General features: G+C 41.7%; 2 protein-coding genes across 5 annotated transcripts; both read left to right on the top strand.

Moving 5' to 3' along the window:
* The first annotated feature begins 47,859 nt into the window (after positions 1-47,859).
* On the top strand, positions 47,860-73,770 carry NUDT12 (nudix hydrolase 12). 4 transcript variants are annotated; one of them, XM_090038350.1, is made up of 8 exons: positions 47,916-47,990; positions 48,441-48,620; positions 50,440-50,653; positions 55,519-56,108; positions 57,984-58,151; positions 60,641-60,754; positions 64,166-64,365; positions 69,210-73,770. In XM_090038350.1, the coding sequence occupies exons 3-8, from the start codon at positions 50,448-50,450 to the stop codon at positions 69,318-69,320; spliced, it is 1,389 nt and encodes a 462-aa protein (XP_089894476.1). In that variant the 5' UTR covers positions 47,916-47,990; positions 48,441-48,620; positions 50,440-50,447; the 3' UTR covers positions 69,321-73,770. The 4 variants fall into 4 exon arrangements, 3 of the variants coding, with proteins under 3 accessions (XP_089894478.1, XP_089894476.1, XP_089894477.1); XR_016441215.1 differs by lacking the exons at positions 47,916-47,990; positions 48,441-48,620 and adding exons at positions 48,692-48,997; positions 66,125-66,249 and having other exon boundaries at positions 69,210-69,327; XM_090038352.1 differs by lacking the exon at positions 48,441-48,620 and having other exon boundaries at positions 47,860-47,990.
* Positions 73,771-82,235: 8,465 nt separating this feature from the next.
* Positions 82,236-139,854, top strand: LOC149868290 (uncharacterized). Its single transcript, XM_090037637.1, has 12 exons — positions 82,236-82,251; positions 83,623-86,178; positions 92,539-92,718; positions 107,201-107,368; positions 109,754-109,855; positions 114,441-114,551; positions 115,955-116,133; positions 131,900-132,057; positions 133,384-133,426; positions 135,423-135,609; positions 138,760-138,895; positions 139,640-139,854. The coding sequence occupies exons 1-12, from the start codon at positions 82,236-82,238 to the stop codon at positions 139,737-139,739; spliced, it is 3,936 nt and encodes a 1,311-aa protein (XP_089893763.1). The 3' UTR covers positions 139,740-139,854.
* Positions 139,855-144,179: the final 4,325 nt, after the last annotated feature.

Raw genomic sequence — 144,179 nt, 5'->3', positions numbered from 1 at the left:
TCCATCCAAAAATGCTTACAATATCAAATTTGAAACTCAGACTATTCCTTCATATATCATATTTAATGACTCTAATTAAATTTTGCATCATGCTACTGCACTGAGGTACAGTACTGTTGCACTCATACTGCATTTCCCAAGTTGAACAGGATGAAATAAATACAGAATTTCAGAACAGCTTTCTATTGTATAATGGGGACATGTCCAAGTACTTCACTGATGTTCACAGCACCATCCCTGTTGTCTCACATATAAACCTGGTCATCTACAACAGCTACCATCTGTATAATTTAGGGGCAAAGTACAACAGGATGCACACCTAGCCTTAGATTTCACTCTAGTCTGGAGCTCAATAATACACCGATACCTCGGGGGACATTACTTCTACAGGGGAGAACAGATAGGGAAACCCAGCCCTATGCTCTTGTATGAATTCTAGCCAGGGATCCTGGGTTAAGCTTTAATGGACCATTCCTCCCGTTCCCTTACAGATTACCTGGCCTGCTTCCTAAACACTGCCCCCACAATTAAAACATGCTTCTCCTCCACGTTGCTCCTTCCACTTGTTTTATCCTATGCCTCTGAAGCTCCTCTATAGCAGCTTATGATCCGTTCACCTACTGTACTCATTCTGATTAGATAGGACAGCTATTTTGTGACTGGTCACAGCTGGTGGTAATTAGGCCCTTCATGAACCCTTTTGTGATTGCTGCCATGTGGACTGTAATCACAGGGCCTTAACTGTTCCTTTTGTTGAATAGTTCAGGGGCCTATTGCTACAATGACTAATTTCAAAATTAACTCGTCCCAAAAGTGTGGAGGAAATTTTCACTATTTTAGTTGAAGTAACGAATTAGTAATACTTCTTGAAATATAAACCAAACCACATAAGTTAAATTAACAAATACAAATAGTAATACAATAGCTATTTTTTCCCATATAGGAATGTGTAAATTAGCCAAAATCGTGTCATGTAGTATTTATTTATCACTTTACCACTAATAATGTGTAGCATTGGACCATTTTATCAGAAACTGTGGTCAGTTCTTCTGTCTTGCTCATAAACGCTAATATTTTTGTAAGACATACTTTTATATTGAAAATGTAATCCTTGTATTCCTTAGTTACTGCACTATTACACAAGTGAATACACAAGAAAATTATACAAATTATTCCCCACACATCTAAGTGGTTATTTACATTAACTGCCTAATTATTCATTTGGTCATATAATGATGGTTTCTACAAACACCACTGAAAGTAAACAATTGTAATTTTATTTTTATACATGGATTGCAAGTCTCAACTTTTATTTTAAGCTCACCCTTTATTCACACTTTTTATAAAAAAGGAAGAAAAACTTCAATTGCATGTGTCATGGATAGTGTATCAGTCTATATTTTTTGAAGATCAGATTTTTAACTTGACCATTTTTTTTTTCTTTTCTCTTTGATGGATAGGTAGCAAGGGCTTTTTTGAGTTTTGGGGTGAATTTTTAGTGTATTTCTTGAAGTAAGGCATTGATGATACTAGTTAAAAATGCTAGACGTAGTGCTAGCAGATGCTACACAAGCTTCCCTGCAGAGCTCTGCCAGTGTATCTTAGACCTGACCTATAACACCCCTGCTATTCCAGATTTGGACTTCTCCTGTGCAGAGACTGACATCAGTTATCTAGTATTGTGGCTCTGTGAGTTGGACAGATATTTGCTGAGGAGTAAACAGATATCACAAAACTCATTTTCACATTTTCATTAACACTAGCCATTGTAATGAGTCACAAAACATAAAATGACACTTCAGTGTCTGTACTTACCCCTAAAATAGCAAGAATGAGCTACTTCAAAGTTTATTCATATGAAAAATATATTGTTAAAAAGGCATTTTAACTAAAAACACAAAATCTATCCTACCAACAAATGGCAAAGTTCCCTCTTTTCCACTATATGGCTCTACTACACATCCTATGCACGTAATTTCCACTGAGACGTTTAGCTTTTATCCACAGTAAGTATATAATTGGCCCAATCCTAGGGATCGCTAGAGCACTATAATTCATTAGAGCTGCATAGACAGTGGACTGTATATGTACTGTAGAATTAGTTCAGATCCATTTATGAGATTATATCTGCGTGATAGAAAGAAATGGGTGCCAATACCTTAGGTAAAATGTCCAACTCAGTGACACAAGATGAACACAGCAGTTATTAATTTGGTCCATAAGGAACAGCCCCGTTGGTGACAATGAGGATAACCTCACATCCTTGGGCTCCTCTACCCAACTAGCTCTATTACACAGCAATTAGGTAGCAATTGGTACCCCTGGCCTACTTTAAGTCCCATTGTCTGCTATCTCACTGAGTTCTCTTCAACTTTGTCCTCTCATCATCCAATTATAAGGATTTCTTCATGTCTCCTGCTTGCATGCAGAATTCCTGTAGGTTACCATTAGACTGTAAATCCACCTTACCATCACCTTATAACTGTTCCTTCAATGTATGCATATTCAGATCACAATGACCTATTCCCCTTCCTAATTTTTGGTGTCCAGGGTACCTTGTCTGCACTTATTTCAGTTTATTCCCCACTAATTCTGCACACTGAGGGTGTGAACAAGCATTTGCAGGATTTGTCTCAGGTTTAACCAGCTTAATTTAAGTCACCTAACCCTGACTTGGGAGCAGCACATGCAAGTGTTTGCCATTTGCTGGGAAGAGGCATAGGCAGCCAGAGGCAAGTAAACTGGGGGGAAAAGGGAGGAGAAGGAGATGGCAGGTCCATGAGAGAGGGGACTGCCCAGTCCAAGAATTAAAAATAGCCTGGTCAGAGATGGGGAAGGGCACCACAGTACAGCCCTAGAGCTGTGGAGAATGGCTGGACTTTCCCAGCCCCAGGGCTGTGCCAAGATGTGTCAAGCATTCACTAGGCCGAGTTAACCCCTGCTAGGTTGAGTTATCCTCTTTCCAGTCTAAAGTTAGCTCACCTCAAATGAGAACTAACTTTAAATTGGGCATGCCATTTTTAGAGCAGCCTAAACCATGTGAACGCTTGCACACTGAGGCATTTATAGTGCCCTAACCTCAATTAGGGTGATCTAAATGTAACACAAGAGTAAATTGGATGCTTATCTTGCCGGGATCCTATGACCCCAGCTGACTTCCTGCCCTTTGGGCAGGGGGCTGGACTCGATGATCTCCCGAGGTCCCTTCCACCCCTAATGTCTATGAAATCTATGAAATTTATGAAACCTATATGTGCCCAGTGTGTCTCGCTCAAGCCTTTTGCTTTCAGCCTTTGCTATTTCCCAATCATCTCTGTTCAGGCTTCTGTTCTGTTGGAGTCTCTGCTTCTCTTATTCTCTCTCCATTTCTTCCTTACCCTCTTTATCTTAACCTTCATACTCTCTTCCCCTAGCATTTTTTTTCCAGGTTCCAAGTTTTCCTGAATATGTTGTTGGATTTGCAAATGAAGTGGTTGAAACCACATGACATGCAGCATTTAACACTAAAATGCACTATAGAGGACTCTTGATTCAGTGTGGCAATGAATGGCCATCACGATAACTCCTTGTCATACCTGACTTTTAATCTACTTGAAAACAAGAGGCAGAACATCATCATACCATTATATAAATCCATGATGCCCCCACATCTTGAATACTATGTGCAGTTCTGGGCCCCACATCTCAAAAAGGTTGTAGTAGAAATAGAAAAGGTAGAGTGAAGAGCAATCAAAATGACCAGGAGCCTGGATCCATTACCTTATCAAAAGAGACTAAGGCTAGGACTCTTCAGTTTTAAAAGAAGATTGAGGGGGGATATGACAGAGGTCTATAAAATTATGAAGGATACAGACTAAGTGAACAGGGAACTGCTGTTCTCCAAGTCACAGGATACTAGAAATAGGGGGCACCCACTAAAATTAGTAGGTGGCAGGTTTAAAACTAGCAAAAGAAAGTATATTTTTATACAATGCATAGTTAACTTGTGGAAATCATTACTACAGGAGGTGGTGGAGAAGAAAGCATAGCCAGGTTCAAAAAGTTCTGGATAAGTTCATGGATGATAAGCACACTAAATGACTATTGAACAGAATGGTTGGAGATGTTCCTTCTGGCATCTCTAAACCAACAAATGATGGATGCCAAAAAGAAAATTGAATAAAGGACAGATTACTCTAGTGGTCTGTCTGGTTCCACACTTTTCCTGTATACCATCCTCTTGTGCCACCATCAGCAACAGTACTGGGCCAGATGGATATTGGTGTGACCCATTATGGCACTCCTTAAGTTCCTGAGAAACTCCATTGAATGTGTGAACAATGAAGAACAGGGAGCAGATCCTCACCTGTCAAAGCCATGGCAGTTTACACCAGCTGACCATCTGCCCCCCTGTTTACCTATAGATAAAGAGATTATGGTGAATATCAGATGTCCCCTAGAGGCTCCCCCCTGTTCCAGTTTGCACACACATTAGTTTTAGAAATGTCAAATAAGCACATACCTTAATATGGGAACATACTTTTCCCTTCTGTTTTGCCTTCATAAAATGACAGATTATTTTCCCGCTTGAAGATTTAAAAAATTTAAAAATAATTCAATAGGCTTGAAATTACTTGATGAACAATCTTGTTCCCAGGCTCAAGTCTTCCATTCTAAATTTATTTCCAGAGTATTTTTTACAGCTAAGTTATAAATGTCTGAAAATAAATATTTGCAATTGAAATAACCACAGCCTTTAATTTATAGTTGTGTGAATAGTGTCACTGCAATACAAATTACTATTATAAGTACACTAGTTTCAGGAGAAATTAGAAAGGGATTAAACAGATATTTATAGCTAATGCATTTATGCATAAAATAATGGCTGCAACACTGGGCAACAGACAAGATGCTTAATTCGAATTCATTGTCAATTGTTACAACAATGAAGAAAGTTAATCCAGCAATTATTGTTTCTGGCTAATGAGTTCAAACAAACAAATTTTATGAGAGAATGGTCTGAATAAATTATTATATCCTCGCATCCATTCTTAGAGCAAATAATATGCCTTCTTCATTACAAGAGTATGATATATGATGATCATCATATAAAAATTGTATCTCAATCTTTTATTCTTTGCAAACCCAAAATTCCTAATGAGGTATGCAAGGAATTAATGAACAAGACCTATTCCCCTGAGTAACAGTTTACTCTTATGACTGTCCAATACAAACTAAGAAGTTTTTAAAACTTTTTAAGACTATTTGAGTGATATATATTAATATTCATGCTGACTTGTTATGCTGAAATATTTACAGTCCAATACTTTTTCAGCATTTTGCCAAGTATTGCATATAATTCAGTAAACTATTCTACTTTTTGAATTTTGGAGCAAATTTGATGTTCATAAAAGAGAAACTCTGATAACACTAAATAAACTCAAGTGCAATGAAAGTGTCCTTCTGAACTTTAGTCTGGCCACCTTTGTTGTGATGTTTTGCACCCTAGATCTCCCAATTCAGGGCATGCCTAAAATTGTATGAAGTGGTGGAGAGTTTTCATTCCATTCTGATTACAATTCCCATTATAAAAAGGGTATCAATATTTTAATGCCTAATAAAACCTCTGAAATCTCACAGTGTAGCTCTTTGTAATAGATTGTGATATCTATACATATCAGGAAAGATAATAAATTATAGCCAGCTGTTCAGTTATAAAAAAAGCCAAAGTATTACTGAACAGTGCAAAAAAATTGGTAAAAATTCACTTTGTTCTAACACTAAACAACAGAAAGAAAAAAATGCAAGATGATATTATCTGTCCTTCATTTTGAGAATTTCTGCATCAACATGCACAATTAACCAAAAGCCAACTATATAATATTCTTTACTGCTAGTGATAATTTAAAACAGAAAAGGCCGTAAGCCCACTTAGCTTTTGAAATTAGCATTGGCTTAACCTTGAAAGCTTTTTAGATTTTTTTCATGCATTTGTTTGCATTCAGGAATTTACTTCCATTTTACATTTAATCCTGTTATATCACCTACTTCATTTTTGCAATCCATAAAGCATGAGTATCAGTTGGCCAGCAATTTCTACACTCAAAATCTCCTATTTATAAAGGTAGATAACACCTTAAGAAGTTGTCAGAAAAAGAATTATAATTAGATAGTAAACACTTAACCACAAAAAAGAAACTCCTATTGTTTAGAAGTATTTGTTGTGTATTAAGTAATTACTTCACTTACTGTATGAGTTTCACTAGTCTCAAGGTAACAGTTTGTGCCTCAAGAACTTCATTCATTTCAACCTGAGCTGTTTTCAAGGTGGCAGTATAGTAGATATTGATCTCTATGTGTTAGCAAGGTAAGAATTAGAAACTGTGAAGCTCATTAGAAATTGAAAAGCAACAATGGAAATGTACATGGTTAAACTTAGCTGGTACACTTGGACAGCCTTTGTATCAGGCACCTACTAATCCAAACCAAAAATTCCATCTTGCAATTTATTCTTTTCTCATTTTCTCAAAAAAAATATTATCAGAAATACTGTCTTACTGAACTGATTATAAAATGTTCATATTGTCCCAGAAGATATTACAGGTAGTTTTATTACCTCTATGTGGGATTTCCATTCTAAATAATTTAAACCTGGCAATAATACACCATGACCATTACTACAGGGAGATGTTCTCACAAGACAGCCTTTTTTTTATTAACTCAGAATGTTCTGAACATTAAATTAAGTCCTTAGAAGACTATGATAAAAGAGAAAACAGTTCATTTGATAAATGGCAAAAGGATAAAGGTTTTCTATGTTAGGCCCCAATTCAGAAAAGCTATTAATCAGAAGCTTAATCTTAAGCAGATGCTTATGTACACTGCAGAATCAGGGCCCAAATGTGTATTTATTGTTATTAATGTTATTTATCTAAAAACAGTATGTTTTGAGGATGTGCATTATAATTCAATCTAACTTTAACCCACAGTAGCTTAATGTTGCTTCTTGGTTCATTGAAAGGCAAAAACTATAAAAATTCTGCTTTTAAATCACCTGACTACTACAACCAAAGCCTTTGGTTCACAATCAGGGGTCTATAGCAAGACAAGATTTCATAACCACTTTGTGATACTGCATCCTTGAAATATGATTGCTTCTCCCTCAGTAATTTAGTTTTGATGTATAAGGGGACACCTGACAGAGAAAGCTCAAATCTCACTTGTATCTCCACTGATGGAGAATAAAAACCCCAAGAGGACAAGGAGCATCCAGTTTATTAAAGTCAAATCACTTGTTACATTTTCTGAGATACTGCTAGATAAATGTTTGTTTTTAATGTGTATTTTAAGTGTTTGTGAAAGCTGCTCCATTGACAACCCTAGAGATAAGTCATCTACAGAATAGCATGAGCAGCAATACAGATTTCCTCACACATCTCAGCTTTGTTCCAGAGGAAACTTCCCTGAAAAAGGTGGTTCTCAATGCCTTAACAACTGTAAATCTCATTGATAAAATAGTGACAATATATTGTATAAAGTCATGTAAGATGGGTAAAACTGGATTGGTTTTTGAACTAAGTTATCCTTTCATAATCATTAATGGTAACCAGTAATAAAAAGGTGGTATATCCTTAATGCCCTAGGATGATTTGACCTGACTCAGGATAAATATGAGATTAAGGAAGCAGCTGGAGCTAGTCCATGGAGGATTTGATTGTTATACTTCAGACCCATTCCTCCAAAGAAACCAGATGAACTTTGCAGTAAAAGTCACTGATAAGGTATATTACACTTGGCATGACCATATACCTTTCTCATGGAAGTCAGCCTGATTAGTATTGAAAAAAGTGTTACCAATATTATTCTGACTAGGTCAGGAGGCATTAGCTAAGATATCCTAAATGTAACCCTACACTTCTGATAAGATCAAATTATCAAATCTTCCCAAGGCATAAACAGCACTGATTTCACAATCAGTTGCTAGAAAATTATAGAAATACTCATTTTAAGGAGCTGTGCCTATATCTTCAATTATATTTAGAACTATCATTCACTACTTTTAATAATGTACAGACCTTTAATCAAAGCAACAGATGATGGTAATTGATGGAAATAATTCACCTAGAAAGACCAACAGCAAGTACTGTATTGCTTATTCCATTTGAGAGAGAATTTGTCCTGAAAATCACTTTCTTTTTTTCCCTTACTCAGGTTGCTGGTGCAGCTGGAAACTCAAATGAAAAATTAGCTAACAAATAGTCCCCGAGACACATTTGTTCAAAACCTGCTTCATCTTCAATGGACACCTGAGGAGAAACTAGTTAAAGGCTTGACAGATTCAACACATGGCAAAGCATCTTTTGTTGGCAGTACTTTAAATTGCTATGAGGGAAGGTGTACCACTGAATCAGAGGTCAGGACAAAAAAAAAAAGTCACTGTTAGTTCCATGATAGAAAAGAGTGAGTATATGATGGAGAATCTTAAAGTCCAGTAAACTATTACATTTTCTGCAAGTATTCAGAAAACAAATCTTAAGAACTTATGGAAACTGCTATATTCTAAAAGCTGAATCACTAGCAGTGATAGTTTTGTGCATATTGTAGCTAAGGGGACAGATTTCCAAACTGAACTGTTTAATCTTCCTCAGTCCACACCATGGTGTTTACTGCATTTGTCCCTAAAGCTCAAGATACATAAACTTATGGGTCAAACCATCTGAATGTATAAATCACCAGAGTTAACTGAAGTCAGCATTATCTTCATAAACAGAGGGAGAAAAAATTATTTGTAGGGCCTGAGTGCACACACCCTCGCCCAGCAGGTAAGTCCATGGGGGGGAGGGCAGATTGAGGCCCCCTGCAGTGAGGGAGGGAGTGGGGCAGAGGCAGGGGCTGGGGCTGGGTTGAAAGGGGCCCCAGCCAGGCCAGGTGGTGGGACAGTCAGAGCCTGGACAGCTCATCCAGGGGCACAGGGAGGCTCCTGCTACTGTGTGTACCCTGGGGGAGGCCAGTGGGGCAAGTGTCTCCCCCCCCCATCTATGTACGGGGCAGAGGCAGCTGCTGCTGCATGCTGAGATTTGTACACTGCTGCCAGTGCAGCTACCTTGAGAGCTGTGCAATGACATGCATGCCCTGTCACGGGGCAGGTAGGAGACACACATGGCATTGTGCTGCTCCTGGGGCAGTGGCAGCAGTGTGCAAAGCCCAGTGTGCAGCGGCAGCCACGCCTGCCTCACACACAGATCACGGGGCATGTGCTCCCTGGGCCTCCGCTGGGGTGCACACAATGACAGGAGCCTCTTACACCCCTGGATGAGCCACCTGGGCTCTGATTGATTGTCCCACCACCTGGCCTGGCTGGGACCCCATTCACCCCAGCCTCTGCACCACTCCCTCCCTCAATGTGAAGGCCTTAGTCTGCGCCCCACCCCAAGCCCCTTCTCCTTCACAGAATAAACTGACTGATACTTGCCTGCCATGCTGGGCAGCCAGTCATCCACACACTGGACTGCAATCCTGGCTGCGTGCACATGCCTCCCCACTCCTGCTACAGCTGACCAGAGCCCACAGCTGAGCTGCCTTGTGCCCTACCTGCTGTCCCATGTTTGCGGGGGGTTAAGCCACCCCCTATGATTATCTTCCTTTCAAGGTGTGCACACGTGTCTTTGTGTAAGGGAACTCTTCGTCACAGCTAGGAAAGCTTCCAAGACCAGGTATATTCACAGGAAGCTCTGCTGATCTCCTGTCCAACTCAAAAATCTTGTCCACTCCTGTAACTCCAAGCTGTTCCCCCAGGGACTCACTAAAAACCATAAATCCTCCAAACTCTGCCCAAACTGAAGGAGAATTACTGCTGTTCACAGCATTGCAAGGACCATTATCCAAACAGGGAAAAGGCCGCATGAAACAGCTATACGTTAACTTCTCCCCTACTGAATGACCTTTGACACACCCACTTATGCCAGCAGTGAATGTTAGCTTTCATGCACTTTTGTACAGTAAACCAGTAAGAAATATTTTTAAAAGTCTTTTCTGTCCCCTGTATTTCCCCCTTTTGTCTGCTTTTTATGTTGTTGTATCCTGCTTTTCTTATTCTTACAGGCAGGAGAAAGGATGAACAAGTACAAGCACCATACTTTTAGGAGGCAAGCCTACATAAAAAGCTCAGTTCTCTCCCAGTGCCAAAAGCCTAATAAGTGAATCTACCCACACCTCCTGAAAGTCTAATTAATGCTCTAAGTAAGGTTACTAACTGCTCAGCACTAGAGAATTCTGGTTTCATCTGACGTTTTGCAGTTGAGAGGTGAGGCTGGCTCCATTCCAGTTTCTACTTTTAATGCACAGCTCATTTAGCACATTTATATTAGCATTACATTAAATTGTCCTGTAACAGGTTTACAATGGGCAGTTTAATGCAAAAGTGTTAGAGCTGTTGGTATTAGCAGGTTTAGTGAAAGGGGTTTCAGGTCAAAAAGCACTCATACGTTTCTCCTCATTAATCATAATGCAATCTAGATATTTTGTCCATGTGTATGGTTTATAAAAATAATATTATCAATCAGGTGAATTATCTTATAGTTTTAGGCAAATCGTGTAACATTTATATTTTTTAAAATAAAATGGATAGCAGGTGTGTTCAGTAACAAAAATGACCATCTAGTTTCATCTGCAGCCCTATAAATTATGAGTTAGTGTTTCAAGGAACTATTGTACTACATCTTACATTTTGCACAATGAAGTGATACCTAAAGGAGTCACCTAAATCCTTTGCCTATTTATTGTCATTAATATTTTTCCTAACAATAATCATAATAAGGCTTCACACTTACATAACACATTGTGTCCTCCGATCTCAAAGCCTTTTAAAATAGATAACTTAATGAATTCTAACAATCATCCTGTGAACTTGGAAAAGGTTATTTAGGGATCACTTCACCCACCAGCAAAATGCATTCTCCTCTGGTGTGCAACACAGCAGCTGCTTAACAGCTCTCAACAGAATACTTCACATCATATCCTGCCAGGTACTGAGCTCTCTCTTCTCACTGGTGGTAGGTTGTTCAGAATCTTGCAGAGTCAAGCCCTTAGTGCTCTTGGAAAGGATATAAATTAGTGTAAATGAGGTCAAGAGACATGTATGGATTTCTGTAGAAGGCAATGATTGAAAAAGCATGAAGGTGGAATTAATATAGACTATAAAAGGGCAGACAAGTTAGGCCAGATGGCCTTTTCATGTTAGTGAAATGACTTTTGCTGTAATGTGTGCACGGTTACATTCCAGTGCCCCATAATGCAATTTCCACACTAGTAATTTATCTGTTTCACTACCAACTCGCTAATGCTAACTTGAGTTGTCAGCACAGGGTGATATCTATTGGTTTGCAAAGGGTCTTATGAGTTCTGCGTTTTTACAAGTGCATTATAGACGGTGCTGTCACTATGCACTCATGTGGCACTGATAATTAGAAAAGGGACTGACTCATGAGGTACAGTAGTACAACCAACGGTTTTCTCAAACCATCCTGCTTTGTAGTGGCAAATTCAGCCAAAGAAGCCCCAGGGGGTCAGTGAGGTATGCCCCTTTCTCAAAAAGTACTTTAAAGTATTGGGAAAGGAACAAATGTTAGCAAAACATCAGCAGTAGAACACAAAGGTGTTTCCTGCTTCAAGGTTTCTTCTAACCCCGAAGCACACAGTCCAATTCCCAGTTGCCCTGCATCTACTCTGTGCCAGCTCTGTTACTGAAAAGCAACCACACGTCCTGCTGTGTGACAGACTTTCCTGCCAAATGCAGATCTAAGTTTAAGCAGACTATATGCATAAAAGTAGTTACAGATTTTGTGCAAAACTCCCAAAGCTTCTTTTGTTTTCCTATAAAGAGAAACATAAGGTCTCCATTTAGCTTGAGCTGAACCCTCTAGATTGGGTTCTGTTGTCTGCCCCTGGAGAGATGTAGCACAAGGGGAAAGGAAATAAAGCAGATCTTTGCTTAGTCCATGGTTCAAGTTGCTCTAATTGATGGCCTCCCCACAGCTGCTTATTGGTTGTGCAGCAGCCCCAAAGAATCGGAGTACTCAGACACTTCCCCTTCCCCTGATCCTGTTACCATTCCTTTGCCTTGCTCTTCTCCATACTTCCTACTTTGGGGCTTGTGAGGAGGATCAGTAGTCTAGATTTTATTAGATATAATCCTTATGCTGCTCCTGCTCCAAGAAAATTCTTCCCCAACCCCACGCCCTGTAGCACCAGTATAGTCCCTATGGCCACTCTGATATATAAGGGTCAGAATCAGGACCCCTTCAGTGTTACTGACCCAGTTCAGCTGCTGTTCCATTCTTTCCCTTCTTTAAATCAGTGGTAGCTCTGCACCTGGATGTCATGAGTCATCATGGCAGGAGTAAGAGACCAACAGTGAGAAACAGATGTAAGAGATGAAAGGCAGAAAGAGGGTTATCAGAAAAAGGTGAAAAAAAGAAGGGTAGGAAAGTATTCGCCCTGTCTGATTTTACATACATGACTTATCTGACAGCTGTTCCCTGTTTTCTCCTATTACATTTTTTCTAAAACATTCTAACGCAAATCATGACTTAAAAAAAAAGGAAGACAATAAGGACAATCACTGATTCTTTTCATAAGGGAACAAGAAATACTTTCCTTTCTGTGCTCCCAATTCAGTGAGGGAAAAAAAGTGTCACAGCAGAGAGGAATTTTCTTGAATCTTCTTCAATCATTTTTAACATAGAAAATGTGTGTCATGCTTTGATCTTCCCTCTGCCTCTATGCCACCCCAGTGTTTCCTTTGTAGTCCTGGCAAAATGATGCATATTATTAAGAATCTGAACTCTCTGGTTATTGTTTTGCTTGGTTTTGCATCCACGTATTTATTTTCTTTAAACCCTGTAGTTTCTACCTGCACCCACTTAGGAACTATTTCAGAGCATTTAAGACAGATGGAATTGCTTGGGTATTACAGTAATTTTGCCCCATGTGGTAAATTAAAATCTATCTGAGGATGGAAATGACTGAAAGTCAGACATCGGGTCTTACCAGAAATGAGTTCATATTTAAAAATCCACTACAGTGGGCATTAGTTCACAGCCACTGATGGTCTCAGCAGCGTGGCCAAGTAATTGCAAAATGGCTATCGGCCATGCGAGGGGAGGGGCTGAAAAATGAACCTCATGCCCTGGAAGTGGTGCTTCCAGAATATAGACACCATCTCTGAAGGAACTTCCACTGCTGCAATCATTGTCCATGGGAGTGCAGAATACTTCTATCTTCAGGGATGTTTCCATGTTCTCACACTTACTATCTATAGGTAAATTACACATGTAATAAATTATCCATCCCAACCATATTCTTATTGCATGAATAATTTAAAGATTAAATACCTAAAATCAAGTTATTATAATTCTTACCAATTTTTGCCAGAATGGTCAAACATCTTAAACATAGCTCTTAACAATTTAATTTAGAGCATGACATAAAACTCTTCTAGAATTATTATTCTGTGTAGCAAACATGGCTATGTAATGGTATCTTTCCTTCACTGAGTTATCAGCACAATCCTCCAAAATTTAACCCATATTTTAAATTCTCTGTTTCTTTGGTTTCTTCAGTGTGCTTTTGGCTACCAAAACCAAAGAAGTGGCATTCACTTCCGCAACAGAGTGACAAAAACAGGGCTTTATCAGAAGCAGCAACATTAAACTTACCAATCAGAGACAGCTATATACATTATAACTTGAGTAACATCTGCTAGCCCACCAAGCTCCTGCAATTTGACTGCAGACCTCTTCTCTGATCACCTTTTTTAGAAAGTTCATACCACTCACTCCACAAAATTCCCAGAGCCAGATAGTGCATTTTCTAGGCAGTGCGCAAGCCCCCTTTATCATGAAAAAAGGAGTTACCCAGCTCTGCACTTTATCTTTATAGTGCATCAGATCTTTATAGTGCATCTTTATTGGACCCCCTCTGAGGTTTCTGTACAGTTTAGGGTTTACAGGGGGAGTGAAAGTATGATTAGTGTTGACCAGAGGATGGAGTGGGAAGCGGATTCAGATTTGGCCAAATTGAATCAGGGACAGTGATCTGAATCAATGAATCGAATCCCTATTCCTGATTTGGGCCAAATCTGAATCAAATACGGCCTGTTTCAACACACCCCTACAGCCATATAGTTGACATATCCTATGACAAGCTCTGGGTACTAGCCTTCTACCAATGATATTTCAGGAGTAAAAGAAATAAAGTAGCTGTTCAGCTTAGTTGGTTACAGTTCAGTGCTATTAATGCCAAAGTTGGAAACTCAATCCCTGGTTGAACTATGTAATTTCTTGATGTCCCTTCTAGCCTTACTTATCTATGAATTAAGGCAAGAAATGTCTTTTGTGTGATAAATACAATGTGCCTTTTAGGACGAGATCTGTCAAAGAACTAAACACAAGATTTTTTCCCCTATGTTTTTTTATTAATGACATTCTTAGTAATTTAAAAGTAGAAAAATGGGGGAAATTATGCTTTATTGTGTGTTTACATACACACACAAACACACACGGGGGAGAGAAGAGAGGGAGAGAAGCAGAGAGAGGTATTTCTAGAACAAATCAAGTTTAGCTAAACATTAAAAAGGATAAAATATCTACATTTGTATAATGGTATTCAGTAAATTCTGTAATCTTCTTGAACAACATTTTCATCTTAAGATATAAGTATCCTCATGGGGAGTTCCTGTGATTTGAGCTCTTTTGAACATCCGATGCTTTATCATTTAGAGCCTAATAGTTCAAGCATTTACTGTGCCATACAGTCCTGTTGAAAGCATTAGGGCTATTCATTGAAGTAAAAGGATACCTGTTACAGCCTTTTGCAAGAATTGCTGATGAAACTAATGCCACCTACTTGTCACTGACTTTTCTATGTATGCAGCCTAGCATGTCCGAGAAACAAAAATTGAGTTATTTTTAAATATATCTGTTTTCCAAAGGAAATATTCTAAACTGTGATCCTTTAAAAATGGACTATAATGATTTAAAGCCTAGAGCTAATGATAAGGATTCAGTGATGTACCCCTAAGCACAGAATGTAAAGCTCAGGGAAAAGCATGGCTAACAAATGTTGTAGCCATGACCTTTTGCTGTTTCTGAGGGAAAAAAGTCCCCCCAAAACCTTAGAGTCATGGGAGGGCATATTTTAGTTATAGCAGTCTTCTCAGGCTTCCCTGTAGGCTGCAGAATAGTTTGAAACCTAAGCAGTACTGTGCATTGCATCCCCTCCTACCCCGCTTCCTACCCCACAGCTCTACCTGTAGCAGGTTCCAAATGCTAACACTTGGAAATGGGGCCTCTTTCTGCAACTTTGTCCCCTTTTGCCCAGGTTAAAAGGGCTGCAGCATGGCTGATGACCTCACATAATAGATTCAAATAACCTCCCAGACTAAACAAACTAAACTATTTCATACTTCAACATTTCAATAAAGGTAAGAAATAGTATACAGATTTCTGCCTCACCTACTATATTCACTCATTCCCAGTTTTACCATAGCTGTCTGCTTATTTGCTTCTCCTGGTCTCCACTTCCCCAGGGAAGGGAGGACCTTGTAAAAGCTTTCAAAGTAAATCCTGTATAAGATATGGGAGCGTTTGCAGTGATTTCGGTCAAAAAGACAACAAGGTTCAGATCACAAAAAGGAATAATACTTGAAACTATCAGCATCTAAATTGAACTCTTCATTGACTGTACACTCTTAAAGAGCTCCAAACATATTTTAGATTTGCAAGAATGAACACGATGACAACTTGTTTTTCAGAAGAAACTGGGAAAGAATGCTAACATTCAGGTTGCCTGAAGTATAGTCAGCTGTAGGCTCAGACAGATGCTCAGAGAAATGCTCTGGGAACCTTTGAATGCCCCTTGAAATGCTAAACATATAGAGTTCCTCAGACATGTTTCTTTCAGCTCTGCATAAAACATCCAACTAGCAAAGTTTTCTGGGTTTTTCCTCCCCTTTTTTCAATACCTGTGCAATGTGCACCCTCTAGTGGCAGATTAAATTTCTGGGTGTTAAAGGCCCTTTGTTATAACTGCTGCAATGCAAAATGCACAGCAGCCCTGACCTTTTATTTAACATATTTATACCTAGTTTGCTAGATATTTTCATTCTACTGAAGAGTTCATGCCATCTAACAGATGAACACATTTATAAGAGGATTTTTTAATTACCACATTAATACTTTAATAAAAGTAGCTTTTGTAAGAATTCTGGTGTAATGAAGGTAACCGACACTGTGTCCACATTAATACAATATTTGCACATCTAGAATCGCAAGATAGCTTGCTTAGTTACTTTTTATCTTAAAGCTCAATACGTACAGTGAAGATATACTGCAGTATGCCCTCATTCCAATTTTTGTGTAATTTGCACAAGACAGGGTATATCTACATGTGTCGCTGTGGCAATGTTGTTACTATGCCATACATGCAGCACCAGGTTCTTTTTAGCAGCTGCTTCATCATAGCGGTGCGCTATACTAAGGGAGCACATTGCTACAGCAAAGTAGCTTCTAGTCACGTGTAGACGCCCATGGACGCTACATTGCTGTAGTGTGTTGCCACAGCAATGCAGCATCACTTGTAGATGCACCCACAGTCATAGAATGTGATTATTCTAGTTCAAGAACTAGATATTCTGGTTAGCTGGGTTATCTGCTATACAACTGCCCCACAAATAACAGTTCAAAAGAAGAGACAATGAGAAGAAAATAACAATCTATAGTTGCCAAACAAGCAATACCAATTCTAAACATTCCCGCTTCCAGAAAGGGCCATGTCATGCATTATATTTAGGATGGCTATGCACAAGCATCCATGCATTCAAACACCAAAACACATGCTATGTACAATCATATCATATTGAAGTTATGAATTTTCATGGGAGGTGTATTCCTATTGTCAGACTGCCCCATGATGATAATACGAGTTCAAGATTCCCATACAGTATGAGGCTAAGACCAACAACCAGACTTGGCATCAGATCAAAGTCTTGAGCCAACTTGAACCAGCGCTGCTCTGGAGGTGGTTCAGACCTGGCTGGCTCACCCTGAGAATCCAGTGGCAGGTACAGATTGAACAGCAGGAGTGTCACCCTCTCCAGGGTTCAGCTCCCCATGCCTCCCTCCACCAGCAGCAGAGACCCAGCTTACCCTGTTATGCCGGGGCAGTTGTTCCTGGGCTGGGCACTGCTGGGCACACAGTAGAGATGACTTGGGCCCTGTGTGCATGGGTTGCATGTCCTCATGGGGTGTAGCGCTGGGGTCAATGTTGGGGGTGCGGGAGTGACACAGTTAGCTCCAGCCCTGTCCATACCAGGATGAGATCGTGTTCAGCATTACTGTGTGACTACTCAGAACATGTTCTACATTTCAATACAGCACAATAATGTTTACTACAGTCTAAATAAGACATTTACTAAGTATTCCCTAAAACAAGGCCCTGAGATTGTTTGCTGTGCCTCATAGAGAAGCAGTAGACAATCACAGCCTAAAGGACGGTAGAGTAAAGGTACTACTGAAGCAAGAATGATACCTTTACTCTACCATCCCTTGGGCTGCAATTCTGGAATATTTGAGTCATTAATATAGGCTACTTACATTCATGCTCTAAAATTCAGAAATCCTGCAACCTAAAGATTCCCAGAATGACTCAAGCAGCGTGTATTATAACCTCACCCCAGCTATACCCTTCACCCAGGCCTTTCTTGTACTGAATTCAGAGAGATTCTCCCTCAGCTGGTACAGAAACTTTTGCAGATCTCCTGCACAGGTCTCATAACAATAGGAGAGATGTCCTGGTACTTTTTAGCTAGCAACAGACAGGTCTATGCTGTTTAATCAAGCAAGTGTACACCAGAGACTGGTCTTCAGAAGTGCTGAGTGCCCACAACAAAAGGCAATGAAAATTGTATCTCAGTATCTCTGAATATCATATGCAAAGATTAACAAACTTTCATGCAGCTTCTGTCATGAATTAGGTACAGCCTGATTCCCCTTTTACATCATAAATTTATTTGATACTTTATGGAAGATATCAAATTTTAGCTGATTTTTAAAATGAAACCTTCATATTTTCCCAAGCAGAAAGCAACTGTGACCACCTGAAACCTGAGATCCTGCTCCTGCCTTTGTCTCAAGGTAATTTGCATCATCACAGATCCTCACAGGAGGTGAGAGGCTCCATACCAGCTATGAACTAACTGCCCAGAGGAGTTTTCCATCTACTGACTCCTCTGTGAAATCCTATGATTTCTCCAATGCCTGATGTTTGTGTTTGTGCCCCAAAGCTTGCAATTAAAGAAATTCTTTTGCAAAAATCTTGTTGGTCTACTAAAATATACCATCATTACTATGGGTCCTGATTGCCTTTTGATACTTTATAAACTTTTTGGTCTTGTACCAGCATTGAATTGGGTTTAAAGCTAGGTGACCCCATTCTCATGTGTGCCTGGGACAGCAGCGATTTGAGCTGTGGCACAGCAGCCCCAAACTGGTAGCAGGCTCAGGGTGTCAGGTCCTGGCTCCAAGTGGCAGCACTGAGTATGGCTGGGGCACAAGAGTGCTAAAGTGCAGAGCCTTGCAGCAGGCAGCCCCTGCACTTTAACACCCTCAAGCCCCAATCAGCCCCTGTCTCTGTCTACGTTTCACTGCACTTAATTACTTCATCATAAGATAGTACTGTCTCTGACAGTACTATCTTACAGCGGAGTTAATTTACTGTGCCTTAATACCATTGCACATGTAGACAGTGATGCTTTACTGCAGAGTTAATTAGTCAACTGCAGTAAAGCTCACGTTTAGATGTACTCAATGTCAACAAAATACTGTAATAGTATTGAACAACAATAAGGTAGCCTTTGTATAGTATAGTATGGAACACCAGGCTGCAACTTTTTGATTTAATAACATGGAGTTAGAGGAGTAGTTCAAAGTTAATTTATATTAAGGCTCTAACAGCTACCGATTCAGTATTACTATATAATAAGATACAGGCTTGCATGCAAGAAAAGGGTTATTTTCACTCCTGTGTTTAGTATAATTTTGAAAGCAAGCATATGCATTGCTTTGTGTACATGGTAAAGGATTTATCATTTAAACTTCTGTGGTCCTAAAAAGAATTTTACTCTTGCACATCAGATTCTTTATTTCTGCTTCCTAAAAGGCAGCCGAAAACATTTTTCTCTGCTTCATAGCAATATCATTTGGTGTTCTATAAAATAAACCTCCAGTAATTAGTGCTTATACAAATATTATTTGGCAAGCAACTCACTTTGCGTAGAATATTCTTGCATTCTTGTTCTAATCAATGCAAATGTATAACATAAAATTCCTTACCTGTTTTAAACATAAATAGAGATTATGTGAATATTCATAGGGAATATTAACTTCATTTCATTCTGGGGTTTTTTCTTCACCATCTCCTAAAAATGGCTCTCCATAGTAACAACAAGAGTAGAAAAGGTTTCCCCGTAGCAAATACCCTTTTGTGTCTGTTTTCAACTAAACACACCATGTATTCAGGCACTTCAAAAAAACAAAATATGTTTTACTGTTTTCTGTGAAACACTACAATACAATGTTCAGATATAATGTAAATATCAGATTGTACGTGTGTTTAGAGCATGATGCTAATTACAGATGGGAAAAAAATCAGTACAAATGTACAGAATACATATCTATAACAAAACTATATGCATAATATATAGTTTTTCTGTTTTCCTCTCCCTAACCCTTAATAAATTACTGATTTTACCTGAAAAGGGAACAACAGATTGGATAAAATGAATTACATATATGTCAATCATTGTATTGTTTACACATGCTTCACCTTCTATTGTCTGTTTTTTATCTTTTTTATTTAGTTCTTCAGGGTAGGATACATCTTTTAAAATGTATTTATACTAGACTTACCACAGTTGATTTCCAACACTGATTGGGGCCTCTGTGCATAACCACAGTAATTATAATTATGTATGATACTTAAAGTCTCATCAGGTTCATAAGTACACACATACTAAGAGTGAGAGGCATATATACACACACACATATATATATACATATATATTTTTATAAATATTGCATTTCACATTGATAGCATTCACCATTATTTGTGCCACAAGATCATACAAAGTCATCCACAGCATCTGTTCCTTTGATCCCTTTTAGTCCAAGAGGAAAACAAGATCCAGTTGTTCTATAACCCCTAAATGAGAACTCATCTGTACATTATTGTTTATTTATTCCACAGGATTACATATAAAAATATTATTTTATCACACGTTTTCTAGGTATGTTTATATTGTACTCACAGTTCAGTAATTGCAGTATACTCTAGATAGCTTTCAACAAGTTAACTTGAGTATCCAACAGCAGTCTAGTAGAGGTAGCTCAAAGATCAGCGTGGTCTAATTTTTCTGCACTGACCTTACCACCTTAGCCAATTGTAACTAGTGCCTGAGCCAACTAATTTAAACTAGCTCAAATATGTGTACACTACACTGCAGTCACTGACATGACTGGACTGTAAATAAATCTTATGTCTGACCCCTATTTCTTTTCAAAAAGGGATCCAAGCTCAGAGGAAGGACTGAGTACCTGAGCAGCAAAACATCCCTTTTGAAATCCTGGGCACTCTACTGAAAAAAACTCATAGCTCTACTCCTTTCAGCCTTGAAATAGTTAAAAACAATTCTAACAAAGTAAATCAAAATAAAGCATACTTCATTTTCAACTTTTTTATTTTTTACAGATGAAAAAAATATTACTTCGGTGCCTTAAAGAAAGACTGAAATAATGGGCGTGCATAATTTCTGCTTTAACTTACATTTCTGCCTTTTAAACTTGGTTTCAACTCAATGAAAAAGCCAACAAATATAGATTTAATTACGCAGAAAAGATGCTTTAACTGCACTGCACATTCAATACTCAAAATCCAAAGAAAGCAGTCCTGCTTGAAATGTGTACAAATCAATTCATTATATTGATTTGGAGTGAGTTGTGCTTTAATTTAAAACATAGATTACCACAGGCCAGAGTTGATAAAGTCCTACTTTGAGACATGGTAGCTGAGTTTTGAAGTGGGCCCAAAGTTTTTGGTGAAAAGGTGACTTATATGGCTTCTCATTTTTCTCCTATAGGTGACCATCACATATAACCTACCAGGGACCTCTTAAAGTCTATTTATTGCAATTCATAATAGACTTCGTCATCCACTAAAAACTCATATGAAAAATATAATTGAAAGCTGAGTATTAATTAACTTTACAGATCTGCTGACACTTTATATAAAACATTGAAAGATTTTCAATTTAGATACAACTATTCCTATACCATATTTTTAACACTTCTATTACTATATTTCCTTGTTTTTCCTAAGGCAGAGCTGGATCAAATCACACTATATCAGAATCATTGGTTTTTACTTTTAGAAAAAACAATGATTAGCCCTCTTGGTTGTATATAAAAGCCCAAAAGCACAATCTGAGTGTAAATAAAGAAGTCATGCCTGCCCAAGTTTGTAGAAAGCCTGCAACAACAGATCTAAGAGGGATGAATTTCTTTATGCATCTCAGTAGTCTATTAAATACAATAAGTACTGCTCGTGTAGCGAATGCCAATATCGCTCCAGCAGAGGCAGATATGTGTGACAGAAGAAGAATGTACAAAGCCCTGTCCATTTAATCAAGTTAATAGACCTTAGCTCAAGGGTGGGCAATTATTTGGGCCTAAGGGCCACATAGGGAGTTTTGATGAGCTGTCACAGACTGGGTCATCCCCTCCTCCCTTCACAACTTGCCAAAACTCCCTATGGGGCTGCCTCATCCCCACACCCATGCAACAACTCACCAAAACTACCTATGGACTTGGGGCAAGCAAGAAGCAGTGTTCAGGAGTGCGGTAGGTGGGGGTGAGGTCAGGATCATCAAGCCAAGTTGTTGGGTGAGGACAGCTCAGGGTTAGGGCTCTGCAATCTGGTCCCTGCATGCCCTGCCCTGTGGGCAAGGATGGGTGGGGTGTATGGGTGTGGGGGGGGGCATGTACACATGAGTGGGGAGGGGGGCTGCCTGGGCATTATGTCCTAGGAGCCAGCTGTAGGTGAGGGGAGGGAGGAGAAATCAGGGTGAGCATGCAGTGTGCAGTCTGCAGCTGCCTGCAGTGCTCCACATGGGGCTAAGCCACATCTTGGGCAGCCCATGCCATGCTCCCACCTGTGCCTGCCGACCCAGCCTTGGCCCCAGCCATCACACCACTTCTGGTGGGGCTGTTCCCGGTGCAGTTGCAGCCGGCCAGGTGCTGCTCTTCTCCTCTCACCTGCAGTAGGAGCCACCCGACTGAAGCTTTCCCCCTGCCTACCAGCCCATGTGCACAGCTTCCAGCAGCACTGTTCCCAGTGCCGCTCCTCCTCCTGCTCTGGGAGAGAAGGCAGAGGGGAAGCTTCAGGTGGACAGTTCCCACTGGAGGTAAGGAAAGCAGAGCAGCCCCAGGAACAGTCCCACCAGAAGCGGCATGTACTGGCCAAGACCCAAGTCAGCAGGCTCGGGCAGAAGCACAACGCGGGTTGCCCCCCTGGAAGCAGCTGGGGTTCAGCCACATGTGGAGTGCCATTGCTTGGATCCAGTCAGTTGGTAGGCCACCTCTGGCCCAGGGTCCATATTTTGCCCACCCCTGCCCCTCTCAGGTTGTAAATAGATATAGCATTTCTCCTGGGACAAAGATTTTTGTCCTGGGATTCTAAAGGCTTACACAACTATTGTCTCACTATAAATACCTGTAAAGTATATAGGATTAAATGTACCAACACTTTTTCTATGGGACATTATGATGTACATCCATAAGGTAATTGTGATATATTTCAGGAACAAGCATGTCAAGCTGTGTGCTCTCATTGGCCACCTAGGCTTCATACAGACATTACAGCCAGAAGCTCATGGGGGTTAAATCAGGTTAAAAATTGATGCCTGATCTAATTTAGTAATTAGATAGGTTCAGAAGCCAGAACTATAGTAAGCCAGAGTAGGGGGATGAGCAGGTGGGATGGGGGGGGGGCTAGCAGGGGGCTTGGAGGATCGGGGGGCTAATGGGGTCTGCAGGGAGGCTTGGGAGATTTGGAGGCTAGCAGGGTCCATGGGGCAGGAGGCAGGAGACTAGGTGCTGGGGGTAGGTAGGAAAAGTGCAGCTCTAGGGTGGAACATGTACAGAAGTTCAGTTAGATTAGTCTAACTGTACCCAATCCATTAGCAATGTGTAGGGGGTATACACAGGGGCATGTGCACCCCCTGGAAGCGCCAGCCATGAAACTGGAAGTGCCAACAGAAGTGCATTTCTGGTTTCACCTCTGGCTCAGTGATCAGCCACTGGGGGACTCTTCCCACCCCCAATGGCAATCTGGTGCCCCTCCCAGACTCAGAAGGCACCAGTCGCCCATGACCTGATCTAACTTAGTGTACCTCTGAGGTAGAGTTAAATTAGATTGGATCAGCTATTTTTTGACTGAACTAACCATTGTGGAACTTTTATACAGTCTGCACTTAAATCAACCTAACTATGGATCTAAGTGTAAGGTCCACACGTGGGTGAACCAAGTTCGATTAGGTGGCCATTTTTAACATGATCTAACCTCCCCCAATATCTGTACGTATCCCTAATGGCAGAGGAGCAGCAATGAAGCTTGGAAGGCTGTGTGTGTAAATTGATGTGCTGCTCCTGTGTTGATATGGGTAAAACCTGGGACAATCAGGATTGCCTCAAAGAGACATCTGTTTACAGCCTCAAAAGATAGGCAAGGGGGTCCTTACCACCTCTTCTTCAAGTAAGGGAGGCACAGAGAAGAGGCGGATCTTAAGAGTATCTCAAGGGATATTTGAGCCCCCATTTTTTTCAGTATTCTCCTGGTCTGAGGACGACATTTGAATACAAGAAACTAAATGCCATGCTTCAAAACATAAGCTAACCACCGGCAGGGGTACAGAACACAATAAAGAGCCTACTCTTATACAAAGGTCATTTAGCACTATAGTATAAGGGGAAACAAAAATATGGTCTATAAAAAGGATTGCCTCTGCAGTGTTTTCAAAGTATTCTCTAAAATGTCAACAGCTTTTTGAACTTCTTAAAATACATTAGACTGGCATAGAAGCTACTAGTGATTCTGTGACTATGGTATTGATGTTAGTTATTATCATAAGATCTCACAACATTTACAGCACTAAAATTTCATAACTGTATTTTTGATCAACAGAACAAAATGGCATTGCCTTCAGGATTTCATGCTAAATCTTCCAAAGCTTTGTAACTTTACTGTGCCCCCTCTCTTATATTTAATTATTTGTGAATATAATATTTCCTTTAAATAGCCATTAAAAATCAATTACAATCTAAAAGCTAGCAAAAATTAGCTTGTCATTGTAGAAATAACCCAATGATCTCATGAGGTCCCTTCAAGCCCTAAACTTCTGTGAAATTAGATAGTTAACACTTTTTGGAAGAAGCATAAGTTTTGAAACTCCTTACCATTTGTACTTGTGAATCTATTGAAACAACTGCTGTAACAAATATCTAGTTAGTCGTTTACAAAGACTTCATAAGGCTTTAGCTCACTCTGAGAAAAAATAACTTAATTCTTGTCTGAGAGCTGTCATATTCTTGTAACCTGGCTGATTATACAAACTTGCAAACTTTGCTAGCACTGCCACCTGCTGTTGATGTTAGTTTTGTTTCCAACTGAAGGGTTTTTAAACACCAGTGATGTATAGTTAAACTGGCCTGTTCTAAAAGGAACAAGTATCATCAACAATGATTTTTAAACACACGTCATTGCTAACAGATTCCTATGGCAGAAGCTACGTTACACTTTCTTTTTTATTATTCTTACTGATGATTATTACAGATAAATAGAAAACTGTATTTGAAAAGCAAGGTCCCTTACCATTGTTACTTTACTTTCTAAAAAAATGTATTTGTTATTCTTCACATGGATCTTGGATGCCTGTAAAAATATGATAAAAAATTAGAGTAAAGTAAGGCCATAAATAATTCTTACATTATACAGATGAAAACCAATTAAAATAAAAATGTTAATATCTAATAGAGATTAAAATGTATATTACAAATATATTACCCTCTCAAGGTACATCCTGAGATTGTTGCTAAATTTCACATGGATAGTGTAACATTGAGCATTTTTTGCAAGATGCGTATTGTGCTGAAATGTGAACTAAAATGCCAATTACCCACTAAAATCAGAGTTTTAAGTTAATAATTATTTCTCTCACTACAGCCCTGAGTCTTCCCCTGGGTACTCAAATGGGTAAAATCCAACTAAAATAAAACTGGTTTTGTTTTAAAAGTTCAAATGTGGCACATTTTTAAAGTGAGGAATATGTATTTTCACATAAAGTGCTAAGATATCAGGGCCAAAAGTTCTTCAGAATGTCAGACAGATTTGAAAGCTGGTGGAGGAATAAGGATCTTGTAAAGCATGTGCAGTGCAGGATATACATGCACGTAACTCTGTTTCATGATTTAAGAAAACCTTGTCTAAAATATGCTGCACGTATTTGAATGCACATGATAAGTTACTTAAAACTTTTCTTGCAGATCCATTTTTAGCAGACACCAAAGCCATGTACCAAAAACAGCTGAGGAACCTGTTTGTGAAAGTCCACAGGATTTTATTACTATGTGAAATGTGTGTTTATTTGAATGTGTTACACTAATGATATAACAACAGTACAGTCAAATAAGCTCACTGATCTAAATCCAAATGGGTGAAGAGCCAAGCCAGAGATCCACAACTTGGCCAAGATTTGCACTCACAAAGAAATAACAGCAACAGTAGAGTGGCTTCAGGTGGTTATGTGTAAGGTACACTACTTCCACATGAGTAGAAGCTGCAAGAACAGAAAGAGGACTAAGTTGTCCACCAGCAACAGGAGACAGAAAACAGATCTTTTTTTTCAAGCTGGGGAATAGAAAGCAATAAACAACTTTGGCCAACTCAGTAAACATCTGGCAAAAGCCTTAGGGGTTTCAATGGACATTAAGAAATAAAATGCAAGGCTTAAAAGTATTGTGGCATTAAAGATCATATTTTTATATTACAATAGTCAGCAAATAACATCATGTTTTCAAGAGCACTGATACAATCACACTGTATAAATAAGTACACTTCACAATCTTGCTAAAAAAAAGCTCTAGCACTTTTGGCGCCCAAATAATTTCAACTTTGCATGGCCAAATCAATTAACTGCATAGCTAACTACTCAGGAGTACTTGCTCATATTTTGCCCCTGTGTGCACACGTCATTATACACTAATGCAGGCACAGTATTTTATGGTTCTCTAGGGAGAACACTGGGACCAAACCTACATGATAGAGAGACGTTTAGGATGGGCAAAGAGACTAGTGTCTGGGGCTAGAGAGATGGGTGAAGGGGAAGCCGAGACTGGCTGAGCAGGGACACTGAAAACTAGGTAAGAGTGCTGAGGTGGGAAAGTAAGACAGATCTAACAAAGATATAGGATAGAGGAAGAGAACAGAGGCTAGCTGAGCAAAGAGGTTAGAACAAGGAGCCAAGGTGGGGCCTGGTGTATATGTGTCTGGGGTGGGAGGAGAGAAATGGGACAGGAGAATGAAAAATGAGAGACAAACCAAATGAGATCCAAGTCTTTAGACAGAGAGCTTAGGCCTAGAAAGAGACTATGAGACCAGCTTGACAAGCAGACTGGGCTGGTATGAGAAACCTGAAGAATGAAGGTTGGGAGCAATTGGTAAATAGAATGAAACTGAATAAGCAAAAAGATAAGGGCTAGGATGAGAAATAATGTGTGCAAAAAGACAAGAGCAAGACAGGGACAAGTATGGATTGGAGGGGCCATGTACTTGACTTTGTAGCCTTTGTCCTCTTTTAACAGTTTTATCGAACACATCCAACTTTGATAAAGCTCCTCTCAAGAACTAAATGAAAGCCCCTAATAACTCCATCCAAACTTCACTAAACTCAAAAAGGAGGCTTGCACTGATTCTAGCAAGCTTTGGATCATGCCCTATACATCTGATCCAAGTAAGAATTAGTTCTTAGGATACAGTCTTTCGGGAGTCTCTCTGCTTTGATTGCATGAAAGTCGTGGTTAGAAACACTAAGAGGATTATTCTGGGACATTACAATCACAATTCAAGAATCCCAGTCAGATAATACTCATTTTCATTTGCTTCATACAGCCTTAAATCCCTAGGATGTACTATATATGCTTTACACTTTTGAGCTGGAGCCAAAGTGTTAAAAGACTAATCCATTATAAAGCACTGTACATAAACCAAAGTGTTTGGCAACATACTCCTTTCACATATCCATTGTTGTTACTTCCCTTCACTTTCAATGAACAACCTATAATGAAAGCTACCTTTTAGCCTTCTCCCAATGTGGTAACCCTTGGGAAAACAGAGTCTTTGTAAAACGTATTAAAATTAAGTAATAAGAATGCAGTACAGGCCCAAATGATGGTCTGGCAAACCATCTATGACTTTCCTGGTGTTGCTGAATGAATCTGAACAACATCTAAACAAATTATATTTTCTGTAATCTAGCTCCAGCTCTAAGCCTCTATTTTGGCTAGGACATTCATCCTCATTTTTTTTAAAAATAGTTATTTGTTGGACAATGACTATCAGATTTTACATTTCTTCTGATACCAACTATCAGTCTAATTGGACACTGGAGCTTCTGACCTGTTTCCCCAGTCTAAGAAGGACTAATGTTTCAGCAAAGTCTTTTTTCATATACTGCATTTAGGGAACGGTTTATTAGTTCAAATAAAAGACTCACAGAGTCTGTTTTGGCCAGAACAGAACTAGTCTCCTGACCACCACAAGCTACAAGAGCCCAGAAACCTTATGGTCTGGACCTCACCATCTGTTCTAAAACCAACTCCAGAAACCCACTTATCTCCTGCAACTGAGCTCTTGCAGCCCTTTATAGGCATTACCTATTCCCTTCCCAGGTGGCTGTGATAATTGAATAAAGCTAGCTGCTGGCCCCAGGTTTGCTGATTTCTTAAAGAGCAGATCAGCCTGTTACAGACACCACGCTATTTATGTGTGCAGCGGGGAAAAACTGTCTCATATGTATTAAACAGATATGATTTCCCTAGGCAACTCTAGTGTTTGGTTTCACATTGTACCTATATGCTTTCTCTCCATAATGTATCTGGCTCCAGAGTGCATGAAGATAACACATTTCTGAGACTGTTAGCTGTTCAACATCTAGTTTAAGGAAAGCTATTTAGAAATGTTTTAAAGAACTGATTCACAGAGGTTTAAATGGGACTTAGGCACTAATTGCTGCCACTTTAGATATCTAAATCCAAACTGTAACATTCAAAGCCATCATAGAGATGCTGTCTAGATATATCTAAGCTCTACAGGCACCTAAAGTTCTGCATCTGAGTGTGTCTGTAGGTACGTCAGTCTTGACAAGGCTATCATGGTACCTATCTCATACTTAAGTGCTACAAGGCTTTTCAAATTAGGAGTATCTCCACCTCTTGTAGCTGTGGATCCTGTTGAATACCATCCTGTTAAAATAGCCTGCTAATTAGGGGCATCTTTCTGGGAGACAGGAGCTGTGGGTTCAAATCTTCTCCAGCAGAAGAAGGATTTGACCATAGGTGTCCTATAGTTTGAGTGAGTGATCTCATCACTGAGTGCTGGGAAGAAGTACACCACATTTCCAGATCTCTTTGATGAGATATCGATATTCTGTTAAGAACCCCATGATTTAATACTGAGAACCACTAGTTCCCTGGCCATCACTCCACAGTGCAGGCATCCAGGCCAGGGCTACTGGTTATTATTTTTCAAGTTAAAAATTACATTTGAGACCCTTTATTTTGCTCATTCACTTCTCTGCAATCAGTTCCTGTGGGTGTTCAAACCCTTCTTGACAGTCCCAGAAAACAATATTATCTTACAACTGGGTATTAAGTCAGGGTGTAGCTGCACTTCCTTTACTATTATTGTCCTAACAGGTTAGCCTACGTATCAAGAAAACACAGCAGTACTCAGAATTCAGGAATCTGGGTTAAGACCCAACAAATCCAGCCAATCAGCCAGTCTTTCCTTCTTTTTCTAAGGAAACTTTCATTTTCTTTACAGACTCCGAAGCAGGGGAAAATGGGGGTAGCTTCCAAACACCACAACTTTCCATATGCCATCTGCAATGCTTTTCCAAGTACATTTCAGTGCTACTGTCAGCTCATAAAAACGCTATGAGCTTTCAAAGATTACAAATACAGAACAGTCAGGCAGCAAAAGAGTTGCATTCCAAATCTAGAGTTTTTTCACAAAATTACAGAAGCAACAATAACACTAATTTCCATCCAGAAACCTGGGGAAACCAAATTTTACCCAGATGCCTTTAATAGAAAATATATCCCTAACTGTAAACACCAAGACTTCAAGAATACAGCATTAATACATGAAAAGGCATAATAATTAAAGCAACTGCAGAAAAACAATCAATGAAACACAACAGTATTTTGGACATTAGTCCTTTCCCACAGTTTTCCCACCTGCCACTGTGATCATCCAGTGGATAAATCACTTTGACATCTCATTCCCCTTCCTACAGCGATTTTGGCTCTGTAATTGCCAGGTAAAAGAGCAGGAATTTTACTGGAATTCATTCAGGTCACATTGCCTTCTGCAGTGCAAAACTGCCACTACTTTATACCAAAGCACCAGATTTAGAATTTCAACTGGCATTACACTATGGAAAAATATATAGAATCTCTGTTGCCAGGAATGCAGTTCTCTTTCAACAAAACAATTCCTTTTCTTCCATTTTCCTGTTTTGTTCATATCTAAACTGCACTACCCAATGGCATACAACTGCAGTATCAATTATGGCCAGGAGTCCGGGTTTTCCATTGACCATAGAAAAATGTGGTAAAACCTGGATTTTCTCCTTTAAAGGAGAAAAATGCAGGAAACGGCGCAAACAAGAGTTACAGCCTACAAGTGGCTGGGGAGAGCATAGATTTCATAGATTTCATAGACATTAGGGCTGGAAGGGACCTCGAAAGATCATCAAGTCCAGCTCCCCACCCAAAGGGCAGGAAGTCAGCTGAGGTCATAGGGTCCCAGCAAGATAAGCATCCAATTTGCTCTTGAAGGTGTTCAATGTAGGTGCTTGAACCACCTCCAATGGCAGGCTGTTCCAGACCTTGGGGGCTCGGACAGTAACAAAATTCTTCATTATGTCCAGCCTGAAACGGTCTTGCAGTAGTTTATAACCGTTCGACCTCATCACCCCATGGGATGCTCTGGTGAACAAACATTCCCCCAGATACTGGTGGTCACCCCCGATAAACTTATAGGTGGCCATCAGATCACCCCTGAGCCTGTGCTTTTCCAAGCTAAAGAGCCCCATGGCTCTCAGCCTGTCATTGTAAGGTCTGTTTTCCTGACCTCTGATCATGCGTGTGGCTCTCCTCTGGACTCTCTCAAGCTTCTCCACATCCTTTTTGAATTGTGGAGCCCAAAACTGGACACAGTACTCCAGCTGTGGCCTCACCAAGGCCAAGAACAAGGGGAGAATGACGTCCTGGGATTTGCTTGAGAAGCATCTATGGATGCAAGCCAGCGTTTTGTTCGCTTTACTAGCTGCAGCATCACATTGCAGGCTCATGTTCATCTTGTGGTCAATGATGACCCCCAAGTCTCTTTCTTTCATAGTGCTAGCCAACGTAGCACTGCTGAGCCTATAAGGATGCTGCAGGGTTTTCCTCCCAAGGTGGAGAACCTTGCATTTTTCAGCATTAAACACCATCAGGTTCTCATCCGCCCATTTCCTGAGCCTGTCCAGGTCAGCCTGGATCGCCCTCCTGTCTTCTGGTGTGGATGCTTTACCCCAAAGTGTGGTGTCATCAGTGAACTTGGCCAGTCCACTTCTGACTCCAAAGTCCACATCGTTAATGAAGATGTTGAACAATATGGGTCCAAGGACAGAGCCTTCGGGGACCCCACTGGTCAAAGGGCACCATGATGATTGACTTCCATTAATTACTACCCTCTGGGTCTGACCATGGAGCCAATTTCCCAGCCAGCGGATCATGATGGACCCAAGGCCACAATTGGCCAGTTTCACCAAGAGGTGATTGTGGGATACCAGATCGAAGACTTTTTTGAAGTCAAGATATATGACATCAATCTCTTCTTCCTTGTCCAGGTGATAGGTCACCGGTCATAGAAGGAAATGAGATTGGTCAAGCAAGACCTACCTGCAACAAACCCATGCTGGCTATCCCTCAGGACATTGGCATCAGCCAGTCCATTAAGGATGGCCTCTTTAATAAACTTTTCTAAGATCTTCCCCAGGATAGAAGTCAGGCTGATGGGCCTATAGTTAGCCAGATCCACTTTCCTCTCTTTCTTGAAGATAGGCACCACATTGACCTTCTTCCAGTCTTCAGGCAGTACACCAGAGTGCCAGGAGTTTTCAAAGATCCGTGCCAGAGGCTGGGTTATGATGCTCGCTAGCTCCTTGAGTACCCTGGGGTGTAGATTGTCAGGGCCAGCTGACTTAAAGGTATCCAGCATCTCAAGGTGTTCCTTCACAAGGTCAACATTGATGGAGGGCAGGGGATCTCCCTCACCTGGACCTCCCTGTCCTGTAGTGGACATGGGCGTCCCATGGGACTGATAAAAGACTGATGCAAAGTACACATTTAATAGGTTGGCTTTTTCCTGGGCATCAGCTGTCAGTTGTCCCATCTGGTTTAGCAGGGGTCCAATGTTGCCCTTGGTTTTCCTCCGGCTCCCCACCTATCTGAAAAAGGACATTTTATTATCCTTGATGCTCAAAGCTAGTTGGAGTTCAGTTGCAGCCTTGGCTTTCCTGGTTTGCTCTCTGCAGGACCTGACCAGTGCAGAATATTCCTCCTTGGAGGTGAATCCCATCCTCCATCCTTTGTAGGCCTTTCTTTTTAGCCTCAAGAGTCTGCTAGATCCCTAGCAGGAAAAGGGAGATCAGCAGGGGGCACCATGTGCATGTACACATGGCTGCCAGGCAACCTGGAGAGCAGCTCCCACAAGTATGTCTGGTAGCAGCAGTGGAAGGGCAAAAGAAGTGAGGCCCCATAGACAAGAAGGATACTGCTCAATCCAGGTGGTATATGGGACTTAGGGCTTGGGGCCAGAATGTGCAGCCACAGGCCCCGAGCATATTACGGACCCATGATGCTAAAGGATTACTAAAGCATAATCAACCTGTAGTGAACATGGATTACATCTTACACCATTCAACTTAACTAAAATCTAACTTTATTAATACATTAAATGTATTAATAGTTTTCTACATAGAGAGAGAGAAAAAACACTTAGTCCAATGGTCTCACCCAATTCCAGATGTTGTTCCAGTTCACAGAAAAGGTGGCCAATCAGTTCCTGAAAGTAGAGGATGGTTATCTATGGGTATTGCTCTTTTTGGCTGCTGTTCAGTCCAGATGCTGTTGGATGATGACACATACCCAACTTTCTTGTTGTCCCACTTTTATGCTTTTTCTTTAACTTTACTCCTCTGATGACTCTTCTTTTCCGGGTACCGTTGATTGGTTTCCCTGTGATCATCATATACTGTTCATATTTTTATCCTGTCCTTTCTTCCAACAAATCCATCACATGCATACATCTTAATTTGGTCTTTTACTGGTGTCTTAATTTGGACATACCCCAGACTCCTAAAGTTGCCCTAAGAATAAAGGGGTATCTGGTTCTCTTCCCAAATGGAGAGATAGCAAACAGTGGATCAATTTTGTGTGTCCAGCAACTCCAAAAATTACAAGAGTTTTCCAGTTGAGCACTGTCCAGTTGATCCCCTTGTATCGCCCTTCATTAACATACCCAATGATGTCTTGCCTCTGATTTAGTTGGTTAGTGCCAAGTTCGGTTAATTTGAGCTAGTAACAAGGCTTATATTTCACACAAATATGTTGATAACATTGGAACACAAGCTTCCTGTGAAAACGAGCTCAAGGCTGTAGCTGATAGTGCAGATACAAAATGCAAAAGAAAAATTCAAATAATATTGAGGCTGTACAAAAACTTAAGCAATGGTTAAATAAGGCTGAATATAAAAGAAAAGTTTAATACTATAATTCACCATTCAAGCAAGTGCAACTAAAGCTAAATGTGACAAACTATCCTAACTGGTGAAGAGCAGGACAGAGCCATGGGCAACTTGTAAGGAGGGGTGAAGTGAAGCTGGCTCCCTGCCACTGTGTGCACCTCCCAGGGAAGGGCATGGGGGGCACATGTTCCCTTGATTTTTGTGAAGGATAGGCTGCTCGCTTTAGGCTTGAGCTCCTTGTCCTGCTACCAGGCCCCCGGGGCCTCCACAGCTCAGCAGGCAGGACCTAGCACATCAGAGCAGAGTGGGACATGGAAGTTTGGTACCACTACCATGAACTCCATGTCACCATGGCAAGGCACCCCCTGCCTGCCATGCAGCAGCAGATGTAGCAGTGTGGAGTTGTGCCCCTCACTACTGCCAGACAGGCAGAGGGTGCCTTGTCATGGTGGTGTGGAGTTCCCAGCACTGTCACCGAGTTTTCCCACCTGGTCCCACTCTACCCTGCTTCTGGGTCTCACACACTCGGCTATGAAGGTCCTGAGGGGAGGGAAGCATGGTGGGGAGGTCCAAGCCCACAGCAGGCAGCCTGCACCCACCCCCACAATGGACTCCGCTCCAGCCATACCACCCATGGGGGAGGGGGAGCCAGTCTCTGTACTCCACTCTGCCACCATAGCTACCACTTACTTTTGGCAGCAGCCAGGGCTCAGGCACTGCTGTAGGGGGCGGGGGACTGCAGACCCAGGTCCCTGGCCCTATTGCCCTGGCAACTGGGCCCCTGCTCTGACAGGGCTGGGGGTTGAGAGTGATGGGTGGGGAGTGAGGGGCACCAGCAGGGCCAGGGAGCTGTGGTTGGTAAGTGAGAGGTACCAGTGGGGCTGAAGCATGTCCTGAAGTAACCAAAGGCTGGGTCCTCCAGAGAGATGCTCTAGCACATGGCCAGAGTGTCTCTATGGCTGATGCATGTCCTTGCTGTTCCAGCATTCTTATAGTTTCATAGTTTCATAGTAGCTAGAGTCGGAAGGGACCTAGGAAGATCATCTAGTCCGACCCCCTGCCTTGGCAGGAAAGAGCATCAGGGTCAGATGACCCCGGCAAGGTGCTCATCTAACTTCCTTTTAAAAATCCCTAGGCTAGGAGCCTGCACCACTTCCCCTGGAAGCCGGTTCCAGGCCCTAGCCACCCTGACTGTGAAGTAGCGCCTCCTAATATCTAATCTAAACCTACCCTCCGCCAGCTTGTGACCGTTATTCCTGGTCACTCCTGGCAGCGCACGGGGGAACAGGGACTCCCCCAATACCTGCTGATCCCCCCTGACCAGTTTGTAGCAGGCCACAAGGTCCCCCCTTAACCTTCTCTTGTGGAGGCTAAACAGGTTCAGGTCCCGTAGCCTCTCCTCATAAGGCTTGCCCTGCTGACCCCTGATCATACGAGTGGCCCTCCTCTGGACTCTTTCCATATCGTCCACGTCCCTCTTGAAGTGTGGCGCCCAGAACTGGACGCAGTACTCCAGCTGCGGCCTGACCAGTGCCGCATAGAGGGGGAGGATCACCTCCCTGGACCTGCTCGAGATGCATCTGTGGATGCATGACAGGGTACGGTTGGCCTTCTTGACTGCCTCCCCACACTGCCGGCCCATGTTCATCGTGGAGTCAATGATGACTCCAAGATCCTTTTCCATCTCCGTGCTGGCAAGAGGGGAGTTCCCCAACCTGTAAGTGTGGTGCCGGTTCTTCCTCCCCATGTGCAACACCTTGCACTTATCAGTGTTAAACCCCATCCTATTCTCATCCGTCCACCGTTGCAACCTGTCAAGGTCAGCTTGTAGCCTATTGCACCCTTCTAGTGCACCCACATCCCCCCACATCTTAGTGTCATCAGCAAACTTGAACAGGGAGCTTTCTACCCCCTCATCCAAGTCACTGATGAAGATGTTGAACAGTGCGGGCCCGAGGACCGAGCCCTGCGGAACCCCACTGCCCACATCCTTCCAGGTCGAGAAGAACCCATCCACTACCACCCTCTGGGTGCGGCCCTCTAACCAGTTGGCGACCCATTTGACCGTGTGGGCATCGACACCACAGTCTCCCAGCTTTTTGATGAGGACAGGGTGAGAGACAGTATCGAAAGCCTTCTGGAAGTCCAGAAAGACTACATCCACAGCAACCCCTGCGTCTAATGATTTGGTGACCTGATCGTAAAAGCCCACCAGGTTGGTCTGATAAGACCTGCCACTGATGAACCCATGTTGGTTGCCCCTGAGCATGCATTCCCCCGCAAGGCCCTCCTGGATGTGTGCCAGGATAATTTTTTCAAAGAGCTTACCCGGGATTGAGGTAAGACTAACTGGCCTGTAATTTCCCGGGTCCTCTTTTTTTCCCTTTTTGAAGATAGGGACCACATTGGCCCTTTTCCAGTCCTCCGGCACCTCACCAGAGCACCACGAGTGCTCATAGAGCCGCGCCAGGGGTCCCGCAATGACCTCGGCCAGTTCCTGTAGAACCCTAGGGTGAAGATCGTCCGGACCAGCGGACTTGAACACGTCCAGCCTCTCCAGAAGTACCCTAACTAACTCCTCGCTAACCCCTGGCCCAGGCGTGTCTCTCCCGGGGCCCAAGGGGGGCCCAGCAGGGAGGTGGCTGAACTTGTCCCTACTTAGGAAGACAGAGGCAAACAAATCGTTAAATATGTTAGCTTTGTCATCTGGCATGACGACTAAGTTGCCCATCGTGTCCTGCAGGGGCCCCACATTACCCGGGACCCTCTTTTTACCCCCTATGTATTTGAAGAAGGACTTCTTATTGTCCTTAATCCGGGAAGCTAGTCCTATCTCCATCTCTGCCTTGGCCTTCCTGACTTCCCCCCTACATCCTCGGGCGACTGTAACATAGTCCTTCTTGGTGATGACCCCATCCCTCCATTGGGTGTATGCCTCCCTTTTAGCAAGGAGACATTCCCGGATGCTCCTAGTGAGCCATGGGGGTTTATGTGCCCTCCTGCTCCCTTTGACCCTTGTTGGGATTACCTCCCTTTGGGCATGGAGGATCATCTCCTTAAGGAGCAAATACTCACCTTGGACATCTGGCTCCCTTCCCCTCTGGGTCCTCAGCGCTTCCCCAACGATCCTCCTTAGCTTGTTGAAGTCAGCCCTCCTAAAGTCTAGGGCTGTTGCCTTGCTGCAGCCCTTTGCCACCTTACGCTGGATGGTGAATTCCAGCAAGCGATGATCACTGTCTCCCAGGTGGCCCATCACCCGCAGCCCCCTCACCAGGTCATCACCCGTGGACAGCACCAGGTCCAACAAGGCGTCTCCCCTGGTGGGGCTGTGCACCCCAGTGTGCTGAGGCAAATAGAAGCAGGGAAAGGCTGCAGCAGTGGATTGGACCCAGGCCCTGTCCCAGGTAAATAGGGATGTAAGGGGGGGGTCTGTGTGGGTGGGGGGACTGTGTGTGGGTGGAGGGACTGCTTGGAAGTTGTGGATCCCCCATTCGCCCCCCCACATGGCTCACAGTCACACACCCCAACAGCAGCAGCAGCTCTTGAGGCGCTTATGTCCGCTCCTGGCAGAGACCCCCAGCAGTGTGGCATTGCCTGAGACTGGTGGCTGCACACGGCACTGACCGAGCCCACGTGCCCTTGAGCAGAATCAGGCTAGCTCCTGCTGTCACCCAGGACTCCTGGCACTACAGGCAGAAGGTACATGCTCTCAAGCCAAGCCGGGTCCTGCCTGCATGGAGCTGACCTGGCCTAACGGTGCATGGGGCACATGAAGGCAGGACCCAACATTGCCTGAGGGCGTGAGGCTTCTGCCTGTAGTGCCAGAAGCCCCAGGTAATAAAAGGAGCCAGCCCAGTTCTGCCTGAGGGCACACAGGTTGTGCTGGGCCAGTGCCATGTGCAGCCGCCGATCTGAGCCGGTGCCACATCACTGGGGGTCTTTCCAGAAGTGGGCATTAGTGCCCTGATGGTGGCGGCGGTGGCTGCTGCTGCTGCTGCTGCTGCTGCTGCTGCTGCTGCTGCTGCTGCTGCTGCTGCATGGGGGGGGCTGTGCACCATGTGGGGGAGCAGGTGGGGGACCCAACCCTCCTGAGCAGTCCCCCCCACCCCTTCAAATACACTCACTATCCACCTACAAATCCCACACCTAAAACCACCCCATAAACTCTCCACCCACAAACCCCACAACACCCCAAGTCCCACACTGCTCCCACAAACCTCACCCTCACAAACTCTACACCTACCCCTTCAACCACCCACAATCCCCCAACAAACTCCACACCTACCCCCCCACACCCCTTCCCTGCCAAACTCCACATCCTCCCCACAAATCTCACACCCTGCATGCCCAGCCACCAGACAGGATAGGACAGGGCCTGCTGGTGGGAGCTGCAGCTGCAGGGACAACTGCCGCACTGCAGCTCTGCCCCATGTCTACACCAGTGCTGGGACATGCAGCCACAGCCTGTGGGGGCTCCTAATCCCAAGAACCACTTGGGAGATGTGATGGGCTGGGGGGAAGGGTGGGGTGGGGGTAGCAGAAGAGGTGCATGTGAGAGAAAGCACGATGGGGGTCGGGGTCAGGGGAGCAATCCAATAAGGAGTGGCTGCCAGATCCAGGCTTAGAGTCCCCCTTTCCCCCTAGAGCAGCCTGAGCCTGTGCAGGGGGAGACTGGTCTGGCAGCGAATGGGCTTGCCCAACCCAGTCCCTGAGCCCCAGTCAAGGGTTTCCCAGGAACAGCATAGGGATCACTGGGACCTGGATACAGGCACAGGGAGAAGAACAGCAAGGGCTGGCACTGCTCAGAGCCACAAAGCAGTGAGTGGGACAACGGCAGCTGGACTCATGTCCTGGTGCTGGGACAGAGCTGCAGCTGGGAGGGAGCTAGTGAGGGAAGGCAGGGGATGCAGGTTAGGAGTGAGGGGCACTGGCAGGGCTGTGGACTAGGAGCGAGGGGCAAGGGCAAGTCCAGGGCACCAGCATATCAGTGCTGCTCAGCGCCCCACATCCTGGTGAGTGAAGTGGGTAGGGGGAGCTCTGATTTTTCTATGATAAAAAAACCAAAAGCAAACACCAAAGTGTACAGATACTTAGACTTTGTTTTACTATGATGATAGAGGCACTGGCAGGCTTCCAAGTTGCTTTAAACTTGTAAATATATCAATAAAACATTGCTGAACTGATGTCTCTATATAGTGGCCTTTCATTTTAATTGCCAAAGAACATGGATTTGGGGTATTTTAATGAGAGAATTTGAGGCTTTTTTATCAGAGAATTTGTAATTCTTAAACAGGGAGCACCAAGATCCCTGCTGGTGATCCAAGTGGCAGAACCCAGGCAAAGGAGCCTGCCCAGGGCCAGCAATGGGTACCCAGATGGAGGACAAACGAGGCGGCTGACCTGGCCTGGCCATTTGTTCCAAGCAGACTCTCTCTTCAGTGGGAAGAAATAGAGATTTAGAGTATGGATGGACACTGCATTTGTCATGTTTTGTTGCAGGACAAATATTTTTATCCCAAGACATAATGTGTACAGAACTGCTTGGGCCCTAGACCATGACAAAACTGGCCAAAATATACTGGAAATAAATTGTCAGAACATCTCAAAGGACTTCTGTACATTTGTCACCACTACACTGTCCAATGACAAGTGGGCCAGGCAGTCCTCCAGGTATCCCATAATGCAGCATTTCCCACTGCCCTCCCTTCTGAGCCATTCTGGCCTTAGAGCAGGATTTGACTGCCCAGGGTGACAGGTCACAGGTGCCCTCATCCACATATTTATTGCCTGCCATGAAGACTTTCTGCACATTCTGTGCTCCACAGCCATGTGTCCTGAGGTCAGAATCAGTACCAGTTTTTGAACACAAGCAAGCAATCAGCTGTCAGCAGACATCCCCTGTGACAACTGCTAAAAGTGCTACATTTGTCTGTATTCTCAGGTCAGCAGGATATTTCCCCTGGGTTAGCAACTACATGATTCTATTGGAAAAAAGCCTCCATGGAGAAGGTTCAGGACCCAGTATGTCCTGATGAACACTCTCTACCCTGTGAAGGAAGATTCCAGAGATCCATTCCATGCATCTACAGCAGATGGGTATTTATTCAAATTTTACACAAGAGTACAGAATATGGCACTACTAAATTACAAGTATTTAGTAATAAAAGTAAATGGATACTGGTCATTTTTTTCATAGTAAAATACTGGTACTTAACATCACATACCGGTATAAGCATCCACCTATAAAAGCAAAAATTCTAAAACACATAGGAGAAGAAGTGCAAGGGACATCTAAAAGTACTATTGACATGAAAGTAAGTGATGTTATTTTTCTTAACCTAAGAGAACATAAATCAGCCATTTTAAGAGCAAGAGAAATGTAGAGTCTCATAGGTTAATTGAGTGTTGACAAGTATAAATTAGTTTAGTGAGACACCCATCTCAAATGCCATTTCAAGTTGCCACATGCCATAGACAATAAAGATATTGCCAAAAAGGGCATTAACAATTCAAAACCTACTGAACTGTACCTAATAGTCTACACTATAGTATTTGTTTCATCCTCTTGCCACTCTGCTGAATAGTAGCAGAATTCAGTACGTTGATTTCCTGTTTGTTCAGAAGAGAAGTTGGTACAGGAGTAAGATATTTTCTTCATATCATTTGCTAATTTTAGAAGTGTCCACAAACCCTGTTCCTTTGAACAGAGATGTTAATAAATTAAACAGAAAAGTCCATCTTGCTAAAACATCTGGTAAGGTATCTTTGCCCTGTCTCAGAAGCAGCTGTCCTCCCACTCAGTCTCTTTCCAGGGACTCAGGCACTCCAAACAATATTATTTTCCTGCCACAGCCCCTATTTCAAAGCTGCTCACCCAGATTGCTTGATGAGGTGAAACACAAGAGCAGCAGGAAGGAACCTCAGAACTTCAACTATCTGACAAAGGAAATTCATAGTTTCATAGTTTCATAGTTTCATAGTAGCTAGAGTCGGAAGGGACCTAGGTAGATCATCTAGTCCGACCCCCTGCCTTAGCAGGAAAGAGCACCGGGGTCAGATGACCCCGGCAAGGTGCTCATCTAACTTCCTTTTAAAAATCCCCAGGCTAGGAGCCTGCACCACTTCCCCTGGAAGCTGGTTCCAGGCCCTAGCCACCCTGACTGTGAAGTAGCGCCTCCTAATATCTAATCTAAACTTACCCTCCGCCAGTTTGTGACCGTTATTCCTGGTCACTCCTGGCAGCGCACGGGGGAACAGGGACTCCCCCAATACCTGCTGATCCCCCCTGACCAGTTTGTAGCAGGCCACAAGGTCCCCCCTTAGCCTTCTCTTGTGGAGGCTAAACAGGTTCAGGTCCCGTAGCCTATCCTCATAAGGCCTGCCCTGCTGACCCCTGATCATACGAGTGGCCCTCCTCTGAACTCTTTCCATATTGTCCACGTCCCTCTTGAAGTGTGGCGCCCAGAACTGGACGCAGTACTCCAGCTGCGGCCTGACCAGTACCGCATAGAGGGGGAGGATCACCTCCCTGGACCTGCTCGAGATGCATCTGTGGATGCATGATAGGGTACGATTGGCCTTCTTGACTGCCTCCCCACACTGCCGGCCCATGTTCATCGTGGAGTCAATGACGACTCCAAGATCCTTTTCCGTCTCCGTGCTGGCAAGAGGAGAGTTCCCCAACCTGCTTTAACGCAATCATAGCCCGGCCCTCATAGTGGGGTAGGTCATAAGGTAAGTCTTAAGTTTCATAGTTTCATAGTTATTAAAATCGGAAGGGACCTCAATATATCATCGAGTCTGACCCTCTGCCCTGGGCAGGAAAGAGCACTGGGGTCATATGACCCCAGCCAGGTGCTTGTCCAGTCTCCTCTTAAAGACCCCCAAAGCAGGGGAGAGCACCACCTCCCTTGAGAGCCCATTCCAGATTCTAGCAACCCTTATCATAAAAAAGTTCTTCTTCATGTTCAACCTAAATCTGCTCTCTGTCAGTTTGTGGCCATTGTTCCTGGTTATGCCCTGGTAAACAGAGCACCTCCTATTTCTTGCTGCCCTCCCCCTGCCCCAATGGATTTGTAAATGGCCATAAGATCACCTCTCAACCTTCTCTTGCAGAGACTGAAGAGATCCAGGTCCCTCAGTTTCTCCTCATAGGGCCTTACCTGCAGGCCCCATACCATACAAGTGGCCCTCCTCTGAACCCTCTCAAGGTTATCCATGCCCCTCTTGAAGTGCAGCACCCAAAACTGGACACAGTACTCCAACTGAGGCCTGATAAATGCCACATAGAAGGGAAGTAGCGTCCCCCTGGACCTGTTCATGATGCACCTGCTAATTCATGATAGAGTACAGTCAGCTTTACTGATTACTTCATCACATTGATGGCTCATATTCATCTTGGAGTCAACTATGACTCTGAGATCCCTTTCTGCCACTGTGCTGCTGAGAAGGTCATCCCCTAGCCTATAGGTGTGTTGTTAAGTCCTTCTCCCTAGATGCAGCACTTTGCACTTGTCTTTGTTGAACTGCATCCTATTCTTTTCTGCTCACTTTTCCAACCTGTCCAGATCTGCCTGGATTCAATCCCTTTCCAGGAGTGTGTTAACTCTACCCCATAATTTCGTGTCATCCATGAATTTGGCCAGAGTACTCTCCACGCCGTCATCCACGTTGCTAGTGAAGACACTGAATAGCACAGGTCCAAGGACCAAGCTTTGGGGAACCCCACTGCCCACATCTTTCCAGGTCAATACCGACCCATCTACTACCACTCTCTGGGTGTGACCCTTAAGCCAATTTGCCACCCACCTGACCCTGTAATCATCTGTTGCAGCCACTCCATTTGTTTATGGGAATAGAATGAGATACTGTATCAAAGGCCTTCCTTAATATCCAAGTAGATGACATCTGCCTCAACTCCTGCATCTAAGCATTTTGTGACCTGGTCATAAAAAGAAACAAGGTTAGTCGGGCAGGCTAACCTGCTATGAACCCATGTTGGTTGCCTTCAGCATTATTTTTCCTACTGGGCTCCCAGTAGGAAATTATCCTTGATAATTTTTTCAAAGGTTTTCCCAAGGATAGAGGTAAGACTAACTGGCCTATACTTACCCGGATCATCCTTCCTCCCCTTCTTGAAAATAGGGACTACACTGGCCCTCTTCCAGTCCTCTGGGACCTGACCTGAGCACCATGAGTGCTCAAACAGCAGTGCCAGTCGCTCTGCTGTGACACTGGACAATTTCTTCAGCAACCGTGGATGAAGTTCATCCGGGCCTGCTGACTTAAACACATTCAGCTCTTCCAAGTGTCCCTTTAGTAGGTCAGTGCTGACTGTCAGTGGGCTGGTGTTCCTCCTTTGCCTATCTATAATGCAGTTGGGGGATTTGTCTTGACCCATGTTCAGCAATACAGAGGCAAAGAACTCACTGAAGAGTTCAGTCTTTTCCCTCCTATCTGTCACCAATTGCCCTAGCCTGTCCTGTAGGGGTCATATTTTACCCTGCACCTTGTTTTTGCTCCCCATAAACCCGAAGAAGGACATTTTGTTGTCTTTAATTTTGGTCACCAGCCTGAGTTCCATTGCTACTTTGGCCTTCCTAACTGACTCCCTGCAAGTTGTTACAACTAAGCGGGTGGGAGGTATCCACTGCAAATACTCATTTCTTAGATCATCCTATTCCTTGATAAAATAGAAAAGGAAGCGAATTTAAGGAAACATAATCATAGTATCCATGAACGCCACATGCCCCCAGAGGCTGGGGAGGCACAGCTAGCTCCCACAGGCAGCCGTAGCACTGTGGCAAGCGCCAACCAGCAGTCAGCAACCACCCACAGATGCCAATGGCAGTGTTGGCAGCGGCCAGCAGTGATTGGAGACTGCCCACAGACACTGCCGGAGGTGGGGGTGGCATGATAGTATCATAGAAAAAACTATTGCTAAAAGGTTTCTTAAGAGGTAATCTATTCCAACCCCATTCTCAAGACTGGATCATCCCAATCTAAATCAATCCAGACAAGTATTTGTCTACCATGTGTGGTGGGCTAGTAGTGGGTGCTCCTGCATTGAGCCACCCACCTCACTGCTCCCAACCACCTTCCAGGCTCTGAGTGTCTCCCTGGCGGCGCCTCACATCTGGCCAACCCCCTTCCAGGAGCACACCCACATCCCTGGGGGTAACACCGCCACCACCCAGAATCTGGACTGATCTGGGACTTGTGCCTGCTGAGAAACACAGGCCTAGTAGTCCTTGAAGGTACTTGACCCACTGCAAGAACTTGGGGTGCTTCCCTCAGTCTGAAGCACAAATAGTGGTCTCCCTTAGTCAGCTGAAGCAAGGGGACCCCAAGGCATAATCTAGACGCTCTCCCAAGAAGTCTCCCACGCTAGATACAAAGGAGAACTTTATTGGTTACAAGGAGTAGGTTTGGAATAGGGTACAGGGTACAGCAATATCAGAGAAATCCCTTAGAACAAAGTGGCATGGTAGCCTTTGATTACACATCTGTGTTACTGCAAGCTATATAGCTATTTAGATCTCAGGTACCTTACTCACAAGTATCATCCAGAGGCAGGTGGAGATTCCCTCTGAAGGCAAGCAGTTCACTGATCATGAGTTTCAAGAGAGAATGAGTTTGACGGTCCAGCTTCTCTCTGTGAGTTTTCATCATGTCTACCACCCCTCCTCCTGGGCAGTCTTTCACTTATATAGCCCTTATGACCTCATTTACCTGGTCCAATGAAAGCTAGCAACTGTTGGCTGCTAGCCAACTAATCTGAAATGCATCACTGGTTGCTGTGTAGACTGGAAGGGTCTTTAGCCCCCTCCCAGTCATGTTAGCATTGCTTGAACAATAGGGAATGTAAGCCCCCCACCCAGGTGTGTGATGCCAGTCAAGTAGACAGAGAGAGCAGGTTTCCCCCCTCTCTCAGAAATGTATCCAGCTCAGGTTACAAATCAGGGTTACCTGAAGCCAGAGGGGCCAGAAGAGTCTGCCCTCTGCAGTGACTATGGTAACCAAATTGTCAGATAGCAGAGTTTAGGGAAAGACAGAGATGGTACTCTACCACACCCTGCTTTTAAAAACTTCCAAGAGTGGAGATTGCAAAACCTCCCTAGGTAATCTGTTGCAATATTTAACCACCATAGCGAAAAAGTTCTTCCTATTCTACAACCTAAATTTCCCTTGGTACAGTTTTAAGATCCAGTCCTCTGTGGCCACAGAGAAAAGTCTATCACCATCTTCTCTATAACCACCCTTCGGGTATTTAAAGATTGTTATCAAATCCCACCTGAGTCTTCTCAGTTCTCCCAAGTTTTCTTTGAAAATCATATTCCTTGATCTCAATATTTTTGCTGCTCTCTCCACTTTTGTTGCCTTCACCTTTCTTGCCACTTTCTAATTTGCTTTCATCTTCCTTGAAGTACAGTGCCCACAGCTGGACTCTGCATTCTGTGGCTTCACTAGTGCTGAATACAGTGGAAGAATCACTTCCCTTGACTTGCAAGTGACAGTTGTGTTAATATAAACTATTGGCATGCTTTGCAATAAGAGCACATGGTTACTCATATACATTTTACAGTCCACAATAATCCCAGGACCTTTTGTGCAGCACTACAACCAAAATAGTGGTTCCCTGATCTGTATTTGTACATGTAATTGTCCCAAGCACAGAATTTTGCGCGTGCTCTTACTTAATTTTATTTGATTCACTTTGAATCATTTTTCCAGTTTATAAATTTCATTATGAACCCTAATCCTATCGTCCAAAGAGTCTGGAACTCCACTCAGCCTGGTATCATCTGCAAATGTGGTAACTATACTGCATCCCATCCTCCAAATCATTAATCAAGGCATCCCCTAACAATGTGCAATGAGGGACAATGGGAAACTGGCTAGAGATCAGCTGTGGAGAGATGAGGATCCAGTGGTAGCTATCCACCAAAGAGAACAGTTTACAGAAAAAATCATGACCTGCACTGTATGAGTGATTGTTAGATAGCTCCCAGATGACTTAATACACTGGCCTAATTAAATCACATCCCTCATATTGTGTCTTTGTTCTTCTGTGTCTGAAACCATATCCTTATCAACTCCAAGTACAGTCACTGCACGATATCCTGGATCTTTCTGTAGGGAGTTAAATTCTCTTAACTTAATCCCTAATAGACAAGTTATAACTATACATGTAGCTGCTATAATAGGATGTATAACATCAAAAAAGATTCAGCAGGGACTCTAACACTTACTCATCAAATAATTATAAAGAATGCATAATAAATGCATGAACTATGAACTGCTTAATATATTGAGTAATCCATTTATTATGGAGTATATAAGACAGCCATTAATGTTGACCATTTCAATAATTCATGGAACTGTATGTACTGCAGATACTAATGCTCTGTAATTAAATAGCTCAATGACTATTTGGGATTAGGCTGTGCTTTCCCTGTAAGATGTGGAAAATAGCTACATCTGTACAAAGATGCTCAGAGAAAGCATTCTCACTCCAAGAGTCAAAACTGCATCCCTTTTGATACTGGGGGTAATGCAACACCTCTTAATTTAACATGCGTCTTGGGGATATTTGGTATATTTAAGCTTTTTAATATACTTTAGGAAATCATGAAAACATGAACTCCAAAAGCAAATACAAAAAAACAAAACACATCAGTTTATTAAAAGTATAAGCCAGTCCCAGGAGTTTTGAAAATCATTTAAAGATTTTTAAATGCCGGGGATTGGCATTGAAGAAGATGTAGTCAATTAATGATTTTTACAAATAGAGCATTAATAATCCTCCTACCTTGTTCTTTCTCATTACCCATATTTCTCTGCCAACTCCTCTTCTATGTGAGGCTGGGAAATGGGCAATAGTGGGAAAACTGCCCTGTTTAAGCCCGTGAATCTGCAACTGGTATATGAGGATGTCACACAAAGGTACTGAGAGAGTCTTTTCCCCTTATGTTTTGGAGGGCATGTCTATGCAAGTCGATATGCATGCTGCCAACACACAAGACCTTGTGCCTGTCCTCCCAGCATGCACTCAAGGCTGCTCCAGGTTGTCTAATTTGCAAATTTATTAAACCAGCACGTACAGGAAGGTCATGACTGGACAGGATTTATTTCTACACACAGAGCCTTGTTTTGCTGATAAGGCTCTATAGATACCCTAAGAGTCCATTTAGTGCTTTATTCTTGATTCAGTCATTTATTTATTTATTCTTTATGTGCAACTCCAAATGAAGTAAATCTGTTGCTTTCAAATGCTCTGTATTCATACTTCGTAAATTCCTATGTATTGTACATGCCATAGCTATTAACCAATTCACTCTATAGGTAATACACATTTTACCTTATGTTTGCATTTTCATTTCCAGATGGACTGTTCTTAAAGGGAAAAGCCTAGCTTTACCTACATCACATCTGTGCAACTGGTGCCTCACAGGCCTCATGCACACAGTGCAGCTGAGGGTGAGCCGGGGGCCAAACAGATTTGAGGTGGGGGCCATGCCGACTTGAGATGGGGGTGCATGTGCGATGTAGTGGTGGGGGAGAGAGCCATGGATGCATGGTACAGCAGTGTTGGCAGAGAAGGGGCCTCAGCACTGTGTGTGGCCGGGGGGATGGGACCCACTACTTTTAGAGTGTGGAACAGCACTGTGACCTTGTGGGAAAGCATCTTCCTCTCTTTGCCTTCCCATTACCAAACTAAGATGCTGGGCTCTATCTACCAGTTAGGGGCTACTGGATCCCATCAGAAGGATGCTGCACAAACAAAACACCAGAATTGAAGAGGGGACCAGTGCTTGTCATTCACTGCTTCATCTTTCATGCAGAAGTACATGCTTCTTTTCTGCAGACAAGGCCCAGCTTAGGTCCTAGGGGGTAAAATCTTAGCCTCACTGAAGTCAGTGGCAAAACTCTCACCGATTTCAGCCAGGCCAGGATTTCACCCTTGATTCCTAACCTTGGAGTAGAAGTGTTCAACTCTGGGCCTGCAGGCCAGGTCCAGCCCACGGAGCCATGTTATCCAACCCACAGGGCTCCCCCCCGACTTCTGAAAATGTGGTGGTGGAAAGAGCATTGGTGGCCCATTGCTGCTCTCCTGCTGTCAAATTTCTGAACCCAGGGGGAGCCCAAATGGCTGAATAGCACAGTCCTGTGCACGAGACTGAGGGCCTGGAGCCGATCGAGGTGGCGTGAGGCTAAGCGAGGCCATGCAGGGCAGCACAGAATCAGCTAAGTGAGGCCGGCTGGGCAGCCTGGGGCTAATCCAGGCGGCACAGGGAGCGTGGACAGGCACAGGGCGAATCAGGGCGGTGCGGAGGGGCACAGGGCAGAGCACAACGACCCACAGCAGCACAGAGCAGTGCGGCACAGAGCCAAGCAGCGCCACACCCGACCCACTGACTGGCCCTGCACTGCCTGTCCAGCCAGCAGGGCCAGACGACTGCGCAGCCCCACCTCAGCGCCTTCAAACCTCTTGCCCTTGTACAGGGAAGGGCTTCTTTTTAATTCATAATGCTGGTTCCCCCCGGTAGAGTCCGAAGGAAATAAAGGCAAGCAGGGGAGCAAAGAGAGAGAGAGAGAAAGAAGACCACCCACCCCGGGCCCGGCCGGCGCTGAGGAAGGGGCTGCCCCCAGCCCTGGGGAACGGGCCGGGCTGGGCGAGCGCAGGGACGCGAACTACAACTCCCAGCATGCAGGTCGGAGGAGAGAACGGCACCGGAAGTGCCCGGGCGACCGCTGCTCCTGACCGGAAGTGGGGGTCATTCGTCGTTCCTCCTCCTGGCCCGCAGGCGGGCGGCGCGCGGGGCGCGTCACGGTAACGGCACCGCTCGGGCTCCCTCCCTGCAGGGGTCGCGCGGGGGCGGGCGCGGGCGCTTGTTGCCGCCGGGACTGCGGGGACAGCGCATGCGCCGCTCAGGGTCTCTCCCCTCGCCCCTGTGCAGCAGGGTTTGAGAGCACTTGTTTTAAGCCTTTGCTCCTCCGACCTTCGCTCATGTCCCTGCTGTGTCTTTTCTTTGCCCCAAGCCATCACTGATACGCCCCCAGTGGCTCCCTGATGGAGGGTTGTAGCTGTACCTGGTGCACAGGCCCCTTGGCCACTCGCGTGTGCGGGCATTTTCACAGGGCCGTGTCAGCCACCTCCTTGGACTCACTGCGGCGGACACTATCCAGTGGCTCTGCTCAGCATTCCCCCTCGGGGCACCTGTTTAAATCTGATACCTTGCTCCTGTCCATGCTTTATCTTTTATTTTTCCCATTATTTCAGTTGATACACACCCAGAAGCCCCCTCTAATAAAGGCGAGTAACCGTTGCTCTGTGGGCCTAAGCCCGCTTTGCCCCTTATGCTGCAGATAGGCCTGACCCTTATCTCGGTGGCTCCCCGCCTTGGAGCACTTGTCAGCCTCTAACCCTCACATCATTTCAGCTGTCCCAAGGAATCAGTCGGTACGTAACCGATAGCTCTGTCAAACAACAGCGGGTGGGTAGGGTAACTGTTTGTGAGCTGGCACATGCCTATGTTTCCTCTCTGCACCAAATAGGTTTAGCCCAGTCTGCTTCACGTATAGGCCTGTCTCTCTTTTTTTCCTGTGTGACACCACTGCCAAGATACAATGACCGGGAACCCACCGTCTGCAAAACCTTTGGCCCGCCAGGGTTATGTCACACCATTACTGTTTAGAGTTGGTATCTGAGAGGATGAGCCTAACAGCCCCGTGTAGAGTTGAACGGGGCTGTATGGCTTCTGCGAAGGATACAGGAGATGTTACACAGCTCTCATCTGAATTACTTCCTTCTTAGGAGAGAGGCAAGAGTTTCTGAAGGTGATGACTTTCATTGGACCAACCAGGTAGTGGGGGTAGGGTTAGACAGACTTACAAATGCTTCTTTCTCAGGTCTGATGAGAACGAAGCAGATAATCTAGATTTAAACCTATGCCAGTGAAAAGTGCAAGATTAGCAATGATGCTCTTGCATTTCGGAGCCAGTGAACTGCATCATGGTTGGGCCAGCATCCACTAACCTGTTGGTGTCCCGATGAAGCTCTAAATCAGCTATTCTCAACTGGCATGCCAAGGTGTGGTGGGATGCCGCAACGTTAGCACTGTTAGGTGCAAACATGTACACATGCATGGGCGACTGGTGCCACTATAGTTGGGGGGGGCACATGCCCCCCCCCCCCCAGTGACCAGTCAGTGATGGGGGGGGAAGTCCCCCCACCGTCAATCTTGCTGACCAGGGGAGAGGAGGTCCTGAGATGGCCGATCAGTGTGTCTGTGGCCACTTCCAGGAGCACTGTTTCAGCTGGCAATCGCAGAGGGGACACCAGCACTCCGTAAGTGGCGAGCACGGCCAGTCAGTCATGCACCCCTTACATGTCACCACTGTAGACATGATTTACAGGATAAACCCTGAGATTATAAATGGGAATCCAGTATGTCAAAAACATTCTGACCTGTGGTCTTCCTGAATTCTTTATAACAAGAATTGCTATATAGTAAAAAACAAAAAGTGAAAACTAAGAGCTGGCATTTTCCAAGGGCTGCCTGCAGTCTGAAAAGGTTAAAAACCACTTAATAAAGGGAAGTACCTGTGAGTAAAATGGCTAGACTTCCATGGACATTTATTTGTGTTGCAGTAGCACCATTGATACAAGATTAATGTCTGTCTTTGTGTATATTTGGAGGGATTGAATATGTTTTTGAATGTTAAATCTGTTCTTTTATGGGTTAGATTCATTTTAAAAAATTAAAAATAATGGCTCCATCCCTCATTTGAAGGTGCTGTCTTAATATCTGGGCACGTTTTCAGTCCACACTTTTTCTCTAAAATCAGCCTTCCAAAAATGGGGCTAATGTTTTATCAGGGAAGCTGATTTTTCCTTTCTGGAAAAAATCCTACAAGAATAGAAACATAGAGACAGTGTGCTACAATGGCTCCCACTTTTCCCTGGGGCACCAGGCAGGAGGGACAGTGTCCCATGTTAACCCTCTCACAGCTGCTGATGAGATAGTAGCTTTTGGCTGAAGAGTCACTGAGCTGGCTGGGGATGAGCAGGTTGCTGCATGCAGTAAACTCTTGGGTATAACTCTAGAAAAATCTTTTTCTACAGACTGTCTTCCAAAAACAATGTCTGTCTCTTATTTGTAGGTATGTGGTATGCAAATAAATGTAGTATTCGTGTTCTTTATTCTTCTTTTTTAATTATATGAAATCAAAAGTATCATGAATATGTTTTTGGACACATTTCTGTTTTTTCAACCTAGTTGAGATAATGACAGCCCTTGAAAGGAACCCCAAGCAGCAGATGATTTCTCAGCTGCATAATTTTGCTTCTGCTGGTGACACAGCCAGGTTGAAAGCATTGCTGACACAGTCTCCATCCCTTATTAATGCAACATCCGAAAATGGTTGGACAGCTTTAATGTATGGTGCTAGGAATGGGCACCTTGAGATTGTGCAGATTCTTCTTGAAGAAGGGTAAGAAACAGATTCATTTTCTTCAAAAGAATTTACTGGATTCCTTGCTTCCCCTTTGATGTGCTCTCTCTGAATTACCACCATATTCAGGTCCATAAATGAGTAAACTTAACTATGTGGGTCATGAGAAGAAAAACCTTGCAGAGCAAGTCACTCAAGGCATTCTAATGCCAGATTAGTTTATAGTTGGTACTCCTGTAGGTCCATGTATGTCTAAAAACATGTTTTAAAAATATTTTTTAAAAGGGGTGTCAAGCATAAGTCCTGCAGCCTGGATTTGGCCTGCAGAGTCAAGTCATTGGGCCCAAAGAATTGGTTCATCCGGCCCACATTTTTAATGAGGGAATTTCTCTCACCAGCAGTCAAGTACCTGGGCTATGCCCATGGAGTTGGAGCTGATGCAACAACATGCCTTGTTCCTGCAGTAGCAAGCAGGTGCCCACAATGCCAGGCTTCTTCCTGTAGTATTCTCCCAAGCCCTTGGCAGGCAAGCTGGGGAACGCCACAGTGTTGTACCCCCAGCAGCACCATGAACAGAAGCCTGGCACTGCAGTATGTTCTGGCAGCAGCAACCAAGCCCCTGGGATGCTTGGTCCCAGGCACCATGTGTGCAGCATCCAGCAATATGGGGGGGAGTCCATAGTAGGGTGATGTGAAGCCTTGGTCGCTGATTCAGTTCAGCAGAGGTTCGCCCCTATTCGGTGGCCAAATCTCTGAATTTGAATTGAATCAGGAGACCGTTTAATCCTTCCGAAACGATTTGGAAAGATTCAGAAAGATTTGATGATTCAGACATAGACACAACTTTAAATGTTTTTTCTACATACCTCAAGGTACCATGTGGCTCGTGAATGCTGAGATGGTGGGGCGGATGGAGTGTCCCACAGGAGCGGGGTGGAGCGGGGAGGTCCCCAGCATGCTCAGCAGTAGACTGGGAAGTGGATCAGAAGCACTTCCAGTCCACTTCTGAGTCCGCCAGGGAGCATGGTGGGGGCCTCCCTCGCACCCCCCCCGCTTAGCAACTGATACCTCCTGGATCTGGGGAGGCACCTGGGGTCTCCCCCGAGCCAGGGGGGCCTTCAGCATTGGACCTAGAAGTGAACCGGAAGTACTTCCAGTCCGCTTCCGGATTTGTCACCAAGCACATGGGGCGTGGGGGCCTCCGTGCTCCTGTGGGACGCCCCATTCATCCCACCATCACAGCATTCACGAGCCGCACCTGGTACCTCAGGGTACGTAGAAAAAATATTTAAACCTGTGCCTGTGGCCAAGTCACTGATTCCTTGAATCAGCATCAAATCTTCAAATTCTGATTTGGCCGATTTGAATTGGGACAGTGATCCAAATCAACAAATCAAATCACCATGCCCAATTTGGGCGGAATCCAAATCTGAATCAAATATGGCCTGTTTTCCATACCCCTAGTCCATAGATATATTCTGGCCTGTGGGGCTGCTCCCTTACCACTCATCCTGCTTTGGATCAGTCATGCACCACTCATTTGACCCTCATCTGACACTGCTGGTTTAAAAGATATAAATAAATTCTCTCAGTAAAAGTTACCATCTCTGCCTTGTTTTCACTTTTCTCAGCCCATGGTAGAACTCCCCAGACTATTAAAAGTTATTTTTACACTTGATGGCAGTGATGAAAGAGCAGGACACAACTCATTTTAAAATTAATAAATCTGAATGTTCCAGTTTGTTTTTTCAGTGGATATTTAGGTCTGTAATTTTGTATCTGCTTCTATGTTGTAATGCAAAATAAATGTGCTTTCATATTTTTCCTGGCACATTTGTAAAAAAGTACCCCAGTACCAGTGAGGGATTTTCTTTGACTTCTTAATGTTTTAGCACAAATATTGTCAAATGAGTTTGTGCACGGCCACACTACACCTTTATCAAATAAAACCCTAATCAGTGCTGAATTTTTCTGTTTAGTGCCCTGGCACTTTTCTTGGCACTTGTGCTTCAGTTGTTTCAACTCCTTTCTCTCATGCGCCACTGCACTTGTTTCTTTTGAAGGTATAACATCTAAAAAAGAAGGAAGACCACTTACCATTTTCAAACGCTATATCAGTGCATCACTCAGGGTCAAAGAGAGACTAGCATGTTAAAGTAGCCTGCTTTGAAGTCAGTCACTGCTAGATATTTCTGCAAATGTCACTGCAAGCAATGAAAACAATGTAAGAAACACCTCAAAGCTCTGGGGAGACTCTTGTGAGTCATCAGAAGGCTAGATGAGACTGATTGAAAGGGTAAGTCTTCTAAACTAAGGCCTGAGTCAGATATGGGGTCCAGTTGAGCTGCAATTGGCACAAGACAAATGGAGAGCAAAATTGGCTTTAAATTACATTTTGGACCCCTAATCCTGGACCTGGCTAAAGTTGGTGCTGTCAATGGCATGATTAAGATTAATCTAAAAGGCAACTGTAATTTGCAGATTGTAACTGTAATTTGTAGTTTGTCTGTGGGCTGTTTTGTCCGCACCCTTTTTTAACCAGCTACAAATTCATGGCTAGGCCCACCATGGATTACAGTTTCTGTGGCCTGTCTTATTGTGGAGTCCTTGAGGCAGAAAGAGTTCTTGGAGTCAGATTTAGTTTTTTTCCAATAATGAGGACTCTGTCAGTTTCAAGGGAGAGAGAAACTCTACCACTGAATGCTGACACTAATACTAAAATATCTGGATGTAAGTTTTCATTTCTATTAAGAGAATGCGGGTCATAAAGGAAGAGAAGCCGTATCCAAGAAAAAAGTGGCTTTCAAGGATTGTGGGTAGCTATGGTAGGTAACCAACTGCTGAACAGGAATTGCTAGTGTAATGCTATGAGTTAATATGACCCCAGATGTATAAGCAGGGATATTATCAAGGAGTATGGAGATAATATTGCATCTGTGTACAGTGCTAGTGAGACCACTTCTAGAATACTGTAGCCAGTTTTGCATCCATACTTTGAAAAAGGGCATTGAAAAATTAGATGGACTTTGGTAAAAAGTGCAGAGAATTATTTGAGATATGAAAAAAGCAGCTTGCTATAAGGAATTTAAAGGAGTTCAGTTTGCTTAACTTATTGAAGAGAACAAAAGAGGTGACTCAGTCACAGTCTGCAAGAGCCTGCAGAGGCAGTAGATAGGACACTTTAACTTGGCAGACAGATACAAGATGCAGTGGCTGGGAACAAGAATAATTCATGCTGGAAATGAGCAAGTTTTTAAACAATAAAGATGATTAATCACTGAGACAGATGGCTAAAGGATATGGTAAACTTCTGTTATTTGAAGTCTTCATTTGGATGTCTTTCTAAAACATAAGTTCCAGTTCGAGCATAAGCAGTCGACCTCAATGCAGGCATATCTGCATGAAATATGTAGTTACCTGTGTATCAGACAATATGGTCCTAATGGTTGTTTTTGGATGTAAGATCTGTGAGGATTTTCCTGGCCCTTTTATTTTTGTTTTTCTGAGGTGAGCATTTTTATCTTAATTTGTTTTTCTTTCCACCCCTGGGAATTTGGCTTTCCACAAAGTCAAAGAAACTTACTGGAACATTCATAGAAACTACATTTCTACATTGTAAGGAGCCAACCTTACACCCTCTCCCTTATCTTCAAGGATCAAGTATTTTATAGGGATATTTTGCTAATCTCTTTCTAGAGCAGCAAGAGCACCTTCTTGTGACACCAGACATTTAGAGACAAGGATAAAAAGAGACCAGTTGGACAGACTTGACTTTTAAACACTTTAAAAGGAGGGGAGGAGTTGCATCAACTGTTATGTCTACTAAATAAAACCATGTTAAAGTTGCAACACTTTTGGAACAATATTGCTCTAGAAGGCACATAGGCATAATCATTGCATGTTAATAGTTAATACTAGCATGTTCAGTACTGATACAATTGTTATATCTGTCTATGTGCTTACTTCCTTTCATGGATGCTTGAAATCAGGGGCAGATCCAGAGGGGGTGCAGTGGCGTCGCTGCATCTCCCTTTTGGATTGGACTGCACTGCAGAAGCCTCCAGGGACTTTTTAAATTTCCTAAAACAGGTGAAAATACTCCCTCCCTGCCTGCCTGCCTTTCCCCACTGCTCTGAGGGCAGAGAAGAACCAGAGCCTTACTGGGAAGTGGGGACAACAGCAGCAAGGATGGAGAGGGGTTCCCCCTGCACTGTGACCAGGCAGGGTGGGGGGAACTTTCCAGTCACCCAGTTGCTATTGTGCCCTCCCCAGCTGACCCCAGCCCCTGCTCATCCTGGTTGGCTCTGGAACTTCCCTACCCCCAACTGTGGAGAATGCAGCTGGAGCAGGCAGGAGAATGGGCAGGATGGGAAGAAGAGGAGGGGTAGACTGCCTCTGAACAGAAAGGGAAAGGAAGAGGGTATTTTCACCTGCCTTAAGATTTTAGAAACTCCTCAGTAGCTCCTGCAGCCTGGTTTGCCTGGACTGATGGGGCAGAGAAAGCAAGGAAGAGGGGGGTTGTGGCTTCTGCACCTCACTTTGGGAAATTCTGGATCCGCCCCGGTTGAAAATCACTGTTCTCTCTGTAACTGAAGCAATTGTTGCTTTGATCCAAGTCTCCTTTTAGTCTCCTTTTATTGTACTGCATCAAAATTGCCATTAGGCGGTTTGCTCAGTGATCTACTCTGCTGGGCTGTTGAGACTGTATGAGCTTTTTTTATCATTAAACCTTTGAATGTTCAATACCCTATATAGGTTGTGTGGCCTTAATAAGGACTATTTCAAACTTCCAAAGCTTAATGGCCTCAGATATGCATCCTCACAAGTAAGAATATACAGCAGGAAGACCCTCACAGACCACACTTACTCCACTAACCATTGTTTATCTTTTCTGTTTTTAATAGATGTGACAAATCCATTGCCAATAAATCAAGGCAGACTGCACTGGACATTGCTAAATTTTGGGGGTATAAGCATGTCGCGAATTTACTGGCTAATATTAAGGATGGGAAGACACTTATCTCCTTGCCAAATGAAGTGAGGGAATGTGAAAATTATTTCAGCAGGACACTTTTGGACAGAAGAAGTGATAAAAGAACAGATTATAAATGGCTAAGCAAAAAACAGAGCCATACAACTACAGTTTACATCCTTTTTTCAAAGTTAAGTCCACTGGTTACTTTAGCAGGAGAAGAGGACAGTACCCAGCAGCCAGAAGTCAGGCTTTGTAAGCTGTGCCACAAGGATGTCAAGGAATATATGACGGAAGAAGTCATCTTGATTTTTCTTGGAGTAGAACTTCAACGGAATAAAGACTTGTTAGCTACTCACAATGGAGGAGTTTTAAAAGAAGTTAAAGAGGATGGATTAGTTGCTTGGTTTGCTGTTAGCATAGATTCTATCTCCGCTGAGCAGTTTAAACAGAAGCATCAAGATTGTTATTTTCTTCATCCTCCAATGCCTGCACTCCTGCAGTTGCCTGAAAAAGAAGCTGGTAAGGTGCCTAAAATGCAAATTTAGCAACTCTTGAATCAGAAAGAAGGAATAGGTGAATAGCATTTAAGATACCTTGGCCTCTTTACTGAGTATATATCTGACCTTCAGCAAGTCTATGGCCAATCTGCACCTCTCACTGATACCTTTATATAAACTGACCATATTCAGATCATCCACAAAGGAGAGTTGAACTTTAACTCCTTGTAACATAACTTTTGAGATCTTTTGAATAGTGCAAACTGTTATAGAAAGATCAAATTTAAAATGACAGAAACAGGCTTTCTGGACCAGCAGATTTAAGAAGTCATTTGCTCAAGCAGTCCACAAGGTCATCCATTCTGAATCCTCCCATCCACCATAGCACAGAGCTTCCTAAGAAAAAACTAAATATCAGTATTCCACAAGTGAATGTGGGGGGAACAAGTATATCACATGTTCCTTGCTACTGTAATGGTAGGGAATGTGTTAAATGATCCAGAACAGTTCTCCATGTGGTAGAGAAAAGAATAAACTACCCAAGTCCTTGCCAATCTGTAAAATTCCTGATGCCAAATTGATTGCCCATCACCATAGATAAAATAGTCAGTTTTAGTTGAGATTCAGTTACCAATTTTTACTGTCTAGAACTGGTTGTGTGTAGAATTTGGCCTATACACAGTTGAAAGATACTAGCATCAGCAAAATATGGTGATGAGATTTTAAAACCTCATGGTTTTGTGTGTAAACCATCCATGTGTAAATGCAGAGATATTATTACATCAAAATCAAGTGAAAAAACATTCCCATATATAGATGACAAGTATAGAAAAGAGGATCCTAATGAACAGTTTTTGAATACTTACATGAGAAGAAAAAAAAAGTATTCTGGTGTGCATACTATATATATATTCTGGTGTGCATACTAGCGCAGTAACCGGTACACATTAAAATAACACCCAAAGAGTTGAGGCCCCAGTATTCAGGGTGCTCTAGAGACAGAAATGAGACAAGGCATGCTAGAAAGGGCTTAAGGTCAAGAAATAGTGGGTATTGTGAAATAATGCACAAGAATATGTACACAAGATAGCACTAGTATTATCTTAGTCATGAGGTAAAGGCTTTGTGCTGATTCCTCCTTTGTTTAGAATTTTCCTAAAGTGCTCCTGAGTAAAAATTAAATCTCAGTTTTCCGATGTTAATCAATGTAAAACTTTTTAAAATACAGCATTCTACAGATCACCTACAATTATAAGTGATTTTTCTTGGTTGCCCACACAACCTGACTCTGATTTTGCATTTACCCTTCATTAGTATTTGTGGCAGATCCAGATGAATCAGGGCTTTGTTTAACATAGGTACAATGGAAAAGATGAAGTCTATTAAAGTGACAGTTTAAAGCTTGGTCTTAGTTCGATTTTCATGATTAATTGATAATTATGATTTCCTTGCTTTACCAAACATTTTCATAGATTCATAGATATAGGGTTGGAAGGGACCCAAGTAGATCTTCAAGTCCGACCCCCTGCCCTGGGCAGGAGAGAATACTGGGCTCATATGACCCCAGCTAGGTAGTTATCAAGCCTCCTTTTAAAGACCCCCAAAGTTGGAACTAGCATCACTTCCCTTGGAATTTGGTTCCCCTAGCCACCCTGACTGTGAAATAGTGCCTTCTAATGTCCAGCCTGATCCTACTCTCAAACAACTTATGGCCGTTATTCCTTGTTACTCCAGGAGGTGCTCAGGTGAACAGGGTCTCTCCCATTCCCTGGTGGTCCCCCCTGGTAAGTTTATAGACAGCTACCAAGTCACCTCTCAGCCTTCTCTTGTGATATTATAAAAGCTGAAAAATGTTATTTGATTTTAAATGACTTATGTTTTTTTTTTCCCTTTAAAGGAGTAGTAGCCCAGGCTAGATCCATTCTCGCATGGCACAGCCGGTATCAGTTCTGCCCAACATGTGGTAGTACAACCAAGACAGAAGAAGGAGGTTACAAGAAGACCTGCTTAAAAAATGGTTGCCCCAGTCTACAAGGTGTTCACAATACATCATATCCAAGAGTTGGTAAGCTTAAATATAAACAGATGGCTGAGGAAAATTGGTCCATGATCACTATTTAACTCATTGTCTTTGCTGTGCCTTGCTCCTTTTTAAGTCTTCCTGTTACCTCATTCAAACCCTTCTTATCTCTTTTAATTATCTCCCAGACAGTGCGTGTCTGCCAGCTTTATTCAGAGTTAAGTAGTCCAAGCTGCTTTTTGTCTGTGTTGTATGACATAATAATACAACACAACTGCAGTCTGATGTGTAGTAATGTAATGACCTTAATAGAAAGTGATGTTGCAAGTATGTATGTTAGCTATCAAAATTGATAGTGTATCAGTGATGAAGCCATGATGGTTCAGAAATTATGCAAGAGGCAAGGATTTCTTAGGGAGATATCTTTTATTGATCAACTATATAGTTGGGATAGAGTCAGATAAGCATTTGAATGCAAGACCTGATAAAGAAGGTGGGAGAGGGAGGGCAGGGCTTAACTGGTGCCCGGCCTGCCAGAAAAGTAGGCCACCACTGATTTAGGGTAAGAGATAACAGTTGCAGCACAGAGAAACAACACCACCACTGCTACAAGTGAAAGTGGCCATAGGTGCTCTGTTTGTACTAAGTTTATTTCTCTCAGCAATGAGAATGCCTGCTGGTTAAAATTTCACAGTAAGTCCAGTAGGTGGATCTCAAATGAGTTCTGTGGATCCTAAATAGGCAAGCTGCACAGTCCTTTCAGAATGGTATTAGTTCTGGACACACAGTACCTGAATGAGTCCCCCAGGGAACTTTGCTAGCAAAAACTTAGAGACACCTACGAACTTTCAGATGCCAAAGAGATTGGGTGGAGATTTGTAGATCACACTCTCAGACTTTGGCACTTAAGTCGCTTCGTATGTCTGTGCCTTATGACTTGCCTGGAAATCTGGGACAGGCAAGGGACCCGAATCCTCATGTCAAACCATAAATTAGTGTTTTACCATCCTTGTTATTCTTTTAAAAGCTTGAGTTTTCTTCCCTTTGCTGTGGTCTCCCTATCTTTTTTTGCCCTGCATCATCTTTCTTTGACTTCCTTTTCCTCTCTCCCATCACCTTGTCAAAGACAAGACACAAGATGATTCAGAAGGAAAGATGACATTTCTCTCTTTCCTTGCCTCTGTTGTTCTGCCATTTTATTAATCCTACTCGGTCCACCATTCTCTAGTGCTTTTTGGGCTACAGTGAAACTTAATAAACCCATTAACAGTTTTTTCTTCACAGTCATTAGCTTAATAAACTGAGACAATAAATAGGATTATATATCTGAACTGAACTGTTAGTTGGTTTTTGGTTCTTTTTATTAAAAAGATGACAGCCAGTAGGACTTACAGTTTCTACTATGTCCCCACAGGTACATTCTGAGTAGGGCACCAGTCTTTGAAAAGTACTTGCCTACTGGCATTACTAAATCAGTCTGACAGAAGGAGAATACAAGAGGGGCAAACAGGCAAGAAACTAAAAACAAGTAGAATGTAGAATAAGATGGAGAGAAAGAACAGAAAGCAGATATAAAATATACATATTAACATAGTTATAACAAGGAGTCCAAGATGGGAAAGAAAGGGTAGGGGCATGATATAGAAAGAGGGGAAGGACCGAAGTAGAAATAATAGAAAAAAATGGGGAGAAAACACAAAAATAGAAGTAGTTACACATGAAAGAAAGACTTGAGGAGAGGAAGAAAAGAAACAAAAAAAGGAAAGAGAAAACACGGAATGTGCCAAGGAAAGGGAGTGATAGCTAGAAAGAGAAATTTGACCAAAGTAAGAATGAAAAGACATTACTGCATTGCAATCATAATAATACATAGTTGTTTCCTATCTGTGACCAAAGAAGAGGTTGTGGTAATTTGTCTTTGCTGAAAGAACTGTTGTTTTGTGTTGGACATATAATTAAGTTAATGCTGAGAATCCTTTAACACAGGGCTATCCAATTTCTAAGCAGCTGGGAGCCAAATGCTCTGTGGGCCACCCCAGTGGGGGCTGCATACTCAGGAACTACACAAATGGATCCTCACTGCACTGAATGTCCATATGGGTACCCCAACCACCACTGCCCTCCAGAGACTCCATCTGCTGTTGCAGCCACAGAAATGGGGGAGTGGTGGCTCACTGGGAGCCCAAGGCCACAACTTAACTCCTCCCAGGCCACAGGTGGCTTGCACGTTGCCAGTTGGACAGCCCTGCTTTAATGGGTTGCATGGTTAAGTGATCATTTATTTCCTGAATTTCAAGCCGTGGCTGGTAGGGTACCCCTGCTAGACATATATATTACAAAGTCACACTAAACAGTACCTTGTTTAAAACCACTGCTTTCCCCAAGCATTTTCCAAGAGTTTAAGCTCTTAAAGATATTGTATCTGTATTTATATACATTAATATTAAATAGGGATTATCCACGACTGAATTTGTTTCTGTATTTTGAGCCAAGAAATGCTAAATTTGAACAGATTTCTTTCATATGCATTCCAGATCCTGTAGTGATAATGCAAGTCATTCATCCAGATGAGAACCAATGCCTCTTGGGTAGAAAGAGTACGTTTCCTCCAGGCATGTTTACCTGCCTTGCTGGATTTGTAGAACCTGGTGAGATTTTCCTCATGATGTTGGTGTCAGTTCATTTTGTATTTACCCAGTCCACTATTGAAATTGTTTGTGGTTTTTCAAAAGGATTTTCCTGGATATTGATTTTAAATACACTGAAAAGAATTTCAGAAGTTTCATAGTTTTTAGGGGTTGGAATGGACCTTACAGATCATTGGGTCAGCCCCCTCTGCATTTGGGCAGCAGAGACTGCTCAACTGGCTTGGACATGGGGGCTTACTTATTCCAAGGTGACCCTGTGTCCGAGTCTCAAAATATGACACTGTTCATACCAACAACTACTCTGGCATGTTGAGCTGTCTCCAAGCTTCAGTCTCAGCTGAGTGCAGGTGCACAGCACTGCAGGAGGCGAGCAACCCCCTTCCACTCCCCCAAGCTGGAGAGTGCCACTTTGTCCAGTTCTCAGAGGGGTTTAAAATGGGACTGGCCCAGCAAAAATGAAATGTATGGCCATCTTCCTTATTTCTTTTACTTAAAGAAAAAATAACTGTGCACAACCCATTTAAAGGTCTCAAAGACTTTGGCATTAGTACTTCATTGAGATAGGACTTCTACTGTTGTGTTCCAGCAACAATCCCCAAGACAGTCAGAAGTAAGTGGGCACTGTGTTGTCAAAGCAGAAGCGAGGTTTCAGTAGGAAGTGTTCATTTCTTAGGACGTTCCACCTAACCATGACTCTTTCTAGCAGTGTGCAGAGATCCCCGAAATAGTTCTGAATGTCTATACAATACAACGCATGCCATGCAGAGACAACAGCCTGGGTCCCAAAACTACTATGGCTGTACCAGTACAACACTTCCCCTGAACTGACAAAACCATGCTGTCAGAGTTAGTTAGCATGCATATATTTCTACAAGTAGTTGTGTTGCAACATATAGACATACCATATTTCTCTCTCAGAACTGACTCCTCAAATAAGAACTGTTAACTTGTAAAGCCAACAAGTGATTTCAGATTTAAAAGCCAAAATCCCCCAAACCTCAATACTAAATACTCAGTTTTGTTTGTTCTCCATTTAAAATGGCCAAAGAGGTTTTTCTTAAGTTTTCAAAAGGGCCCACCACCAAAAACAGCTGTCTTGTAGAGTCAGACCAAGCATGAGAAGTTCAAATGAGAATTATTTTCTGAGAAATTTTCTTACGTTAGGATCAAGGGAAAGATTTTCACTAACAGTCATTTTAAGGATTTAGCTGCTAATATAAGGAATTAAGTACACATTTCTATTTTTTATAGGAACTGAATTAGTTATCTTTTGCTCATTTCACTGCATGTTGTGATTCAATTACTTAAATAGCTTCCAAACAGTGTTGTAATTACTTGCGTGCTCTATTTATATTGTTCCACATCGGTTCAAATAAATATACATGTCTTTTAGGGATATCTTATGCTGAATATTCCACATACCTTGTCAGATTTTTTTTTTTTAAAGGAACATTCTCAAAATTGGATATTTCTTTAGCAAAGTAATTTCAAATCATTCCATTTTCTGAAAGTGAATTCTTTAAGTTCCAGGACCTGATTTTTAAAAAATATATATTTTAAAATATATCTTTATACTGTTTTCTTTTTCCTGGGTGATAATATACAAGGATTTTTTTTTTCAGCAAGGTAGAAACTAAGATTGAATTCAGCTGGACTACGTATGTACTTAGAATGAAGCAAGTGGTTAAGTGACTGCAATATCCTGAACTTAAATAACTCTATAAAAGAATGCAAAAAGTTAAAAAGTATTGTAAAATGTATAGGAAAAAGAGAAAAGAATTTTTGGTAATCTTCTTTCAGTAATAATAGTCTCAAATATTTATAGTGATAGTAAATACAACATACTCAGACAGAAATGAGATTTGGGGGCTAATGAATTTCCCTTTCAGGTGAAATCTTTTCCTTTGTTGTCTAAATTGTTCAGATAAACTGAACTCATTCACTGCCGTGCACAAACCAGCAGTGAAGAAAAGGACTCTACATGTTTAGAATAGAGGTTATATCTTACATTGAGTTACATGTTTTTGTCACAGGTGTGACTTGAACAGTTTTTTGTATCAAATGTCATTGGGGGTTTTTTTTGAGGTGTGGGGGCAGAATTCTCTCATATGTTGTAATACATCTTATTCACAGACCATAATGCATAGCCAAGTCTACAAATTCAGCTAATGAAACTAATGCTGTATGGATGAACAATCTCAGAATCCATTTTTGTTTGTTTGTTTCCCTTCTTCTAACTTCTTTATTTTTCAGTTCTAAGCTCAGCTAAAGACTGTAGTATTGGAAATCTCAGAGGGCAGAATATTATGTTATTTCCATGCTAATTTTGCTCAATAAAGAGATTTGTCTACTTTGGAGAAACAATTAATGATCCTCCCAAATACTTCCAGGAAGTGTCTCTCATTAGTTTGGTCAGGGAACTTAAGGCAAAGACTAGCAAAAAATAACTGGATATTATTCACAAAAGAGAAGCACAAAGTACTAAGGAACAATGATATTGTATTCCTAGCATTGGTTACTGTTCAGTCTGGCAGAAGAATGGTGGATTGCTTTGTGCTATAGATTTTATAGAATAAAGGTAATATTTAATCACGTTATAGTCATGTCTGGGCACTCATCGTTTGTCAAAATGTTGTGTTCTATGAAAAATTATGATATATATGAATCCTTAAATTAAAAGTAAAAGTTAGGGAAATGTCAAAAAACTTCAGTTAAAACCCATGTACAAATAACATATTATACATTTAAGTAATACACACGTACTTGTGGTATGTATGATGATTTTTCTTAGGAAGAGTTAAAGCTTTCTATTAATAATGAAATTAGAAGAATTTCTTTATACATTGGTTGGTGCAAAGGACATTCTTTGAGGGAGACGAAGAATCTATTAGAATGCTTAAGGTGTGAATATATTTAAATAATCTACTTTCATTTTACTCTCAGTTTTCATATTTTAAACACTTGGTTTATTTTTAACTGTAGTAATTTATGCCATTATATTTATAGGACAAACCTTAACTTAAAGTTGACAAAATTCCTTTTTGCCGTAATAATAAAACGATTGCTTCAAAAAATAATTTGAGTTAAAGTGCCTTATATTTCCTACATGTGTCCTCATTTCAGGGAGTACTGCCAGCCTGCATACTTACAGTAAATTCACATCTTAGAAATTTACAGGATGATGGTGGCACCGTGCATTTTTTTTCCATTTTGAAAATGTTGCTTTGGTATCTGCCTTTTATAACACTTCTGTGTCTCATTCTTCAGATCTGTGCCCCAGTCTGTGAACTAGACCCTTGCAGATAATTGTTCAAAGCAGTTTCAAATCTTTTGAGTCAGTTGAATGTATAGAGTGTAATCCTTGCTTGGAGCATTTTCATCAGCTGCTTGTTCTTTGCCCTGCTTGATTAGGTGAAACAATAGAAGATGCGGTTCGAAGAGAAGTAGAAGAGGAGAGTGGAGTCAAGGTTGGCCATGTTCAGTATGTCTCTTGTCAGCCATGGCCAATGCCCTCCTCCCTAATGATTGGTTGCTTAGCTGTCGCTGTGTCTACAGAAATTAAAGTTGACAAGAATGAAATAGAGGATGCCCGCTGGTTCACTAGAGAACAGGTAAAGTTCAATTTAATTTCCTTCTTGTATTGATTGTTCTGTGACTGTGTTGGTTCTGGCATACAATAGATATGTGCTTTTTCAGCAAGTTGAACAAGTACTTATACTCCCTATATCATACAATTATATTGTAATTGTAAATTGCATATAACAAAGAAAGGCAGATACTCATAAAAGACAACGCTTGTATAGCTACTTTGCGCAGACATTTTGAATGCTGTTGCCATGCTTAGGTGTTCACAGCTTGTCTTTGAGAGCATTTTTGTTATCCTGGTCCACTTCTGGTCATTTTTCTGAGGATTTTTTTGAATGCAGCTATGAGAAGTATCGCGTCTTTTACCTGCCTTTCCATTTTCTTGTCACCTAGATAATCCAGTGTTCCATAATAATTTTACCTCCCTCGCCTACAATTCCCTTGTCTTTTTTTATTATGGAATCATTCATTAGCTTCAAGAAGGAAGGCACCAGTGTGTAACATCAGTACAATATTTTTATATGGCATGCAGCCACATACTTTTTCAAAACAGTTAAACAGAACAATTTTTCACCTTTTGCATAAGCAGTCATAGTAGAAATTAAAATTTATAGAAAATTATTCAGCTCAGCTGAAATTGTAAAGTAAACTTTCAATTGTCTGAATTCCATAACCATCTCCATTTTAGTTTGGGAAAACAGGATTTTGTACACTGAGAACCTGCTGTCTTCAGCCTAGACTTCCTTGCCCCTTCCAATCCTGAATAGTGACTTAGTTCTGCAGTGGTGGATCACGCAGCTCTATTCCCAGCATACTGAACTCTATTTGAACTTACATATTAAAAGGCAACATGTTTACCTAGTACATAGGCAAAGATAGCATTGTCAAGGATTATTACTTTGGAATTCTACTATTACATATGCACTAAAATTAACTTTCTTGTGCATTGCTTTTTTCCTCTGCCTAAATATATAAAGGACATGGAAAATTATTATTTGCAAAACTGAGTAAGGTTAAGCTACTAGCCCATATATAGCTATCTAAATAAAAGTGGCTGAATTTTTGGAAATGTCAAGTTCCCACAATTTTTATTAAGGTCAGTATGAGACGCAGGTGTCCAGCATCCTTGAAAAATAGTTCTTTTTGGAAGCCTAATTTAAAGGTCCTGGTTGCTGAATATTTTACAAAGCAGAAGATGGGATAGACAGAAAAATTAAATACCATGAAGAATCCTTGCACCACAATTGAAAGAACAAGGGCCAAACTTCAGTCCTTGCTTAAGCTGCATATCCCTACGCCAGCTCTGAATTTCACTTTGTAGGACCTGTAAAAGAAAGCAATATGAACAGTATGCCCAGAGATCACTTTTTATACATCATTAGTTTGTAAGTTACAGTTGTATGAGATCATAGTACTATAATTGCAAGACAATACTTGTTAGAAAGTAATATGAACTACTTATCTACTGCAAAAACAGTTTTGAACAGTTCAATAAAATACTCCTCAGTGAAAGAGAAACAACCTCTATACATAAAATTTTAGTGAAAATTTTAGAAAAAATAGCATAATATTACAAGTGATCACACACGTATATGAAGTTCTTTATCAGGAATTGGACTCCTGGGTTCGGTTCTGGTCACCTTATCAGGGTGCAGCAGAAATAGATGTTATACTGAGACAAGGTTTAGAAGGAGGAAAATACTATCATAAAAGAAATTGGGCTTAGGGCCACTCTAGACATTCATGTAAAGGCTTGATAGGATCTGATGCATGATTGTTTCATAGTTTCTAGGGTCAGAAGGGACCTGAGCAGATCATCAAGTCTGACCCCCTGCCATGGCAGGAAAGAGTACTGGAGTCCAACGACCCCAGCAAGGTGATTGTCCAGCCTTGTCTTAAAGACCCCCAAGGTAGGAGCCCGCACCACTTTGCTTAGAAGTCGGTTCCTCCAGGTCCTAGCCACCCTGACAGTGAAATAGCGCCTCCTGATGTCTAGTCTGAATTTACCCTCTGCCAGCTTGTGACCATTATTTCTAGTCACTCCTGGTGGTGCTCGGGGGAACAGGGACTCCCCCAGTGCCTGTTGGTCCCCTCTGACTAGTTTGTAACAGGCCGCTAGATCCCCCCTCAGCCTTCTCTTGCGGAAGCTGAACAGGTTCAGGTCCCTGAGCCTCTTCCTCATAGGGCCTACCCTGCTGCCCCGTGATCATGCAAGTGGCCCTCCTCTGGACCCTCTCCATGTTGTCCACATCCCTCTTGAAGTGCAGCGCCCAGAACTGGATGCAGTACTCCAGCTGCAGCCTGACCAATGCCACACAGAGGGGAAGGATTACCTCCTTGGACCTGCTTGAGATGCATCTATGGATGCACGACAAGGTATGGTTGGCCTTCCTGACTGCATCCCCACACTGCTGGCCCATGTTCACCATGTTCATCCTGGCGTCACTGATGACTACAAGATCCTTTTCTGCTTCTGCACTGACGAGAAGGGAGTTCCCCAGTCTGTAGGTATGCTGCTGGTTGTTCCTCCCCAGGTGCATCACCTTGCACTTGTCAGTGTTGAATCCCATCCTGTTCTGATCTGCTCACCCCTGTAACCTGTCCAGGTCCAATTGCAGCCTGTTCCTCCCTTCTAGCATGCCCACATTGTGAGATTCAGCATCAGATCCAATCGTGCCTTATTGCCAGTGCAAGGGGAGCGAGCCCTAGCTGATCCTGATCCCTGGCTCCCCCAGATAGGTAGGTGGCAAGCTCTGCAGCAGCATCCCATGTGGTGCTGCAGCTGCAAGTCCCACAGATGATGAGGCTTGCAGCTGAGGCAGTGAATGGGATGCTGCTGAGGCCGCAAGCCTCATCAGCTGTGGGACTCTGAGCTGGGACAGTACACAGTGCAGTGCTGCAGCTGGAAGCCCCATCAGCTGATAGGACTTCCAGCCAAAGAGCTGGCCACACATTTAACTAATGGCATGATAAGAACGAGCCACAAAGTTATGCATTTGTTGTGGAATAACTGTGGTTTATTGCTTGTTTTATCACACCCTTACTTGATTGAAAGTGTGGCTGGGTCACAATTTAAGACAAGGCTGGGCAATGTATAGCCCATGGCCTGGATCTGGCCCACCCACAGATTCAATCCGGCCCATGTGTGGATGGCCGTGAACTAACTGGATCTGGCCCACAGGCAGGCAGCATCTCTGGCCACTACATGATGCCAGGTGGGCAGATAGCACTGCTTCATTCCAGCAGCATCAGGCATCAGCTGTGAACCTAGCTGGGACTGCCATCCCAGCAGGTGGGCAGCAGTGTCACCTGTGAACACAGCCAGCAAGATTCCAGAGCCCCAACACAGAATCGGCTGGATGTGCCCACAGCTGATGCTGCCACCTTCCTGGATCCACAGCTGATGTTGCCAGCAGGTTCTGGGTCAGTGCTCTGGGTGGAAGTTTGCACTACTCTGGGAGTGCAGTGGCATCGGCTGTGGATGCTGCTTGTAGGTTCTGTGTGTAGGCTCCTGAACCTCCCAGTAGTATCTACAGCTGACCCTGCCGCCTGCCTGCTGCAGCAAACTACAGCTCCAGCAGATTCTGAAAAGAGGGGGAGAGAGACAGAAGAGAAAGTGACATAGAGGGGAGAGAGAGAGAGACACATCCATGTACAGTGAATTGTGGGACTGGGTTCTTAAGTTACAAGTGTATGAAAAAAGATACCAAAGAAAGAGAGAGAAGAGAAAGAGAGTGAGAGAAAGATGGATATGGCCCTCAACGGGTCCTCAAAACTGAGTAAATGGCCCTCCAACCATTTGTCTACTCTCGACTAAAGAAATGATTAACTGATTAATCATGTCTTAAATGTAATGTATAGATGCCCTCAGTTTAACAAATAGACACATTAGGATATCATAGAAGCATAAAATAATGAATAACATAGTAAATCAACAGTGCTTTGTAGTGTTTCACATAATAAAATAAGACCACAGCAAGGGGGGGCTGTTAGAGAAAATAGCAAACTTAAAGTTGATAAAAGGAAATACCGTTTTACACTCACATAATCTGTGCAACTTGTTGTCCAGGGTAAAACCAAAATCTGCTCAACTCACTGTTAAGCACTAGCAAATATTGGACTTTTTCATATCAGTTTTATATTGCAGGAGAAATCAGCAAGATAAAATCTCAGTATATTTTTAGAACCATTTGTTTAAATTATTTACACTGGTTTCAAATATACAGGTTGACCGAAAGCCTTCATATAATCCCATATTTTCGGACTTCCACTCAAATGCTAATGCCTACTTTTCAGGGAGGAACTGTGCCTCAGTAATTTACTCTAACAGAGAGCAAATGCCACACTTTCTGAAAAACTACTTTAGAAAACCAAAAATGCAGCATTTTCGTTAAAGACTGAAAGCTTGCTTGTATGTTAAGAAAGAGAACTTGTAGAACAGTGTAACAGCACCATCTGGTGGTCTCCGCCAGTTATAAGCTACAGAAAGGGATTAAACATTTAAATAAAGCATGATTTTTTACAGTTAGTTTAGAAGGAAAATAAACTTGTAGACTTCAGGTGTATTTCACCTGATTGATGAGAGGGGTTTAATAAAAGCTTTGCCTGTGGTTATCTGCATCTTCCTCTGAAGTATTTGGTAGTGGCCTTTGGCTGGGATGGTACAGTTAAGGGTAATCCTACTTTGAGGAAGGGGTTATACTAGATGACCTCCTAAGGTCCCTTCCAGCCTTGGTTTTCTATGATTCTATGATAGATAAATTAAATAGACTGTTAGACCTTTGCAGTATTGTACCCATGTGTTCTTAAAATGTTAGACTGTGTATGTTTATAAGATTAATTTATGAGACAAAATCTGTATGTATTGCAGGTTGTGGAAGTTCTCATAAAAGGAAATCAGCGTTCATTTTTTGTGCCACCAAGTCGAGCCATCGCACACCAGTTGATAAAGCACTGGATTGGAATGAATTCTAACCTTTAAATCCAAGGAATTGATTTAATTTAAATTACTTCTTCCAATGACCACTAATATTGAAAGTAAGTTAGAAATAATGGATCATCTAGTACAGAGTGTAACCACAGTAACTGAGTCTTAATCCTGGCTTTTGGGTTTGCCTTGACCCACTGTCCCTTTCAGAAGTGGGTTGGAATAGGATAGTGCCCATTAATTAACCCAAACAAAAAATAGTGTCAAGATTTAAATATATTTTTGTCTTTCCCTATCACTCTTTCTTCTTACCAGCTCCTGAGTTACCTACTTTGGATCTTTTATTTGTTTGAGATGTAAGGTTTAATTTAGCCCTGATGGAAGTGGTCCCAACTCCACATAACTTTATCTAAAAGCTGCCTGTTGTCTGGGACACTCTCTGTGTAGTTATCTCCTTTTCTGTTATCTTGCTTCCTTCTTTTGTCTTGTTTTCTCTTTCTTGTCCCATATTTTATTCACCTTTTCATTTTCTTCTATCTTCATCCTGTTCCATTCTCCCTTTATCTGCAGTCACTTGCCACTCCCCTCAGATCAACAAAATACTTTTTAAAATCTAGCAACAGTAGCACTTATTGCAGGAGAAATCAGCAAGTATTAGCTGCTGCTATAGCAAGATGCTGAATGTGTAGCATTTTTGTACATCACATGAATAGCGTTGCAGCAATCCAATCTGAACTAACATACCCACATAGACATACTGTACTACACTATTATATTTGCAATAAAGAAGAGTGGGGAGCTGTCCTGTCAGCCTGATAATCAGATATTGGTATAAGGCAGTGACTGTGGTAGGTGCTGTTGAGCAGCAAACAAGTGTGCGGTAGATTGTGTTCTGGTCAGTGCATATTGTTTTAGAGAACTGCAGGGATAATTAGATTAATTAAACTAAGCATAAAAGATGCAAAAATTTAAATGATATCACAAAAATGTAAAATAAAAGGTGCTTAATATATGAGGCATTATGGAATACTGGTTATGCAGTTTGCATGTAATTGAAAGTGCTGGAGTAAAATTGAAAGTAGCCTAAATATAACAATTCCAACTGTAAAGAAGAGAAGATAATAGAGGTTAGAAAAATAATGTTAATGTATTGATATATATTTAATTTTAATAACAGTACAGTGTTTCAGATTGTTGCAGAAAATATATAAAAGCATATATTTTATATATGTTTAAGCTACAGTACCATATTTCAGATTTTGTGCCTTATAAGAAGTTAGTGACAGGAATTCAAACTATTTTCTTTCCAAAATGGAAGATTATAAAATTATATTGTTATTATGGAAACAGCTTTGTTTCTTTAATGACCTATAAGTACAGAGTGAAAAAAGTGTTATGAAAAAATTCAAAGAAGTAGACAATAATGTAATCATAATGTAATCATATAAGATTCAATCATAAAAATAATGTATAACCTGTCTTTATAATTTTCATTTACTTGGAGGAAATTGATTTTTTTTATCAGGTTAAGGAAAAGCACTGGCAAGAGCTAACAAGACATAAGTTGCTAGCCACTTCTTTTTGTTCTATCTCTATCTTTTGAGCCTAGATGCTTCCACTAGGGGCTACTGATACATGGGGGGAGATAACATAGAAAATGGGCTCAGGGACCAGATCTACAAGAAGGACTGAAGCTGAATGTTGATAAAGAGACTTGTCTCCCAGTGAGAAAGAAGCACAGGACAGAAGGAAATTGAATAGCAGTATCTTCAGGAGAGCAAAAAGAGAACACCAGGTAGCATAACATTGAATGGGAGAGGAGGACTGTGTGGCATATAGCATCTTGGTTAGGGGGAAGATGGTGAGAAAACAGAGAGTGAGAAACATGGGAGAGGGGAAAAGGAAACAACTACAGGCAATGTAAAAGTAATTCACTTATGTTAAAGCAGCTAAAAATACATATACAGTATAAAGTCTTTTACTTAAGACTGACTTTTCATGTGGGAAATTACTGTAGTTAGTATATAGAGGAAAGAATAGGATCATGACAGTGAAGTTCATAAGAGGTAGCCGCAAGATGACGTCACTGTGAGGACTCAAACTATACTATGAAATGTTTCAGAACCCATGCACTGTGAAAAAAGAAGAACAATTATCTAGTCGTTTATAATATTTTCCATTTTTTTGACAGAGGAAATGCAAGAAGTAAATAGTGAAAAATAAAGTAACATTTTAGTAGTCCTTCAGTTTAAATCATCATCTCAACAATTCAAGGAGAGACTGAAGTGTCTTGGGCCACATGTACATGGTAAACTTACAGTGCCCAGCAGCAGTGCCTCACTGCTCATGCCACGTGTCACAATACTTCCTCTGGGCAGACTGTCTTCTAAAGCAGAAGCGGTGTAGCCATGTCCATGTGATGCCACAAGCAGGTCATTTAAATGAGTGTGGGGAAATTGCCACACAACCATCCTAATTAGTTTACTCACAGCACCCCACAATGATGGCTATAATATAAAGTCACTGCTGTTGGGCTCAGTGGGTTTATCCAGTAGTCTGCACTTGCAGAGTATGCTTCCATTCTTCTATTATGAAATAAAGCTATGTTACTTGGGAAAATAAAGGCTATTTTATCTTTTAATTCACAAGTTAAAATTAAACTTTTTTTATTTTATTTTCATTCAGCTTGTCTGTAGACATCAAAATTGAATCATATTTTGAATGTACAGTATTTTCTTAAGGACGATTATTATTTACAGATTATGTACATGAATAAGGTAACTGAAAATCCAACATCACTTGAGTAAAATACTGCAGTCATTTAATGCTGTATAGCATGTTAGAACATTACTTAACCAACATACAGAAAGAGAAGGCAGGAAGAATATAATTAGTCAAGCTGGAATTTGACGAAAGTAACACCTCCATAGGTTTTTACTCTATATGTTTAATCCAAAAGACTGTTTCTGCACCAACAGTATATGCCTTAACCCCCGGTCAGTACTGAGGGAAATGCCTCTAATGCCACTTGTTGAATAATTAAAATTACTGTGGAGTTGTGGGGGGGAGCATTGTTTCTATTGAATGAAGGTGCAGCTCTGTCTCTTTCAGCATATCCCTTCCTTTCCCATGTCCATTGTGATACCAGAGCAAACAAAAACACAATGGAGAGTGTGTAGAAAAAAGAATAAGAGAAGTTTCTGAAGATATTAATGTTTTTTTCTTTTCTTGTTCATTTCAGCATTAACAGTTATTAAATCTTATTCTGTACAGTATACTTTGTATGTATTAAACATAAAATATATATGTAGCCTGTATATATAGTTACTGACAAACATGTATAATAAAATAAAAACCAGTGAAAAAGGAAATAAATTGGGAAACAGTGAACAAATATGATAAGTACTTAATAAAATTATGACTATTGTGAAGCTTTCATAGTGGCATATGTATATAAAAATGTTTCTTGTAACTCAGATGTTTTGCTGTACAGGTATAAACTTGAAAAATGTTGCTAGTTTTAATTTGCATATGGTAACATAGCAAATATTTGTTGTTAAGGTACTTCATATGAAAATGTTGCTAGTTTATTACATCTTAAATATGTGTATAGGGTAGAATAAAATATAATTCTTACCTTTCAGTCTAAAACACATAAGGGAAAGAAAGGTGCATACCATTAGGCTGATTAAAGATAGAACGCTTCTGATGCTACATGGAATTAAATATACTAATCAGATTCTGAGCTTAAGGGACAGAAATAGAAATCAAAAGAAATGGAGCAGGCCAAGACACTGAACAATATTACCTAGTCTCTTATCTTTACTTTTAATGTAAATAAATGTATTGATTCAGACTTTCCAGAAAAGACTGACAGTTGATAAGGAATTTACCCAGGTGAGTTAAGTTGATTATTATTCTGCTTTAGCTACTGCAGGGTAAATAACTTATGGTGCCTTTTTTCCTTCATTACTTGGAAGGATACATATCTGCGGTTGTGCTATTACTGCTGACCCGGGTTGACAGTACAGAAATAGATAAAGGAAAAAGGAAAAAAAATTGTTTGTACAAGTTAGCACATTAAGCCTTAACAAGAAACCTGGAACATCCATTGTTAGCTCATAAAACCTAACTATTCATGCTGAGTGTTAGCAACTGGAGAATCTGAGTATTTAAGAAAAATTAATCTTGGCTCATAATGACAGTAAGTACTTACTTAAATATTTTTAATTTTAAAGAATTTGTTAAAATGTTGGACACAGATATTAATGCCATATAATTATAGTCATTTATTCCCATTTTTCTGTTTCTATAAAGTATAGAAATTGTGCTTTAATTTTACACAACTGAGTGCAATCGTGGGAATTAGCAAACTTTACTTGAGTGTATAATTTAATATTATGAATTATATATAAATGATGTTTTGCTAAATGACAGATAATTTAAGAGTAAATTGTGGTCCCTGGTGTTAAATTTGCCATGTTTTATAGAAAGAGACTTAATTAAAAACATAAATCTTCAATTTTCCAGTAAGAATACAAACTAAAGCTTTCTAGTGCTTATATTGCCCTCTTCTGCAGTAAGATAGAATTCAAGGAGCAATTAGGGTGATGGTAGCGGTGAGAAATGATACTGATAGAATATAGAGGTAAGGTGTTTTAGCCATGGGTGACTGTTACATACTGCTGAGTTGGCAAGTTAGCTTATCAACTTGGCAGTTGGTTATAGTTAGGGAACTGAAACTGAATAGGTATTTTCTTGCCATCACTTCTGACATATTTAACAACTTCAGAGGAATTTTTTCATACAGTAGGAAAAAGAAGCATTCTACCACCAACCTTCTACCCTGCAAAAATATGAAATCAAGTAACAAGTATCTTCTCAATGTACTTATCTTAAACTAAAAGCCAATCTATACAGATATCTTAAATATTGAACAGATTCTATTGTATCATTGTTTATCACCCTAAATAAGTCTTTGAATTCTATTTCACTTATCACTGCTGCTTCAGGCACACAAGGGGCTGTATAATGTATCAGGACCACCCCCAGCTTACAAAATGGGAGTTTTAAAATATCTAGGAGGTCCTATACTGCAAGTTACCAGGTTGGTGTTTTTCTTCTGAATGTTTAAAAAAATTTTTTTGCACCTATAGAATTTTTTTATATTCTATAGGCACATTGGATCATATCCAGTGTAGTCACATAAATGTCCATATTTACTCATCAGAATGCCTAAAATTTAGGAACCATGCCCTATATAGGCATATAAGCTCACTGTACAAATAATGGAAAGAGGCAAGCAAAGTGCAACCCCACCCATCTCAGGATTCAAACCCTGCACCTTCTACCTCCCCGGTGTCCTAAGCAGTACACTAGTAGTGAATAGTTTGGGTGGGGGCATCCGTCAGTCTTGTGTTGAAGTTGAGCCACTGAGCAGCCAAGTAATAGGGACACAAGAAGAGCAAGCAAGAGGAATATTACTGTAGGCCAGTGATAAGGGCACTCCTGTATGATGTTCCAATCCCAATCTTACTTCTGTTTCTTAACCAATTACTGCCTAACATAAAATGCACAAATAACATCAGGAACAAGTAACAGAACCCAGCTCACCTTAGCCCTACAGCAGGGCTTCCCTCTTACTGCTGCTTCTGGCCCCAGCAATTTATATTCTCAGATGACTACTTTGTTCTAGAGAAGGTGTAGAGATGTCCATACTCTAGTGGCTAGGACTCCCTGTGAAATGGGAAATGAGAGTTTGAATTCCCTCTAGTTGAGGAGAGCCTAGAACTTGAGTCTCAAATGTACTGGTTGAATGCTCTAACTACTATGTTTTTACAGAAAAGTTGGATACTACCACCACCATCTTTTTAGCTGAACTTGATGCAGTTCATGTGAGTTAGTCATTCAGGAGAGGAACAGAAGTTACAAATAAATCAGTATAAGTCATTGGAAACCAGTTTAAACCTGTAACAGAACAGAAGTTCAGTACACTTAAACCAGTTTCAAAATGGCCAAAACTGGTTTAAGATAAATGTGATGAATGTAGTATCAGAATTAACTGATTAAGCTTAAACTGGTCTATCACACTTCTGTCCCGGATCCCCTCTTGATTCAAGTTAACTAACAGTCCCCCAGCATCCCAGGATGCTTTGCACCTCCCCCACAACCTCCCTTCCCAGAGCAGGCAGGCTAGTCTTGGCTGCACTGTCTGCCCCAGCTGAGCAGGGCCAGCCCCACCCTCAGGCTGTCACAGAGTTGAGGCAGCAAAGCCTCTGCTCCCTAACCTGTGTTCTTGCCTGTAGTGTTAGCCCAGTGAGGATGGGGGGGGGGGGGGATGGGGAACAGATCCCTTCCCCCCACCAGCCCTGACCCCAGTGGTCGGCGAGGATTGCCTGCTCCTGCAGCTGGGCCAGCCTAAGTTATTGTGCTGCAGGGAGAAAGCACTCATGTCCCCCATTCAGGGTATGCCCACATCAGGGGAGCCCACACCTGGGGGGGATGCCCTGGCCTGGGTCTATGTGGATCTGGCCAGCTGCAGGAGCACTGGGCTGGCTGCTGAGCACCACCCCCTTGCCAGTCTCTGACCTACAGGGGAGGAGGAAGGAGCTCCCATCCCAGTGCTGAGCCAGGGTCTGCCTCCTCTCCTGCTGACCCAGATCAGGCCCACTGCCCCACCCACTCCTCACCCCTGATCCCCACTCCCTTCCTGTGCCTTGATTACCTGTGGCTGCTGAGCACTGCATGTCCCAGGGAGCAGGCAGGGACGGGTTAAACTGCTTGCTCAGACCAGCTGAACAGGCAGGTTCAATCTTAGCAGGTTTCTTTAAGCCAGAGGCGGGCAGTTACTTTGGGCAGAGAGCCACTTACTGAGTTTTGGCAAGCCATCGAGGGCCGCATGACAGGCAGCCCAGGGCAGATAAATATTAATTTTCTAATATCTGCAGGCCAGATAGAATGGCCTGGCCAGCCGGATCTGGCCCCCAGGCTGTATTTTGCCCACCCCTGCTGTAAGCTCTGTAGATTGAATCAATAAGGAGCTGAACTGACATTCAGTTTTCAGTTTGGAAAAGGGACAGAAGTCTGCATCAACCCAGCACTGCCCCCAGCACCCCAGATCCCTACTCATTCCCCACCACCTCTCCCTCCACCCCATGATTACTTGTGGCTACAGGGAGGGAGGTATGGTCCAGTGCCCTCTGCCTTCTGGCCTGCAGATTGGGAGGAATGCTTCAGCACCCTCTGCCTTCTGGTCTGAGTCAGTCCAGACTTCTGTCTGCTTTTCCAAACTGAAAACTGAATGTCAGTTCACTTCCTTACCGGTTCAATCTGTGCAGCTGAGAAGAACTGCCAAGATCGAATTGATTCTGCTGTGGGCTTTATGAGTGTCTGTACTTAGTTTCAGAGTATAGCTAATAGATTGGGCCCCACCAACACCTCTCCAGCACCAATCTGCTTATGTGACCAAAATGTATCACTTCTGAGCATGCCTGGAAGTCCAAGTCTCCATACAGAAGGGAAGCCATTTATAGTGATCAGGTTCGTCCATTTACTTAAACTAACCATGCACAGAGATCATTTGCAGTGGCACTTACCCTTCCACAGGACTGTATTGATCCACTTCCCCCCCAGTTTCCAACTTATTTTTCAGTTTGGAAATGCAAAAATCAAGTTCTTTCTCATTCACCACTTCTGACACCATATAGTGATCACTGGGTTGAATAGTGAACATGTTCTCCACATGAACAAGAACTAATCAATGAACTTTATTGTGGTGCTAGACAACCTTTGCAGACCCTAGGTCTCTCTCCAACTAACTAGCTGCTCTGTAATTGAGGGACCATTTTCTGCTTCCAAACTCCTTCAGTGTCCCATTAGGAAGCATACCTCTTAAGTTATAGCTTCTATCACTACAGCCATATTCCACAACAGAGGCACCACCTGCTGTCTACTGATTTTTGTGCTCTTGGACCAGAGCCAATCTGGAGCACTCTAAAGTTTAGGCATTCATGGAATCAATCTGAATATACCCCAAAACTTCTGCTATACTGCAATTTATGTTGAGATCCATAAGGGGATGTAGGCATGGCAATGCTGAGTCTCACCACAGCTAACTGTTGATCAGTGTTAGCAGTGTCTCTAACTGCTTGGAGCAATAATACATTCAGGCCAGCAGGGGCTGGAGGACTGGAAGGCAAGAATCCAACCCCTCCCATGCTGGGCTTCCCTCCCTACCCAGCTCAGTAATCAGGATTTAGGATTCACATTTTGTACTTTTTGATAAGAGAAAATTATATATAAACAGTTGCCACATGCCAGACTACAAAAGTAATACATTTTGGAGTTTATATCAACAATATTTTTCCAAATGACCAACTGAATCAAATAATCCAGATTTAAAAGAAGCCAGGAGATCCTTTACCAATAGGATTAGTAGTTGTACTCAAGAAGCCATGATGCATTCTGGTCTGTGACCCATTTGGCAGGACAGCCTCCTAAGTCAGTGATCGATGTGGGACACACAAAGTTACAGCTGGGTGTTCCTGGGATGCCATCCATAAAATAGGTTAATCTAGGGGTGGGCAATTATTTTGGACTGACAACCACTTACTGAGTTTTGGCAAGCTGTTGAGGCCTGCATGTGTAGCCCCACGCCTTGACAGGTGCCCCGCCCTCTGGTCACTATCTTGTGACTGGAAGTCCCGACCTCTAACTCTTGACCTTTGCCACCAGGAGGCCCTCCCCTTGCTCCCAGAAGTACTCCTTTCAGCAAGGGGTTTTGCCATCTTGGAACCAGAAAATTACCAAATTATATTTCTAAAAATCGAACCTCTACTACAACATTCATTAATTTGATTTCAAAAAATATTTTTGTCCTGACTTACATATGTTTGTGCAGTCCAGCCATGCAGCCAGGAGCCATGTGGTGCAGGAGCAGCCAGGCAGGCAGGGAAGTAGTGAAAGCAGGTTTAGGTGGGGAGAGTGGCAGCAAGCAGGAGCATGGGGCCCATGCCAGTGTCCCAGGGCCAGCATCAACAGGGCCCAGAGAGGGACAGCAGGAGCATGGGACCTGGGCTGGCAGGGGCTCTGGAGCTGGGCTTGCTCCCCGCTCTACCTGCTGGCACAGCCCAACCTGGGTCCAGAGCCCATGCAGACCTGGACCCTATGCTCCTGCCACCCTCCTCTGGGCCCCACCGGCACTGGCCCCAGGACACTGGTGTGGGCCCTGCACTCTCGCCCAGCTGTCACTGCACTCCCATGCACCCACTTGCTACCATTTTCCCCGCTGCAGCTGCTTTCACCACTTCCCTGGCCGCCCACCAGCCACTCCTGCACCATGTAGTTCCTGGCTATATGGCCAGACCATAGGGCTCAGCAGGAGCTGGCCTGGCCTGGCCTCAAAGACTGGGAAGATCCTCTTGGCCCTCCCCTGCCCACCCCCCACCCCCCAACTCTCACTTAAATTTCCCTCCACTGCAAGAAGGAGGGAACAGCCCCAGGGTTCCAGACCAGAGGGGTTTGCTGGACATGGGGCTTCTGGGGGGGAAGGGGGAGGGGGCTGCGAGTAGGGTGGAGCCAGGTGGGCCTGGTTGCTGGGTCCTGCCAACTTCCTATGGGTCCTACTGCCCCTGGCTCCTGTTATCTTTGACAGGCAGCCAGGAGCAGATAAAAATTAATTTTCTAAATTTTTTAGTGGCCCCGCAGGCCAGATAGAATGGCCTGGCAGGCTGGATCCAGCCAATGGGCCATATTTTGCCTGGCCCTGGGTTAAACAGTGTCCCTGTTACAGAAAGCCCTTACTGAAGATGGTAAAGTGTTATTCTCTCATTGCTAGTATATTACACCCTTCTGGCCTCTCACATATGCATTCAAAGGAGGGTCATCTCACCTGCATACCCTCTTTATTTATGCTACATAAGCAAGCCCTATCTGTCAAGCAAAATTTAATTTAAAATGACTAATATGCAAGAACTACTGCAAATCCCCACATGAAAACTTATTTACATGAAAAAGGTCTCATCCTGCTACAAATCAAGGTTTAGAAGTGTCTCCATTGCTTCCTGGGTGCAGGACTGGTCCAAGTACTGAAACAAAAAAGGCAAAGCAAGGAAAAAAGAGAGGTTCATTTCCTGAGAACTTCAAAGATGAATGACAAATTTAGATCTGTAAGAATATACAAGTAGTGTGCCAGTAACAAAGGCAAGGATTTGAAAACATAGTATAGGTACACACATCTTAGTGGTACACATGGCTTCTTCTCTTTGCCATGTGTGCATTTTTTCTAGACAATAGTTCAAACGTAGGTATTTAAAGATTATAAATTATCTGAGTGAGGCAATAGTAATGACTTGAAGAGGTTTTGGAGTGCCTCTAGAATACGGGATAGAATATGGAAGATGACACGGGAGAAAGGATGAAAGGTCTCCAAGATGAGAGTCTCCTGAGTGTATGGAACTGTAGAGAATGACTGGACTCTGACTTAGAGCTAACTGTGAGATTATCACTATTACCACGGTATAATAAATGCATGTGACAGTGAACAAGATACGTTAAGGTCTGATCCCTGCCACAAAGATTACAATCAAATATAGGCAAGATGAAACACAACACAACTAATATTTGGCAAGGCGAGTAACAGAGGAAAGATTCTAAAGCGATGTTAGATTTTAAGGTTGATTCTGTAGAAGACAAAGAATTCTTGGGAATCAAGCAGTAAGAGACTGTGACAAACACAGCTGGCAACATGATAAAAGAATCAAAGTCAATTTAGAGAAGGAGAAGAGAGTAGTAAGGAAAGAAAGTAATAGAAGGGAATAAGAACAGATAAGATTATGTAGGTCTGTAAAAGTAAGGAGTAGGATATTGCATTTGACAGTAAGAAACCATTTAAATTCAAAGAGTCAAAAGACTAGATGTTTCCAAGATGTGGCAATTTTAGCTATCAGATTTAACAGGAATCTAAGCAGTGGGCCATAACTATGTATTAGCATGTTTATAGCATGTCCATATCTAAAACCTAAGAGAATTATTACCAAAAAAAATTTTAAAATAACAACTTTTCTGCCAAAATAAACAATAGCTTGTAACCTTAGGAGAAAGCAGCAAATATTCTGTTAAATGTTATTTGTTAAATGATGTTACATTTCATTACACAATCCTTATTTCTCCACATTTTAATCTGGTGGTCCCAACTGGGCAATCATTGTAATGTTGCCTCCTTGCATGTTTTTAAAGAAATACATTCAACGCATTGTCCCTCCACTATACAAGAACTTGAATGCTGTTCACAAAGGAGACAGGTATATGCTTGGAACAGCTATTTAGTTTTATAGTAGGCGGTAATCTTTCAGTCAAGACTGTTGATGAAGGTGTTAAAAGTACAAGATATTTAATTTAAACCAGCCACAGCTACAACACTGCTGCTTGCATTACCATGTAGTGTAATAAGTCTGTACTTCTTGGGCTCAATCCGGTAAACAGCTTAGTGTCTTCAACCTCCTGTTTTACTAATTGGTGTTGTGATCACTCAAGCTTCTCCCAGACAGTACGCAGCAGTGTACACAAATAAATCCTAATTAAAGGTCTTATTTTGCAGTCCTGGTTCATTTAAGTGATCCTTACTGAAGTCAGTGGTCTGCTCATGTGACTGAGGATTGTGCAGGTGATGAGATCCCTAATTTTCATCAGAGTCAACAAATCTAAGAGGTGGATCCAACAAAATCAAGTAGAGACCAGAACAACGGAAGGAAAATATAATGAGGGAGTAAAAAAGGGATACAGTGAAAAAAAGCTGTAAAGCAGGAAACAGCTGACTCAGCACTCACTGAACCTGCACCCGCCTGGCTGTGCCTGCCTCTCCCCAGCCAATCCAAAATGCCAAAACAGCACCGAATCAGTGCCGAATCTCTGATTCTGATTCAGCCAAATCAAATGGAGACCAAATCAAATCACTGTCCTCTGAATTGGCTGAATCCAAATCAAATACTTCCCTATTCACACAGGCCTATTAAATAGTATCAGAATACTACTTTCTATAACCAAAGCTGTGAAAAACTATTTCTAGACTCTACCCTTTTACTATAATGATGAGGCCAGGAGGTGTGATATTACTGAATGGATGTGGAACAGATAAAGATCTGGTAGAAAACTAGGAACCTATGCAGTGCTCCTCCACAGAGGAAGCATGCAGGATGAAAACATGTAAGCTGTCAGCCTGTCAAATATGGATCTGGGCAACCTGGGGCCAAATGATCTTCCCTGTAAGGATCTTATGTTTTCCCCCTTGTCTGACAAGGGTCCTGCTTAATGAAACCCAGCAAAAGCTGCTGCTGCTATCAAGCTACAAGAGCCTCTGCAGGGTGGCTGTACAGCCTAGGCCATGAGCGTTATACATCTTGCCCACCAAACAGCCCAGCTGCTTAGGATCAGTGCTATGCTCCACCCAGACCAAAATAACTTTAAGATTTCACTCAACTGCAAAGGACAGAAAGCAAATAATTCAGGATACAACTGGGTGAGAAGCACAGAGTTTGTTTTTTCATTTGTTTTTCAAGGTGTGTTTTCAATTAATTGCAGTTGCCCATTGGTTTGAGTTTTGTAAAATCACAACTAAACTTTTGCTTTGTTTCTTTTTCATCTCTTCATTCTCCTACCCAGGGATTACTTCTTACCACTGTCAAAAGCAAAAATTAATATATAAATAAAAAGCTTCTAAAATAGCTGATCAAAAACACTTCACATGTTAGACTGAGTTAAACTGAGTAGTTAACATACACAAAACACTGGCATTTAAAACCCGGTATCAGTAGAAATGAGAGGCAGGAAAAGGCTAGTAATTAAGACAAGGATCCAACACTTCCATTGACTTATTGAATCAAGCAATAAAGTCCCAATCCTCAAAGGTATTTGGCTACCTAACTGCCATTGATTTCAAATCAGTGCTTAGGTAGAATTTAGGATTTGGCTAAAATGACGGAAAAAACAAGTAAAAAACAAGCAAATATAGTTATGGCTTGGCCAAGGTCCTTGCTCTAGTCACAGGAAAGAAGCCAAAATGGACAGAAAGCAACGTGTCTATTGTACAGGAATTTTTTTTATCATTAAATGCTTCTCCCCTACACAGAAGAGTAGAGTCTGGATGTCCTCAGAACTCAGAAGTGAGCAGGAAAAGAAGAAAGAGCTGCAAAACCAGAAAAGGCTCAGGTGGCAGAGAATGTAAGTTCAACAAAACAATTAGCTTGAATTTATAGGATAAGCAAGCCAGGTGATAGTTTTCTAGAGATTTTCTGGAAACACTGATGCTCATAATGATATAACGCATACAAAACTAAAGACACAGATCAATCTTAGTATCCTTAGGCTATTCCTTTCTTGAGTTAATCAAGTTATACTAAGATGTCCATATTAAATCATTAGAAATAGAGGCAATATCTTCTGTTGTTGGGTTGCCATCAGACCTATTTCTGGGCATGTGTTTTCAGATTTGTGGTTGTTTAACTCTCTCAGATTTATTTCAGATTTCATATATGTGGAAATCACAGTAGATGCCAAAGACAGAATAAAAATATTTCTGAACAATGCTAAAGTATAATAGCTTGAACTAATCCTGGTTAAGTAGACATTACTGTGAGCTGCTATCCTCTGATGTATATGCCCTATTCTAAAAGAGCTCAAGCAAAATAGATTTTCATGTCATTTACACAGGAAATCTTGTACAAGGCAAATCCCACTGGAAAATAGTACTGTCTCATGGTTAGAACAAGAGACAGGAGTGGGTCATGCCTCCTGGGTCTTTAGCCACTGACTTGCTTTGTGGTCTTAGTTAAAGTAATTAATTCCTCTGCTCATCCGTAAAGGGATTATAACTACAAGTCCCATGTAATTTACCTAACATTGCAACTATGCAATAGGATATTGATTGCTCCAGTGTGTGCTGCACAAAGGAGTAAACACCTAATGGGTAGATAAAGATGGCGTAGTTCTTTCTAAATACACAGTTTACACAAAGTACAGGTACACTGTGTAAAATGCTATTTGTGAGTATTTTTGAGAGAAAAACTGTAGCATTAAGGTCCATTTTATACAGGTAGGTTGATTCTTAGTAAAAGACATGCTGTTTATTTAACTTTCTATTACAAACCAAATACTTTACATTTCGATTAAAAGGAACTAATGGATAGCAGATGTAGTGAAAACTATTATGAATTATATAGTGTAATATTATATAAAGTAAAGCGCATTGGTGACAATGACTGCAAGAAACATCATAGTGTTTGTTACATTTTATGATGATACGTTTTAGGATGCTGCTTGCCTAGACCATTACAACAGCCTTTCTTTCTTTTTCCTGATTTAGATGAACACTTGCCACCTGGTTGGAAATTCAAGAAAAATCCAAAATGCCTTGAAAGTAAAGCAGATGGGTACCTTGTTGAAGCTAACTTCTGGGAGCTGCCAGACATGGTGAGGTTTAAAGAAAGAAGGAAAAGTCACTTTTGTCCGAGCAGAAACACAGATGTACATGAAGATAAGGAACATGATGATACATCTGACAGTGAAAAAGAACAAGTGAAGGAAAAGAACTGCCCTTTACCAGCCTTCACTCATCAGCAGGATGAGGTCTTAACAGTGGTTACCTTTGGTGAATTAGATGCCTTGTCAACAGGAAAAGTTATCCTGCGGGGCAAGGCAGCCTCTGTAGAGTCCTTTAATTCGGCTAATGGAATAATTTCTGCCAAAGTGACATGTGGTTCTTTTAATGTGAAAGTAGAAATTAAGAAACTCTCTTTATTTCATACTGGAACAAACCTAGTAATTGTAAAAAAGAAATATCCAAAGACCAGCAAGTGCTATCATGACAGACGATATCAGAAAAGCCACCATTCTAAAAGCCACAGGCACCAGAGTCCATCAGCTGACCATTCAGTAAATAACAACTGTAAACATACAGAATCGTCGAAACAGAAAATGCAAATTGCCAGCAACAAAAAACCCTTACTGAAAGTGAATATTGAAGGAAAGGACATTAAAGTGAAATACACCAATAGAAAGCAGAATCTAATGATTAGCATTGAACCAGGTGAGCACATACAGGCATGTAGCCAACCCTGCAACAGGACATCTGGAAATACATATTGCAGTGACACAGACCATTCGGTAACAGAAGTACCTTGTAATACAGATTGTGAGTCGTATTTTAGCTTTCATGAAAAGGAAGATGCTTTTAAAAACTATCCATGCCCTGATTGGTACGTGCTACTTCCTCCACCCAAAGAGTTTGCTGACTGTGAAGACATGCACTTAGATACCATTACAGAGGTTGTATCTCTGTTCCCAGTCACTGACAGAAAGGAACCTGATGCTTTCTCTTCAGCCTTAACAGTTTGGGAGGACGGAAATCATGTCTGTAAACAGACAGCAACAGGGATCAAAGACCACGCCAATGAGATCTTTCCAAAAGACAAGATCATTTTGTCAGAATTAAGGTATAACAGGGATTGTCCTCAAGATAACGATGCTTCAAGTGAAACAGATTTTGGTAAGGAACTTTTCAATAAGAACAGTGAGACAGGGCAAGTAATATACAACAGTTGCATTGTCGGGCAAAATACTTTCTTATCATCATACCTGGAGCCCAAAGCAACCAGAAGAAAGTCCTTCCCGGGTATCGCCATTGATGGGTTCTCACCAGGTCATCACAGGAGGGACTCAGGCTTTTATTCACTGCCATCTTTGTCCCAGAAAGTACTGCCCAAGCAAGCCAAAGCAATTGATGTTTACAGCAAGAACACCCTCCCTCAAACCAGCTATACTGAACTTTCTAAGTGTTCTAGTTTTGCAGCGTCATTCAACAGCCTGGGTGGTCTTAAGTCTTCCTATCAATATTCCTTCACCTCATATGATCATGATATGACCATTTACCCATCTGAGCCTGAGGGAAGCATAGATGATACTTGTTTACTGAATCACTTTGAAGACTACATGGAGGATTGCGAAGAAATCCAAGACACATTCGTCGAGACTATTCATTCCATTGGAAGTCTAGGTGAGAAACAGGTACATCAGTACCTGGAGCCTCTGAGAAATTTAGCTGTGTGTGAAGAACACACTGAGTTTACTGAAAGTGGTTTAGATGAAGAGACACTAGAAAGCAATCATCATATTGATGAACAAGAGCATGGAGAATTAGAGAGCAAAGCCCCGATGATTCAAAACCCTTTGCCTTCTAGAAGCCCTTCAAGTGACCATATCAGTGACAAAAGCATTGCTAATAAAATAGCCACAGACTGTGTGCAAAACAAACTATCAGCACTACAGCTGGGTCCAAATGTTCAGCTGACTACTCCAGAAGTGACAACAAGGAAAAGGAGAGCATCAGTGGTAACTGTAATAACTGGAGAGCTAGAACAAAGGCTCATCATTCAAAGTGACAATAAGGTGATACCTGAATCCTTTGGCTTCGAAACAAAAATGGAGCCTAAGCTGCCCTGCAGCATACAAGAAAATTCACTTGTGTCACCACTACTGCTGGATGTTCAGGCTTCAGCTATACCTAATGAAGTACATAGTTTTTCAGAGGTCCAAGATTCACCCAGGACTGCTCCTGATGAAACTAATTTCTATGATGATTGCACACAAGCTGCTACAATGTCCACATCTCCAGCATACCTCAAAGATAACCAGGTTTTCACTGAGGATGCATTTGTCGACAAAACAAAAGAAAACCTTTGTGATGAACAAGAGATAAAAAGCCAATTATCTGATAGTTTAAGACAGGAGCTTGTAGCATGTCAGATACAGCAGTTAGCTAAATCCAGCTCTGATGACACGGAGAACAAAAGTGAAACAAAGGTGGATTGCTGCCAGCATTCAGACACACCAATGTCACCCAAAACAGAGATTAGTAAGAAAGGTATGTGTTCCAGAATTGAGTTGTTATTACTCTGACATGCTTCCTTTTTGGGAGTGAATTAGACCTTAGTGTTTTGGGAAATTATAGCCTGAGAAACAGAGGTAGATTATTAACATATAAAGGTGATACTGGCATGGTTAGCTCTTTTATTATGCTGTGCTCATCACTGCAGTCTCTCAGAGTTTTCTCAGTAGAATCAGTTAGATCTGCTATATGAATTTTGATGCAACCTAACAATAAGCTACTGATATGCTCCATCTAGTGAATAAAGCAGATGCAGGAGCAGAATTAAATTAGTTGTCACAAGACATGTTGTCAGGGGCTTGTACTGTATTTAGAAACCATGTAAGCACGTTTAAGGAACCCAGACAGTCAAGTGAACTTAGAAAAGACAAAAAGCCAGGTACATCCTGATTCTAATCCAGGCTAAGCCTTCAGCACATTGTGAGATCATAATCAGATCACCTGAGCTCCTTTTCTCCTCTCTCAAAGTAGCTGAGAAAACTGAGTACTGAATGGGTGAGTTTTTAAATGAAATGCTACATCCTTTCTGAAATCTTCATTTAGCTCCCTTGTTATGATGCACATAACATCACCCTACTTCTGAGTAATTTTATTTTTTTAATAATAGAATTTAAACAACTGAGTTCATCCACTCTCTGTTCCTGACAGCAATGTGGGATCGTGTATTGTAATATATAGTAAAATGTAATATATAATCATCTTTAAGAGATTCAGTTTACGTTTTTGTGCAATTTCATCCCATAACTCATTACTTATATCCTATGATCCACATTCTCCAGTTTTCATTTAGACAACTATATGTTTGTAGTGGCTCTAAATCAGCCCTACACAGGAAAGACTTTTAGTCCTTGCAGAACTGCTGTCAATGCCACTGAAGTGAATGAGACTTTTACACTGATTTTAATATAGCCAGGATTTTACCCAAAGGGTATAGAATTGGTTCTTATTACAGTGGACTAAGAAATGGAAGACATTTTGTTTGTTGTTTTGCTTGTCATTGAGAATATTAAGGGGTTTCAAAGCTAAAAGAAGAAATTGCATTGGTATATCTAAATACTTACTGGCTTAAATGCATTACACTGAAAGTGCATTTAAAGCAATGTATATTCTCAGCATTTAGATCACAGTGGAGATACTTTGACATTTATTAAAAAAAAAAAAAGATTAAAGTAGAAATATCCAAGATGCATTTAAACCAGGGGTATCCAAGATATGGTCCTCAGGACAGATCCAACCTGCAGAGCTGTATCATCTGGCCCCTGGTGCTGCCCCAGGTTTTCAGAGTGACTCACAGGCAGTATGCGGGGTGCACCGGATGGCCCCACAGGCTGCACACAGCATTCACTCTTCCTCACATCACAGAGCAGCTGCTGCATGCAGCACAGCCCTGAAGCACCCATGCAGCACGTGGCATGGGCTCCAGGGCCTCATGACTGAATGCAGTGGCTTTCTAGTACCACTCAAACACAGGCACACATAGCATGTACTCAGGATCTGGAATGCAGGGTTGGTCTGTGGGTCCAGTTTAACCCAAGGACTGGTCCCACGCTACTCATCCAGCCTTGCAGATGATACCTCTGGTTTAAACAACTGTTGAAAATATGCAGTATCTACTATATTTTGTGATGACACTATTCAACTTAATAGGGGTAGTTTTCACCACAAAGTCATGAATACAAGTCTATAAAGGATCGTAGGAAGGATCGGGATAAAGCAAAGTGATGTTAGTACAATTAAGCAGATGCATATTAAAATACCAGTATACATTTCTGAAGAACATATTTTAGTGTCAACATGCAAGGCAACAATGTCAATAAAAGTTGTGCTAATAATATTTTTAACAGCAGCAAAAACCGAATGCCCACTTACATTAAAAATGGCTTAGTCTGTATTTTATAAACTCCAAAGCAAGGATATTTGGTTCCAAGTGTTCACTTGTCCTCTTTATTTATACATGCAGATATATTTGCTTCAACAAGGATAAACCCACAATCAAATTCAAAACAGCTTATTTTTGCACATGTAAGCATGCACCAGCAAATCCTGTGGGAATAAAAATGCCCAGAGAAAATCAGGCCGTGTGAAACAGACTTTCCTTAAAGTTCTAAAAAGAGCCCTGCAACGTCAAAGCATTGAATCGCATACCTTTACATGGTTATTTATTGGAGGAAATCACAACTACACGTATTTAAGATGTTACTAAAATGAGTTCTTTTACATATACAGCCAGTTACATATGTATATAACTACCTGTTTAAGTTGTGTCATGCTGTATTAAGAAGCAGTAGCCATTCCACAGTTAAACCTGAGGCCAGCTTCCAATCTGAAGCAGACAATCCTGTTTCCCAGAGGAAACAAGCTCCCCCTGCAACAGAGCATGTCACATCTCCATGTAGGATGTTCCTAGGAAGTTTAGGGAAAAAATCAGATTAATTGTGACATTATGAAATATAAAAATATCCGTTGATAATTTTTTTTTTTAATTCCTCTTACCTTTTTCTTTTGGCTCAGTCTGCCTGCAAATGACTTGTTTTTCAAGTTCATGGTTATCTTATTTTCTTCATGCTGCTAAGGAGTGGGAAGAGAAACTCCATACATCTAAGAGGGCTGCCCAACTGATGGCCTACAGACCACATGCAGTCCACAAGCAATTAATTTGCAGCTTCTGGGCTCCTTCCTACCAAGCTGCTGCTCTTCCCATCCCTCCAGCTGCTGCAGCAGCCAGAGTCTCCAGGCTCCCTTTTCCTCCTCTAGCTTCCACTTCCTGCCCTTGCTCCAGGGGATGGGACAGGGCAATGCAGCCCATCATGCCAGGAGAGCCTGCAGCTGGCTGAGGAGCTGATGTTGAGTCCAGGGCACCCACACATGGGGGCTGGGCAGCAAGCAGCCTGCAAAATATCTGGTCCTTAGAAGCTGGACTGCTCTGATTTATAACATACAAAAATAAAAGCTTTTGATAAGCCACATAAACCCTGCGACATGAAAAGCAAAGAAGCAGTCACCCTGAGTCTTTACACAGCAATGATATTAAAAGAAGTCAGCTTAAGTTACCTTCAGGGAATCGGGAAGTTTTCCCCTCTTTTGCTGAGATCAGCTTAGCCCTGGGAGGAAACAGGGTCTGGAAGATCCTGAACAAGTAGGGGCTGAGGAAATGCTCATCTTGTTCATACAATGTGCTTTGTAAGTTCAGGAGTATTTATTATTCTCTCTGGATTTTGCAAGCCATCTTTTTTATGGAGCAGGCTGAAGAAACTCTCAGTGCTCCTGTCTTAGACTAGGGCATCTGGAGGCATAATTGGGCAGTTTTGCCTGCTGGGCAGGGGCAGTGCAGCGGCCAGGAGCACTGCAGCGGCAGCAGCTGCTATTTTGCAACCCCCTAAGTCAGCACCAAGGCTAGTGAACCAGCCCCCTGCTTTAATTATGCTACTAAGAGCAGTCTAGCACCGCACAGGGGTGCAGCATGTACCTTAAACGGCAAGATGGAGTCGTTTCTTGCTTCTTCCCTTTGTTTGTCCCTCTTTCAAACTAGCCTGAGGTATGGGATGGGTTGCATTCACATATATATTTGAAAAGCACCTTGCCAGACTTACCTTTTCCAGTCACACATAGCCATATCCCCTTTTGGCCTGTCATCAAATGCTGATTTTTTTTCCAAAAGCTTTGATCCCACTGTAATGGAATAAAATTATGTGTTTAGATTAATTTCAGTGTTAGTGTTTTTGAACTAATTAATGCAGTGAAGGGTGGGAGATAGCAGGATTGGACTCTAAATTGGTTTAAAGAGGTGGCAGTATCCTGCCCTAGGCAACGGGCCAAAAGCAATTCCAAAGCTGAAGACACAGGGGGCAGTGATCAGCGTGCTGTGCCCAGCAGTAGAATGGTATTTGAAAGTAATACATATGGTAATTGTGACAAAGAAAACATTCTGAACAGATACAGAGAACAGAGAGCAGAGGAAGGAAAGAAATAGGCTATACATAAATATCCCACTAATAGTTTCCTTCTAGTTTCCTTCCTTCTTCTAATATGGCCTTGAAAGTAAAAAAAAAAAAGTTGTTGTTTAAAGATTCAGGATAAAGAATACATCCCATCATCTAGTGTGTTAATAAATTCCAATGAAGTATTATATGTGTGATTCTGCCTAAGCACAGAAGAAATATGTGTCTCTGCAAATCGAAAATTTTCTATAGGAGAGTGCCAGTTTGCCACCAAAAAAAAAAAAACCTGCCAGGAAAATCAAAAGAAAGTATTTAGTTTCAGAGTGTAGCTGTGGCGATCCAGGAAATGTACAGAAGGTGAGTTCTTTTGTGATAACTTTTGTTGGACTAACTGTATAGTTAGTTGGAAAAGAAATCTGAAAAGCTTCCAAGCACAAAGAAGCCAGAAGAGACCAGAAGGGTGGTTTATACCTGAAAGCCTGTCAAACTCCTTTCCCAGTTGATCCAATAAAATATATCACAAAGAACCCCTGCCTCTTGTTTAGTTTCAGCCAAATTGACTCAAACTGATTTTTTTTAAGTGAATGAGATGTTTTGAATCAGTTGAATTTTAATTGGAGGGTCTCATGGTATATCATAGGAGCTGTAGTTCTGGGGCCTTATGCCATTGTTTTCCAAAAGGAGCAGGCTCCCTGACTGGATTCTATTTTATGGAATACCTTGCAATGTCCTGTCCAGCTGAGCTACATGAGTACATCACTGTATTACAGTGATTCCTGTTTATCACAGAGGACATTGGGTTTGCACATATGACATGATTACTAGACAGTAAATTGACTTTACTCAATAGTAAAAGTGTAGTGGACACAGACTTGACCCTCGCTTCTGGGTAAGGCTCTTTCGTGGGGAGTAAAGTTTGTGAAAAGAATGGTTATTTACCCCACGGTAACTTACTATGAAGTAAGTGATAGGTCTACTTCCCTGGTCAATCATCCAAGGGAAGCCATTTGCTAAATGCAAACCAGGTATTTCTGGCTCCCCCACCACCTAGAGGCAAGGCACTGTAATAGAGCCTACTGCATCTAGCTTAGAAGAGTAGATCATGTGTCTGTTTTCTACAACAGAGTAAACTTACTATATAGTAAAATTGACACTAAATTGCTTTACAGTAAATGTGCTGTGTGTCTTCACCTTCAGTCTGTCCATGAATCCTAGCTCACAGAAGAGAGAAGGAACAGGAGGCACATGAACTATGGTTGCTGTGAGGTACTATGATGGCTCAGGCAGATGCAATTTAATATTGAACCTCTTCCCAACTTAGCATCTTGATTCAGTTAAAAAAACTCTCAAGCAAAATAGTTCAATTCAATGTCCAGCTTTGAGTAACTTAATTTCCATTGAAAATGCTGACAAGAAACAACAGCTCTAATAAACGTATTGAGTGAGAGCATCCCAGATAACATAAAAATACAAATCACAGGAGAATAAAAAGCTGCCTTAATTTCAAAATCTACTTTCAAGATTTTGTTGGACAGATGGATCAATTAAATTAAAGAGGCAATGTAAAGGTATAAAATGCACTGGTAAACCATCATTTTCAGACATACGATCACATTGAAAACATGGCCATAATTTGTAACTCTCAGCAGCAGAATTGTAGGGTGGCAGGAGCCAGGGACAGAGACCTGGATCAGATCACAAAGCTGGTGGAGCTAAGGAGGCTATTGAAAAAAAAACACAGCAATGAGAGACACTCATTCAGCTCACCTCTGGTAGAGGACCAGCTAAAATGCCAATGTCCTTCTAGTTAAGTCCGTCTGTCCTCCTTACTCAAATATCTCTTCCCTTACAAGTGTAGCTGAATAAAGACCTGCCCCTTGCATTTACAGAGGTCAATCTAATCTCCATTCTCTTTTTTTAAGGGTTTTTTAATGGTTAAAACAGAAATGAAACAAATCGATACTGTGTTACTGTTAATAGTTTGCCAAAGAATAAGCTAATTGGGGAGTATTTTGCTTTGGGTTGCATCTGTCTAACCACTTGCTATACTTTTAAACCCAACTTTTAAATAAGAGGACAAAAGGCCCATGCTTTACATTCCCCACACACATGCATACAATTATGAAAGAACATTTGCATATGTAATTAACATACCTGTTCATGAAAACTGGGCAAATGTGAAAATAGCTACCTAGTTACATGCTTAACTAGCCACCTGTGTGGACAATTACTTGTTTAATGCCCATGTGCATCGTAATTACACAGGTACATTTTTTCATGTAAACTTTGGGTCTCTTATGTGAAAAACAGTTCAAAAAAGTATAAGTGTCAAAACATTTCTAAAAGATGTGTTATATCTTACATATTTTGCTCACAATAAAATATGGTCTCAATTTAGATTTCAAATCGGAAGGGAATAAGAGCATACAAATCCCCTTAAGAGATACAAGAACCAGTGACAGCTCTCAGGAAGAAGGAATAGACCAATGGGCCAGGAGACGGAAAATGTTCAAAGACAGCAAAAAGTGTGGTTCCACTGGAGGGAGCTCTATCAACAGTACTATCACCGAGGGATCAGGTGAGTACACATTGTTTTTACAAAAATATGCCAACTCGTTTATGTGACTGACAACTCTCTCAGATTTATCAGCCCAGGAGATTCATCTTCAGTTGCAGAGCCTCTGTGTTAGATATAGAGGCAGCTTATATTGCTTGCAGCGAAAGTAGATATGTGAACTGATTTATCAAGCTTTAACTTAATACCTCATATTCATTTTGGATAGGGATGTAGCACCCAGGGCAGTAAATATTGTTCCTGATTCTGACAGCGTGTGTAGACAAAATGGGGGCCTTGAACTGAAGCAGTGGGTTTTTAAAAACACTGCTTCAATTTAAGGCCAACTAACCCCCATGTTGAGCACACACCCAACTTGCCTGCCTCTCCGGCAGTGGGGAGGGGAGGGCAAGCTGCTGGCAGGCAGAGTGGTCCCTGGGCTGCAGGGGGTGAAGGGGGGGCTGGCGCTTCCCCCTGCAGCAGTGGCGGCCTCCCCCAGGCAGCACCTGCCCACAAGCACCCGGCTCAGGCGGTCCTGGGCGGCACCACAGCCGTGGAGGGAAGCACTGGGCCTCTACGAAACTCAGACAGGCAGGAAGGATCCAGGGGAAAAGAAAAAAAGATCAGGCTTGCTGCTTTTTTTTTCCCTCTCTTGGGCAGAGTCTGCCTTCCCAGACTGCTTCCAGGCTGCCTGTAGGACTTCCTGCAGAGCCCCTGAGCCTCATGGAGCCTGGTGCTTTGCTCCATGGCTGGTAGGGCAGAAAACTAAAACTCCTCAGAGGTGTTTTAGTTTGCTGTGCCCAAAGTCATTTAAGGCACATTATGCCACCAAATGTGCTACAGTGGCTGGAATTAATGCTCAATACACTGCCAATGCATGCACATGCTGACAATTAAAGCAGTGCAAAAGCATTTAGCCCACTTTAAAGTGTCATGCACACATGCCCCTTGTTTTGTCTACACATGGCCTGAGACTTATGTCTAGTTCTGTTTTCTCTAGGATTACTGTCTGAAGGTACAAACAAAATCATATCATAAAAATCATAAATATTACTTTTCCATTCCCCATAACTTATGATCCTGTCTTATCCAACTAAACTATAATTTCTCCTTCCCTCTGTCCTCCTCCAGTTTGCAAAACAAAGAACATGTTTGCTAACAAGGCCCAGATTCTCTTTACTCCCACTGAATTAAATCAGGATTGTCCAACTTCCAAGAAGTCAGGAGCCACATGCACTACAGGCTGCAAAAGGCTGCATGGGCCACCCCAGGGTGAACCACAGTCCCCAGGCCATGTGCAGCCCCCACCTCTGCACTGCATGTCTTAGCGTCTTCCCTGCCCGCCACTGCACTGTGCACCTGCATAGGCACACCCTAGGCCCCCCACTGCTGCTTCATGTTCCCAGGCAGCCCCAGGCTTCTCTTTTGCTCTCTCACTGCACTGGGGCAGGGGCAGCAGCAGGAAACAGCATCTGGAGGAAGAAGGGGCTGGAGAAACAGGGGGAGTGGCAGCTGAGCAGGACCCTGGCAACTTAACCACTTTTGGGCTATATGCCGGTTGAACAGCCCTGAGTTAAATCGTTCTCTTCAAGTAATGTTATTACTATTATTGATGGGACTTCTCACAGAAGCATGCTGAGCATGGAAAAGGATGGTGTAACATGCTCCTAAATGTGTAATATAGGATTCTCTTTGTGCTATAGGAACTCCCCCACCATTATCCTGATACATATTCATCCAGCACTTTTACCCCAGCCTAGCTACCTGGATCGTGCCCTCTGCTACTCAAACAGCTTTTTCCAGTAACTGTCTCATTAAGGAATCTGTCACCTTGCCACATGCCTCAGCATATGCCAAATTCAATGGCTCAGAGTCTCATGGGGCAGAATTTTCAAGATGAACAGCTTAATGAATTTACACTTCATGCAGATGGGTTTTCCATGCAGGAACTGTACTATCTAGGAAACAACATATGTTCTACTTCTCACACAACATTGGCTTTGCCTTCTTGTTTCCTAGTTCAGTGAAAGTCTTTCTAGATAAATGATTTTTTTTATCTTGTCTAAGAAATGTAAAAATGCATTTACACAGAAGCATGGTTCCATTCTCAACAAAAATATTTTCTATAAGTTTTGGGTTTTGTTTGGGGGTTTTTTTTGCGGGGGGGGAGGAGGGTTTTTTGGAAGGAGGGTTGTGTGGCTTGTTTGTTTGCATGCTTACTAAATGGAAGGGACTCTTTAAAGACTAACAGCTGTGAAGTCTATGTCTTCAATTTATTTACATAGTACAATAAAACGTAAGTAGTTTATATTTAGACCCTTTACATTTCCTGCTGTATTAAAGGTATCACTTTTAGAAATGAAAGGGTCAGAAATTCTTTAATGTCCACTAAGAATAGGAATGAGAGGACTAATCCATTTTACATAAAAAACCACGTCACCCGATGACAACAGTTTGCAATCACTACCAACTAAAGCCACATCAAAACTCACTTCCAAGAGACACAAAGATTAAAAATCATCTGTGCCAACAGAACCACAACATTCTTCAAGCAGATGTAGCTCTACAAATCTTGCCCTTAGACCTTTTATTAATTCAAATAATAATTGTTTGACTGTATATACAGTTCTAAATTTGAACCACTGTTTTTACATAGATTATACACCTTTCAGTTTCACAGAGAACATGTGGATAAAAATACAGCAGCTGGAACTGGTGCTGCTAGTTTCTGGCATATTGCCTTGCAATTCGTATAGCCTATCTGAGCTTGACTGTTGTCCATGAACACAGTGAATGAATTGGACCATTGTGTCAAGAATTGTAGCATTCCGTAGTTTTAGTTTGTGTGCTTCAGACTGCAACAGTGGTTCTCAAACATTTTAGATTCAAGGCACCCCTCCATAACTGCTTGTGCATTCAGAGGCACCCCGTTTCAAAAACTAATTTATTTATTATAGTGCTTATTTGCCTGAAGAGGGGCTGGGAAGGAGTAGGAGCAACTTATCTCCTAAGTGGAACCTACACTTATCTTTCTTACCTCCTCTGTCCAAATGGCACCCTTCAAAGGCTGTCATGACATCCTAAGGCACCATGGCTGAGAATCACTGGACTAGGGTTGCACTAACTGTGGAGCTATGCTGGAGTAAAGGCAGTTTTAAGCAATCATTGTCTCTCTTTATATGCTTAGCACATCTCTTGGCATATGCAGATTTGAGACAATGCCAATCTATTTTTAGCTGCAGCATCCTACTTACTGCTATTGTAGCAGCCAAGAAGTGTAGCATGCTATGGCAAAGCCTCCCCCCACCTTTGCCGCCAAAACATGTCTGCCATATCCCCTGCAATAGGAGCTATGGCAGAGGACTGGCAAAGAGACATTTCTACAGCTTCACATTTCCTCCAAACCTCCCTTATGCTAGGGTATTCTCCTGGGGTCAGTTCCTCCAAGTAAACAGCACCAGAACAACATGAGGGGACAGGAACAGGACACAAAGTACACTATTTTATGACTCGCCCTGAGTTTGGGAAATGTCTAGTGCTGCTATAGTCTGAACAATGTTACACAACCACTGCCAAAGGACTGAGCTATGCTAAATACCTCCAGTACTACAAATAGCACAGTTGCTTGGTATGCGACCTAATTTCTTCTTCATTTATAGATCAGGAAATGCCAGCAATCTAAACCACGTTTTAAATATGACAACTCTTGTTATATCTGGTACTTTCCATTCTGTTAACCTTGTTCCTCTCCGACTTTCTGCATAATAAGGGAGAAAACATTACATGTGGCATATTTACATCTGTAAACATAGTTAATCAATCTGTCAAAGCTATAGAAAGAGAGACACATCTGGTAAATAATGAGCTGAAAATAAGTGAAGAAGAAAAGCTAATTTCCATATTTTAAAATCTGAAACAAGAGGCAGATGCTCATAAGTCTAGCAACAGATCCATGCTAAACAAAGCAAACACTGCTATTCTCTTTTCAGTCTGGCTGCATTACTTCAGCTGTTTGCTCTCATTGTGATTTTCTGTGAGACTGTTCTACATTTTTTTTCTAAATTTGCTCACAAATATACAGCCCACCATTTTCTATGAAAACAATCTAGAATGCGAAGAGTGCTGTGGAAGTGTTATCATGTGGAAGCAATATTAAACCACTCTCTGAACATTCATTCTGGTGAAATACATTCATGCGAATGCTGGATAATATTGTAAAAGGGTTCAGCAAACAAGATGCCTGGTGTTTTATACCTAAACAGCCTATAAAAAAACACCAAAAAACCTTCCCAATTAAGTGAAGTCCAAAGACGATTGCACTTGGAGAAGATTGTTGGCATGCTCAGTGTTTTTACTACACATTTGGTAGCTGTTTTGTGTGTCTTTAGGAAGTGGGTCTCATCTCAGTTCTTAGTTGAGCTAGCTATAAAATGCAAATCCATGCCCTTCAAACATGCCATGGTTTTTAAACTTTTGTGCTATCCCCAGTTGAGATGAAAAGGTAAAAACCTTGAAATTGTTTGCAAGGAGGAATTTCCGATAGAGCAGAGTTTACCATTTGCTAGCTGTCCACCTGGAAGTGTCCTTTCATTTTCACTTTCAAAATCCATGATTGACTTCCAGGTGGGCTGCTGAAAGCAGGGTGCCACCCAGACTTTCTCCCTTTCACCTCTCACCATCTGGGTGCTGAAGAAATTTAGAGTAGGATTATTTACCTGGCCTACTTCTACCCAGCTGAGCCGTGCCTTTCTAGCTATTTGCTCTTGAAATTCCTGTTTCTCAAAGCAGGCAGAAATTGCAATTTGCCAAGTGTGTTTCCAGTGGCGATGTGTCATTTCCATCCTCCTGATGGAAATCGCCAGTTTTGCAAATAGAGTATTTTCTGTAAAAATAATATTCCAATGGAAACTTCCTGAGAAACCTGGGTTCCTAGTAGCTGAAAAATATATATCCTTTGGGTGGAAAAAATCATCCAGCCTGATATCAAAATTTCCAGTGGTTGAAAATTCATGCCCACCTTTAGTAAGTTTGTTTCAATGCTCCTTCAACTAAAAATCATGCCTTAACTCTAGCTTCAGCTTACAGCCACTGGACCCTGTTATACCTTTTTTTGCCAGGTGCAAGAGAACTGCAGTAAAACATTTTGGTTTTCCCTGTAAGCATTGGTAGATTTTGATCAGTTTACTTCTCGACCTTCTAAATACACTGACCCCATTGGGCGCATCTACATATGGCCATACAGTGCCTTTGTTACTGCACCATTTAGTATTTCCTTTGGGAAGTACTTAAAAGACAATGTAGTAACAGCCCGTACTGTGCTGTGCTGTGCTGGCCGCACATGGTGATTTTTGGCTATGTCGCCTTAACAACATGTTATAACAAGGGGGCGTGTTGCTAACAGCGATGTAGCAGCAGCATCACGGTTTTTGCCAATGGACACTATGGTGCTGGTGTGCATTGCTATGGCACCATAGCATCTTGTGTAGAGTTGCCCATTGAGTCTTACATTTTTTAATCTTTTAATGACTGTTCTTTGAATCCTCCCACGTTTTTTTTTGTTTGCTTGCTTTGAGTAGGCAACAAAACTGGACATAGCCTTCAAGCAGTGGTCACACCTGCACTGCATTCTGAAGTAACTGAGGCTACCTCTATATAGACTCTGGACCAGTCCCAGGAGCAGAGCCAAGAGATAAGCCCTGGCCACGCCACGCAAATTGAGTGTACACATTTAACAGACTACATAGCTTGGGCATGCACGTCAGCAGCCCTGAGCACACCCTGTGCTAAGCCTGGCTAGACCTGGAGACTGAGGGAGCAAACTTTCAGGAACACACAGGCATTTCCCTGAGCCACCTGTTCTGCTGAATTTGAAAGTTTGGACATGTACAGAGTGGACATAAGTGGACAAGACTCATCTCTTTGAATGCCACCTGGGGTTGCTTCAGAAGCCTTACAGATAATAACCATACTCTTTCTGTTCCTGTTCAATATTCCCTTGTTTGGACAAAGGAGGCTTTGCTACCTTTCCTCTTCTGTAGAAAGTTACAGGGCTAAAAGAGCAGTTTGCACAATTATCCTCTTCTGGTGTCTATCATAAGCAGTAAATTCATTTTTGAAAAAACAGACACACATTTGGATGCAGAGAATCCTAAGAGTTTGAAGTATCTTATATTGTAAGCAAAGATATATATCACACATTTTAGTAACCCCAGCCCCCATCCAGATTACTTTCTGTACAGCCAAGAGATATCTAATAGATTTCTTCCCAGTATAGTTTTAATATTTTCAATGAAAAAAAGAATCTATTATTTTTTCAGCTTTATGTAAGATAGTTACATAAAACAAAAGGTGCCCCTAACTAGGACCTGATGAAAAATTTTGAAAAGATTATAAACCTCTTTCCACTGTTTAAGATGCCTTATTGAAATAATAATAATAATTCATAGACTTATAAATTGTAAGGCCGGAAGGGACCTTGGAAAATCATTGGGCCCAGCCCCCTGCACCAAGCAGAAAAGATAACGAGGTCAGGTGACCCCAGCAAGGTGACTATCTTGAAAGTAACTATCTTCAAGTCTCCTCTTAAAGATGTTCAGTGTAGGTGATTCCCTCCTCTGAAGGTAGCTTATTCTGGATACCCTGACTGTGAAGAAGTTTGTCCTAATATTGATCCTAAATCTATCTTCCAGGAGTTTGTGACCAGGAAGATCGATTCAGGCTCAAGGCTTATTATGATGGTGATGATGATGATAATAATAATAATAATCCATTTCCATTTAAAGGGGATGCCTTAACATTACAAATACTACATAAAGAGAACACAGAAACAATAGGCTACCTAGTGTAACATTTTTACTGTTCAGTGTCACTGCGAATGGTATGCTATACTAACCCCTCCAGTTGTCTGGTCTCATGCTCCTTGACTTAATAGATTAGCACTAGAGGTAATCCAAGTAATAGGCTTTAGTACTTAGTGGGTTCTCTGAGTATCTTTGTGTTATTTTACCAAGGGTATGGACAAATATATGGGCAAACCATTACAGGGCAATATTGCTACATAAATTGGAATCAAATAATATCATGTACAGATTTCATAGACTTCATAGACATTAGGGGTGGAGGGGACCTCAGAAGATCATCGAGTCCAGCCCCCTGCCCAAAGGGCAGGAAGTCAGCTGGGGTCATAGGATCCCAGCAAGATAAGCATCCAATTTACTCCTGAAGGTATTTAATGTAGGTGCTTGAACCACCTCCGATGGCAGGTTCTTCCAGACCTTGGGGGCTTGGACAGTAAAGAAATTCTTCCTTATGTCCAGCCTGAAACGGTCTTGTAGTAGTTTATGACTGTTCAACCTCGTCATCCCTTCGGGCGCTCTGGTGAACAAATGCTGCCCAAGATACTGGTGGTCACCCCGATAAACTTATAGGTGGCCATCAGATCACCCCAGAGCCTGTGCTTTTCCAGGCTGAAGACTCCCATGGCTCTCAGCCTGTCCTCGTAAGATCTGTTTTCTTGACCTCTGATCATGTGCGTGGCTCTTCTCTGGACCCTCTCAAGCTTCTCCACATGCTTTTTGAATTGTGGGGCCCAAAACTGGATGCAGTACTCCACCTGCAGCTTCACCAAGGCCAAGTACAAGGGGAGAATGACGTCCTGAGATTTGCTCGAGAAGCATCTATGGATGCAAGCCAGCATTGTGGTTGCTTTACTAGCCACAGCATCACATTGCAGACTCACGTTCATCTTGTGGTCAATGATGACCCCCAAGTCTCTTTCTTTCGTAGTGCTAACCAGCGTAGCACTGCCGAAGTCATAAGGATGCTGCAGGTTTTTCCTCCCTTGCATTTGTCAGCATTAAACACCATCAGGTTCTTGTCCATCCATTTGATGAGACTGTCCAGGTCAGCCTGGATCACCCTCCTGTCTTCACGTGTGGATGCTTTGCCTCAAAGTTTGGTGTCATCGGTGAACTTGGCCAGTCTGCTTCTGACTCCAATGTCCACATCATTAATGAAGATGTTGAATAATATGGGTACAAGGACAGAGCCTTGGGGGACCTCACTGGTCACAGGGCACCATGACGATTGACTTCCATCAATTACTACCCTCTGGGTCTGACCATAGAGCCAAATTCCCAGCCAGCAGATCGGGGTGGACCCAGGGCCACAATTGGCCAGTTTCACCAAGAGGTAATCATGGGATACAGACAAGCAGTTAGCACCCAATTGTCACCATTTTTTGTATTCACATTAAGCAGGGCTTAAACCAGCACATGCCAAAGGGAAATAGGGATCTGTGTGTCCCTTGTGTCCCCTCCGCTTCAAGTGTGATGGGAATTACATACTTTGTTGTAGAACAGGAGTCCTCAGTTTTAATTTCCATTAGTCAGCTGTGAGAAACTAGCCAAAAGCACCAAGCAAAGGAGTGAGCACCATATCATTCTTCCTGGATCAGCAGCATGGATGCTTCCTGCCTTGAGTTTCTGACATTCTGCAATAGTAAGGCCACCATTTCCTGGTGATTTATATGGATTCCTGTCACTTAGTCTAAAACTAATACCTTATCCTCTTCTCCATGAACAGGCAGTTGATGCATCAGGCCAGTGATATTCCAAACAACTATTTTACATGGGACATGAATGACTTGTGTGACACTCACACGCTTGACATTTATGATTTATCCTGAGAAAAGGAAAACTTGATCATGCCTGAGGACATCTTGCTCTGTGAGACTGCATCTGTGGACTGTCAGTTTCTGGTTCTCTACAACCCTGTAGGAGAGACTTGTGGTACAAATATGGAAGAGTGATGGAAAAACGTTAGGATGAAGACAGCCATCATTCCTGACATTTGTGCTAACCTCAAAGTTGCATAGGCAGAACACCATGGTTCAGTGCAGGAGATTCACAGATATCAATGCATGATATAATCCAGAAAGATGCAGGATTCAAAAGGTTTCCACAACTCCCCCTTGGTTTCCCTGATGAAACAAAAAGTGTTTGCTGGTGCTGATGGAAGCATAAAGATCAGCAGCGTCAACATCTCCCTGAGGCTATTCAGTGACCCTGCCCAAGCACTGCTATGTTCCATAAAACTATATACTAGCTGTCCTGACTACAGGAAGCAAGAGCACATACAGGCAACCGCACATGTGCGGTCTGCAGTGCCACAAACACCATGTGCCACACACACATGCCAGAATTTGCCACACTGATAATTTGTAGTGAGGTGGGGCGGGGGGATTCTGACACCAGGAGATCTTGGTGTTTCCCACACTCGAAAAAAACACCAACCTGCACCCAATAAAGGCAGAGCAGTGCATGTGGCGGCAGCATGCACCACCTGGAACCAGAGCCTAGCCAGCCAGAGCCACGCTCTGGGTGCTGGCTAGGCTCTGCACACCTGGATCACCACCACTGGAGCCCCAGGAGGCCCCCAGGATCCTACGTAAGACTGCTGGGACCAGCCCAGGTGCTGGCCCCAGCCTCCATTACCCAACCCAGAGCATTTTTCCCAGTGCTAACCCCACATGCAAGGGCATGTGCCAGGGCGAAAAGCAGCAGCATGTATTTATGCCTCTGCTTTTTTCCCCATGGCAACCACACACCCCTGCTCATGGGGACACAGGCCAATGGTCCAACTACCAGCTAAGCTTTTGCAGGATGAATGCACCCTGAGGCAGCTCAAAGTCAGATGCTGGGTACTTAGTGTGCAGATGGAGGCATTCTAGCAACAACTCCACAAGATTTTGATGGTCTGCTGAGTTTTGCAAAATCTCAATCTTTCTTGATGTGTGGAACCCAAAACTGGACACAGAACTCCAGGTGAGGTCTCACCAGTGCTGAGGAAAGGCTGAGAGATATGAGACTGTTCAGCCTAGAAAAGAGAAAACTTTGGGGAGGTTTGGTGGCAGGTTACAAATATATCAGGGGAGAGCATCAGGGGCTAGGCGAACAACTATTCACCAAAGCGCCCCAGGGGAAAACCTGGAGCAACAGTCATAAAACTCCTAGAAGACAGTTTCAAACTGGATATAAGGGAAAACTTCTTCACAGTTCATGTGACCAGACTCTGGAATAGACTCCCAGTGGTGGTGGTGCAGGCACCTACCCTGGATATCTTCAAAAGTAGACCTTGCTGGAGTTATTTGACCCCAACAGTCTTTCCTGCCCAGAGCAGAGGGGCTGGACCCAATGATCTTACAAAGTCCCTTCCAGCCCTAAATGTCTGTGAATCTCTGAACAGAAGAGTCATTTTGCTAGATTTGCAATCATGTTAATACAATCTAGTATGTTGTTAGTTTTTTTGGCAACAACAGTACACCGTTGACTCATATTCAGCATATGGTCTATTATAACCCCCAGATCCTTCTCTCCTGCTCTTTCCATTTTCCAGGTTTTCCCAACTTCAGAGAATGTGACCCTGGTTTATTTAATGAAAGGGCAGAAAAAAATACCTGTTTGCCAAAGCCAAGGGGAACCATACTAGACATGCTTTGCTGTGCTGTTCATCAGGATGGTGCCCACAGCAATTCAGGACTAATGGATAGGGACAGCCACCTACTTAGGAATCAGAGACAAGGGAATTCCCAGGAATGTAAAAGTTTAGCTAGAGCTTCCTGTTTCTCAAGTTCGTCTTTATTTCTGAAATGATCCATGTCTGACAGACATCAGTGCTTCCCTTCAGTGATCAGGGAGCAAGTGAATTTTGGCTTGGCTAGAAACTTAACTCAGGGCTTGTCTGTGGAAGGCAGTGGGTGGGGAAGGGGCTAGTTTGTATTTGCCTGCTTGTGGCACTTGCTATGCTGAAAAGGAGTGCTGTTTCAGGTAGCTTTAACAGTATTTGCAAGCCCTCTAGGGCTCTTCTACAATAAAGAGGCAGCTGCTGCATGGAAATGCCTTTCAGTTTTATGTTTGATGTGCTGGGAAACACGGCGGATGGAGTCCCACGACTGTCAGTGCCTGAGGCATGTTGTCTAGAGAAATGTGCAGGGTGGGAGGGATTGCCAGGCACTGGCATGGGAGAGTAGTACATGCAGCTCCTGGGACACCATGGGAGAAAAAAGGGGGCTGAAGCTAGCAGAAAATATGCTTGTCCACGTCTGCACCAACTAAGTGAACAAGCAATGTGAACAAATATGCTTTGGCATAAAAAACTACCCACTCTTGCTGTTTTTGTCCACATCTTCATTGCTGATGGGTGCTCCATCTGTGGGAATGGCTTGCAGGGGCTGACTGGCTGCTGGCAAGGAGGCTGATGGCTGTGCTGATACAGGTCAGGTGCTCTGGATTCAGGGGCCTCAGTGTTTTTCTCAGAAAGCCAAAATAAAAGTGTGGGCTCCTCTGTAGTGAAAAGACCCTGATTCTCTGAGACCTCCTTGCCTTTGAGCTCCTCTGTGCCACCTACATGTTATCTTAGGGAGGGTCCCCAAAATCATGTTAGCAAGCCACTACCTGAAAACTGCATAAGAAGGGGAAATGAGTGGTTCCTTCCAGAAGATTTCTATGGGGGGGTGGCATTTTGGGGGGCCATGGCCAAAGGGAGAGATGCACACAAGAGATTCAAACACTCTTTAGAGACCTCAGGGAGTGCTGACAACTCTGGGGAATAGCATCCCACCAGAAAGGCCCCTGACAAAGTCCAATGCTCTCTAGAGAAAGTGGAGCAGGAAGCCAAACGGAGCTAGGAGTGTGGGTTGAATAAAGATGCGTGGACTGGGGATCTAAGGGTAGCCAGGCTGAGCTGATTTCTTGGTTGGAGAACACAGTGGAAGCCGGCATTTGTTGTTGGCCTGAACATGCCTTGGAGCTGTGAGGCCATACATACTGGTGCAAGCCAGCTGCATGGGAATTAGGTCTTTGGCAGGTTCTTGCTCAACAAAAAGGGAAATGGGGGTAAGAGTGTTTGGGCATGGGATATTTACTGGGAGAGATGGGACTTCCACTGAACTCTAATACAAGGAAGGAGATCCCCTGGACTTGACCTATAAATAGAAGGGTTTAAAGTTGTGTTTTGCCTCACCTTGTGTAACTCTGGGGGAGCCAGGGGTTGCACTGGTGGAGGCAGCTGCTTAACTACTCCTGGTGGGAATGATCATGTGCTTGGAATTAGGGCTGGGAAGTGCACAAGAGTGATAATGTACAGAATAAGTGAGAGGGGAAACTAATGCTTGTGGGGGTACATTTAGAAGGGATGAGTATGGAGAGGGGAGGACTGTGTGGAATGTCTGACTAGTGTTCAGTATCTGCATGTGTGTAGTCAGGATGAGATGATGGGTGAATAGAGAATAGTAGAGGGTAGTGTAAATTTTGCCTAGACAGTCTGCATTAAAAGTTTAAGTAGAAAGCAAGAGCAAAAAGAAAATTGCTGGTGGAAGAATGCTAGTTGAAATGTATAAAGTGGATGTATAAAGTGAATTAAGTAGGACAAATGAGCAGTGTGTCCACAAAGTTGCATATCTATGTAGATTTATGCAAATTAAAATCCACAGGAGGGAGTGTTGTTTGCAAAGGTTGACAGGTATTATCCTGGCCTCCAACCTGCAGGCTGTGACCCTGTGTCCTCCTGCTGCAGCTACCTCTGCCCTCCTGCCAGGAGAAGGTGGTCTTTGTCCAGCTTTAGCCATCCAGTCCAAGCTTCCACGCTGCTAGACAGCCTCTCTCTCTGCAGTCAGACAGCTGTCTCTAGCCTGCAGCTCCTGCTCTCGCAGAGCCTCCAGCTCCCCCCCAAGCCTGGTCTTCTCTGACCTCTGGAAATTATTTTCTTGTCCTGTTGTAGAGGGATTATGGAGCCCTCTTCTGGCTGGATGTTGCCCTCAGTAATGTAGACACAAATCAGAGATTCATTAGAATGCATATTAATTAATACTAAATATGTACAGCATCTCAAAATCCAGTATTACAAGAATCACTTACTATATTATGGAATATGCGTATACTTACTTATTTTATATGTGTGTGTACATTATATACTATTAGTAATAGTATTATTGTGGTATATACACGTGTGTGTGTGTGTGTGTGTGTGTGTGTGTGTACACACATATACATACACACACACACACTCAAATATATGTGAGCTACATATTATAAAATAATCATAAGATTTCACTGATGTAATGAGTGACCTGCTGTAGTGAAGCATGTAAATTTCTTTTCTCTTTGGTCAATAATTGGTTCATACCTGCAGTGTTTAAGTCAAGCAGTCCTGCATAAGTACCTATGCCACTTATAAGCTTGCTGTTTCCTAAGGCTTTAACACAGGCATTATGTTGCTGCTTAAGTTACATTTGCTATCAATACTGCTTTTCTAACTGAATGAGCAGTGAAGCACTCGTCCATGTAAGCCAAACTAAAAAGTTCCCTATTTTAACACATTATGCAGCAGATTAAAAACAATGATGACTATAGTTTAAGATTTCAGGATTTTTGCAAAGAACATGTATTAACTATAGAAAGCTGACTAAGAGAAACATGACACAAAAAGGTAGTCATTTAAAAAAATAACATCAGCTGTGATGTTCTATTTCAATATGTATTTATAATTTGCTGCAGTGTTTTAACAAGGAAAGGTCAGTAGAAGCAATCATAGGTATGTATTGATTAGACTGCAAATACTGCAAGTAGGACTTATTTATTATAATTTCATGAAACTGCTATAAAAACAAATGTAGCACTAAGCCCAACTCAAAAAGTATTCAATAGACTAAAGTATAATAGTTAATATGCAATGGAAAAGTCTACATGTGTGCATGCATTTTTTTTCAGTTGAATATAATGTATGTGTGTGGAAAAGTCAAGAATATAACAAGTGATTAGACTTCTCATTACTTGACTCATGCCACTTATTCTTGGTCTTTTTTATTCTCCTCCCACATACTCCAACTGTTTTTCAGTTTCTATTTCAGTTTACCAGAACCTAGCACAACTGTGCTGCCAGATTCCCTGCACAGGGGATTTGCACTTAGGACACTAAATTTAGACTTTCCTTAAACAGTTATAGTGAAGTCTATAGTTTTAGGATTTTCTCCAGGACTGAACTTGGCCAGGAAGGGATGGAAAGGCACATTCATATTTAATATCTCCATTTTTATTACTCCTTTGGATTCAGACTGCCATCAACAAGCTATATTTTTTATTCTTAAGTGTTTAGAAAATGCATTTTTTTCACCACAAAGGCTACAGAACTATCTTGAGAGGTTACAAATGTGCCATTAGGGGCTAAATGAAATGCTGTAGTAACTGTGCTTGTTCTTCCCCCATGCTGACTGGGTATTCACCTCCATCCCTTTTTTTTCCTTCCTCTCACAATAAACGTTTCCTTTTTTTCTCATATTCCTCTCCATATTGCTCTCCTTCCTCTCCCATTTCTCAGTGCCCTCTACTTTGTCTTCTGCATGAAATGATCCCATCTTGCCTGACACAAGAAACATTAAAAACCTTTCAGGCCTCCTCTACAAATAAAGATAGAAGCAGATACAAACAGAGCTCTAATTTTCATTTGGCAGGGAATTCAGAAGATGCCCGTTCAGTAGATCTGAGCTTACGTAGTGACAATGAAGAAAGAGGTTTCTACACAGAAAACTTTCATTCAGCTGCTTGGGTTTTCCGAGGGGATGATGTCAGTCCAGATAACAGCCCCAGATGCCTCAGCAAAAGGAACAGGCCAGTAGCAAGTAAGTATTCTCAAGCTGTAAATAACAAATGTCAGTAGGGGGCACGTCTATTGCACCCTTTTACTGCAACAGGGAGCACTGAATTTGGGAGCACCCCACACATGCTATTGTCCCAAAACGGAAGTAATGCAACCACCTTACAACAGCACTGGGCACACATCAGTAATCTCTCCCAAGTCAGTAAGCTTATAGATGCATGGTCAGCACCACACTAAACTGGCTATATTACTTCTGTTTTGAGAGACAGTATGCCTAGAGTTGGCATGACATGCCTTACTGTAGTGCTACCTGGTATATTACTGAGGCACTGTAGAAATAGACAATGCACGCGTGTTGACAGTGGGAGAGCACAATTCCACCCCCATCACACCCCCACTGCTGCCAGGCCCTGGCTTTGGCAGAGCTACAGACCCATGTCCCAAGGCCTGCCACTGGCAAAGAAATCTCAGGGGTCACATGCCCCCCCCCCCCCGGGCGTCTCCCCTCCAAAGCCCGGTGTTTCTATATGCCAGTGGCTCTCCACCTTTTTAGATTTCAGATATCCCTGCATAACTTTTTTGAATATCATTGCAGCCCTTTTCAAAAACTGATTTATTTATTACAGTGATTACTTCATAGACTCATAGAAATTAGGGTTGGAAGGATCTCAGGAAGTCATCTAGTCCAACCTCCTGGTCAAAGCAGGATCATCCCCAACTATATCATCCCAGCCCCCAGGCTTTGTCTACCTGGGTCTTAAAAACTTCCAAGGAGGGAGATTCAACAGCCTCTCTGGGTAACCTCTTCCAGTCCTTTACTACCCTCCTAGTAAGAAAGTTTTTCCTAATATCTATCCTATATTTCCCTTGCTCCTTGTTCTGTCATCTACCATCCAATGAGAACAGCTTAACTCCATCCTCTTTGTAAACACCCTTCAGGTAGTTTAAGACTATTATTAAACCCCATTTCAGTCTTTTCTTTTCCAGACTAAATAAGCCCAGTTCCCTCATCCTCTCCTCATACATCAAGTGCCTCAGCCCCTTCCTTGCACAGGAGTAGAAGGGGTGAGAACGTACCTTCTCACGTAGGAACCAGGTAGAAATGAGTGAGCTCTTACCACCCCAAACCCTGCAGCACCCTTAAAAGGATTTCATGACACCTCAAGGTGCTGTGACACCAGCTGAAAATTACTGCAATATGCAGGAAATTCCATATTAGAACAGAATCTCAAACACTGATGCTGACAGTAGGAAATAGGAACTGATGCTAACGATATGTAATAGTTTAGAAGGTAGCTCCTTATTTAGTTCATTTCTTACAGACTCTTGTAATTGACAAATCCTTACTTGTAGGAGCTCAGAATTAAAATCTAGTCACATGCTGAATAACGCAGGTTCAGAAAAAGGGCAAAGAGGTGTAAATAATGTTTTCAAGTATGACAACAACAAAGAGACAGAGAAGTCACCTATTCACCACTCATCTCCTTTCCTTTGCAGCCAGGTAATATAAAAACACTCAAATCCAAGTAGAACCAAAGAGGGGTGGGGAGAGAGTGCCAACTTTGCTGTGAGCAGGAAATATTCTCATTGTTCAATTTACAACGTGACCTCTGTCATGCAAACAAACAACTAGGAACCCATTTCTTTCATTGTTAAATTTCTTGAAAGTTAGCAGTTTGAAGAACTAAGAGAGTGAAATATCTTTGTTGCTCTTTAAGTGTTAGTTTTGTGCTGGAACTCATAAATCATTCACAAGATTGGAGCAAAACAAAATTTCTAGATATGAAAAATCTCCCTTAAATGTATGGCAAGTATTCTTTAGAGCTTTTTTCCCCCAAGAAAAGCTCAAAAGTTCAGCACAGCACTTAAAGTATTTATTGAAGTGCCTACTGTCTTTTAGACCCACACATGATAAATGTGATCTATTGGAAAGTAAATTTTAGAGCAATATCTATATTCCAAGTGTTGCACAATTTAAAGACAAAACAACTACAAACAAATATTTTGAAATGGGATCTTATTAAAGAAATATCTGGTGAAGCAATCAAATTACTCTAAGTAGCAATTTCAAAAAGTGCTTCCTAATTCAGAGGTTGTGATTACAGAGTAGTTAAGATTTCACACTTCAACTCAAGAGATTTGAGTCTTGCTCCGGACTTGAGGCCATCTCTGGGAGTGGCAAATTGGGGTGATTGCCCTGGGCCCCACACTTTGGGAAGCCCCGTGGAGCTGGGCCGACTTCATATCTGGCCACTCACCATCCCTTCCCCCCGCCTTCTCCCCACCCCACTGCCACCGCCGCCATGTCCAGGGGCTGCACAAGCTGATTTGCCCTGAGCCCTGCAACCTGCTACAGTCATCTCTGTCTGGACTTGATAAAAGGAGTTCCTTCCTCCTTCCTTTACAGTTCGTGAGCGAATAGTGAAGATTGCAAAAGGAACTGGTCACTACCCTTGGGGATTTCGGATCCAGTTTTCAAAGCCTATCCTTGTCACTGAGGTGGATACTAGTAAGTGGTGTCTTTAATTTCTGACTTAAATATATTCAAGATATTTGCATAGTACTGTGCATAAAGCAGGCTAACATCCCTGAACAGACCATGACAAACTACCAAAGGACTCTAGTCAGCTGGGAGCTCAGCAAGACTCTTTTGTTCTGTTACTACCCCTGCTCAGAAAGAATTTTTTCCCTTCAGAGGTGGCCTAGTAAGGCCAGTTTTGGCTTCAAGTAACTGCCTGAGTCAATCCTCTTCTCAAAGGCAAGGTCTGAAACCGTCAGCCTGACTTTCATAAATGGCAGATAAATCACTGGGAATAGCATGACGGATGTACTGATCACAATAAAACCATTCCCCAAAATCTCACCTGAAACAGTTCTTTCCTGTTGATCTCCATTCAGTTGCACAGAAATCCTCAAGAGGTAATGCACAGAAACCCAGTCAGGAAAAATAGCTGTCAAACCACAAAAGACTAATGGCCATTATGGAGGGAAGAAAGGGAAAAAACCTTTAATTGTGCAAGTTTTATTAACTGCACACAATTCAAAAAACAGTTTGGCAGTGGATACGTCCTTTACACCCTCAAAGAGGAAATGACTGGGGTATTAAAGCAGAGGAGACTTCATTTCTTCCCCCAAACCACAGAAACTAAAGAAAGAAAAGTATGACTATCTGGTATCTGCTTCTGCCACACAGAGATCTACATAAAAGGTGTTCCTCCACCCTTGGCTATCACCCATGCTTGTGTGGCTCCAGTTGTGGAAAGGGAGACTACCCAAAAATAGATCCACAACATGGCTGTTGTCCTAGCTTATGCACCAGACTGTCCTTGCTAATGAATCCAGTGCCCTACTATGCATGTCACTGACAGCTGCCAAACTGTCTCCCAGCAGAACACTTTATTAAAAAAAAAGAAGAAGAAGAAATTTCATATATATATATGCTACCAAACAGTATCATCATGAACTGGCACTGGAGAAAAATCAGGAATGCCAGAAAGAAATGGAGCATAGAGAAGCAAATGCACAGAATCACTGACATACCAGAAAAGGTCAAACATCTTCCATCTTTAAGACTTAAATCAAAAACCCAGAGAGAGCCTAAAGGGTCTGAAAATTGTTAGATTTATGTATCAGTCATACTTTGTGCAGGAAGCTTCTGTTCAGTTTTAAAAGTCATTCTAACCTGTTGGCTTAGAGCAAATGTTCTGCTTATTAAATGCTAAAAATAAAACCTTCGGATGAGAAGACCAACCCATGCAAAGGACAAGCTTACTTAGAATAAAAAAATAAAATGTTAGAAATGGGGAATTTATATTACATGTTCCAGAAATTTGCAGTATTGTCTAGGCTTTGTCACAGGACTGCCGTACATATGATATTTTAGTTAAAATAGACAGTAAACAATATATAAAAGACTGAATGTATATGATTGTGGGGTAGTTCAAGAGTCCCTCTCCCCTTTCTCCAGAAATTACCACATAATTTTACTCCAGAATCCAAGCATTCATTCTCTTTCTACAGTACTGGTGAAAGTAACAAATATAATGATAGTAATATGAATCCCAGATAGAAGTTCTGAACAGAGTGGACAAGTTCAGAACATGTCTTTGGGGTGTTACCTAAGAGCCCCAAAGAGGACAAAGTATGTGTCAGCATTGTTAGCTATTTTTTGTTGATAATTTTATAAGAAATATAAAGTAAATGTACTCACCCATTGGTCTGAGTTGTGGAATCACACCGGTATTTTCTGAGGTAAAAGTCACTGTAGAGAATTACTGGGCTGAAAAATAAAGATTTCAAGCATTCTTTCCATGCAAAGTAAGAGTCATTGCTGCTTCTGCCCCTAAAAAGATGAAGAACACTTATATCATTTTCTTAGTATTAAGAGTCTCAGCTGGATTCACAGTGCAAACACATTGCAGGGGGGGCTCGTAAGTCAAGTAACATACCTTACAATGGGAGTTTTATGCAGGGTATTTGTATGTAATGTATACAATTATAAAATCATTTCAACAGTGAAAGCAGCTATTACAAATCATGTCACCACCATTAAGGTTGTGGGGGGTTCTCATATTCTTTCTTTGCAAGCAAAACAGAGATCAGTTTGCTTGAAGAACAAATTGCAATAAAATTATGCTTCTTTGCATGTGGCTGATTTTGTTAAGGAACATTATAAAAATTGTATCTGAAGCCATGAAGACATTTATTTTTCATACATTTTAAAACAAGATTGACTTTAAAAATTGGTTAAAATGCAATTCAGTTGATGGAAATCAAAATGGCTGAGTCACAGTAATACTGTGAGACAAAACTGATCTATAATTTGTGGGTTTTGTTCTGAAAATAGTAGATATTATTACTACTACTGCATCTACTGCTCACCATTATCTAACTCACTCCCTACAGCTTATAAACAGCCTCTGAAAAATACTGTACCATCACTTTTACTAAATGATAGGGTTCAGGTAATTTAAAATTATATGGATTTTTTATAATATAGGTATTCTGTGATTTTTCCAAAGAACATTTTTGCATGGTACATTAGGAATACTTAATTACATACTGAAAAGAAAAAAAATGTGACTGAGAAATATGTAGGTGGAATTTAAGTGACTGCATTAATGTGCCTAAATGGAGCATATTTTGTACTTATATAACTTATCTTCCATTCCAAGCTATATTTGCATGCCTTTTATCTATTGAAAGTGCATATGGTTTTCAACAACTTATGTATAAACAAAAGTATGATACATTAACAATTCTGAATTAGCTACATGTTTACTGTCCCTTCATTAGCTGCTTCTTCATTTATAGGATACAAGATACAAATATATAGAGGCTAAATCACATTAGCAAGTAGGATTTAGCCATTAATGTAAAGCGTACAATTTTGAGACCTAATTCAAAATCCATTGAAATATAGGAGGTCTCTCACTGACTTCCCTCATCACTGGATCAGGTTTTATGGTTAGACATTTATATCTTGAACCTCAAAGATACTTTAGTGATTATCTGCCTCTTCGGGCATCTATGTCCTCTCTTTAGGTGGAATTGGCTGCCACCTCCACCCTTAGACTTTGCCCCAGTACCAAGTTTTATTGGTTCGTGTTTGTGAAGCTCCCAAGCACTTCTGCCATCAGTAAGCTACTCAAACATTAAGTCAAGATGAAGCCCTGGGCCTCCTAAAGCACAGGATATATAGATGCAGCAAAGACAGATGCAGCACACTTCTTCTGCTTTATATACGGAAGAGAAGAAGATAAGGAAACTTTGAGGATCTATCTTATGGCTAGGGCACTCACCTTGAATATGAAAGATAATCCCTGCTCTGCTTGATTCAGAACAGAGACCAAAACCAAGGTCTTCTATGGCCCTGGGCTGTTGTATATTCAAAGAAGCATGCTCTCTTTCCATGGTGTTTCATCAAAAAAAATCTACACAAAAAGCTGGCCTGGCTTAGGTTCCAGCTACAGGAAAGGGAAGATTCTAAGCCACGTGCGGCAATACATACGTAACCTTGAGGATTTCAGTGCTATTTCTACAGGATGCTACTTATTCAATCAAGTAGGGGAAATGGATTTTGTTCTGATAACTGGGATTGTAATGAGAAGTATATTTTTTTTTCATTAAAATGATGGATGATGGATAACCAAAAGATGGTTATCTACAAGAGAATGTGCTGTGTTAAAATAAAAATGCTTCTTTCTGGGGGATTTTAAAACCATGTTTCCTTTTGTCTTTCACCTCTGGAAGCCTTTGCTAGCTCAGTACTTTTCATCAGAAAGTTAATTAAAAGTTCCGCCTTTTGCTCCCTGACTCCGAAGGGCTACAATGAGCTTCATTCCCACAAGACAATGCAAAAGTTTTAAAATTCAGGAGAGAGATGGAGTAAAAATGATATAATGGCAAGCTATGTTAGATAAATGTCCTTGAGAAGATGTGTACTATCTCAGATAGCACAATGTGAGGCTAAGCATGGAACTGCTCAGATCTTTGCTTTTTTAATCTGTTTAGTCTCATAAAGTCGTTTAAAGAGAGACATGCTGTAATTGACATAACTGACACCATCAATATGCCCTTTACATATCACTCTTTTTGGGGGTAAAGAGTATAGACTACATTTTCAAAAGGGCTTTTAAAAGTTGTGCGCATAACATTTCATGTCCAAATAGTCTCACATGTAAAAATTCTGATGTGTATGCAGGGATCTGTAGTGCCTAAAAGACATCTTGATTCTGCTTCATAAAAAGTTATGCTCTGACCCTGCTGAGAACTCAGCACAGGTAGATCACCAGAGTTCTTCAAATTAAAAAAACAACAACAAAAAGCAGATTTAGTCCACTTAAAAAAATCTGGTTCTATTTATTGATGAGGAACAGATGACAAAGCTGCTCACAAGAGTAGCTGGACATACTGTAGAGCTCTTCAAGTGACTCAGGAGCCAATTCCTATCATATTTAGTAGAATCAAGACTTAAATACTATAGGTTTTTTATCCACCATGGAAATAGCAAACTGTGATGGTAATGCCAATTGCATTTTGTATCTTGTGGTACCTTCCCTTAATAAATTGCATAGTTCGCGTTTTGGTTCTAGACAGTGCGGCTGAGGAAGCAGGGCTTCAAGTTGGGGATATTTTGATAGCTGTCAATGGAACAGATGTCACCAGCATGCCTCATTCAGAAGCTGCAAACCTGGCAAGAAAAGGTAAGCTTGAGTTCATTGTTAATTGCATGAGTCAGGATCATTGCATGGTGCTGAGTGGCTTGAAACTATGGTGATGGACACTATAGAAAATTAGACAAAGTTTATTTATACTCCAATTGCGTAGACTAGTTACTTGGTCTTGCTAAAACATACAGATATTGGCAAAATAATTCCCAAAGATCCCATTCTGTAACAACAATTTAGGGGGTTCATGCCTCAAAGAGAGTCTACTGACACTAATTTCAGGCATACCAATATCTTACCTAAATCTCATACTTCCTCAGGGGAGGAATTCACTGTGTAATGCACCCAAGGAGCTATTCTTTTGTTTGTTTGTTTGTTTGTTTCTAATGACTGAGATGTAATAAGAACAAGAGAAAGATTATTTCATGAGGTAGCCATTTGCAGCACTACAGAAACAGTCAGTTATATTATTCATGCATATTTTTTCCAAAATTATGATGGCTAAAACCCAAATACATCCATTTTTGTATGTTGAAAGTCAGTCTCCTGCAGTTCTTTTAATTTTCCTAGATAGGATTTTGACAGTGGCTCAGGGGAACTGAGTAAATGAAAATGCTTTAACAAAAGAGTAACAAATTTGTCTTGATACATACCAAATTCTTTCACTATAAAGGTGTCATTCACACTGTTACATGTAAAAGAGCGTCAACCTTTCACATCCCTCACCTACAAGGTGTTTATTTAGTCATCTCTGGATACTCCCCAAGTCTGAATTTTGGTATAAAAACAACAATCGCAGTGTCACTATCCCCATAAAGAGAAATGCAGCCTCAACAACAAATGTTTTGTAAATGAAAATGTGTCATAATGATGGTTCTCAAGTTGTTTCTTCGGAATTGTTGCCTGCTCAGAAGTTTTGCCTGTGAAATCAGGATTTCAGGCCCCAGTGGGTAAATCCATGCATGTGCCAATATTATCAGTGTATCATGTGACTATTGCAAAACAGCGCCATAATGTGGATAGGCTGGATGAAAATGTGATTGTCCTAATTACCATTACTAGTTGCCAGCCTAGGAGCAGGTCTGCTATGAAAAATAACGTGTTTAAGATAACGAGGGCAAAATTTTCACAGGAGCTTCTAAGCTACAACTACAGTATTTTGTGCAAATAATTTGTGGATTTGCAAGGTAACTTTTTGCCAAAAATGTGGGGTTTGCAAGCACAAATCAGTTCCCCTGCTGATTGTGTAGACCAGTTTAAGTGGCTGTTTTAGAAATTTGAGTCTGAGAATGTAGTGATGTTCTCCAGTATAAAATAAGTTTGTTCTTTGCTATTCCTTTCAATGAAGTATTTCTGCCTGAAAGGAAAATACACTTTTTAGTTTATTTTTTATCTCTAGTTCTGGCCCACCCTAAAATATTCTTAACATATCCTTTCAGGTCCTGATATCTTGACCTTGTTGGTTGGATCAGACATCAGTCGCTACCCCAATACTCCTAGACCAACGTGTCGAGGATATTTGCACAAACGAACTCAGTCAGCCATCCTGAAGGGCTGGAGGAAAAGATGGTTTGTGCTGAAACATAATGGCTACCTCCACTATTACAAACATAAGAAGGTAAGGAGAGGGCATAGTAAAAATAGCAATAGAGGGCTGCAATAGCGTTGTACTCACAGCTATGGAGAGAAGACACATTCTATTATATTAACATAAAATGTCTAGAACAGGGGTTCCCAAAATTTTACCCTGAAGGGCCATTTCAAATGGAGGGACATGACCAACAGGTTCACAGCCCACTTGCAGACCACACTTTGAGAACACCTAGAACTACCACCACCATAAGGGTATCTTTTGATGTGAATATCAAGCTTCCTTACTGCAGAAATGCCCACAGGCCAACTTCTGGCTTCATTTACACTTATGAAACTCCACTGAAGACATTGATTCAATAATAGCTTCATCAAAATCCAGTGGATTCAACTTCTCTTTCCTGGTTAGAACAGTAGAGTGTGTTATAAATCAAAATGTAGATAAGGTGGAGATTTTGGAAGTACAGACAACCCCTGCTTGATGCTGTTTTGCTTAGCACTATTTTGCTGTAATGCTCATTTTAAATCGATACATGATTTCACTTAGCGCTCAGTGAGTTTCATTATAATGCTCATGGTTGCCATCTTGGGTCATTAAAAACAACTGCAGTCGCCATCTTGGTTCATCAGGTACTTTCAGTTTGGCTTAATGCTGGTTTTGCTTAACCCTCAGTTTTTCCAGGAACCAATTAAGAGTGCTAAGCAGGGGTTGCCTGTACAGGAGAGCTTTAGGCTCACCTATTCAGATACCTATTTTCAGGAAACAGCCATGAGCATAGGTCCTCTGTATGGGAGTGCAAAAGAGTCCAGCCATACTGAATTAAGAAATAGCCACTGCACAAAATTTCTACCACAGTTAACACTAAACTTCACAAAAGTAAGTACCTGGGGGAATGTCTTAATTAGCCAGAATTAACCCTGAGACTCCCAGAGGTGTGCACCTCTCCAAAATGCCAATACACGATAGATGTTTATGGCACTCAGTAGGTTTAAATCAGCAGACTTGCAAAATGATGGCTTATTGTTTGTGAGTGCTTCTATATTGCTTTACAGTAAGATAGAGAGATTCAAAAACCTTTAACATAAATTGCAATTTCCCTAAATACTGGTTAACTCTGAGGATCATAGTAGCAAGACTTCAGATTTCATTTTAGGTTCATGCTGGACAGTTCCTTATGGTCCCAGAAATTGTATTTTAACCTGTGTCCAGCAGGTGGAGTGTTTTGATAATGGATCTTTTTCAATGACATAACAAGGAAAGCAGATGAATTCATCTGTTACACAAAGTATTTTAATACACTTTGCTAGGCAATTTAGCAGGTGCTGCATATAATTATGAGTTACTGCTTGCTTCCCTTATGTAACTTTGCAACAAAGTTACTCAAGCAGAAAGTTATGTTTCTAAAATTAAATGTGCTCATTTATCACTGTGTCATTTTTGTAATAAAGCACAAGCTGACCCTTTCAGGCATTAGCTGCTTCCTTTCTGAAGCAAAGCAAGTGCAGCTGGGTAAAGCTGTGCTGAGTTAGACAAGCTGAGGATTAATCACTGTCCTTGCAGTAAACCCAATTTCCAATTTCCAGGAAAGTATCTAGGCCAAACCCAGCAGAGGTAGTAATGGTGGGATGAGCTGGTCAAAAAGTATTTGTATATAGGTGTAAAGAAGAAATTAGAGCAACCTGTACTGACTGCCAAATCAAGGCAGTTTACAGCAATTGTGTACCCATTACTGCAATAATGGACACATGGTCAGAAACTTACTCCCTAGTCAAAAAGTGTTCCCTCCCCATGTACTCTGACCCTCCCCATGGAAAATTTGTAGTAGCTGGTGGGAAAATTAGTCAAAATTACAGTAGTTTGATTTGGGAATGCTGGTGCAGTGGACTTGCATTGTGGGTGCAAAGGCTCCCTGACAGTCCTACCATGATGCACTGTGATCTCTGGTGAGGGAAGCTGGCCTACAATGAAAGTCCCTGGCCATGTTTCTTGGACTGTGTAGCCCAGGGTTACACGGGAGTCTGGGGGGGGCTGAGTCCCTGCATAAGAGACAAGAACCGCCCCCACACACACACACAGGCCAGTCAGCCCCCAGCCACCCCACGCCTTTCTAAGCAGCCTAGGCAGCTAGCAGTGGCCTCCATCATTGGCCCCAACCCCATGGTACTGGTAGGGACCCCTGCACACAGCCCCAATCCCAGCCAATTTTTTTTTTGCAGACCCCCACCACCACCACCACGAGTCGAAGTATAATTCAAACCCTGATGTAGTCCAATGGGGAAGCCTGGCTTCTAGAGATGAGGACATGAGGAAACCAAACTACAACTCCCATGGGGCAGCACACCACACATCTAACCTGACATATTTTGGATTTTGGACATTCAGTTGTTCACTCATAAATCATTAAAAGCAAAACAAATATTTCGCAAAAAAAATTAGCTGAAAAGAATAACTTTCTATGAAAAACAGTTTCAAAATAATTTTTGATCAGATTCATTACTATTTAACAGTTCACAATTTTTTTTTTAATAAAAGGTGAAATGTAAATCTGAAGGCACCAAATTGCAAAGTACTTTACATTAAATATTCCTCAAATATGGTGAACTTTTAGAGGACTTGGCTTTGGAAAACTTTAAATTTATTCTCAAGAGAGTCTAAGGAATCTTTGAATGCTCATCACACATCTGAGAGCTTGTATTTAAGACACAGATATAACAGAAGGAGATAGGTTTCTTGAAACATCAGATGACAGAGAGAGAAAGTATATTTTTATTTTCGCTGAAAGTTCAGATTTGAAACTGATCAAATTCAAAGAGCCAACCACCCACGCCTTGCCACCACTCATTCTAAAATGAACCCATTTCTCCATTCAGTGCTGATTAGCTTCCTGTAGTGTTACACCAAGGTAGCAACAGCCTTCAATCACAATCCTTATAGAGTCTACATATAAAGCAGGATTCTTAGTTTAGAAAGTTGGACAAATCTCCCAGACAGGAGGTAATCTTCAAAACAAGGTCTGACACTATATTTATTTAGGTAAGTTTTCTGAAGCTTGGATAATTTTCTGAACGATTGATACTGTGGGTGGGTACCTGCAGCCTTCCTCCACACAAAGCTTCTTTACCCAGTTAACAGTGATTCCTCATATCTGATCCTGTTCCTTCTTTGCAAATGTCTGCCACCTCTGACAATTTCAGGAGGAGTGAGGTATAACTTCTTTCTTCACCTGGCATTTTCTGTAGGCAACCCAGTGGCCCTGCTTCTCAACCTCTGCTGGCTGCAGTACAAAAACTAGCCATCTAATAATGACTATACTGCAATACATAGATAGCCATTATGCAAATCTGAGGTTAGTACATTTTATCGTATTATCAATAAACATTTTTTTTTAATGATTCACGTGCTCCAAGTTGCATTCACAGCTCAGCTGTGTCACTGCATGATCCTGTAGCAGTTAACCATCCCAAGTCCATAGCTTCTGTTATAACTTTAACAGATTCTTCTTTCTTATGGCCAAATCTAGCCAAGTCTATACAGTCCCAAACACAATGGGGCCTCTCTCGATTGGAAAAAGAGAACCATAATTCAAATACTAAATAATTATAATCTGGTAGGGGACAGAAATATAGCAGATTTTCACCCCACCATTTGCTGTTGTCAGCAACCATTCTTCCCTCTGTTGCTTCCTCAGTAGGTGACCAGCAGACCCTCTCTACTCTGTCTTTTTCAGAAGTGTCCAGCAGGTTCTACCAAACTGGCTCCATTTCAGACCAGTTAAGAGGAATGCAAATATATCATAAATGGAGACTTTGTTATGTAATTTCAACAAGAATTCTTTTTGCCCTAAAACATAACAATTAAAAAAAAAAAAGAAAAGCATCCAAACAGTTCAAAACTCTCAAAAGGGTTGGTCTGTTTGGTTCTATAATGGGGTTTACAGTTTTTTTGTGGTTCTTATTTTGTCCAAACAGATTTACCCATGCCTCCCTTTTGAAACTAAGGAAATACAGCCATACCTTCTATACAACCTTCTTGTCTTCCTAGCCATTTACTAGATACTCTTTGGAAGCTACAGCAGGTAGAATAAAATAAACACTGAAGTTTCCTTTCAGTACAGCCTGTAGGTCAGCTTATAAGGATTCTGTTCCTTGCTCTCTCACTGCCTGATTAAGTTTTAAGAACATTCATTCCTTCACAAGTTTTCCTGCTTTGTTTGTTGCTTTGAAGAAAATTCTTATCTAGCAAAGCAACTACAGCTTTTTATTTAGATTGTAGCTCTCCGAGACAGAGAACATGTCTTTATCTGTAAAGGAGATGCACTTTTAGAACATGACAGATATTTGGTAGTAATAATTAGTATTCATCCTCTTGCAACTGCAAAGCTCGGTGCCATAAGGACACTTGCAGGATCATTTCATGTGCTTCTTTTTAGCTAGCAGCTCTACCTCTTTTTCTTGACCCCAGAGAACTCATTAAAGTATCACATTGTGGTACTTGTTCCAATTAACATTTTTAAAGCATCTAAAAGGATAAGGACCTATCAATTACCTTTTCTGCTTCTTATAATTGGATGGTACTTGAAAGAGATCTTTACACAAGTACTTTTTTCAGCCTGTCTTCCTGACTGTGCATTTCTTCACTTTGTCATAGATCTAGTTCCCAAGCAAAGTCATAAGGAGCTGAATTGGGCCCAGTGGCACTGTCCTTTCTACTGGGTATTATTTCTGCCAGGGGTAGCAGAATAATGCACTCTCTTCCAAGATATTGCAAATGATGTTCTTATTTTCACACAAGATTCATACAGCATGTCAACTAGGAGACGATGATGGAAACATTGTCCCAGGTGTCTTCTCCCTTAGAAAAACAGATTCTTCCATTGAATGGTTATAAGACACACTTTAAAATAATGCATTTATGATAACAGTAATTAGGGGGATTCATTTCTATCTCTTACCAACAAATAAATGGGATTTAGTCATTTCCATGTATAACCAGGTCCTGATTTTGATCACAAAGGTAACAACAGTTTTGCATTGATTTAGTTCCACTGACTTCAAAGGGTTGCTTCTGAAGGAATAATTGGACCTTCCTTCATGCCAGATGGGCCTATTTTGTGGATTTGCGGTTAAAAGGGCAGGTTATTCTTCTCTTGTTTTAGTTCATGCCAGGAAAGAGGAGTGGAGAGGAAATACTGAGGTGGATGTCCTCATCATCTCTATTTACAGGCATACAAAGCCAAATCCTGAAATCATCCAACCTGAAAGCTCCTTTTCCATCCCACATAAAAACCATGTTAAATTAATGGCCCTGATGTTCCTTCAGCATTTTCTATATTGGTGGCCCATGTGGTTGTTGTTGTTTCAGATTTATTCTATCCTATCACATGTTTGGGATGCTAGCTCTTGCAATAGATTTCAGTTGCATTTCCTACAAGGTCATTTTAGCCTCCCTTCCAAGAAATGATGTCATTGACCTTGATTCTGCAAGCACTTATGCACACAAGGATCTTTACGTATGTGGGTAACCACAGTAAGTTAAACAGGACTAGTCAAGGGCATGTAGGAAGGATCAGGATCAGAATAATAATGCAGAAATACTGGATCTGATCCTCCTTAGTAAAAGGCAATATAACTTCATGGATATTACTGCAGCTATGATTATTTACATTAAGAATGTGGGCAATGCTTCCAGCTCATGCAGATATTTAGAGCTATAAAAATATGATCAAGAGGAGCTTTGCTCATGAAGGAAAGGGGGTAATTCGACAAAACAGTAGCCCCGTCCTCTATGAGTGTGGAGACCCTACCATGAGCTGAAATGGTGCAACGAGGTCAAATATGAGTACCACTCACTAGCTGATTCTATAACTGGAATAGAGGGATGGAGATTCAGGCACTGTAATAAAGCTACTTTTTGTCTGGCTCAGGTACAAGGTGGTTAAGAAGCTGAACACCAATAATTGGTTACAAAGACACTATACATGAGTTTCAGAATGCCTCTGGGAATCCTGGCGATGCACCAGTCATTGTTTCATCTTTCTACAGACTACGGCATTCATTCTTCTGATGCTAGCTTAGCCTTGCTTACTGATACAATGAGAAAAGTGGCCACAAACTCATCCCAAAGTGTCTCTTGCGGTATATCTACACTGTGACTACAAGTGTGGCATAGACAAACCAAACTAAGCTTTAGTGGGGTAAAGGCATAGCAACATGGAATTCCATCTCAGGAGGGTAAATTAACCTGCTCAGAGCTCCTTACAGCCACAGCATGACTGCTTCCAGTATCTGAGCTCATTCATTTAGCTTGGATATTTCTACATGACACTCCAATCCAATGTAGACACACCCTTAAAAACCCTAGCAATGCTGGCAGTGCCAGAAATTACCATGGATTAATGTCTCATCAGCAGGAAATGGGGAAAAGGGTGAAATTTTGGAGATGATGTAAACCCCCTCTATACATGCATGGCAGGAGGCACAACTGTGGGATTGCACCTGTGTGACTCCTGCCATTCACCTTTGATCCCATTGTGTCTTATTGCCAGTGGCAATAAGAAGGCTCCTGTGCCTGGGAGCTCCTTCTGCTGGAGCGGTTTCTAGCTGTGCCGGCACCCAGGGAGATGTAGCTGCTGCAGGGGCACACACCTGGGAGATGTAGCTGCTGCAATCTCCCAGGCCCAGGGTGCATGAAAGCCCCGAGTGGGACATTATGAGGGCTGTGATCTCCCAGCCCTGGGTGTGCATGAGACCCCTGGGGCTGAGAGGTCACAGCTATGCCCTGCAGCTGCCAAGACCCAGCTGAGTCCAGGCAGCTGTGGGACTCCCAGCCTCCTGTGATCAGGGTCCATCCCTAAGGTTGGGAGCTAACAAGGCTCCCAGACGCAGGGGAGACCCTGCTACACATGCAAATTAAAGCTCAATAGCAACCAGCTATAAAGTTAGCACAGATTTTCAAGGCTGGTTAAAGATTTGTATGACATGATAGCTACTTTGCATGCTGGTCTCTTGGTAACTGTGCAATTAACCAGTTAATTGCATGATACCTGTAACATATAGAGGGAGCTGTAGAGACAGAAATTGCATGATTTAGTGAGAGCCAGAATGCAAGTAAAGACAGAAACAGAGGGAAAACATTATATCATTTTTCTATTTAAATCCTGAACCCCAAAGCTCAAAAATGGCCTTGCAGGTTGTACTTTCATAGTTATAATATTATTAAACATGCTATAAGGGGAAAGGGGAAAACAATAATCTTTTCTTCAGGTGTCATTGTGGTTATATATAATAATGTGCATTTAGAAAAGAATAATGATTTGCATTCCTTCAGTTCACAAGTTCTGTACTTCTAGAAATGCATGTGCGAGTGGGTGTGTGATATGTTCTTCTTGGTGTTCTTAGTGTTGTGAGGCGAGGAGAAAGAGAAGACGGTGCATTTTCCAGCAGAGGGTGATTAGATCCCAGTTTCATAAACAACTTTTACACCACCAAATCTGAACATGATATATATCATGTTTCTGTCACCATTACAAAGTCAATTCCAGTTCATTGCAAGAGTAGCCTCTCCTTTATCTTTTCTACCAAAGGTATTTTTAATGCATCCAACTCTAGTGATGTCTGGGTGTTCCATAAGTAACTATATAGCACCAGTCTCATACAAGGGTCCCCAATCTCCATTTCTCTGTCACTTTTACTACTTTATTCAGTGAGTGCATTAGTGTAACTAAGGCAGGGTGACTGGGGCCGCAGGCTTGGGTACCAACTTGGAGGTGAAAGGGACGGGGAGAAGAATATAGCAGCTGCTGCTGCAACCCCACAGTCACATTGGTGGCACTGCCAGTCAGAAGTTATTGCTGCCTTGGAAACCCAGCTGCCTTGACTGAGTGTTCTTGAATCAGCAGGATCTCTGTGAAATATGCTGCTGGCCATTCTTCAATTGTATTAGTGTTAGTAAGTCTTTCTTGTTCAGAACACCTGGAAAAGGTATGGTTTCTGTTCCCAATCAATATTCAGCATGAGTAACATTTGCTCACATCCCAATCCCCTATTTCCTTTATTCAGGCATGACTCATCCCCTCACTTCCATACCTGGTAGAATAGTGGAAAATTATTTATTATGAGCAATAATACGCTAACATGGAAACCGTCCTAAATGGAGCAAAATTTTAGGTAGCTGTAAAGAATGCACCCTTTTCTATGCAAAGCACTCCTTCAGCTTTGTTCCCCACCTCTATATGTAGAAACTGTATTCTACAAATGATATGTTTATACAGCTGTAAACTGTGAAGCTCAGGCTATACAATATATGCTTCTGGTTGATTGCACACAATATTAAAGCTGCTGGCAACAGAGCATTAGAACAACAAGGAGACAGAGAAAAAAAATCCTTTAAATGATCTTAATTTCTTTTGCTGTGTTCAGAGTCCAATTATTATAACAAGAAAGAAATCTTCTGCCTACTGTGTGTGGACCTTGCACAGCATTTCAATCTATGACAAACATCCAGTCCTTTGTTCTCCTATACAGGCCTGTGTATTCATTGCTAAGCCTAAGCACTTTATATAAAAGGCTTAGCTATAAATAGATTTAGGTCTGAGCCATCGCTCATAGAGATACCACTTGTATTTGTTCTTCTTCCTTGCTTAGAGCTTTATCATCACAGTCAGGGAGCTGCCACATTATTTACAGCCAGCATACAATCTGATTTCTTCTGTACATTTTCCATGACTCCCACAGCTCCAGGACATATTTTTCAATTTAAGTTCATGGAGCTGCTGACTCTTAGATCTTATACATTTTCTCTGATTCTTCTTATTAACAAATGATAAATACTGTTAGCTGATGTGATGCATAAATTGCATTTTGCATATTGCATACTCGCACCTACAATCCAGTCACATGTGGATATATCACTTTCTCTAATTCAGCTTGTCCCAAACTCCCCCCACTAATATTCTGCCTGTGAAGGCTATATCCTGCAAAATGCTGATCACCTCCTCCCTTCTGAAGTGCTTTGCACTTGGCTCTGGCTGACACACTGAACAATTAGAAACATTTTCATTAGTTAACCCTTACTAATACTTTAAATGCAAATACATGACATCAAAGGAAGCATCTACATAGCTCTGAAAAGGAATTTTATTTGTTACTATTAGATAGTAAGTAAAACATATAATTCATGTGTGATATACATAGGAGTTTAAAAACTGGAGTTACTGGGAGCATCTACTGCTCCCACTCCCTGCAACCCTGTACTAGGTCTCTGCAGCATTCAGGGGGAGCTCTAGGCTCTCCCTGGGTGCTAGCCCAGTGGCTGGTAGGGAGCATGGGGCCAGGAGACAATTGTCTCTTGGTGGGGGCTAAGATATTGCTCCCTGCCCCTGAGAGCTGCCTGCTGCCAGGGCAGGCTCAGCCACTAGAGCCCAGGCAGGGACAATGTCCCCCTACCCTTGCTCCAAGGATCTCCCAGCCTCATGACGGCAGGGCTCAGGCTGGGAGCAAGGATCTCCCAGCACTGAAGACTGTGGGGCTTGGGCTGGAAGATAAAGGATCTCCCAGCACTGATGCCAGGACTGCAGAGATCAGACTGGGAGATAAGGATCTCCCAGGCCCCGCTCACCAATTGTGAAGTGGGGTCTGGAAAGCCCCCTGCTGGCGGGGCAGGGGTACATAGTCCCTGCCCCAGCTCTGGTGATGGAGTCTGCTCTAGCAGCAGGTAGTTCCTGGGGGCAAGAAGCAATCTCCTGCACCCTGTTGCCCAGCTGATTGGGAGCACATTTGCTCCTGGTCAGGCATCTACATATGTGCTACTGCACAGTAAGTAATCTCAAGCAAATTTGCTACTTACATTTACAGGTAGCAAATTTACTCATGATTGGAGCAAATTACTGCAGCAAGCATATGCACATGTGGACGGTGATGCTTACTGCACAGTAATTAGTTCAAAACTTGAGTAAAACATCTTGTGTAGATGCGCCCACTGTGAACTTTCTAATTTATGCACTGTGATCTTTCTCATTTATTCTTCCTTTTAAACATCTCTGGTTTTTAAAATACATATATTGTTATATGAATTTTCATTTTGAGAGATGTCACATGAAAAGAGCTGGAGATTAATTTTTATATATTTGAAAACTAACATTCCTTCTGCCAGTGAGCTCCATCCTGAAAAGGACAGACACAAGGAGGCTAGAGAGCAAGAATCAACAGCCAAGAGCTAACCAAGATACCAACCCGGATTCTGGCACCAAAAGCAGAGATCAAGGGACAGGTTTTATAGATGCCATAGAGGGAGCAGCAGTAGGATTCAATGAGAAACTGGATGCACAAAAAAATAGGGGGAAAGTCAATGGCTTCTAGGTTGAGAGCTTGAAGGACAGGAAGGATAGTGGAGTTGCCAACTGTGATGGAGAAAAAAGGGGAAAGAAGAAAAGAAGACTTTAGTTGTTGATATATTGAGTTTGAGAAAATAGGAGGAAACTCAGAAAGAGAGATCAGAAAGAGAGGCAACTCCTGTCCCTACTGACCTGAGCTAACTCTGAACAAGTGCTCTGGAGGTGACTTCTATTTCCCAGTGCCAGTCTCCTGGGTCATCCTGTCCTTCACCTTTCCACTTTTTAGTGTTGTTTAATTTTTTGCTTGTGTTTCAGATTCCCATGAATATTTTCTAGGTCTTGATTTCTTTTACTGTAAAGTTATGTCTACTCCATCTTCCTGATATTTGCAATCACTCACAGAGCTTAGTTTTACTCTCTCTTCATTTTTATTCCTTTTGTTGATTTTGATTTCTCATGCTGCAGATAGAATGAAATACATAACTCTCCAGTCCTCTCCTTTTTCTTAGGCAAAGCAGCTTAACAAGAATAGCAAATACATTTCCATTCAAACAATATCCTTTGATCATAGTGAATTGCTCAAGGCATGTTCTGGGTGTCATTTATTTTCTGAATGTGTTTATGCCAAATGAAATAGGACTAGTTCATGAGTACCTAGCTACACACCCTACATTATCAACCAATTAGTTCAATGAAAGGATTAGGTAACACATTTCCTTTTTTTCCTCACTACTCCCTCTCTAAGCCTCAAATAGGCTTTTGCTCTTACTCTTTGATATGTTTTGCCAAATGTTTTCAATTTTCAGAAGAACAGTTTTCCTGAAACTCAGGGAGAACTGAGGAAACTAACTAATCTTGAGAGATTATTTCACCTACGTCCACACGTGGATCTAGGATTTTGAAAAGGGGGTGCAGATGGTGTGGTGCAACATCACATATAACGAAGCACACACTTTTCTCCAGTTAAAAAAGAAACTAGAAGTTTCACTCATGAGCAGGGGCCTAGAGCTATATTATTCAATTTAAAATTGAAGCAAAAAAACCCCTTTATTAGAATTTTCATTGATTTGCTATAACAAATATTATATAGAAAAACAAACCAAACTAGGCAAAAATAATCCAAAGATGATGTTCCATTTGTCATGGTGTTATAGTTCAATATGTGTCTCTTTCAGTTTCATAAAACAAAAACAAAACTTCTTGACAGTAGACAGTGCCTCCAATGCTTCATTGAAAGTGATTTCCACACCAAAGCTAATGTTCACCTGAGTTAATACTTAAACACCAGAGTTTATATTTTAGTCAGAGTTAAAAAAACAGCATGCAGAGCTGTGAAATGGGAACTACGTTACTAGGAGCAGTTAAGAAACAGCAGTATTTCAGAAGTAAGGATAGCTGGAGTAGTGGAACCATTAAAGACCATTTAAAAGGAAAGAGAATCATTAATACCTGTGGAATGAAGAATTTTGAAAGGATCAAGGAAATTATAATAAGCCATTAAGTCAACTGACTCCTTCACTGCTGCCTTAATAGAAGTGGTGCTGCCCCTGCTAGGTAGTTTGCTTTAAACTTTGGATGGACTAGAAATCAAAAGGGGCATATGACAGGCTCATGCAATCTGCCTGGCATCAGACACCTCCTAATGGTCTGACTTACCTGCCCGTGCTCCCGGGTCTCCTTTTACCTCCTGTCTCTTGCCTCCACTACTTGACCTTGGGTCTTTTAACTAGGGAGGCTCTCCCTCTAAAGGCCGGAATAGTCTTTTCCTAAATGCCTTTCCTTGGTGTACAATCCTCCAGGTTTCTCTGCCCCAAACCCTGCAGGGTGAGTTTCCCCTTCAAGACAACCCCAGTTGTGCCTTAGGGGCAATAATTGTGACCTCCAGCTACCCCTATAGTCATGCCCATGCCTCACAGATGGCAGTTGATATTTGGGTGGGGAGAGGAGGAGAAGACCCTTGACCCCAACTCCATACTCAGTCCCTCTAGCCTCAAACCTTTGGTGGGGCTTCTGCCTTCCTGGCTTCAGCCCCTTTCCTCTAGCAGGCCCACTAGCCTAAGCTCCACTGTCCTGGCCCACCTCCTGCTCTTGCCCTTCTTGGGCTCCTGTCTTGTGTGCTCCAGGACAGGCTGCCTTCATCATCTCTGCCCTCAGTCCTCTGGTCCTTGACTGCTTGCTTCCTCAGCTCTTGGCCCTCTGGGACCAGACCCCAGGCTAGGCTGCCTGATGCTGAGTCTCCTACCAGTCATTCCTCTGGGACCTCCACATCTCCCCCATAGGCACAATCCAGTCCTCCAGTGCTAAACAAACATACATATCAGCATAACAGAAATATCAGCAAACTGCTTCTACAACAGTCCTTCCCTGCTCTGGGCCAATACCATACTCCAAGCTATACTTGGCAGTGCTGGGCTCATGGTCATGGGTAGCTTGGGTGCCCATGAGCATGCTTCCCCCAGTCAGCTTCCCTGGGAGGCTCCCCTCCCTGCAGCATGCAAGGTCTGACTGCCCAGTCTGGCCCAGGCCCTGGGTTTATATGCCTCGAAGCCCCACCTCCTTTCTGTCATGTGGCTCCCCAGCCATGCACAGAAGTTTCCCCTTCTTTCAGCGTGTGCTCCTGCTGCTGCAGCCACGCTCAACAAACTTAGCTTGCTGCCTTCCCTTAAAGTAACAGGAGCCCTCTGGCTCCCTTTTACAGGGTGCAAGTGCACCAGTGCCTCCAACCTCCCCACCGCCCCCAGGTGGATCCAATCCTGCTCATGTCTTCATTCTCAGAGCAGAGATTGCAAACATGAAACAGACACTTTGCCCTCTACCCAGGGGACCCCAAAGGGCATTCTGTGGATCACCAGTGATCTATGGAACATTTGCTGGCAGACGTAATTCCATCATAAATTTCAGATTATTCAAATTTATCCCAAACTATAGGAATATTTTTGTGATTCAGTTATACATATTTGTGGTAGCAGTAGTACCCATCACTGGGGCTTAGTTCCATGTCCTGTAGCTTTGCCCAGAGGCATAACAAGCAGCTATTGCACCATGGGCAGTGGAGATGGCAGCATTGGCAGCCAGGTCAGCAGTGGGGGAGGCCACCAGTCAGCACTCAGGGCTGGTGCCCTACTTGCCCACTCATAGTTACATTACTGGCTTTTTCAACAATAGGCCATTTGTGGGCTTTGGGGCAAAAAGGAAAAATGTTTTGGACCAAAACCAGCAGCCACTGCTGAAGAAAGCCACCTCACTGCAAGGTGGCTTTCTTCACCCAAAAGTCTCATTAATCAAAGATAGAATTAGAAAATATCATTTTAGCAAACAAAAGGACCCTTGATCTTACTTTTAAAGATAAGCCCCCAAATCTGCGCCACCTCCTTTGTGGACTTGTTAAATCAGAATGACAGTGGATCCAATTGCTTAAAGCACCGATAAGGGGAACAGGAAAGACAGTTGTCACAGACCATCATTTGCTTAGGTGCCAACTTATGTGTATCCCTACAAGCACACTACCCTACTAGGGCCCTCCTCGGGCTACGTTCCAGCAGCGGGGGACTCTACCAAAGAAGTCTGTGTATATGGAGAAGGCAATTCAAGACTCTGCCCCATCACTAGAGAAATGCATCCTGAGGGCCCACAAAAAGGAACATACACATTCCTGAGTACCCAAAGCTCTGCATGGGCTCCACTCATGATACTACAGAAAGATCCTGGAGAAAGCATAGGTTCTGTGAACCATGTCTTACTACCATTACCACCCCAGCAACAGGAGAAATGAATTACCTGTGGACTGGATCAGCAGACACAAAGCATAATCTGGCATTTTTCAACACAGTTTCATGTTTGGAAGCGTTATGCATAAAGTAGATTAGACTGTGTGGACTGTTGGCATTGTTCTATGGATATTTAGCTGATTTTCTGTGATATAAAAATAAGGGAGAAAACCCAATGATTGGGGAAATGAGCTGTTGAGGGTGAATTTAGGTGGCAGATTAAAAAATTGAAAAGGTTATTCTGCTCCTGCAGAAAACACATACAGTGGGACAATTAGGCAGCTACTTGTTCCACTGGATTTTTCTATGCACAAGTGCTCATTTTATAAACTCAGCTGGAGGTTTTGTGAATGCAAAGATTTCTTTGTGTGCATATATTTCAGGAGCAGCAAAAGCATCTCTCAAATGTTTTGAATTTTGGTCCTTACTGCTAGAGCCTGTTGGATTTCAGAGTCATTCATTAGTTCTATTCTGTAAAAGAGGATTATTTATGTGCTTTGCAAATAGCGCTACTGCTGTCTACATGTTCGAACAGTAAAAGTGTGTTTATGCCATCAATGGACTGTGGTAGAGAGAAATGTAGAGAAACACAGCATACCTACTCAGTGTGTGGAATACCCTGAAAAAATGTGTCATGTAACCAACAAGCTCTCTGTCTCAGGCACGTCTATTGGTGCACTCAGCACTGCAGTGAGGGTGGCTATACTACATCCTTTCAGAGTCCAGTGGACATGGAGCAGGCTGCTGTGCTTCACTGCACTACTCACTACCATCATCTTTGGACAGTGTAATTATTCCCTCACCACTGTTCAATAGGAAGCAATAGCCACTGCTTCAGGAGCACTCCTTAAAAGCAAAGGAGTTTAAAAACACAGCCAAGCCAGTACTCCTATATGTCTGACATGCAGCTTTGCTTTGAGCAGTGATAGATACTTGTGTTTTGGGTGATGCTTCTACTTTTTCACCTACCTGATGACATTAAGGAACTAAATAGCTTCTTACAACTCTCTTAAATGAACAACATTGATTATGCTCTCCAGTTTCAAAGATGTTTAAACCAGTCTATAATAAAAGCCTTTGAAATAGGCTGTCTTGAATGTTGCCCCAAAAACAACAAAGAAAACTCTGTATAAATTGATATTTAGGATAAATTTTCAAAAGAGGTCAATCCAGTCTGTTAATTTATGCCCACAATTCTGTGAGCACAAATATCTGCTTTAGACCTGCATACTCCAGGTGAGATTTTCAAACGAGTAAAGCAAGTAAAGAGTTAAATGCACACCGAGTGTCAAAGTAACAGGTACTCCTGAATCATGATGGTGCTTTTGAAAATGCCATCCTTAATCACTTCTATCCCTCAACCTGAATTGTGTACAAGCAGGAAATGGAGGACATACACTCAAAAATCACTTTTCTCAGGAAAAAAAAGGTAGTGTGTACAAACATACAGGGACAAATAAGAATCTCCAATAAGAGACTTCAAATATTTGTCTTTAGCAAATCTACTGCACATGTTTTCTGGACCTTCCAGTTTTAAATAATAATTAATGGGATATTTTCAAAGGCACCAACTTGACAGTAAACATCCATATGTGTCTTTCCTTACAATATCTAAAACCTGGCCATTTCCCGATATCAGTTCAGGTTTCCAACGCTGTGCTATACGTTTCCTTTGCTTCTACATCATCAATTATAGGATGAAGGAAAGTGCAAACCTCTGGAGGTGACAAAATTGGAAGGGGCAGAAATTGGCATTGACACCGGCCTGGGGAAACCATTTGTTTTTAAGTGCATACCTCAAACTGGAAACAGGATTTTCCACTTCTGTGCAACTTCAAGCCAAGAGATGAAGAGGTAAAAAGTCTTTTTGTACTGTTAAAATGTTTTGATACACACACACACGTTTTGTTTTGGTGCAAAACCTATCATAAAGATTAGTTTTAAAAAGATATTTGTTAGTCACCTATGTAAGGGAAGATTTTTTTTGCCTTTCTTCCTTTCTTCAGGATTTCAGGAAAGCGTAACAAATAGCATCTTTATCAAATTGTGATCTCTCTAGAAAAGAAGTCTCTCCACATTCTTAACTCCCTTCCCCTTATCCCTATATTTAAAGTAAATTGAAATAATTTCCTGATTCTTTGCCAGTTTATCCTTTATTACATACCAAAGTAGCTAAAGGTAGTTATTTTGCCTCTCAATGTTTTTCCCAGCAGAAACCAAAAAGAAAAAGCAAAGTCTCTTTCTCAAAAGCACTTCTGCTTTCTCTGTAACATTATTTCCTCATTTTAAAACTTTAACACATTACAAGAGCACATTAGGCCTGATTATAAGTTTTGTTGGAACAATGACAGCTAGATTGGTTTTGTCCCTCGTTTAGGGAGCCTTTAATAATGTTATTTTGCTTTCACCGAGGATTTTAAATTATTACCAGAAAAAGATGTATGTAATGGTTTTTAAGCAGTACTTTGAATCCCTCTGACTCATTTTAGGCCAATCCAGTATCCACTGTCAGCACAGACACAATGCATTGAAAATAAATTTTCTTTGCCCTTTCCTTTTTCCTGTATTTATGAAAGTGCAAAGATATAGACAAGGGTGATATTTGATATGGCCTGACTCATCCATCCTTCTATTTTTATATCGGAGCACTTACAGAACACCTATTCTCATAGTATCCAAGCACCTCCCCACTAGTTAAAAATGAAAGTAACAATGCATGATGGGACCAAGCCAGAAAGTTGCTCAAATGGAAAACTTTGTCACAAAGTCAGTTTCTTTATTTTGTACTATCCAGCTTGTGACAGCCATTTAAAGTTTCCCTTTAAGCCCTAGCCAGTCTTTTAAAAAAGATCTAGGAAGTACTAACAATTTGTCTAACAGATAAAGTCTAGTCCATAAACAAGTGTTTATGGATATCCCCTGTTACATTGCTCTACTTAGGATAATTTGCCATCCAGCAAGAGGCAAAATATATCTTGGCTCCTAGTTAGTAATGCCAATCTAGACAATAGTGCATTGTGTGCACATGCATGTGTATGTGTTTGTTTCCAAGCTTTAGCCTGTCCTGAACACTGCACTTCTTTCTGAAACACGCTTATTTCAGCCAAAGTTAAAACTTTTTCAAGTGTATTTATTCCATTCTACCAAGATAAGCTATTCTCTGTTTTGCTCATTTTGTAGGTGGTTGGAAGCCATGGATAAAGCTGTGCATCCCATCCAACAGGTAATTCTTTCTTATTTGAGAAGCGGGTTGCTCTAGTGGACAAAGCATGGGATTGGGAGACATGGAGACTCCTGAGTTCTGTTTTTATCTCTGCCACTGACACAATGTGAGGTCTTAGGTAACTCACTTAACCTTTCTGTGTCTCATTTCACTCATCTATAAAATGATGTCAGTTATACTTCTCTACCTCCCAGCATTTTTTTATGGATTAACTGGATACCATTTATGTGAAAAAGTCCTCTTAATACCTATTGTCCAAAAGCTCTTACATTGATTCAGCCACCACCAACATGATCAGTAATTTATTTGACTTGTTTTCTAAGCTACTGAATGCCCATCTTCAACTGTTTTCATCTCTAAGTACACAACAGTCATTTCTGGAGGAAGGGGGGGGGGGTTCTGTATCTATTTCATCATGTAATTTATGCTATTAATGAATATTTTTCAATGATTTCGTCTTCCAGTATTGTTTTGTTTTTAGTTACGTGCTTTCTATATTTATTTTTAGTTGCACCAAAACCTCTTTATTTGTTCCTTAAAATGCTATCCAGGGTGCTGTAACTGAAATTTTAGAACAGGGTTTGGCCAACCTGCAGCATGCATGCCACAAGTGACATGGGCAGCCTTGTGTGGCATATGGCAGATCAGAGAGGGGGCAGGCAGCATGGTGGCAGACAGGGAAGTGAGCAGAAAGCAGAGCAGAAGATTGAACACAGAGCACAGGTCAGGGAACAGGAAGCAGAGCAGCAGAGCAGGTAGGTGAGGGGGTTTAGAATAGTACTGTGGAGGACAGAGGACTTAATTTGTGGCATACCTGCCAAAAAGATTGGCCCCCACTGGTTTGGAGTAAGCTGCAGAATTCATGATACCCCAGCAGGACTGTGCTTCTCCTGATCATTAATACTCTTGCTCAACATATTGATACAATGACACTTTGTCCTCCTAATAAATAAGGGGGTCTTTTCCACTCATGCACTACATTCCTTTCTTGCATGCATTATACTGCATTCCTTTCCTCAGAAAGAGAGAACATTTTCAGTTCACAGTAAAGATGACACTGAGCTATATTTCTTTAGCTATTTTTCCCTTCACCATCCTGAGAAGGATGAAGAAGAAATAACATAACCAAATGAAAGGGTAACAGAGCAAGATGCAATTGATATTGCAAACATTCTCCTCCCTGACTCCAAATGACAATGGCACAGGTTGATGCAACAATTTTTTTTAAAACTGCATATAAACAATACATGCTAGTCTTAGATGGAGAAGTTAGGTTCCAAATATCCTTTTAGATGGGAAAGAGAAGAAAAAAAATATGTCATTCATGGTTCAATCTTACTCTATGCAGTTCTGCCCCCCTCTCTCCCCTTTTTTCCCCTTTTTGTCTAGTTCCTTATGATTCTCAGCAATCCCCCCTGTCTTGTTGGCCAATGCTATCAGCAGCCTAGGTATTTACATCTTCTTCCAGAAATGGTAATAAGGAAATCTTTGACTAGGTCAAAAAGATTTTGCCTTCAAGATGAGATGGGAAAGCCAACCATAAGTATCTAGTAATGCTTTCCTCCAAGCCTTATATTCTGTCCCCAGATGCTCCTGTGACTTTCATGGATGTCAGTGGCAGTTGTGTATGAGCATCACTGGTTAGAATAGGATCCTTAATTTGCCACATTCTATTTTTGGAAGCCATAAAAACTGAACTGAAACAAGGAGAAACAAGGTCACCAGACAGTTAATGCAGTAGTCCTCTTAGGACAAGTTGCACCACCTTGAACTGCTAAACAAAATATAAGAAAAAGACTAGTAATTCTTTTAAGTAGGAGAAGTCAATAACTATTTGCTGTCTTATATATGCTTTTAAATGCACTTCTAATACAAATACTGTACAAATACTTTGCTTTTAGAATGGGGGAAAGGGATTGAGCTAGCATGTTTGCATAAGGAAAGCAGAGTTCTTGATAAATTCTTACATGCAATTATTTGATTACTAAATACATAGAACCATGTATGGGTAGATGTCACCCTGTACAACACGAGCCTGCCACCCCTCGCTATCAAAAACCCAGAGTGCCTGGGTCTTCTCCACCAACTAGACAAAACCAAGGATGTCTGGGTTCAGCACTACTGCATTTTGAAGGATGGTTGCTTGTATTTTTATGCCAGCATTCGGTCCATACATGCCATAGGTACGTGGTAACCATTTGTTCTTATATTGCTAATGTTTTAATATTAATTGGAAGGGTTTAATGCAGTTTAAAGTAGTAATTTCATACTCTTAAGGTGGAAATGGCCCTCTAACTGACAGAAACCACTTTTGGATTGGAGGGCTGAAGAAAGAAGCAGTACTGGCAGTGGCCCGACCACAGACAAACACATCATATAACCTGTTGCAAACTCTTCTCACTTCAGCTCTTTCTAGATATGGTGCTTTACTTTAAACTCAGCACCTTCCCATGCCAAGCCCAGCACATGCCCAGAAGAGGCAGTGCATTAGTTGCACCCAGCTTTCCCAAAGTCTTAGAGACTGGGTGCTTTAGTGGGGCTTTTTTGGCTCTTTTCTCTAATAACTGATTGAATCAGCTTTAGCTAGAAGCACCAAAAAGCCCCACTGAAGCACCCAAAGCACGTTGTGGAGCCAGGTCAAAGCAACACACTGGTAGAGCATGTTATTCCTCCCCCCACATCTGTCAGTGCCCTTCTTCATCATTGGATGGTTAGATACCTTCTTACAATATCCAGACTAAACTTACACAGTTAAGTATACTCTTGTAAAAAAAATGTTTGGACACTGTAGCAGATTTTCCCTTGCCACCCAAGCTCATTTCTGGGGTGTACATTTTTTACGGCAGACAGTACTCTCAGAAATATAATTTCCATTGACAGTGGATTAGCATGCGCCTAACTGGTATTCAATATGATATCAATGAAACTACAGGACTCAACACTTGGAAAAGAAGTGTCCCTAGGCTTTGAATCTGTTCCCTGAATCTTTTAAGTCATCTACCATGCAAATATAAATTGAGCTGCTGCAATTTCCTAGTGAAGTGTCAACTGTAACACTGTGGCATAGAGAAAAATGTCATGAAAAGTTACTGCTATATATGTAACACCCTCTCTTTAGAGTTAAATTAGCTAGGCTTAAAACGGTTTTGCCATGTCTACTGGCAAAACATCAAAAAAAGAGAACAACTTCTGCTTATTGGATTTTTAAATTTTGAAATGTCTCTCTTTTTCTTAATGGAAGGAAAAAACTACTAGAATATTTTTGCCACTGCACATTTAATGATGAAATAAACTAGTTCTAAGAAGAAATCATTGCATGTGTGCTAGCCAGAAATAAAAATTGCACATTAGATGATATTATATTAAATATTGCCACTGTATTAGCAGCTCATAGATCAACAGCTCAAAAGTGGAGAAACTGGTAGTAAATATAACCCAGAGATGTTATGGAATCTCCATCCTTGGAGGGTTTTAAGACTTGGCTAGACAAAGCCTTGGCTGGGATGGTCTAGGTATGGGTAGTCTTGCTTTGAGCAGGGGGTTGAACTAGATGACCTCCCAAGGTCTCTTCCAATCATCATTTTCTATGATTCTATATGAAGTCTTCACCTAACAGCCAAGTTTATCCCTATTAAGGCTAAAATTCTCATCGATTCCAGTGAAGGACTTGACAGAATGAACCAAATCTTACAAAGCACCTTCTTAGTATACAGGACTTACATGCATCCAGGTTTTGAGGCCTGCAAAACTTAGCCCTCAAAACTGCATGTACAAAGAAGTTGGCTGCATGCTTTTCCACGTATAAAAGTCGAACACATGGTGTGACTTAGGGATGTATATAACATTTTAAAAGTTATCCATGTAACCTTCTCTAACTATATTGGTTAAATGGTTAACTGATAATATAGCAGTTCTGAGACACCTGCTGCTGGGATCTGCTCTCAGGGCCCTTTAATGGGGAAGGGGGAGGAGCAGGGAGTGGGGAGGCAGTGGTGGCAAGCCCAGCCAAACAACACAGCCTGCATAAAGCCCCATGCTGGGAGAAAGGGAGCTCCTGTGAAGGGGCAACTAATTGCTTAATTGACAAGTCATTAGGCTGCCTATGGCTTTCATCTTTAACCTCAGAGGCTATGGATACTAGTCCCCCTTTGCTGTTCCCCCTCCGCCCCACCCTTTCTCCTCCTGCTGGGGCATGGCATGGATTCCCTTCCCTGCCAGACTGTGCCCCACCTGGCACAAAAAATACAGAGTAAGCTAACCAGTTATCACTGGGCTCATTAATTAAAAATTAGTTGTTTAACCTTTCACATCCCTAGTGAGACTGTAGTCCTTTTAAAACTTACTTCTGCTATTCTACTTTCAATATTTTAAGTCAGTACCCTAAAGTGCAGTTGTACTCTGAGAAGTGATGATGTAAAATGGCACCATCTTATTCAGCTGCTCTCCAATCTATAATTCATATTAACGTCTGCTGACTTTAGTGACATACCTACATTTTAACTTTTTATTTTTATTATACCTGAAGCATCAACATAGCTGAATGTGCTGCAGCAAGTATTCATACAGAAAAAAAAAATAGTTTTGAAGTTTGAGTATGATGACCAGTTGGTTACATCTGTGCAGCACAGATAGTGTTGGTGTGAGAGAGGCCAAATTGTCAACATGTAGTTTGTAGTGATAAAAATACCTCTGTGCAGTACAGTGGTCTTCATCCAGAAATGTGGAGAACCTCAATTAGTAGCAATGAAGTGTGAAGCTGAAAAAAGTCAGCTTGTCCCTCAGATCTCAAGATAAATTGCAGGGCAGGAAGAGAAAACAGTATCTATCCATCTATCTATAGATATAGGTAGATAGGTAGATCTGCATAGAAAAACTATATGTGTACATATATAAATAAAGATTTCCAGATGAAATGTGCTCAGTTTACAAACACACACACACATCCATATCTGTATATAAATACTGTATATAGATATATATAGATATGGGTATGTGTGTGTGTTTATTTGTAAACTGAGCATATTTATTCTGAAAATCTTATATATATATATATAAATTTATGGATTCCCACAATGCCATTTTCCATTCATTTTTGTGTAAAACCTCATGGTAATGATATTTTTTCCTTACATTGCCTATATTAAAAATAATGCATATGTATTTGAGTATGCATATTTTGATTCTGTGATGCATGAAATCAAAATTACCTCTCTCTAAAAAGGCATTATAAAATCTTTCCCACTGCACAGCAGAAGAGGTAGTGGCACCTTCACAGTTTGCAGTAAAAATGGCATTCCTGCTAATCCCTGTTTGTGCCATTTCCCTTTCTCCAGGTGGGATTTACCTGCAGGGTTATACTGTGAGTGAACAGTCTCTGGGCTCCAGGAGATCTGTAATTGAAATGAAACCTGCCTCCGAAGAATTTAAAACCTTCCACCTGTGTGCAGAGAATGTAAATGAAAACAAACGGTAATTTGAGCTCTTTCTGTTCTCCTTGCCAAACTTTTTAAGCAAGTAAAAATCCTACAGTTCTGGAACAATTGATGATAACTTTCCACTCTGATGTCATCTCCTTGTTCATACTTCTTAATCTAGTTTTAGTCATACTGCAGCACAATATGCTGGCATATGAGTCACTGATGCTGTTATTGTCATTGCAGAAGATATAGCAAGGCTGGATTGTGGAGGTTCAAGAAGGAACCTTGTTAAAGTACCTTTCATAACAACAAGTGGGTGGTTAGACTCAATGGAAGAACTCTAGCAATTTTCATGAGGGAAGGCCAAAGTAAATCAAAAGTAGATATTCGTGTTTCTCAAGGATGAATTACTCCCAACACAGATTATTATAATTAAAAAAGAAAAAGTAATCCATGAAATCACTTAGGTCTATGGTATCGGTCATCTCAGTGCAACAAAATTGCCAGTGAGGTCAATGGGAGTTCTGAACGAGCAAAAGGCTGAATTATAGGGTTTGGTTTTTAGTGTAGTAGACAAAAAAAACACCAAAGCTATTTAATGGCTTGAAAACTTGACTGGAAAGGTAAAATCTGAACACAAGTTCCTCCCTTCCCAGACTTCTCCAGTCTACTTACTACTATTATTTACAGTGATGTAAGTTTACAATACATTTAGAAAGACCCCTTACAAAAGAAGTCTTCTTTCCCAGTGCAGATAAAACACTTACTCGCAGTTGTTGGTCCTCCTTTCTTTCAGATGGGTTACAGCTTTGAAAGCCTCCATTAACAAATGGTTGCCCCTACACCAGGCCATTCAAGACTTCATGAATCGACCACTGGAGGAGACAAGGATGTGATGAAAAATCTGATTTTTCTTTTCACTTCCACCACACAATAGCTTGCAAGACCATATCGTCCAAAGACACATATTTCAAAAAGATTTTTTTTTTAGGGAATTTTAGCATTGGTATACTTGTGCACTACTCATCTTTTGTAAAGATTAGTAAATAAAAACAAATTTATGCTATATGCTTTGTGGATGCTTTTCCTGTGCATTTACTTCTGCATCTATATTCCCTTAAGTAAACCAAAATCAGTATCTAACCTTACAAACACCTTGGCTTTTTGGATTTTTCCATACTTACTGGCTGTACTTCTTCTTGCTTTAGATTTAACATAAGATTTTTTTTTTAATGTTATGGACAAATATACCCATTATAAGCATTTATATTTTCAAGATGATCCCTTAAATTGGTTTCCCTGGGAGGGTTTGGCCAGAAAATACTACAATGAAACAGCCACAGAGGCTGCTTACAGATGTTAAAAAAAACATCTGTAAGCAGCATTTACCAGAAGCAGCAGTGGGTTAGTTCAGTCCAGCTCTGCAGGACCTGTATAGATCAGAAACTTCAGAGGAGCTTTTTGGTGCTTCTTTTTAATAGCTGATTCAAATCAGCTAGTAGACAGAAGTGCCAAGAAACCCCACTAAAGCACCCGATGTATAGACACTGGGCAAGCCATATCCAACTAATACACTGCCTCTTCTGGGCATGCACTGGGTTCAGTGTGAGGGCACAATGAATTTAAAGTAAAGCACCCTTTTTTGTTGTTGTTAATATCTGTAAGCAGCTAAGCGGTTTTGCTTGAGAGAGCTAAACAGAAAGCTGACATATCAAGCAGGGCAGCCCAGTGCATACAAATGTATATGATTTTACTGATATTCATATTCGTGTGTATTCTATATTAGTATAAATTTTAATGAATAAGCAGTTTTGATACAACCAATTGCCATCATGGCTTATCTCACTTATAGACAAAAATCAACCTGAGACTGAGATGTATTACGTTCTTTAAATCTTATAGTGAGAGGTCTTTTAAATCAATGACATCAAGGTTACACAAATATCTGTCGCTATTACAGCTGGTCAAATAATAATAGTAATTTAATCATTTAGTCTATTGTGTAAGCTAATTAACATTTCGCTCCTCTAAGCAACAGAGAGAGTTACTAGCCTAGGCACAAGGCTTTCAGTTCAAGAGGTAACCTATGCAGAACAATACAAGGTATTTTAGGGGGTATGGTAAGTTTGTGATGACACAAGTGTGTTTTTATATACACACAGGAGCAATCATATTTTGTTATTCTTTTTTACACAGAAAAGTGTACCATTTTTGTCCACATCTTAGTTGGCTCAAGTACACATGCCATTGATTTGAGACTAACACTAACCTAACAGATACTTAGCTCTAAGAAGCAGGGAAGCAGCAAAAGACAGTGAAAAAGGAAGTACAACATTAATAAGCTGATGATCCAATTTAAAATTCAAAAATGGTCGCAAAAAAGATTCATGTCATGGAATAAAATGTAAGAATTTTTTTCTTCCATTCTCTCTTCATTAAGGTGCTGATGCAGCAAAAGTGCTTAAACCTATCTGGGATTCAATTTTGCCTACAACTCTTGGGACAAACTATTCCTTTCTCCTGTAAGTAGTAACACTGAAGTCATTCACTAGTATAAGTGATGCCACAGGCAGAACTCATGTGGCACAAGTCATTACATATGGTTCGTATACAAAATTAATTGAGCCTAGGACACATGGTAGAGAGAATCTGCAGTAAATTTACAGAAGAAAGAGTTCAAGGACCTCAGTAAGAATATGCTGATGACTATGCACCACTCAGTGAGTAAGGTTATGGAACTGGGCCATCTCCCTTGTGACCATATTACCAGCATTTGACCATAACTAAATACTTTATCAACTGGAAAGCTTTCCTTTTCCTCTGCAAATCTCTGACACCTCTGAAGCATGTATGGGTTTTATCACTGTGTTTGTGCTTAATTTTCATCCATAGTATCAGCTTCATGACAAACCCTGGTTATAACACACCTGTAGCAGGTTAGCTCAGTTTACACCGTCTTTATTGTTGAAGGCATCCTTACCCACAGATGACAGCATAAGACACTAATCAGTAATCAGTAAGCAAGCATGTACATAATCAATAAAGATCAACTCACAAACCTAGGCTCTTTTTCCAGAACCCAAAAGGGTTTTCCGGCTCACTCTGTTGCTTCTACCTTTGTAGCCTTCTCTCTCACCCTGTGGTCTCTCCCCCAAAAACCCTAAGAGAACCACGCCAGCTCTGCACTGCAGCCTCTAACCTTCAAGTCTTCTCTCTGTCTCCTTGCTCTGCCTTACTCTGCTGGTGTATTTTCCGATCCAAAGAGAGTACCCTGGCAGCCACCAGCCTGAGAGCTCTCACTCAATTCCCCCTGTTCTCTCTAGCTCCCCTCCCTGGGAGCTTTTAACTTCCTTTGGCCAGCCAATTATTTTCAGCAGCTGACCCACTCCTCCTAGCTGGCCTGCATTCACCAAGTCAGTGTCCACAACTGTTGTGCAGTCCCTGAGGTATGCAGCCCGCTACAGCCTGGTATACACAGCCTGTTATACTGGGCTACAGCCCCAGCAAACCTGTAGCTTGCTACAAGACCCCTGCTTCTAGGCCCAACAGCAGGAACCATTTTTCCCATCATTTCACCAACAAGTTGACTAATTCTATTATAGCAAACACCCTTTTATTTCACGGACCTTTCTCCCAGTCCCAAAGGAGTTTGTTATGAGGTTGCAATGTATGTCAAAACTAGAAAAAGAGTCCCCTCTCTGACCATGGAAATCAAATACACCTTCAGCAAAGTCAGTAATGTTGCATAGGTTCAAAACACATACTACATTTTACGGGGTATAGGTTGGTACATTGTTTAAGTCGACCCTGTATTTCTGTAAAAAAAAGTTAGGATTTTTGTATGTCCGGTATATAAATTGACCCTGCCTCAGTGTGCAAGGTGCTGGAAGCCCAGGCAGACTTGTGAGAGAGGTGACGTGCTTGTGGGTTCCTGAGAAATTGAATCAGGCCCCTGGGAGCTCAGGCAGCACACAGTCCACTGGCAGCCTGCCTGGCTGGTGGGGGGAATTAAACCCCCTTCCTTCCCCATTTGCTTGAGGCTACTGCCAGGGCTGGCCACAGCCCCCACTGCTCCAGCGATGAGTGGGGAAGAGAAATGCCTGGCAGGGACTGCTGTGCCCCAGCCAGGCAGACCTCAGCTGAAGTTCCTGGGGGAGAAGGGAGAGAGGAGGGAATAAATCCCATTTCTACCCCTTTCACCTAAGGGGACTGTGCCAGGCAGGCATCTGGCCATGCCTCCACCCCTGCTCTGGCTAGGAAGCAGAGGGGTGGGGCCAGCCCTGCTCTGCTGAAGTAAACAGCACAACCCAGCCCAGGGCTGCAGAGCATGCTGGGATGCTGGGGGACTCCGATTTAACTTTAACCAGGTAGGGGTCTGGGACAGAAGTTCTATAAACTGGTTTGAACTCAATCACTTCAACCTGATACTACATTCAATCAGGTTTATCTCAAACCAGTTTCAGGCATTTTGAAACTGGTTTGTGAGCTTCCGTTCTGTTATAGGTTTAAACCAGTTTCTGATCACTTAAACTGCATTATGTGCAACTTCTGTCCTTAGCCCAGGGGCTTTGTGTAGGCACCAGTATTAAGTGAACGAAATTAATTAAAGACCCCTATTGGTAACATAAAAACAGTAACATTTTTTAGCTTCTTCCTAAAAGATGCATCATTATGTGCTGTGGGCACATGGGAATTGCGGGTCCTCGTTGGGTATGATCCTGCCTCCTAGCCTCTTAATATTTTCCTGTTGGAATAAGGGCTTGAACCTGCATGGTGCTAAACATCCTTGTCCTAATCCTGCAGTCAGGATAACATATTAACAAGAAAAGAGAAAGAAGTGGTCCCATTCATGTTAGCTGGTCCTAGTTAGGTTTTTAAATTTATGCAGATGATTAAAGGTTTTGTATAATCAGGCTACAATACTAGGAACATTTCAAGATCAGACTTTAAATAAACAGCTTCCATTTTACTGGTTTTATTTGTCAATCTGGGATATAAAACAATAAGCATTACGTAAAGTAGATTGGGCTCAAGTCATTAAAGTTCTAAGTACTAAAAATAAAACAAAGACCAATGTTTTATATCATACTCATTTGCAACAATCCAACTGCAGTCTGGGCACAAGCTACTAAAAGAATAAGACTGTTTTGTTACAAGGTGCATTTAAATGTAGCTTCTTGATTGCTAACACTTCCAACTGGAATAAAGATGTCATCCATAAGGTATTTCATGAATAAAAAAGGGAAAGGATAAGTAACAGCAATTATCTTTTTAAAAGTTTCATGCATGGATACAAAAAAATGAAATCATTTTCAGTGGTACTCACATAACACCCA

Source organism: Crocodylus siamensis, chromosome 3 (genome assembly GCF_052110815.1).
Source record: "Crocodylus siamensis isolate JL-2025a chromosome 3, ASM5211081v1, whole genome shotgun sequence".
Lineage (NCBI taxonomy): Eukaryota > Metazoa > Chordata > Crocodylia > Crocodylidae > Crocodylus > Crocodylus siamensis.
The sequence above is the reverse complement of the archived record's forward strand: the minus strand, read 5'-3'. Positions and strand labels throughout refer to the sequence as shown.

Bases quoted from the DNA above. Each gene is read 5' to 3' on its own strand.
- NUDT12 (XM_090038352.1), top strand. From the start codon at position 50,448: ATGACAGCCCTTGAAAGGAACCCCAAGCAGCAGATGATTTCTCAGCTG. The intron at 60,755-64,165 runs GTGAGATTTTCC...CTGCTTGATTAG, and splicing joins TGCTGGATTTGTAGAACCTG to GTGAAACAATAGAAGATGCG. The intron at 64,366-69,209 runs GTAAAGTTCAAT...TATGTATTGCAG, and splicing joins GCTGGTTCACTAGAGAACAG to GTTGTGGAAGTTCTCATAAA.
- LOC149868290 (XM_090037637.1), top strand. The intron at 86,179-92,538 runs GTATGTGTTCCA...GTCTCAATTTAG, and splicing joins AACAGAGATTAGTAAGAAAG to ATTTCAAATCGGAAGGGAAT. The intron at 116,134-131,899 runs GTAAGGAGAGGG...CATCAATTATAG, and splicing joins ACTATTACAAACATAAGAAG to GATGAAGGAAAGTGCAAACC.